Genomic DNA, 101,080 nt, shown 5'->3' on the forward strand with positions numbered 1-101,080 from the left:
TTAAAAATGGGTTGAAATCTTGCCTGGCTTTGAAAACCTGCACGATTTGCTCTGTGATTTTGGACACATCACAAATGTGTGTATTTCTTAACCTGAACCTGAGTTTCTCATGCATAATGGGGATAAGAAAACCTACTTCATCAGTTGACAAAATTAAGTAAGATAATGAATGGAAAAGGTTTAGCATTGCCTGGCACACAGAGCACAATAAATAAGAGCTATTAAAACTCATAGGGAGAACTATACTCAACACTTTGTAATAACCTATAAGAGAAAAGAATCTGAAAAAAAAATACATATAGATGTATAACTGAATCACTAACCTAAACACAACATTGTAAATCAACTATACTTCAATAAAAAATAAAATAAAACCATGGGGAAAAAAAAACCTCATAAGTACGTCAAGGTTTTTAGAAAGACAATTCAAAATGTAATCATTTTATGACAAAGGAAAATGCTGGAAGTTCTATTTCTATATTTCATAAGATTAGTTTTTACTGCACATTTTTTTTCACAGAAATTTATTTATTTTTTTATTTTATTTTATTTTTTTTAAACATCTTTATTGACGTATAATTGCTTTACAATGGTGTGTTAGCTTCTGCTTTATAACAAAGTGAATCAGTTATACATATACATATGTTCCCATATCTCTTCCCTCTTGCATCTCCCTCCCTCCCACCCTCCCTATCCCACCCCTCTAGGTGGTCACAAAGCACCAAGCTGATCTCCCTGTGCTATGCAGCTGCTTCCCACTAGCTATCTATTTTACATTTGGTAGTGTATATATGTCCATGACACTCTCTCACCCTGTCACATCTCACCCTTCCCCCTCCCCATATCCTCAAGTCCATTCTCTAGTAGGTCTGTGTCTTTATTCCCATCTTGCCACTAGGTTCTTCATGACCTTTTTTTTTTTTTCCTTAGATTCCATATATATGTGTTAGCATACTGTATTTCTTTTTCTCTTTCTGACTTACTTCACTGTGTATGACAGACTCTAACTCCATCCACCTCATTACAAACACCTCCATTTCATTTCTTTTTATGGCTGAGTAATATTCCATTGTATATATGTGCCACATCTTCTTTATCCATTCATCCGATGATGGACACCTAGGTTGCTTCCATGTCCTGGCTATTGTAAACAGAGCTGCAATGAATATTTTGGTACATGACTCTTTCTGAATTATGGTTTTCTCAGGGTATATGCCCAGTAGTGGGATTGCTGGGTCGTATGGTAGTTCTATTTTTAGTTTTTTAAGGAACCTCCATACTGTTCTCCATAGTGGCTGTATCAATTTACATTCCCACCAACAGTGCAAGAGTGTTCCCTTTTCTCCACACCCTCTCCAGCATTTATTGTTTCTAGATTTTTTGATGATGGCCATTCTGACCGGTGTGAGATGATACCTCATTGTAGTTTTGATTTGCATTTCTCTAATGATTAATGATGTTGAGCATTCTTTCATGTGTCTGTTGGCAATCTGTGTATCTTCTTTGGCGAAATGTCTATTTAGATCTTCTGCCCATTTTTGGATTGGGTTGTTTGTTTTTTTGTTATTGAGCTGCATGAGCTGCTTGTAAATCTTGGAGATTAATCCTTTGTCAGTTGCTTCATTTGCAAATATTTTCTCCCATTCTGAGGGTTGTCTTTTGGTCTTGTTTATGGTTTCCTTTGCTGTGCAAAAGCTTTTAAGTTTCATTAGGTCCCATTTGTTTATTTGTGTTTTTATTTCCATTTCTCTAGGACCTGGGTCAAAAAGGATCTTGCTGTGATTTATGTCATAGAGTGTTCTGCCTATGTTTTCCTCTAAGAGTTTGATAGTGTCTGGCCTTACACTTAGGTCTTTAATCCATTTTGAGTTTATTTTTGTGTATGGTGTCAGGAAATGTTCTAATTTCATACTTTTACATGTACCTGTCCAATTTTCCCAGCACCACTTATTGAAGAGGCTGTCTTTTTTCCACTGTATATGCTTGCCTCCTTTATCAAAGATAAGGTGACCATATGTGCGTGGGCTTATCTCTGGGCTTTCTATCCTGTTCCATTGATCTACATTTCTGTTTTTGTACTGCACATTTTTTAATCTGACAGTTTAAAGGAAATTTTTCGTGTTTCACAGTGTCAATTTTTTAGAAGATAAATTTATGTAAATATACAACGATGCTTTCACTTACACTCTGTGATAGCCTTGAGCCAGGAGCTTTGATTTCTTTATCTTTGTATCCTTAAGATTTTGGACAATGCCTGGCACACAGTAGCCTACCACTAATAGTGGGATAAGGAAGAAACCCTTTGAAATAAATTTTAGTTGTATGCCCAGGCAGGAAAGCAGTTAGGAACCTGCAGTCTGGTTAATAAACCACAAAATTATGTGATACTGCAGTATATGATACGGCTGTACACAGTACACGGACATTTTTATTACCAACAGATGTTCAGCAACAGAGTAAGCCCCAAATGCTACTAAATGGAAAATTTTTCTCAAGGCTTATAAAGTATATAAATTTCTTTGTAACATACCTGCACATAGGCACAAGGCCAAAATTCTAAGAGGAAACATGCAAAAGGCCCTTTCTGGCTCAAAGGTGGCCAAATTACTGTATTTAATCTAATCATCAGTACAAAATTCAGTAACAAGTAGAATATATGGGACTTATATCCATTTGATAGGAAACAGGAAGTACTTCTTGAATATTGATTCTGCCAGACCAGTTTCCTCTGATGTAGATGATGTAAAATGTTTTCATAAAATTGGGAGAATTTCTATTTCAAACAGTTTGTATACACACACGCACACACACACAGTGAATTCAAAAGTCTATACCACAAAATGTTAGCAGTAATTATCTCTGAGAGAGGTATTATAGGTGGTTTTAATTTTCTTCCATTTGCTTCTCTATTTTTTCAAATTTTCAACAATGGACATATATTACTATTATAATATTTTTTAAAAGGTATAATAGTTTTGGGACTTCCCTAGTGGCGCAGTGGTTAAGAATCCGCCTGCCAATGCAGGGGACATGGGTTCGATCCCTGGTCCCGGAAGATCTGACATGCCGTGGAGCAACTAAGCCCATGCACCACAACTGAGCCTGTGCTCTAGAGCCCACGAGCCACAACTACTGAGCCTGTGCTCTAGAGCCCGTGAGCCACAACTACTGAGCCCCCGTGCCACAACTACTGAAGCCCGCATGCCTAGAGCCCGTGCTCCGCAACAAGAGAAGCCACCGCAATGAGAAGCCTGCGCACCACAACGAAGAGTAGCCCCTGCTCGCCATAACTAGAGAAAGCCCGCACGCAGCAACAAAGACCCAACGCAGCCAAAAATAAATAAATAAAAATTCTTAAAATTGTTATAAAAAAAGGAATATAGTTTTTTTAAAATGACTATTAAGCAGTACTCCCAAATTATACAAAACAAAAATAATGTGAGAGAAGGCTCTCAGACATTCACATCTAAATGTGAATTTATTATTCAAATTTATAATGCTGAAGGGAATAAAACATATTATTTACAAATTCAAAAGCTGAAGATCAGGGTAATAGATTCAAGTTCACGTAGATATTAAGGGACCACAACATTAGAGTACAGAGTACCAAACAGAAGGCTCTGAATAGCCAAAAGGTGGAGCCATGAAGTTGCTGGGTTCTGTGAAGGAGCAGAGTAAAGATAAGTGGCTGAATGCAGCCCAAAGCTGAGAATTTGGTGAGGAATTTGCCCTGCCCCCTCCTTCTTTCAGAAGACATGGAAAGGTATTTTATCTTCTTAGGATCTGTCCCCCTTTCCTTGCTAATAGGGAAGCCAGCCTTTAGCAAGAGGACCCCTTAAATCCATCCTCCCCCTTGCTGGCATTTACCTACATGCTTATCTTTTTCACTGTCCTCCCTGAAACCCTTCAGTGGCTGTCCAAAACAAGGCCTATGAAGCCTTCCAAGATATGACACTTAAAAAAAAAAACAAGATATGACACTTGTTGTGTTCTCACCACTGTTTTCCTCATAGTTAAGATCCTGGCAACAAGAGCTACTTACAGTTCGCCATACATAGGCTGTGTTTTATTAGCTATTCTGTGCCTTTGCCTGGATGCACATTCCCACTTTCGTTTCTTTTACCTCACTTAATTCACATTCAGTCATCATGGCCCAAAAGCTTTCTCCGAACTCCCACCCCCATTCCTGGGCTGAGCTAGGCTTCCTTGTTCAGAGCTCTCAAATCATCACACTTAGTCACTGCCATGGACCTAGGTTTATGTGTCCATCTATTTCACTAGATTGTGAGCTCTCAAGGGCAGAGACTGAGCACTCCTTATTCACTTTTATATCCCAAACATAGTGCCTGGGACCTCGTAGGTACACAGCACCTGCAGTAGGTGCTGAAGAGCCAAGCACCTCAGTAGGAATGGAGCCCCTATTCCATCTTGGGTATAAATACAGAGCTCACACTTACTCAGATGCAGAGGCAACTGAGAACCCCTCCTCCCAGTCATAGCTATCTGGAATCCCATTGCCTATAATCAAAACTTCCCCCTTTCTCAATCCAGCACTGAGAGTCCTTCTTCCCTCCTTGGTTTAACTGAAATCTGGCTCTTACTGGAAAATACTCCCATATAGCTTTCTCATACAGATGTTTCTTATTCCCTCACATTCAATGTACACTGGTGTCCTCCTCTCTTCCTCAAAGTTTCCTGATTATTAGTCCTTGACTTTCACATAAACGCCCTGGTCCCTTTGAAAATCTGTGGTAATCTCACCTTTTCCCCCTGCTAATTCAGGTAGTTTACCAACCTCCACCACTTACTGGTATTTTGGCACCTGGGTTAGTCTTCCTCTCCCTCCTCAGTCCTTGTTTGTCTTCATTCGAGAGGACTTCACTGTCCATGAAAACCATCCACATAACACTGGCTTCTCAGTTCTTTGACCACCTCAACTGAAATAACCTTTGCCCCCAACAGGCCTACTACCATACTCTGCAATTGTCTTCTCCTCAACTGCTCCACTCTTGAAATCTCAAATTCAGTCAGCCCTCACTGACCTTCACTCCCGTGCCCCTTCTACGTCCTCCCTGCTATCAACCCCATCTCCACTTCAATCCCTAAGCAGTCTAGACTCCTTGGACCATTACTCTAATCACTTTTGCTGAGTCCTTAACATCTTCACCTTGTCATCCTTTCATCTTACAGAGCAAAACCCCAATCCTCAATCAACTGTTTCCCACCTCCACTCCTACAACTCGATGCTGAGTGTTGTCATAGGAAATCACATAATCACTCTGACTAATGCCACTACAAATTCAGTCTCTCATCTCAGCTGGACCCTCAAAGCTGCCTGTGACCCCCAGTTTGCCTGAGGAGTTCTTCATCATGCTCTGTAGTCAATATCTGAGCATTTCTCCACTTTCCTCAAATCTCCTAGCCTACTACTTCCCTCTTCACCTTCAGTGGATGACCATGCAAAAATACCACAGGAAAAAAAAGAAACAGAAGACATCAGGCAGGCACTCCCTCAACTTTTTACCTTAATACCTGCAAACACCTACATGATAAGCATACTTTCCTCTGACAAAATGTTAGAGATGCGCTTCTGCCATCTAAGGCTATAATCTCCAGAGTGTGCTTGAGCGCATCCGTCTGGGTCCTCATAGGGATTTTGCTCCATCATACATTCATTCTGTCTCCTCCTCCCTCCTTTCTGGCTCCCTCCCATATTAGTATTTCAACATGCTCAAATTTCCCTCATCTCTCCACCCCACCAACACAAAATTCTCACTACAATCTCATGTCCTTTCTTCTACGCCCAGCTTTAGCTTATTCTTCCCTTGAATTCACAGCCAAATTTCTGGAAGACGTGTTCATGTTTGTTGTCCCTACTGCTTTATCTCCCATTTCCTGCTTAAGCCACAGTTAAATAGCTTCTACTCTCAATACTCTATTAATATGGTTGCTCCCCACGTCAATGTCTTTTTGCCAAATCCAAGGGCCATTTCAGACTTGTCTTCTGGTTCCTTTGAAAGCCTTGTATTTCTGGGCTTTATGCCCTCTTCTTGTCATCCCTTCTCAGTGGGATCCCCTTTCCTCTGCTATGCAGTTAAGTACGTTGGTGTGCCTCCGGGTTCTTTCCAGCCCTCTTTCCTTACTATACTTTCCCTGGACCATCTCATCTACTAACTTAACTACAATTACCATTTTTTGTTTATTATTCCCAAATCTTTAGATCTCTCTCCTGCTTCAGACCTATAAATCCAACTGCCTACTGTTTATCTCCTCTGCCATATCTCATGGACTACTCACTATTAAAATACATCTAATCCTGAACTAATCATATTCCGACTCTCTCCCCACATAACTTTTCTTGCTTTGTTCTAGTACCTATCTCAGTGACAAAGCCTAGGTTTTATTCTTCTGCCTCTCTTATCTTCCAATTCAAAGCACTAAGTCCTAACAATTCCATTTCCTAAAAACCTCTGAAATCTATCCATGTTCCTCAAAGTCCACTGACACTATCTAGCACAGTGGTTAAGAGCACTGGTTCAGAAGCTAGACTTCGTTCAAATCCTCACTCCACTATATATTATCCGGCTGTGTGATTCTACACAAGCAACAACTCCTCAAGTGCCTCAGTTCTCATTACTCAAAATATGTTACCTATCATTAGTGCAGACCACCATCACCTCTACCTTGGATTACCCTGACAGCACCTTAAGAGGGCTACTAGTCTCCAGTCTGGCCCTTCTGCAATCCAATCTCCTCAGTGGAGTCAGTAATCTTTCTAAAACACAAATCTCATCATGTTACTCCTCACTGTAACTCTTTAATGATTCTCCATTGCCTTCAAGAAAACATTTCAACCCCTTAAAAATGCACACAGGACCTTTAAAATCTGGTGCCTAATTCCTTCTCTTATTCCTGTCCTCTATCACATGCAAGCCATACTGAACTATTTGGAGATCCTCAGACTTACGGCGCTATTCTTTGCCTCTGGGCCTCCGCATATACAGGCATCCCTTGGAAATATTGCGGGTTCAGTTCCAGACCACCACAATAAAGCAAATACTGCAATAAAGTGAGTCACACAAATTTTCTGACTTCCCAGTGCATATAAAAGTTATGTTTACACAATACTAGAGTCTATTAAGTGTATAATAGCATTATCTCTAAAAGAACAATGTACATACCTTAATTAAAAAATAATGCTGTCAGAAAAATGGGACCAATAGACTTGTTCAATGCAGGATTGCCACAAATCTTCCATTTGTAAAATATACAGTATCTGCGAAATGCAATAAAGCAAGGTGTGCCTGTACTGTTCTGACTGCAAACCCTCTCTCCCTTCTCAACTGGCTAGATTATCTTATACTTCTGCTTCACATCTCCTTTTGGGTATCACTTCTTCTAAAAGCCTGACTCCTAAGGCTGGTGAGGTGCACCCCAACTGGATCCTTAGCATTCCATACCTACTTTCATCCTAAATATTAGGTGTTAATCTCAACCATAATTGCTTCTTTAGACTGTAAGTTCCTTGAAGATGGTGACCATGCCTTAGTCACTACTATGTCCCTAGGGACTAGGATAGTGATGGGCACATAGTAGACATTCAACCAATACCTGTTGAATAGATTATTGAGTATGCACTGCTTGCACACCTTTTAATTAACTTTATCTAAAATTTAAAATGTTACATCTAACCAATCATGTCACCAGTCTATACAGCCCTTTAATGTAGAAGGGATTTCTTATTTTCTACCATATATCCTACGGAAGGAGTGATCTGAATACAGACACACCACATTTTGTAAAATGCAAGTAACCTTAAGATTGACTTAACTGCCACATTTTAGAAGAAATTTTAAAAGATTACATTGAGAAAATTCTTAACGCACAGTGAAAAGAGACAATAAAAGGAGGTTTTTTTATTCAAAGGTATAACTGGATAAGTAGATTTGTTTACAACCATTCTTGTGAAATACTTTTTAAAAAAATACAACCAACTTCTTTGCCAAAAGCAGACACAGACCTCAACTATGATGACCTAATTTTTGGTGGATAATGTACATGATTAGGCAGAAACAGGCAAGCTCACAATGGTAGATTAACTATCCCAGTCAAAACTCCGTTTGTGGCCCCCGCTTCTTGATCGATTTCTGTTCCCACTTCGTCTTCTACCATCTTGTCGACTTCCTGACCGACTCCCCTGTCGACTCTGTCTACCTGACCGGCCACCAGGTCGACCACCTGACCGGCCACTTGACCAGCCACTCCTCTGTCTGGAATTAGAAGATGTGTTTCCATCATAATATTCTTCAATTTCAGGCAACTTGGCTGGCACTGAGAGTACCCAGTCTGAATCATGCCACTCTGCCTGTTGGGATAATTTACAGGATTAATATAAATGCAAAATAGAAACCATAAGCAAACACGTGAATACAGGAGACTCTTTTCATATCCATTAGCTAAAGGCCATCTAGCCATTAAGTTCAAAGTATCTAGAACAAAACTGAAGACCAGAAAACAAAAACATATTCAAAGCTCATTCACTAAAGTTTCTAAGTTTTACGAGCAAACAAAACAGAAACAGACTCAGATACAGAGAACAAACAGGTGGCTGCCAGAGGAGAGGGAGGTGGGGGGATGAGTGAAACACGTAAGAGAGATCAAGAGGTACAAACTTCCAGTTACAAAATAAATGAATCACAAGGATGAAATGTACAGCATGGGGAACATAGTCAATTATATTGTAGTATCTTTGAACAGTGACAGTAACTAGACTTATCATACCGATCATTTTGTAATATATAGAAATGTTGAATCACTCTATTGCGTACCTGGAACTAACACAGTTTTGTAGGTCAATTATACTTCAATTTTTTAAAAAATGCAGACAATGGGAGGAAATGCTTCAAAATGCTAATAGTGGTTATCTCTGGGGCGTGAGGATTACGAGTGCTTGTTATTTTTTACTTTATGCTTTCATGTGTTTCTAGTTGTCTGCGATAAACGTGTACTGCTTGTAAAATTAGAAAGAAAATAAATGTCATTAAAAATGAAAAAAATCGATCCTGGTAAAATTTAAATCTCAAATTTAACATAACAATACAAAGCTTGGTTCCCCTCCCCAATGCCCCCACCCCCCCCAAAAAAAAAGTTTCTAAAAGCTAAGTTTTAGTCTCAGGAGAAATTTTCAGGCTGATTTTGGGACTCTAAATTCCTACTCAGTTTATACATTCTAAAAGAGAGCACCGGCTTCTCAGCACAAAACGAATAAGTCACTAATAAGTAGTACATTGCTTTCAGCAGATATATTGACAGAAGCAAGGAGTGTGAGCTGAGATTAAAAATCTGTCAACACCAGCCAGGGACTAAAAAATGTAGCCATTGGAAACAATTTGGTATCGGGGTAAACAACTCAAGATATAAAAATCATTGCAGCTCATAAGAACATCGGTATGTCATATCCTGCTACATTAACTGTTTTTCATTGTGATCATGAGTTGCCAAGGCAAGTTAATATTAAAATACCTTACAGGTAAGAGTGAGCAGAGACAAACAGCCACACACACCACCGGTGGCAATATATGACCAAAGCCTTAAAAATACACACACCTTTTGGCCAAGCAGACATCTTAAGAAGTTCATCTTAAAGAGACAAACATGGCAATGTATAAAGAGTTAGCTATGCCAACATTTAAGGCTGACCTTAAATGCCAACATTTAAGGCTTACCTGTTGATAACAGAATATTAGTATTAGAAATAATCTAAATGTCAGAAAATAGGACATTGATTCAGTTGGCCACCCAGGTGGCCAAATGCCAGGGAGCCAATAAAAACAAGTAACTGTACAGTTGACAAAGAAATGTGTTTACAATATATTCTGAATTTGCAAAAATACTTTAAAAACCAAATAATCCCATTTTTGTTTCAAAATATGTATATAAATATGCACAGGGATGTAATAGACAAATTCCACAGTGTAGGAATCTAGTGGACAATCTCATTCTTCAACAGATAAAATACAAGGGAAATTTTTTTAAAGAAAGAGAGAAAGGAAGGAGAACCTATAAAGTAAACGAGACAAACATCAAATTACAATGTATGAACCTTATGGACCTTCTTATATTTAAAAATATGTAGGAGACAGAGGGAAAATTTAAACAGAAAATTGGATAATATTGAGGAACTATTATTTTGGGGGGTTTAGTTATGGTATTACGATTGTGTTTTTTGAAAGTGTTTTTAGTATTTTAGGTATATAGAAATATTTATGGTTGAAATGATAGACTTCCTAGAATTTGTTTCAAAAGAATACAGGAGAGAGTGGGGAAGTGGATGGAAGTAGACATGAAACACAATTGGCCATGAGTTGGTAACTGCGGAAGCTGGGTGATGGGTACATGAGGATTCAGTATGCAATTCTATTTTTTCACGTTTGAAATTATTCATAATTTTTAAATGTTTTAAGTTATGATACAGACTGGATATTTATTATTTATTATTATTTTATTAAGGAATTGTTAACTGATTTAAGCATTTAGCCTAAATCAATATCATAATGATATTATGACTATGTTATTTTTAACCCCTATCTTTTAGAGAAACATACTCAACTATTTAACAGATAAAAGTTTTTAAATACCAGGCTTCCCTGGTGGCGCACTGGTTAAGCATCCGCCTGCCAATGCAGGGGACAAGGGTTCGAGCCCTGGTCCGGGAAGATCCCACATGCCGCGGAGCAACTAGGCTGTGCGCCACAACTACCGAGCCTGCGCTCTCGAGCCCTCGAGCCACAACTACTGAGGCCTGCACACCTAGAGCCCGTGCTCTGCAAGAAGAGGAGCCACCACAGTGAGAAGCCCGCGCACTGCAACAAAGAGTAGCCCCTGCTCGCCGCAACTAGAGAAAGCCCGCGTGCAGCAACGAGGACCTAACACAGCCAAAAATAAATTAAAAAAAAAAAAAAAAAGACCCAATGCAGCCAAAAATAAAATAAATAATTTATTAAAAAAAAAATTTTTTTTAAATACCTGTAACCTTTCTGACTCAGTTGTGGGAACATCAAAGCAAACACCCTAAAAGCAAAATGAAAACATTTTTATTTAGATGCATATGAGTTGATTTTTTAAAATATCTGCTTGTAATCTTATATTAGCTAAGAAAAGATTAAGCTTGTCCCATGATTGCCTATAGGATTAAACCAGCTAATATATAATAATGCATGACACAGAATGGCTGCTAATCGTACTTCCTAAATCTAAAAGTAGACCAGTATCTAATAAGAACTGACTACTACTGAGAATCTACAGTATTCTCTAGAAAAGTTTTTGTAGACACTATAATGTTCCATGTCCCTTGTAAAATGACCCGTCTAATAAATTCCTTTAAAAATTTAGTGCCAGAAACTTTCTCTCGTAAAGAGCTGAAATGTTTATCAGATACCGAGAATGAAGTAACCTAAGATGCTTCCTCTCTGGTTTTGGTTGCTGATAAGTTGGAAGTTAATTTAATATTCAAGTATAGCTTTGCCCTAAGGACCTTGGTATATTTTCCTTCCCCTCCACATTTTTTCTGAATGTACATATTTGTCTCATACTTGCCACAGATCTTTTTTGAAGGTAAGTAATATTAAATTTGAGAAAGATAACTATTTCCAATAAATGAGCTAATAAATTATAGACTAGAATGAACCTATGTTGTCAAGTGAGATGAATAAATATGACATCTTTTCTCAAAACCATTAGAAGAAATCAGTCACTTATATTACAGATGGTCTTAACTTTGCTATTTCATAATTGTATGAAAATACTTAATTCACTTTATTATCCTCATTAACAATCAATAGCAGGCCACTTAAAAACCAATATTGTGTATTCTCCAAAAAATAGAGCTGTTTAGCTGTTGCAATTATAAGTTACTTAATCTTAGAAAATAAACACACACAACCACATGTAATATGTATACAAAGGCAGAAACTTAGAAAACCCGGATATTAGTCAAATTAAGCAGAATGACTTTACAGCTTTCTAGAGGAATGGGTTACTTAAGTAACTCCCCAAATTTACAAGTGGAAACATACTAACACATGGAGAACATCCCATTAGGCTTCAAAAAAAGAAAGAATCTGCTAGTCTTTATAATCGTGTACGGCAGTTGTCTAGAAAAGCCTACCATATTTCCTTTTAGGAGGCACATTCTGGTAATTTGGGACACAGCATTACTACTCAGCTTTCTGTTAAGTTCTTTCCAAGCACAGCTAACATCCTGTATTTCTTCTGGGCTTTCCAGAGTCATGGTCACAAACCCCTTAAGGAATAAAAGTCACATTATGTTTGGGAAAAAAGCAGCAGCAGCAGGACAGTGACATTCTAACTTGACAGCCCTTTTTGACTTAACCATGCACTTCGTATGAGCCAACAGTATAACATGACTGCTAAAAAAATAACTTCTTTGAAACTATATTAATAGAAGACTAATGTTTATAGATAACTGAAAGTACCATTCTTCTATACATCGCTGTAAAGACCACATTTAATTCTAACCATCATGCTTTAAGAAGAAATTAAACAAACTAAAGCATCAGAGAAAAGATAAGGTAGTGGAGAATTAAGGAAATGCTGAAGAAATCAAAGTTAGCTTTGAGTGGAAAAACAAGAGGACATAAACCTCTTTAAACTTCTGAAGGATTATTACATAAGCAAAAATTATTTGTTTCGTAGAACTTCACTGGACAAGAAAAGGATCAACATGAAGAAGATATAGGGAGGCAGTCATCTAACAAATATTTGAGTGCCCCCTATGTATGTGCCAGAGATGCTCTAGGTGCTAGAGATTCAGCAGTAAATAGTCCTTTGTCTCATGGAGGTTACATTCTAGTGTGTGTGGGGCAGGGGGTTGGCGTGGCGGCAGTGGATAATGGTGGGAAAGGAGACAGTAAACAAATAAGGAAATAAATATAACGTCAGATAGCAATAAGAATCATGAAAAAAAAATAAAGCAGGGGAAGAAAATGAAAATAGAGAGTAAAGGGAGGGGTAAGCTATTTTAGACAGTATGATGAGGAAAGACTTCTCTGATACGGTGGTATCTGAGTAGAAACCTGAATGAAATGAAGGAGAGAGCCAAGGTTATTAAAAGGAAAGAACGTTCAAAACAGCACAAATAAGTGTAAAGGCCTTTTGTAGGATTAAGTTTATGTTTGAGTATCAGCAAGTAGGTTAGGGTAGCTGAAAACAAGCAAGGGGAGAGTGATAGGAGATGAGGCCAAAGAGGTAGCAAGGGAAGACCCTACAGGACATTCATGGTAAAGACTGTGGATTTTGGTTTAACCCATAAAAGAAATATCAAACCACTAACACCCTGTTGCTAAGATATTTAATCAGAGGACAGATGACCCGTCTGCCAAAGAGGGATTCTTTTATTAGATAAAAGTTGGGATTAAATTACCTCTCACATACTTCTTAGCTTTAAAAGTCTATCTTCATATTTGCTTAAGAAGTATGGTTTAAATGTTTTCTTGAGAAGTATCTGGTGGGTTATTAGGAATAGGGTATTTGCTCAGTGCTAAAGTATCACCCCACAGATTACTTACTACTTACAGAGAGCAAAACATACCTTTATAATGGGAATATATGGCTCTGGGTATGGTTTGTTTTGACATCTGATACTGACTCGGCAGGGGGGACAGGTCAGATGGTGTTTTACACACACACACACACACACACACACACACACACACAGACACCCTCCACATATACAAGCAATCCTTACTTTGCATGGTGTGTTAGCTGCACAGAGTCTACTTCTCGATTTGCATGGCTCCATGGCAAACAAAATGAGGAACAGGTTCTGGTATGCAAGTTTCGGTTGACAAAGTACTGTGCAAAGTGAAGATGTCCTATATTTCCCTCCAGATAGAGAGATATCTATGGTTCAATTTTAATCCTTCTCAACCACATGCAATTTTCTCACAGATTTCTACCTTATCAGAGGTGATCAAAGAACGTGGTTCAAAACTTGATGCGCCAGAGATGTGGGCTAATGCTGCAGCCAATGCATCCACTGCCCCTTTCTCTTCTATCAGTCTCTGAGCTGATGGTCGGAAAAAATCAACAGCAGCATAAGAAACGGAAGCCAGAGACCTATGGTTTAAAAATAGTAAATTTTCTTGGTCAAGACAAAGGGGAAAAATTAAAGATAAGAGAATGAATGGGAAAAGAGAGAAACGTTTTCATATTTTAATATAATTAAATGTCTGCTGGTAAAACTGGTGATTAAATTTTCTGATATGTGAACTAGGAGAGCTTAAAGATGTATAGCCTAATACAAAAGAAAAAAATCATTCAGCAAGGTCAGAAAGCATACCTGATGGCATCCATGCTTTTAGATTTAACTAAATCCATTGTAGAAGGAACACCTACACGTTTAAAAGTAATTCCCTGAAAATGAAAGAATTACATTAAAGAAAAATGGAAGTCTTTACAATTAATTCCTAAATTAATCTAGTTTGTTGAATTTCCATTTCTTGGACTTAAAGATTTCCAAGCCCTAGCAGATCAAAAGATTTTCTAATAAATCATCAATTACAAATTCTAGAAAGAGAAAAAAAAAATTTTTTTTAATTGTCTCTTAGCTACAATCACGGAATTTCAGTTGCAAAATAAAGCTGATTTAAAGAAAGAAAAGGATGCTGTTTATATCAATTAACTTTTTTCTTATTATCCTCATTTTACAAAGTATATGAAATAGTGTATGAAAACACACATCATAAAAATAGGAAAAATGTGAAATACCACAAAAACTCCAGACCACAAAAAATGTGTAATTTCTTATAGAAACTGGTTAGTGTACCATTACTCGATATAATCTTAACTATTACACCAAGACAATGTCACAATCATCCGTTTACAATACTGGACTAAGAGGTACTGAAATCACAATGCACTTCTGATTTTAGTATCAAGGGAGAAGTTCAAGGGAAAAATGAGAAAGTCAGCTCTTCTGTCTTCACAATAAAAGCTGTATTAAAACAAAGTCTTGCAGCTAATATAAATTTGGCTCTCCACATGCTTCACATCCAAATGCAGCTTAAACTGAGAAAAGTTATAAAGATCTAATTGTGAGAACAAATACAAAAAGATCCCTTTTCTAAGGCACCATTCAGATAATAAGCCTGAAATAATTTAACTCTACTTACTGCTTTTTGTTCCACATATCTTAGTTGACCTCTTTCTCTTGGTTGATAAAAACATATGCAAATCCCTGTCCGGCCAGCTCTACCTGTGCGTCCAGAGCGATGAATATAGGACTCAACATCCTAAAAATAAAAGAGGTAACTCTTCTTAAAAATCTGGCAAATTAAACAGTCATTCCAGCATCCAAATAATAATAAGAAAAATAACAAAACTACTACTATCAATGATAACATTTTTATTTCAATCCTGTTGCTCTCTTCAACATCCCAAAGAATTTTTATGCTTGAATTCTGCAAAAAAGGGGATAGGATTTAAAACCTTTTTATCCACTCCATCCCAGGGTTCTTTACATGGCAACTTTTTATAATTCCCTTGCATGATTCCATGCCTCAAATCCAAATAAAGAGGTTAATCATTTGCAAAGGCACCAGATTCTGATCAATTTAACATCACACTAACAAAAAATGGCTAAGAGCAAGAAAAGATAACATATTTTTCATATATAAGCAACGTCTTAAAAATAAAACAGCAATTTATATAGCTGCTCTTATTTTCTCAAAATCAAATCTCATTTCCTTGAAAATTAAAAACACAATGAGGTATCACGGTATTCCTGTTAGAATGGTCATCATCAAGAAGACAAAAGATAACAAATGCTGTTGTGGAAGTGGAGAAAAGATAACTTTGTGCACTGCTGGTGGGATTGTAAATTGGTACAGTCACTATGGAAAACAGTATGGAGGATCCTCAAAAAATTAAAAATAGAACTACCACATGATCCAGCAATTCCACTTCTGCGTATATATCCAAAAGAAACAAAAACACTAATTCAAAAAGATATCTGCACCCCCATGTTCACAGCAGCATTATTTACAATAGTTAAGACATGGAAACAACCTGGAAACAACCTAAGTGTCCATCAACAGATGAATGAATAAAAAAGTTATGGTATATATATGTATATATATACCATATACATATGGAATATTACTCAGCCATAAAAAAAGAGGAAATCCTACCATTTGTGACAACATGGCTAGACGTTGAAGGCATTATGCTAAGTGAAATAAATCAGAGAAAGACAAATACTGTATGATCTCACTTATATACGGAATCTGAAAAAAACCCAACAACAACAAACAAAAAACTAAACTCATAGAAACAGAGATCAGACTTGTGGTTACCAGAAGCAGAGGGTGGGGAGAGGGAGAAATGAAGGAAGGTGGTCAAAAGATACAAACTTCCAGTTAAACAATAAGTACTATGGGTGTAATGTACAACATGATGACTATAGCTAACACTGCTATATGATATAGTATAGGAAAGTTGTGAAGAGAGCAAAGCGCAAGAGTTCTCCTCACAAAGAGAGAACACTTTTTTTTACTTTTTTCTTTTCTTCTTTTATACCTACATGACAAGATGGATATTAGCTGAAGCTATTGTGGCAATCAATTCACAACATATGTAAATCAAACCATCGTGCTGTATGGCTTAAACTTATACAGGGATGTATGTCAATTATTTTTCAATAAAACTGGGGGGAAATAATCTCATTTCCTACCTGTGGAGGTGAACTCTGAATCACCAGGTCAACCTCAGGAATGTCCAAACCGCGGGCAGCCACATTGGTTGCCACCAAAACTTTAAAACTACCCTCTCTGAAGCCTTTCAGTGTAATTTCTCTTTGTGACTGTGCGATATCGCCATGTAAACACTGGGCATTCTATTTGAAAAAAAAAAAAAGGAAAAGTAAGTGTATAGCACATACTTGCAATTCATAGCACCAAACACCATACAGTCTGTGCTCTTTTTTGTTGCTGTTGTTTTTAAATCTTACCTTCTGATAATTATAAAAATACATGCTTATTGTTTTTAAAAAATCAAACATTACAGAAAAACATTTAACATAAAATGCAAAAGCTTCCCTTAATATCAGCCTCCTAATAATTAACTGCTAACAGTTTGGTGAATATTCCTCTGCATATTATTTTTTAAATACATACACACACACAGGCCCTTCACAAATCCTAGCATATAATTTTATGTATTCACCTATAAAAATGGGATTTTACTATATATGTAGTTTTACAACCTGCTTTATAAATTTTTTATATCTTAGCCATTCTTCTACATCTATAGATATACATCTACTTAATTTTTTAAAACTATACATGATTTCTTCATATGGCTGCAGTTATCTTTTTTTTGGCCACGCCACACAGCTTGCAGGATCTTAGTTCCCCGACCAGGGATTGAACCTGGGCCTTGGCAGTGAAAGCGCCAAGTCCTAACCATTGGACCGCCAGGGAGTTCCCAGTATCATTTATTTTAGCAGTACCCTACTGATTTGGGTAGGATCCAAACTTTCATCTTCAGAAACAATGCTACAACGAATAACCTTGTGTTTACAACTGCAGACCCCTTAGTATATTTCAGTAGGTTACATATCTAGAAGTTGAATTTCTGGGTCAAAAATTATAAACATTTAACATTTTAATAGCTATTGCTATTAAATTAAAACTGTATTATAAAGAGAAGCTGTAAACAAACAAACAAAAACCAGACTCACAGACATAAAGAACAGACTTGTGGTTGCCAAGGGGAAGGGGGGATGCGGGAGGGATGGATTGGGAGGTTGGGGTTAGTAGATGCAAACTATTTCATATAGAATGGATGGACAAAAAGGTCCTACTGTATAGCACAGGGAACTATATTCAATGTCCTGGGATAAACCAAAATGGAAAAGAATATAAAAAAGAACATATATACATGTATAACTGAGTCACTTTGCTGTACAGCAGAAATTAACACAATATTATAAATCAACTATACTTCAATTTAAAAAGGAATTGTGCCCATTTACTCTTCAACATTCTATGAGTGTTTATTTCATCTTACCCCCATATATATATAAAATATATATATATACATATAAAATATATATATATCGCCCACCTGTATACTATGAAGCATTATAATCCTTGTAAATCTAATAGGCAAAAATGATTTCCCAATGTTGTTCTAATTTACATTTCTGTAATTTTCAGTGAAGTTGAACCATTTATACTGGGTTGACCTTCCATGTATGCTGCAAATAATTTCCTAGTATTACAAATAAATTTCCTAGTATTCTTAGCCACTATGAAAAGTTAAAAGTTCCTAACAATGATTTAACCCCAACAGTATCTAAACTGCAGCATCTAAGCATAACGCATTCATGAGTGAATTCACTGAGCGCTTGCTATGCTCCAGGTACTATGCCAGGTTCTGGAACAATCATAAAGAAACGACCCTGGGGCAGACAAGTTGACAAGTATTTTCAATACAGTATGATATGTGCTATAAGAAGGTGAAGGGTGCTATAGAAATACCTAAGAGGGGAACCTAACTCAATCTAGTTTGAAGGGAAAGCAGCACTGAAGCTGAGACCTGACAGATAATAAGGAACTAGTAGTCAGGTTAAAAAAAAAAAGAAAAAAGAAAAAAAAAAGGAGGAGGTTAGGGAGTTCCAGGAAGAAGAAATATCACACATAATTAATGTTTTTGGGGAACTACAAATATTTGAGTATTGCTGAAGCACAGAGTTAAAAGGAGAAGTGGTGAGAGATGAGACTGAAAAGGAATATGAATTTTATCCTGAGGACAATATGGAACAATTAAATGATTGTAAGCAGAAAATTTTCATGAACATATTTGTATTCTAGAAGGAATATTCTGGCTACAATGTATAGAATATATTAGACAAGGGCAAGGCAAAAGCTAGGGAGACTCAGATAGCAGACTGTTGTAGAAATTCAGGAGAGATATCAGTGGCCTCATGGAGGCAGTGGCAATGACCATTTATTCATTTAACAAATATGTGGTAATCTACACATCAGGTACTAGGGATAAAATGGCTAACAAAAATTAAAACTTTCTCTATCCTCATCGTCTTGATATTCCGGTCGAGGAAATGGACATTAATCAAGTAATTAGGCACACAAATAAATTTAGCCAACAAGTGTAACTCAAGATGCATGGGTCTAAGAGGCAAAGGGCGTTTAGAAGAGGACAACCTGACCTAGTTTGGGGCAAGGAAGAATTTACAGAAAAGTACTCTGGACTGATATCTGAAGGATGGGAGCTGCTAGGCAAGACAGATTACAAGTTCAAGAGCACTGTGGTGACAGGAAACATAGCAGGTATGGTGAGAGTGCAAAAATAAGGGGAAAGTGTGATAAGATGAGGCTGGAAAGGTAAGTAGGGGCTAGGCAGTAAATGAATTCAAGAACTATTAGCAGGGACTTCCCTGGTGGCGCAGTGGTTAAGAATCCACCTGCCAATGCAGGGGACACAGGTTCGATCCTTAGTCCAGGAAGATCCCACATGCCGCAGAGCAACTAAGCCCGTGCACCACAACTTCTGAAGCCCACGCGCCCTAGAGCCCATGCGCCACAACTACTGAGCCCATGTGCCGTAACTACTGAAGCCTGCGTGCCTAGAACCCATGCTCCACAACAAGAGAAGCCACCGCAATGAGAAGGCCGCACACCACCACAAAGAGTAGCCCCTGCTCGCCGCAACTAGAGAAAGCCTGTGCACAGCAACAAAGACCCAACGCAGCCAAAAAAAAGAAAAAAGAAAAAAATAAATATTAGTATATGAAATTGGGAGGACTTGGTGAAGGGAGTGGAAATGAGGTATAAGGGAAAGAACCATATATATGACTCCCAGATTTTGAGCTCCTGCAACAGAAGTAGGGAAGAAATGGACCATTTTAAACCATAGGAAATAGAATCTAAAATACTTTGCAGTTACCTGGATGGCAAAAGGAAGGAAGAGAAGTCAAGGGTGATATGTAGATTTCTGGCTCGAACTATGGGTATCATTCAACAACAGGGAATGCTGGAGACAGAGTGGGTATAAGTGTATAAAAGAGAATGAACTCAATTTTAGGTACACAGTGGGTTGGGGTGTCTGTGGCCAGTATGATAAACACAAGTCTAGATTCTGGAGACAGAGCTAACCTGGAAAAAGATTTGGACATCATCAGCATATACACAATGACTGGAACCACAGGAGTGATTAGATATATTTATCTATACACATCTCTATACTTCTATATTTCTACACTTATTGACTGCTTACCATAAAAGCACTATACTAAATACTTTAAATGATTTTATTTAAGTCTTAAAAGTATAAAAAAAATTTTTAATACCACTTTTTAAAAAAGATTTATTCATTCATTTATTTATTTATTTATTTATGGCTGTGTCGGGTCTTAGTTACAGCAGGCGGGATCTCCGTTGAAGCATGCGGGATCTTTCGTTGCGGCACACGGGCTTCTCTCTAGTTGTGGCATGCAGGTTTTTCTCTTCTCTAGTTGTGGCACGTGGGTTCCAGAGCGCGTGGGCTCTGTAGTTTCCAGTGTGCGGGCTCTCTAGTTGAGGCATGCGAGCTCAGTAATTGAGGTGCGCGGGCTTAGCTGCCCCGCAGCATGTGTGATCTTAGTTCCCTGACCAAGGATGGAACCTGTGTCCCCTGCACTGGAAGGCGAATTCTTTACCACTGGACCACCAGGGAAGTCCCTAATGCCACTTTTCAAAAAGAAAACATGGGCACTGAAATAGGAAGTTATTTGCCCAAGGTTATACAGCTAGTAAGTAACACAACTGGGATTTAAATCCAGATCTGGGAACTTCCCCGGTGGTCCAGCGGCTAAGACTCTGCGCTCCCAATGCAGGGGTCTCGGGTTCAATCCCTGGTCGGGGAACTAGATCCCGCATGCCGCAACTAAGAGTTCACATGCTACAACTAAAAAAGATCCTGCGTGCCACAAGTAAGACCCGGTGCAGCCAAATAAATAGATAAATATTAAAAAAAAAAAGTTAAAAGAAAAAGAAATCTTGATCTGTCAGACTCCAAAGTGCAAATAATCACTATGCTCAGAAAGAATATGTTAAGTGAGAAGAAACAATTACAGAGGTTAGAACTGTGAGGAACGCCAATATTTAAAGTACAAGTAAGGGACCTCCCTGGTGGTGCAGTGGTTAAGAATCCACCTGCCAATGCAAGGGACACAGGTTCGAGCCCTGGTCCAGGAAGATCCCACATGCCACGGAGCAACTAAGCCCTCGCGCCACAACTACTCAGCCTGTGCTCTAGAGCCCACAAGCCACAACTACTGAAGCCCGTGTGCCACAACTACTGAAGCCCGTGTGCCACAACTACTGAAGCTCACGCGCCTAGAGCCCGTGCTCCGCAACAAGAGAAGCCACCGCAATTAGAAGCCCGCACACCGCAACGAAGAGTAGCCCCGCTCTCAGCAACTAGAGAAAACCCACGTGCAGCAGCGAAGACCCAATGTAGCCAAAAATTAAATAAATGAATAAATTTATAAAAACAAACAAACAAAAGAAAAAAACAATAGCTCTGCAAGACAGCTGCTGCTGAGTGTTCTAAAGCAAAGAAAGGAAAGGTAAATTAACTACTCTTCAACATTCTTTCACTATTTAGAGTCTTTGTTTTTACTGGATACAAAGCTAAAGTTACACAATTAGTTAAAATGACACTGGAGAAGATGGTGGCTGCATTGTCTTTGAATGTCCAGTTCTCACATAAAAACAAATAGGGCGGGACTTCCCTGGTGGCGCAATTGTTAAGAATCCGCCTGCCAAGGCAGGGGACACGGTTGGAGCCCTGGTCCGGGAAAATCCCACATGCCACAGAGCAACTAAGCCCGTGAGCCACGACTACTGAGCCTGCGCTCTAGAGCCCACAAGCCACAACTACTGAGCCCACATGCCACAACTACGGAAGCCCGTGTGCCCAGAGCCCGTGGTCTGCAACAAGAGAAGCCACTGCAATGAGAAGCCTGTGCACCGCAATGAAGAGTAGCCCCCGCTCGCCACAACTAGAGAAAGCCCACGTGCAGCAGCAACAAAGACCCAACCCGGCCAAAAATAAAAATAAATAAATAAATAAAACAGGGCAACTAAGATGACAAAATAAAAAATCCACAAAGATCTATGACAAAACTTAGTGACAAGGTATTTTCATGGTTTCCAAAATATGAGCAGGTAGGGACAAAACCTGTATGTATTAGGGGTGGGGGGGAGGGGAGGACTTGCTAGTCCTAAGAACAGATACTCCCTGGAAAGTATAATGGGCCAATTTGAGAAAGTCAGCTGAAACTGGGAGAATTTCTGCACATTCAAGGGTAACTGTGAGGAGACAGAGGTAAGGTGTGAAAGAGGCTGGAACATCCTGGGCCCACATTAACTTTCAAAACGAACAAACCAATGATCCCTTGCCAGGACAAAGTGCCCCCACATTGAGGAGAAATTATTGGACCTAGAATCCAAACTGAGGATGCCAGGGATCCCAGAAGCAAAGGAAAGAGATGACCCAGATAAAAGTGAGGGGAAAATCAACCAGAGCTCAGAAAGTGGGAGACCTTTTTTTTCTTCTAACAGCTTTATTGAGATATAATTTGTAGACTGTATCTTAAACACTATCAAAAATAAGAGAGGCAGGGCTTCCCTGGTAGTGCAGTGGTTGGGGGTCCGCCTGCCAATGCAGGGGACACGGGTTCGAGCCCTGGTCCGGGAAGATCCCACATGCCGTGGAGCAAATAAGCCCATGTGCCACAACTACTGAGCCTGTGCTCTAGAGTCCGCGAGCCACAACAGCTGAAGCCCGTGCGCCTAGAGCCCATGCTCCACAACAAGAGAAGACACTGCAATCTGCGCACTGCAACGAAGAGTACCCCTTGCTCGCCACAACTAGAGAAAGCCCGCACGAAGCAACAAAGACCCAACGCAGCCAAAAATAAATAAGTAAATTTATTAAAAAAAAAAAAAAAAGAAGTAGAAACAAAGGACAAAGACTTTTCATAAATGAAGACCCTATTGGAAGAAATACAAGACTGATTAAACACAACAGATGATGCCTTAATTTTGAAATTTTGAAAATTGAAATAAAGAAAAAGATAAAAAAGATTTGAGATAAAGAGACAAAGGATAGAGGAAAAAAGAGCCAACATACATATAACAAGAGTCCCTAAAGAAAAAAACCAAAGCAATCAGACAAACCAAATACCAATAAATTAGGATTCAAGAAAATTTTGCTGAAATTAAAAAATACATATATTTGAAACTACAAATTGTGTACACTGTGTACTCAGAAGAACACCACCAAAATATATTCTAGTAAAACTACTGATTTTTAAAGAAAAAGGAAAAAAGCTTTTGTATTCAGGCAAAAAACTGAATCGCTTATAAGGGGAAAAAAAAATCAGACTGGCATCAGACTTTTTATTATAGTATGTTTTATTCCAATGGAAAAACATATTTAAGATACTGAAGGAAAGAAAATGTGAACCAAGAATGTTATATCCATCCAAAATGATTTTTAAGGTATAAAGTTACAAACAAGCTATTATCTATAGTGAATATTGTTTCCATGAGCCCTTCCTTGGGAATCTTCTAGACAACAAGTGACAGACAACAAAAAAAACTGGAGAGACATTGACACAAGGACCAATGGTGTTATTATCAGTGAATGTTAACATCACAAAAAGATAAAGAACTACACATTATATACCTCGTGATGGAAGTGCACCACTGCCTATGAAATAATTTTGCCACAAACAAACCAACCTAAATTTATAGGAAAATAAAACTGTTTTTACAGAAAACAGAAGAGCATGTTAAATTATATCACAGGGAAGCAATACTCTAGACTATGAAAACTTGGTTTCTTAAACAATAATAAAAAGAACTACAAGAAAAAAACAGATGGAAGAATCCATATATTGAAGAGACTTAATGAAATCACACAACATAAGACTCTTATTTGGATCCAGGTTCCAAAAAACAATCTACAGAAGAGAAAACAGAGCATGTATGAGGCAACTGAGAATCTGAAGACTAATTTATATTTGAAGATATTACTATTAATTTTTTAGATGTCATAACAGTACTGTGTTTTTTGTTTGTTTGTTTATTTATTTATTATTCACTTTTGGTTGCATTGGGTCTTTGTTGCTGTGCACAGGCTTTCTCTAGTTGCGGCGAGCGGGGCTACTCTTTGCTGTGGTGCGCGGGCCTCTCACTGCAGTGGCCTCTCCCGTTGTGGAGCACTGGCTCTAGATGCACGGGCCTCAGTAGCTGTGGCACGTGGGCCCAGCAGCTGTGGCTCGCGGACTCTAGAGCGCAGGCTCAGCAGCTGTGGCGCACGGGCTTAGTTGCTCCGCAGCATGTGGGATCTTCCTGGACCAGGGCTTGAACCCTTGTACCCTGCACTGGCAGGCAGGTTTCCAACCATTGCGCCACCAGGGAAGCCCGTATTGTGAGTTTTTAAAAAAATAACCCTTTCCTGGCCTTCCCTGGCAGTCCAGTGGTTAAGACCCTGCGCTTCCACTACAGGGGGCACGGGTTTGAACCCTGGTTGGGGAACCAAGATCCCACACGCCACGTGGCGCAGCCAAAAACATAAATTAAGAAAAACAATAATAGGGCTTCCCTGGTGGCGCAGTGGTTAAGAATCCGCCTGCCAGTGCAGGGGACGTGGGTTCGAGCCCTGGTCCGGGAAGATCCCACATACCGCGGAGCAACTAAGCCTGTGCGCCACAACTACTGAGCCTGCGCTCTACAGCCCGTGAGCCACAACTACTGAGCCTGCGTGCTGCAACTACTGAAACCTGCGTGCCTAGAGCCGGTGCTCCACAACAACAGAAGCCACCGCAATGAGAAGCCTGCGCACCACAATGAACAGTAGCCCCCACTCGACGCAACTAGAGAAAGCCTGTGCGCAGCAACGAAGATCCAGTGCAGCTAAAAATAAAAATAAATAAATTTATTTTTTAAAAAATCCAATAATAATCCTTTTCCTTTAGAGATATGTACCCAAATATTTATGGGCATAATAACATGTTATCTAGGGTTTGCATCAGGATAATTCAGGAGCAAGAAGTGAGTGGGCATTTGGATGAAATAAGATAATTGCTGCAGCTGGAAAACGAACACATCATTACACTGTCAACTTCTGTGCATATCTTGTATAAGTTTGAAATTTTCTACTATAAAAAGTTAACAGAAAAAAAACACATAGATTTAGTGTTCTGATCCATTCATTCAATAAATATTTGCGATTCTTCTTATACACAACTCCAAAATATTACCCACTCTTACCCACAGAAACTCATTTTGTTTCACTCTTTGTATTTTCAAGATCACATTTGCAAAGTTTTAAGAAAACTTCTGATGAAAACGGATAGAATTCTATCCTGACTTAACAGATAATGAGAGGCTGGTTATAAATTCTTTCTGAATGAGACTCAATTCCAAGAATGACTATCAAACCTAGTCCACAAAGGACATGATTTTTTTTTGCTCAGTGATTCATACCTATAATCTCAATTAGAGAAAGCATGAAAAAAGACTTACCTGTTTTATGTGTGGATTCATGGCCATTTCAGTTACATTCTTTTTGGTCTCACAGAAGATAATAGCCCTCCCTTCAGACCCACTGTAGACTTGAAGGACATCTCCAATAACTGCTGGCCTCTGAGACCAATGGCACTGGATGGCCAGATGCTTTGAAGAAAGAAAATATCAAATATCTGCTTCATTAAAATTATTGAAAAAGATTTCTCTAGCACATTTTTTTTCCTGTTTGTTCAAGAATTGGCCTTCCTGGAAGACAGTAAGACAACGATTCTCCCCAACCCCATCTGAAAACAGCCATCAGTAGGTGAAAGGATAAGCAAATTGTAGTATACTTATACAGTAGAATACTGTTCAGTCATTAAAAGGAACCAACTACTGATCTATGCAACAATATGGATGAATCTCAAAACATATGCTGGGTGAATGAAGCCTTACAGAAAAAGAGTATACACAATATGATTCCATTTGTCTGAAGCTCTAAAACAGGCAAAACTAATCTATAATCTATGATGGAAAAAAAGCAGAACAGTAGTTGTCTCTGAACGGGGACTGGGCAGGGGCACAGGGGAACTTTCTGTGATCATGGTAATATTCTTTGTTTTGATAGGGGTTTGGGTTACACACATGTATGAATTTGTCAAAACGAAGCAAATGTACACTTAAAATTTTGCATTCTTTTGTATGTAAATCTTATCTCAAAAATTGTAAATATTAGGTGGATGAACCTTGCAAACATTATGCTACATCAAAGAAGCCCGACACAAAAAAGCCACATGTTGTAATGATTACATTTGTAAGAAATAACCAGAAGAGGTAAATCCATCGAGACAGAAAGCAGATTGATGGTTGCCAGGGGCTAGGAGAAGGGGGGAATAGGGAGTAAATGCTTAATAGTTACAGGATTTCCTTTTCGGGTAATGAAGCGTTTTGGAAGTAGATAGACGCAATGGTTGTATAACACTGTGAATGTACTAAATGACACTGAATTGTACACTTCAAAGTGGTTAATTTTAGTTATGTGAACTTTACTTCAATAAAAAAATTGTAAATATTGAACTCTAGCTAAAGATATGCACACTAAAATATTTACGGGGAATTATACTGATTTCTGCAATTTGAAATAAATAAAAAAATAAGATGGATATAGGGTAGAGTAGATATGCAATAAAGCAAATATAGCAAAATATTAATGGCAGAATCTAGCTGGTGGGTATATGCGTGTTCACTGTAAAATTCTCTCAACTTTTCAGCGTGTTTGAAATCTTCACGACAAAATGTTGGGGAAAAAATATACTGTAACATTTTAAATCTGTGCATTTTAACATATTATATCTCAATAACATTGTTTAAAACAATTAATTACATAACACATGGAAAACAGAGATAAGCACAAAGAAGAAAACTAAGAATCATTTGTACCAGGTATGTCAAAGTCTTGCTTCTTCCTCCCCACCTCTCAAAAATAAAAATAAAAAAGATCCTGAATCTGATCGAGCCTCACAATCTACCATCAACTCACAGGAAAATGAAAACAGAGGAACATGTTAACTAACACCACAGCGTTGCAAATCAGCAAAATTGAGACTATGGGAAACTTGTAAGACAAATGATCAGTTCTTTTCAATAAAAAATTGCAAAGAAAAAAAGGGACAGAGGAACCTGTATTTTAAAGGATTCAACAGATGAATGGATAAAGAAGATGTGGGGTATACATACAATGGAATATTACTCAGCCATCAATAAGAAAATGAAACCTTGCCATTTTCGACTACATGGATGAATCTAGAAAGTAAGCCAGACAGAGAAAGACAAATACTGTATGATCTCACTTATATGTGGAATCCTAAAAAACAAAACAAAACAAAATGAAAACAGACACACAGATACAGAGTACAAAATGGTGGTTGCCAAAGTGCAGGTGGGGGAGGCGGGGACCTGAAACAGGTAAAGGGGATTGACAGGTACAAACTTCTAATTATAAAATACGCCACGGGGATGCAATATACAGCATAAGGAATACGGTCAAAAATATTCCAACAACTTTGTACGGGAACAGATGGTTATTAGACTTATTGTGGTGATCATTTCACAATATATGCAAATATCAAATCACTATGCAGTACACCTGAAACTAACAAAAATAGTGTACGTCAACTATATTTCAGTTAAAAAAAAAAGATGGTGAATAAATGTTCAACACATGGATACAAAAAGACTTAAGACATATAAATTAGTAGCAATATAAGGATCGTATTTGAATCCATATTCAAACAACCTATTTACAAAAAAAAGACAACTAGGGTAATGTGAACACTAGATATTTAAAGATATTAAAAAATTGGTTTTTTTTACTATGATGGTAACTTTGTGGGTTTTTGTTTGTTCGTTTTTAAAGAGCGCTTGTTCTTTTAAAAATATATATAATTATACGAAAATGAAATGATGACTGGACTGCTTCAAATGTAGGGATTAAAGAATGTATGGGGGTATAGAAAAGATCAGTGTTAAAGCCTGGTGATGGGTACATCAGATCCTTTGTACTATTCAACTTTTGTACATGTTTGAAAGTGTCCTTAATAAACTTTTCTCTTTCTTTTCTTTTCTTTTTTTCATTTATTTTGGCTGCACTAGGTCTTAGTTGCGGCATGCGGGATCTTCGTTGCGGCATGCGGGCTCTTAGTTGCTGCATGCATGCGGGATCTAGTTCCCCGACCAGGGATCGAACCCAAGCCCCCTGCATTGGGAGTGCACAATCTTACCCACCGGACTACCAGGGAAGTCCCACTAATAAACTTCTGTTCACTGATACATTTTATGTTCTTAATGTAAAACTTTCAGCCATTATAAAATATACAAAGCTTCCTTTGATCATCCCTACTATAAAAGTCCTCTTTCCCAGAAGTAATCATTATTATTAGTTTGATGTTTATCCTTCCCACCTATCTTTGTACATAAATACCTAAAGAATCCATTTAGGATTATTTGTGTATTTCTTAAAACAGTAAGATTCAGTACTTATCATTTTATAATCTGGTTTTTATCAGTCAAATTCATTCTTTTTAACCATTACATTGTATTTATAGATTATACTCTTGTTCATCTAGACTATTCTTATTTACATACATATATATGTATACCTGTCAAATGTAGAAGTGACATATATGGTACATACCTGTCAAAATAATGCAAATACTACCTTTAATTCTTTTTTTTTTTTAAATACTATATGTTTAAATTTTCATGGAGTCAAAATTATAAACCTTTTCCTTTATGGTGCCTTCTTCTGTCTTTATGTTTAGAAAAGCCTTCCCTTTCCTCAAATCAAATAACTGTTGACCTACAATCTGCTGTAAATTATTTTATGGCTTAATTTTTTTAAATCTTTGGGAATATTTTTGGTATACGGTATGAAATGAGGATCTTTTTTCCACCTAAGCTTTAACAAATTATCCCAACACCAGCAAATTGGGAATGAATTACTTCATTTTTCACATTCTACATACTTTAAGTCTGTCTCTATGGATGCCTGTATATCTCCTGTTAGGACTTGCTTGTTCACAAACTTTCTTCCCCCTATTTATTTTATTCTGCTCCTGAGTCTCAGACTATAGAAATATATAGGTATCTCATTGACTAAGGGCAAAAAAGAGATATTTGGCCTGAACTGGTACCCAAAACATAAGTTTAGCTTCAACAAATTTCAAAATATCAACTAAAAGCTAAAATCTATCACACTGGAAAGCTACTTACTTCCACAGTAGTTGCGGCCTTTTGAGTCATTTTCCCAACAAGGTCAACCTGTTCATATCTGGATTTCATGTATTTTTTTGCAACTTTGTATACCCACTGTGGGCAAGTTGCAGAAAAAAGTAAAGTCTGAGGATTGTCTTCAGAATCTTAAATAAACAAAAAGAATTCAAATGCTTTCGTAATTTCTTAATATCCCACAATGTAGTCAGCTCTTAAAAATCCCCCCAAACTTCAAAGAAATAATGAAAAATTCAAAACTTGGGGTGAGTTTTGAACATATAAACTTTACTGCAATCATCAAAGCTTTCAACTTTCAAAACTGGGGGAAAATATCAATATGAAGAAAACTGAACCTAGAAGGAAGATGAGAATTTAAGAAGTAACAATGAGCAAAGAAATCAGTAAAATGCGTTAGTAAAACTACTTACTGTAAAATAATACATGGAAGAAAGCACAGAAAGCTAAGAAAATGGTTAAAGTATGCTATTGTACTTTCTTGTTCAGGAAGAAAACAGATACCAAATACCTTTAGTTTTGTTAGAACACTGGGGACAATGTATTAAAAAATCATAAAATAAAAAATTCATAAGCTTTTAGATAAGAAAACAATTGCTAATGTGCTTATTCTGAATTAGGATATACCAGTTTTGTAGGATTCGTGGATAATATCTTCAACTTGTTCAGCAAAACCTAAATCTAACATTTGATCCACTTCATCCAGCACAACGTGGCGCAGTTTAGAAAGATCTAATCGGCCGCTCTGCAGATGATCTTTGATACGACCAGGGGTCCCAACCAAGATGTCAATACCATTTCGAATATGATTAACTGTGAGAGGAGAGAAATATCAATAACACGTAAAAATTCAAATGTAGATTTTAGATTTGAGTAGCAAATAGATCTTTGTGCTGCCATCATACATATTTACTCACTTTGGCTTTGATATGATGTTCCACCATAAAAACACGCCACACTGAGCTTCCTGGTTATATCTTTGAAGTCTTTGGCTACTTGGTTTGCCAGTTCCCTTGTAGGAGCCAAAACAAGTACCTGAGCAAAAGTTTTAAAAAACAAAAAGATAAGTTTCTGTAGATCTCTAAGTTCAAACTGAGAAGACTAATTTTTAAGGTGCATTTAAAACTAGGAATCTCATCATTCATGTCATAGTATTTAAAGACAGAGCACAAATAACAACAACAAGAACAGCTTATGTTTATTATATCCTCCCTTACTTCCTTAAGGTCTCTTTTCAAAAGTCACTTTCTCAATGAAGTTCCTAACCCTCTTTTCATATCCTCCCAACCGTGCTTAACTGTTTCTCCTTAGCACTTATACCATATAAAATATTTATATTCTACTGATTTGCTCGTTGTCTGTCTCACCCACTAAAATGTAAGCTCCATGAAGACAGGGATTTATGCCTGTTTGAGTTACTATTCAATATATTCCCTGAACTTCAAACAGTGCCTGGCACAGAATAGATACTCAAAAAATATTTGTTGAATGAGTGAATGAACGAATGAATGCCCAATATGTGCCATTTTTTAAAAAGAAATATTTCAATTTATTTGTTAAGTAGAATATGAAACCGAATTTGTAGCTAGTACCAGAGAATGGACTTGACTGTTTGGTGTTTAATGAGAGCAGCTTCTTCTACACAGGATCCCAAGAGACTTACTAAAAAGGGGCAAAGCTCCTTATTAAGCAAATAAAACTCATGTTTCAAACAGGTTATACAAAAATTGATTTACCTCTATTTCTCTTTTTTTGATATTTAGAAAGTGCAGATTTAACAAAAGGTAGCCATAAACTTTCTATGTACAATGCCGATTATAACTCTGCAAACAACAATAGTGCTTTACACGAATTATTTAATTTGATCCTCACAAAAAACCCAATGAGGTGGCATTATTTTCCCAATTTTACAAATGAGGAACATGAGTCTTAGAGAAGTTGAGTCTTGCCCAAGATCAAGTAGCTAGAAGTGGTGGAGCTGGAATCTCCAGTAATGTCCTTCTAGCATAAAAGCTTTTTAAAGGCAGTGTTGGAACTGTGACCTATTTCTATTACTTTCAGAATTCCTTATTTCACCTAAGAAACAGAACTCTCTAAAAAAAGATTTGTCCTATTCCAAGACCACTATCATTTAATTACATTCATACATGTGAATTTACTTTCACACTGTAATAATATTTAGGAGTCTCAAAGAACAAATTACTTTTAGCCACATATCTGTTCAAATTTTGATACTGATTCTTTCTTTTTTTTGGCCGCACTGCGCGGCATGCGGGATCTTAGTTCCACAACCAGGGATGGAACCCGTGCCCCCTGCAGTGGAAGTGTGGCGTCTTAACCACTGGACCGCCAGGGAAGTCCCAATACTGATTTTTTTCTTCTTCACGTTTATGAACCTGAAAGTGAACATAGGTTCTAAAAGGGTCAAATTTTAGGCTAAAATTTCACTAGGTCCTCTCTGTTCTTTACTATTGATAAATTAAGACAGATCTCCAGTACTCCAACAACACAGGGAGTAGCAGTATCATTTCTATAATATTCTTAAAGTCAATCAGTAGAATAAATATTATTTACTGAATGACCAAATAAATAAATACCTCTTCAGCAAAATCACTGTTTAAAAGCAAAGGTCAGAACTGAAAAAAGAGAAGAAAAAGGTCACTAAATATACTAACCGTAAATACTCCTAAAATTAGATATGCTGGCTTCATAATATACAGTTATCAAAGACATCTATGGATCCATACACATTACATTCATATGCAATAACTCACTTTAGCTTTACTTCAGATTTATCTTAAAAATCAAATTTTTGCTTTAGGACCCAAATTTTTACTTTATGCCCCAGGACTGACTAACTTTTCTACCTTTGGGGTACTTGAACTTAAGACCAGTATATTGTGGTTTGTTTTTTTATTTTTTTGGTCACGCTGTGCAGCTTGCAGGATCTTAGTTCCCAGATTCAATCCCTGCTTGGAGATTGAACCCGGGCCACGGCAGTGAAAGCGCCGAGTCCTAACCACTGGACCACCATGGCATTCCCAAGACCAGTATACTCTTTCTTTCTCTTTCCATTACAGTAATGTTTAAACCTTTTACTCCCTATAATGGTTACCTTTGGTGAGCGGCTTTTTTTAATTGTCTCTTGATTTCTTTGGAGTCTTTCAATCAAGGGGATGGCAAAAGAGAATGTCTTTCCTGTTCCTGTCCGTGCTTGAGCAATTAAATCTTTTCCTTCATATACAGGACCAAAAGTCTTAACTTGAATAGGAAAGAGATATGTTACCCCTCGACCTGTAAAATGAGATTTCATTGAAATATTTACCTAAGACCAGCATTAGGAAAAAATACATTTATTTGAAAATAACATTCCTGATTCATCAACGTGTGCCTAAAGATACATCACCTAACAACATTTACAGTTATTCCTACCCCAAAGAGGAATTATTTAAAAATTGGTCTGAGGGACTTCCCTGGTGGCACAGTGGTTAAGAATCCGCCTGCCAATGCAGGGGATACGGATTCGAGCCCTGGTCCGGGAAGATCCCACATGCCGTGGAGCAACTAAGCCTGTGCGCCACAACTACTGAGCCTGCGGTCTAGAGCCCACGAGCCACAACCACTGAAGCCCACGCGCCTAGAGCCCGTGCTCTGCAACAAGAGAAGCCACCACAATGAGAAGCCGGCACACCCGCATGCATCAACGAAGACCCAACACAGCCAAAAATAAATAAATTTATTAAAAAAAAAAATTGGCCTGAACTTTTGAAAAATACATATAATTCTTTAAAGTTAAAAACCGAACCGAATACCAAAAAAATGATGTAGAAATAACTGCAATTATCAAAGCTATTTCTCTATGCTTTGTATATTCTCCTTTTGGTCAGAAAAGGCACAAGAGTTTCCTAAAATCTAGTTTTAGATTTTCAATTGCATATCCATTAAAATTCATTGTACCTTTCAGAAGCTTTATAGTCTCTTCAGAAATAGGGAAATTGGAGAAGGCTCCTTCTTTCTGTTCACGTGTTAGGGTCTGTCAAAATGAAGTCAAAGATCTAACTGATATAGTTCATATCCGACCAGGTATTTAGAATCTTTCATTCATTTACTGCTTTTAGTTCTACTAAATGAGCTAACAAATCAACTTTAGTTAGTATTTGCAAAAACTGTATAGATTAACTTACAAGATAAATTAGTGGGAAATTCTTTTAATTTAAAAAATACCTCTTTAAATAACAAGCTTACTTAATACACTTTCCCATAACACATTTAAAAATGATAAATTCACACATAAAACTCTTTAGAAATACATTTACTACACAGATCAAAATATAATTCCACTTGACTGAAGGTATTACAAAAGAGGTATTCAATCATCTAAATCATATTCACAGATATAGATAATATTAATTACGAAGATTAACACAAGCCTATAAATCCGCCCCAAAAGAAGCTAAGCAATGAGGAAAGTAAATTGTTTCTAAAACTAAAAGTTAAATAAGTTGTTCTATGAATCTAAAAAGCATTTTTTAGGTCACTAATACAAGGAAAAGTTCCTGTAAGCTTGAAAATTTCTCAAACATATATAGAGGTTAGCATGACATTGTCATTTAACATCTATTGAAAACTCTGTGTACTCGTCAATGCATATATAGAACAAAGACAATATATCTACTTAAAAACTTTATTATTGGTTGTTTAAAGAAGGTAGTTCCAAAACCACACACCATAACAAGTTTCAAACTAAGAACCAGATAAAAGACATAACATCAAATTCAAATTTAATCCATTTAAGCAAACCTCAATGTTATCTTTTTAAGATTAAAAGAAAAAAATTTTATTAGAAAAGTACACATTTTCATTGCAGAAATTTTAGAAACCACATATTAAAAGAAAGAAATTGTAAAATTATCTACAATCCAATCAGCTAAAGACACATTTGAAACACACACTCATCTAGGCACATATACATTTTTAAATGAAATAAAATCATATGTATATACTATTTTATAATTTTTTTTTTCATTTAATAAGATAGACTGAATACCTTTCTAACATATCTATGCCCTTTAAGATCAATGCATTCTATTACATAGGTATAGCATATTTTATCAAACCAATTGCCTACTATCAGACATTTAGGATGTTTAAATTTTTCGCTATTACCAACATCACTGTGATAAGATACTGATTCATACACCTCTGCACACCTCGTGATAATCTCCTTAGGAGGATAAATTCCTAGAAGTAGAACTCCTGAACCCTAACATAATCTAAACAAAATAATAAACAGTTAAGCTTATTACAATACAGAGCACTATAGCAGGCAAAATCCCAACAGAGCAAGAAGTACACTCTGCTGCTCAGCAATACAGATTTGTAGGGCCTTATTTAGAACAACTCTCTAACATATGTGCTTCCTGACAAACAGCAAGCTCACAAATAAAAAAACACCATATTGTAAAGCAAGGATTCAACATTTTTTCTCAAAGCTCCCCAAAGATTACACATTAAATTAAGCTCAAATGTATTTAAATTAACAGCAACTATCAGATTTTTTAAATGTAAAGAATTATTAAATACCAAGAGTTATTAAGAATATCAAAGTTGTTTTTTGCTTAAGAGCTGAGTAATTTAATGACAATTTGTAATGCCCAGATAAATCTATGAACTCTGCTAGAGGAAAAGTACAAGAACAAATTGAGTAAATTCTGTGCAAGAATATACCTACTCTAACAGATACTGGCAAAAGTAATGAGTCCAGGAATGAAGATTCTATACTAAGCATGTTTTCTATACCTCCCAAAAAATTAATACCCAGGAGAACAAATTTCTTCAGATCATTTTTATATGTTTCATTTCTGTTTTAAAAAAGCCAAAAAAAAAAAAAAAAAAGCCAACAGCTTTAAGATTGAGTTACAGTAAGACCTAAAAATCATTGAAAGTTGCTATTGTTACAGAAGTACAAGAAACAGAAGGCAAAATATACAAAGTCAAGAGGCCTTTATGTACCCTGTTTCAGAAAGTCAGAATTTAATTCATGAGTAATGACAAGGACTGAAATAACCATAAGAAATGCAAGTAGGTGACCATCAATAAGCAATTTGGAAAATCTATTTAGGAACCCAAATGTACAGGAAAGGTTTAAACTTGACCAAGTCCACAAACCCCCACCCCCACCCCCCGCGCACCAACCTCTGCACCAAGAAAAAGGCAATATAATGAAAGAAACAAAAGACAAAGGGGAAAAGGCTCAGGTTTCAGCTGTATAGACTCCCCAGTCCAACTGAGAGTATTGGACACTAAGCAGGAAATATTATAGAATCAATTCTAATTAGTCTAAAAGAATCAAATTATCCTGTATTTCAAGGATAATGTCAAATGCAAAACAAAAAGTATCCATACCTCTTCTAGTTTATTATCACTTGATTTATGAGTAGAACTATCTAAGGATGACACTCGCTTTGATTTTTTTTCATATTCATCAATATCTCCATTTGACAGATCTTTTCTTCTTGACTTACGAGATTTAGAAAATTCATCTGAAAGTCTATTACATCCTTCCTCAGTGTCACCATTTAGTTTCTCTTTCATTTTAGCTTTTTTGGGTTTGGGAGCATCCAGGTAATCTGCAACACCGTTTTCTCTTGTTTCTGATTTCTCATCTGAGTCATAATGGTGCCTTGATTTCCTTCTATCACTCTGTGGAAAAACAAAGAAGCAGTGACAAGAGGGCGACAAGAGGGTCACAAGGTTTGCTTTGCTTTTAAGACTCTAGAGAAGTTAGAGTATGACTCCCCCAACCAGCGAAGCTCATTCTACCGTAATCTTGAAAAGGTACCTGGTAGAAATCCAGACTGGTTGCTAATGCCAAGCCTAAGCTTTACCTATTCCTTTCTTTCTCAACCCAAATCTTGCACTCTTAAGACCTGGCCTCTAGTCCCTCTCTAATCCCATTATAACATTTAAGGGGGGCTTCCCTGGTGGCGCAGTGGTTGAGAATCTGCCTGCCAATGCAGGGGACACGGGTTCGAGCCCTGGTCTGGGAAGATCCCACATGCCGCGGAGCAACTAAGCCCGTGTGCCACAACTACTGAGCCTGCACGTCTGGAGCTTGTGCTCCACAACAAGAGAGGCCACGATAGTGAGAGGCCCGCGCACCGCGATGAAGAGTGGCCCCCACTTGCCACAACTAGAGAAAGCCCACGCACAGAAACGAAAACCCAACGCAGCCAAAAATAAATAAATAATTAATTAATTAAAAGAAAAAAAAAAAAAAACATTTAAGGGAAACTGAAATAGCTTCTTTTCAGTAAAAGAATGAGAACTCAAGATTTATAAATTAAAAAACAAGCAAAAACTTCTAATATCTCCAAGAAAAAAATTAATATTTTACTGAGTACCTACCCAGCATTGTGTAATATGTTTTTGGCTTATCTTGTTTAAATCTTCATAACACCCCTATAAGGGAAGTACAGGTCCATAATCCCTTATCCAAAATTCCAATATCCATAAAGCTCTGAAAACCGAAAGTTTTTTTGTAACTTATTTGGAGACAAAACCTTACCTGACCTTAACTCATTTCGTGGCAAAATTTGACTTCAACTAATGTGAGACTACTATAATCTTTATTTATTCCACTTAGTATGAATATTAACATTTAACATTAAGGTGTTTGATTATAGGTTCGGGGCCCCAAACCCTACTCGGGTGTTACCCTTTTAAAAATCCCCAGAATTTTGAATTCGATAACATATCTAGCCCCAAGGATTTTGGATAAGGGATAGCGAACCTGTTATCACCTTTGCCATTTTACAGACGAGGAAACAAGTTCTTAGAGATAAGTAACTTGCCAAAGACCCACATATGGGATTTCTTGCAAGTGAAAGTGCTAGAAATCAAGCCCTGTTTGACTTGAAAACCCATGCTCTTTTCACATCATGCTTCCTCCCTGAACTTTGATAAACAGGTTAAAAAAAAGCCCAAGTGTTATACTCCTATGTAAGGATAACTATATTAGTAATCCCAGAAAATTTTTTAAAGTTTTAAAAATTTAGTTAATAGAACTTAAAAAAGGGGGGAGGGGGTGGCTTTCTGCAACTTTAGTTTTGAAATGCCAACTTTTGTTTTAATATTTGCAGACAGCAAGAAATGATTTGGAAATTTAGCACTTCAAAATTACTTGGTCAAATGTTCAAAATAAATTAGATGGTAGTGACTAGTCTTGGTAAGAACTACCAGCACCAAAATTTTCACCATGATTTACACAGTTTCTACAGAATACTCCCACATACAATTTTCTCATCCATGAAATAAGAGTTGCTATGAAAACTGAATAACATATTTGAAAATGCTTTGTAAACATTAGAGTTTTACATTAATATAAGTTATACAGTTATATGTTACACCATTTGATCTTTAGTTAACTGAACTATCCCACATCTCCCCAAACCAATAGATTCTTCTATAGAAAAACAAGATTATTTATAGAGCAAGCCTCAGGGTTTGAATTGCTCCTGGGCCCTGCACTTCAGGGAGATGAAGCAAGGTAAAATGAGACCTCTAGGTTCAAGCCCAGCAATAACCCAAGGTGATGAAATACCTTGTTGCACATCAGATCCACAGTGCTCCACGCTCTCCACCTTCTTGGCTTCCACAGCATACTATATTCCCTCCTTACCCTCTTACCTCTGTCTTCTTCGATGTCTCCTCTCCCTTCTCCTTCTGTGGATGCTCCTTAAGCCTCTGTTCTCTATGTACACTTTCATACCATTTTCATGGCTTCAACATACACTTCCAGGCTTCCTTCCTAACCTGCACTCCAGTTCTGAGAACCTAAGGCCCAGCTTCATATCTTAACACACCCAAAACCAGTTACCTTCATCTGGATGCCAGACCACTATTTGAATGCTCTATTTCTATTAGTTGGTACTCCAATCTGTTTCCAAATCTTTAGTTATCTTCATAATTAAAGGAAAATCAACAAGTACCTCTGGAGAAACTAACGTGAAAGCCACTAATTCACAAGGATATAGTGAAATGCAAGCATGGACAAAGATATGGTCATTTCCCTCAAGGATCTTTGGGAAATACTTGGGAAAGATACACTCAGGAAGAATGAGCTAACTTTACAAGGAAGGGCATAATAAATGCCAATCAAATGATAAAGATAGCACTCAAACAAGACTTCAAGGGGGAATGAGATTACTGTATGTGTACACTGGAGTGGTTATACAAGACATAAACTAAACCTTGACAGATGGATAGGATATGGATGCAGAAGGAGGGACAAGTAATTTAGAAGGAGCAAAAATTAACATAACTGCTCGGTGATTCCACTTACATGAGTTATCTACAGCAGTCAAATTCATAGAGACAGAAAGGAGAATGGTAGTTGCCAGGGGCTGGGGAGAGAGGGCAACCGAGGAGTTGGTGTTTAATGGGCACAGAGCTTCAGTCTGGGAGAATGAAAAGTTCTGGAGATGAATGAATATGATGTCTGCAGACCAATGTGAGTGTACTTAATGCTACAAAAATGTATACTTTAAAATGGTTAAAATGGTAAATTTTATGGTATGTGTATTTTACCACAATAAAAAATAATAACTGCTTGGCTAGAATGGCAAGTTTACCTTGGTGATAAGGTCAGAAGGGTAGGTTCTGCTCTCTGGGACTACAGAGAACATTTTCATTCTTTTGTCAAATGTCAGCCTTCAAACACTGCTTCCTCACTCTCCAAGCTCTGTTTTCTTTTCTCTAAGTCTCTTTCTTCTTTTGAGGGATGGGGCAGGAAGTCTCTACAACTCTTCTAACAGGCTCCTTGAGGGCAAGGACCTTCTTGGTGCCCAGCAAAGAGTCTGGCATAAATTAGGCTCCACAAACATTTGTGAATTGAATAAAAATACTAACAGAAGAGGCTATTACTAATACAACCCACGCGATCTCCATCACAGCCAAATCCTGGCAATTTTGGCTGTGACACTTTTCCTCAATCCTCTACTGACCCGTTATCGAGGTTTGTAAATCTAAGATCGTTTTCCCCAAGATTCTCGCATACAGGACAGAATGACGAAGAAGTTACACATATTCAAGGCAATCTTTTTTCTTAATCATCTTCTAAGACGGCCAACGAGAACCAAATGACAGGCCTCGCTGCTTAAGAAGAGGACAGAAAGAACAGATTCCGCGATGAGAACTTGAGTCTGCCCATCTCGTAGGCGCCGACGGGAAGGACGGGGACCACGGGAGGCCGGGCCCAAGCCCAGTGCTGCCCTTCTCCAGGTTAGGGGTGTGGAGGTAGTAATGGTCCCGGCGCGACCTCCCAGGGACGAGGGTGGCGCGAGGAGAGGCCCTCGGATGCTCCGGCCGGGTTGTGACAGGCCATCAGGTAGACAAGACTCCCCTCCCCGCCCAAGCCGGCGCAGCCCAAAAGGAGGCGCGGCCCACCCTCAGCGCACCTTTTGCCTCTCCTTCCTCTGGCTCTCGGTCTCCTCCAAAGGTGCCTCCAGCTCCATAATGTCCCCCCAAAGGAGTTTCCCAGGCATCATTCGCCGCCACCGCTGCCGCCGCCTCCCTCTGGGCACGGCGGCCACAACCACCTATGGGTAGCGACAGGGTGAAAAGAAGCGGGGGCAGGGCAGCCTCCCGGCCAAGGCCGTGCGTCACTTCCGGGACACGCACCGCACGGCGGGGGAAAATAATCCCGGATACTCTCCGTTTAAACTCTTTCCTCGCGACTCAGTCTCCCAGCCAATGAATGCGAGGAGTCTCGATTGGCTCACCCTTCTTCTGAAATGATTGGCTTCTAGAGTAAAACCCTGACCAATCTCCATAAAGGAGGCGCGAACTGATTAGCATAAAATGTTCGGATTTTTTTCTCCCTCTCCCTCTCCCTCTCCCTCTCCCCCTCCCCTACTCCGAACATTTCTCTTTGCCACAGCGGAGATGTTTCGGGGCTTCCCAGCATTCACTGCCGGGGCTAGGAAGCCTCTCAACGGCGGCGGACAGCGGCCGCGCGCCCGCGCGGCGGAGTGGCAGGAGAACCTGCCCGTTGTGGTGGGGGGGGGGGGGTCGATGGGAGCGTCACGCGCCGCGTCGCCTTTCGACGCCGGAAGCTGCGGGCCTCGACCCCGCCCGTTGCGGGGTGAGGCGTTAACGTCTAACAGCTTCGCCTGAGGCCAGCGGCCCTGAGTTGGTGGGAAGGGGCGTCTTGGGGTCTGGAGTGGGCTAGATGGGCTTGAGGTGAAGACTAGGGCCGGACAGTCTTCCCTCAAGTCTTAGGTTTTAGTCATGAAGTTGGTCCTTAGTTCAGTTTAGGTCCTTCCCACCCTCCCCATTTGACATTAGAGGAAACTAACCCCCTAAAAGAGGGATTTACTTGTCTGAAGTCACACAGTTCGTGGCACACAGTCAGGACTAGAAAACTCAACTCCTGAATCCGAGATCAATGCTTTCTCTGCCACACCAACCTTAAAGCTTTGAGCTTACCAAAGCGTTTGGGGGGAAGATGCTCCTATGAAACATAGAATGAATAATGTTAGGAAAATCTGGAGAAAGCTAGAGAAAAAACAAGCCTAAATGTCTTTGACAGATTATGTATTTGCAGTGGATAAAAGGATATTAGTTATGGGGATTAACTGGCCCTGAATTACAGCTTTGAACAAAACTGGAAACCTTTTGATAATACAAAGGACTAACTCCTGAGCATGTACCTTTCTTTTCTTACATCACTGGTGTTAGCTGATTGGCTTTCTTTTCAGAGCCATTTCCTTTTAACTCTTCATGATCTCTTCAACCTACTCTTGAGAACAAGAAACCAAACTGCTATGTAGAAGCAGGGGCACTTCACAAACCACTTGACAATGTCTAGCACACCAGCCTTGTAACCTGAGCATCAAACTTATGTCTTACCAAAATTTCAGATTGCTACAAGTCCTGGAGTTTGGGGATTGGTCCTGAATAGCTGAAACCACATATGATAAATCTGTGATTGCTACAGGCCTCCTGCATAAGTGTGGATTGGCCCAAAGTCAGGGGCTATATGTTTATCTAAATGTTACCTTATGGATTCAATACTGTGAACAAATGGAGTGTTCAGGTGTTGATGGTGAAAAAATGCATCTCTCTCCCTGGATTATGGGAATAGCTATGCATCGCTAGATTGGTCTTTTCTAAAACCTTTTTGTCCCACTCTCTCACACCCACTCCCAATTCTACCACTGTGAAGTCTTTGTAGCCCTACAACAGGGTATGATGTGCATGGAAGCAGGAGTGGGTGTGGCTAAGAATGTTACAGGTATAAAATTGGGATAATAATAGGAATAGATGTTAGTATGTTGTGGTTGAAAATCAAACACAGATGAAGTTTTAGCTCCTCAAGACTATTTTTGGCATTCATTTTTATGTCGAGGTCATACAGCAGGTCTGAAAAAGGAAAGGACTAGACTGTTGCAGACGCCCTAGGCAAGAGACTAATAAGTATATTAGTGTTTTTTAAATGACCTTCTGTGATTTGGGACACTCTACAAACCCTACCTTTCTAAGCACCAAACTCGTGTAATCAAAACTCTGGCTGCTGTCTATGTCAGGTGGAAAGGGCAACTGTGTGTAAATTAAACCGAGTCATAAGTAACTTGATCAAACTGTGGCTTAGCTGAAAAAATTGGGGTACCACTACATATCTGTTCTCAGTGGGCATCAACTAGAAAACTTGGGAATGGGGATGAGGGAATAATTCTTTTTTTCATATTTGGTCCCTATAAGTCTCAAGAGATTTATACTGATGATGAAATTTATTGGGGGGGCCTTCCCTGGTGGCGCAGTGGTTAAGAATCCACCTACCAATGCAGGGGACACAGGTTTGAGCCCTGGTCCGGGAAGATCCCACATGCCTCGGAAACTAAGCCCATGCGCCACAACTACTGACCCTGCACTCTAGAGCCCGCGAGCCACAACTACTGAAGCCCGTGTGCCTAAAGGCCGTGCTCCGCAATGAGAAGCCCGCGCACCGCAACGAAGAGCAGCCCCTGCTCGCTGCAACTAGAGAAAGCCCGTGCGCAGCAACGAAGACCCAACACAGCCAAAAATAATAAATAAATAAAAATAAATTTATTAAAAAAATTTATTGGGGGGAACATGAAGGGGTAGCATGAATAATTAAAATATACAAGTAACTCAAAATGTAATCTTATTAGAACATCTTTGTTTTCCAAATATCTTGCCAGAGCCACTGATACAATTTCTTTCTCAAAATTTGACAGTTGGGGTGCCTCATCTGATGGTCTGTTGAAACATTCTATAAAGATTTCCCTTGCCTTTCACTTTGGCTCATTAAACTCTATAAAAACAAGATGACTTTTTATAAACTTGCCTCTCTCTGGTCATTCTCAAACCTAGAGGGCTAGGTTTTAATTTTTATTCCATAGAGAGTAGAAGGTAAAAAGAACCATCATTTTGCATCTGCATGTCAATCTTATGTGACAAGAGGAAATGAACCATCATTTTTAAATGTTATGAGATGGAAATAGTTTAAGGTTCAGCTATAAATCAATCAAGAGATACTGGAGGCAGAGAGTGACAAGAGTACTAAGAAGTAAGAAGAAAATGAAAGAGGGACCAGGAAGGATGTTTCTGCCATTGCTAGCCACATGACCTTGGCCAACTAAACTCGAAAACCTGTTTTTTTGTTAGTAAAGTGGGGGGGCAAAAATGCCTTCCCTGCTGATAGTTCAGGGAAATTGGGGGGATCCCCTGATATAACAGTACAGCAGAGATGATGTACAGAGGTACTTTTATTTCTACTTTTAGCTCCAGGTTTTGACAGTGTTGGAGAGGAGACAGCTTTGAACATATTTAGCATATGTATACTGATGTATGTATCTAGCTCCTAATTCAAATTATTTGGGAAAGCTTTTTAACTGGAGGGAGGAGGTCTGTTTCTCTAATCAATTACTTTGTAGATGCTTTCAATCAAGTGGTGGAAGGGAATAGTCACATCAGTTACTCCAGAAGAGGGCACCATTCCCCAAGAAATAGAATCTGCTCAACTGCTAAAAATGGAACATGTGTCTAAGATTTCAAGGGAGAGAAAGATCTGTAGAGGCCAGAAAGATAGTCATGAGTTTGTTTTTGATACATCCCCTCGCCATTCTTGTTTCATGACTCTCATGTCTCTCTTCCACACTCCCTTTAGGCACTAGTCTGTCTTCCCCATTCCTTAAAAGCCTTCTCAGGTAGCTGTAGGATGGGTTCTCAAAATACAGTTGATCCCAAATTTTTTCACTGCTACGGCTCTTTCTTCTGTTTTTTCCTCATGGCTCTGACACTTTGAAACATTCCGTCTGCCAAATTGCATTTAATAATAATTGATTCATGGTCATTCTTCTAATATATGAATAAGATACAAATGAAGCTTAATAATGTCACACCAGCATGTGATAGGGTTGCATTACTGAGCAGGTGTAATTTCAGTCATTGGCAAAGAAACTGATGTTTTAGTAGCAAGGAGTTAAGCAAAGGGAATGTACAATTTCTATTAGGATTTTTGAAATATTGAAAAAAGTTTGCAGAAGCCAGCCATTCTGAGGATACCTAGGGGTCTGAGATCCCAGACGAAAGAGGATGAACATGATCTCACATTACATGAGTAGCCACAATAAGCCCATGCTTTGCATACTTTATCCTATTTATAGCATGAGGTATTAACGGAAAACTTGTTAGCCAAAAGCATAATACCTCCTCCAGGCATATCTGGATTTTGATTAATGATACTTTTCTATAATCTTAACCTAAAGGACTCTCTAAATGGAGGAATTCCAGACAACCTGGCAAAAACAGGGTGCCTGTATAGTAGGCCATGTATTAGACAAGTTTTGTGAATCTATATATAAAAATATACACACATATGTTTGTAACAATATTAGGTGCCTCCTGCATTGGGCACTTTCAGTAGATTATCCTCAAATCTTACAACAGTCCTATAAAGTAGATATCCTTTACAGATGAAAAAAATGAATTAGAGAAGTTTGGTAACTTTCTCCATCACACAGCTACCAAGGATTGGAATTGGGATTTAAACTTATCTGACTCCGAAGCTCAGGTCACCATGCTGTTTCAAGAGAACAGTTATCTCTTAGCAAACAGACTGCAATGGGAAAGAGAATAAGTAAAATTTCCACACACAAAAATTAATAGTGGGAAAAAATTCAAGTCACCCATTGTAGAGAATAATCTCCCAAAACAACAATTTAATAACACGCACACTCATCTTTAATACCTGTGGTCATATGTTGTGTTTTGTAGAAGGGAGGTTTATTGGTTTCATAATAGGCTTCATTTAATACATTTAGAGAGTGTCATAATGCACCTGGTGGCAAAATTAGATGGATTTCATTGGTCCCTAGAGGTGGATAGAGTCACAAAAGACTTTGGATTCCTTACTCTATTAAGAAAATTGTCCAGGTCCAAGATCAAAGATAGAAGAGTTGCTGGTACTCCTTTTTCCAAGGATTGGTAGGGATACGCACAGAAATGAAGAAATGGAAGCAACTTGGGAATCTTGAGTGAGTTCAGTATTTCACAGGATCCTCAATGAATCTTTTTTTTTCCTTTTTTTTTTATTGGATATATTTGACATATAACCTTCACTGAGTTTTATAAGCACAGAACCTTACAGTTGGAAGGAATCTTCAAAATCATCTAGTTCAGTCATCCTTTTAAGAAAAGTACTGGAAATACCTCTGCAACATACCCGTCAAGGGATCACCAAGCCTCTGCTTGAATGTCCTAAATAGCGGGAAGTTCATTTGTTTACAAAGCCGCCTATTTCATCTTCAGATAGTTTTGTCTAATAGGAAGTTCTTCATATTGAGCTGAAATTTCTTTCTCCTAACTTCCATTCGCTGATGCTGATTCCAAGCTGTAAGACCCCCTAAACCAATGCCTCCCCCACAAGGCTTTTCTATCCAGATCACCCTTCTTGGTACTTTGCCCCCTGTAACCACAGGTAATCTTGGAATGCCACGATAGGCTGGTCAGAGCCACTGAAAACCAACAGTCAGAAGTGAGTGGTGCAACCACAATGAAACAGAGCAGCGCATCTGATCTCCCCTCCTCTGCACTCCCACAGGGCCTGGAGTCAGCTCTCCACACTGCTGAGCTTCATTCTGGCCTTCACTGTTATCTGGATGGTGAGAGCTGAAAAGAGGCACTCTCTATTCAATCATCCTTGAGCTCTAAGGCTTTTGATAATCCTTAGAAACCTCTTAGTAGAAACATCCCCTCAACCAGAAATCAGCATTAGCATCTATCCAACATGCTGAAACCACTCTTGACTGCTCCATGTTCCCCAAATCCAAGAGAACTGACCATTCCACTACTTGGTCTGAAAGTCCTGCCAGAAAAAATTCTGGCAAGGCTACGGAGGTCTTATCATGAACAGAAGTGGATCAAATGTAGAAAAATTGTCTATCAGCCATCTTCCATCTTTCCTCTAAATCTCTAATTCAGAACCTCCCTTTCACTCACAGCCATCCTGCAACCATTCTGCTTCCCTTCTATCTCCACCATCTGAGAACATCCTGACTTCTCAAAGCCATTTTATAGAGAGAGCCTCAAACGTGGGGAGGAACCAAACAGTTGAGCCATATGTCTACTGCCATGGGTATTTTGGACACTGTCAGTCAATCATAGTGTGGAGCCATTTGTTCATGTTCCAGCTGGTCACAAAGGATATCCTTGGCAGCAATGACTGGATAGAAGGAATGCTTGTTGCAAAGTACCCAACACATCTATATAAATTCTTTCTGATGATCGAAGACTTAAGTTGCAAACAACGTATCTATGCAACCCTAAAACACTATTTTCTGGGCTTCTGTGTTGAAATCTGGTGAGATCCACTTACCGTAAGAACTTGGTATTGATGTGGGTACAAAAATTCACTACTGGGTAGTAAATTAGTTTCCTATGTATTTGAGAAACTAATGAATGTCCGTCCGATGATTCAAGTTAAATTACATTTAATTGGAAGAAGACCAATGATTCCATGTTTTTTACTGTAAACAATCTATATATTCCCAATAAATTTATAGTAAAATAAGCTTTAAAAAAGCCAATGTCAAAAAAGGAAAAAAACCAGTAACTACAACAAAATATGTAATGAGGTTAGTAACATATATGCTTGGCCTTAGAGAATTCTTACAAACTCAGTTGATTAAAACATTCTATATTAATGCTGTACATTAAAAAAAAAAAAAAAGTTTCCAAAAGAAAAATAAGAATTAAACATTTATGGGACTTCCCTGGAGGTCCAGTGGTTAAGACTTCACCTTACAATGCAGGGGGCACGGGTTAGATCCCTGTTCAGGGAGCTAAGATCCCACATGCCTCAAGGCCAAAAAACCAAAAACACGCAACAGAAGCAATGTTGTAACAAATTCAATAAAACACTTTAAAAATAGTCCACATCGAAAAAAAAAATCTTAAAAAAAAAAGAATTAAACATTTATGACTGGAGTTAGTTGTAGTAAGGAATTGGACGTGAGTGTTTGACTGCTTTTTGTGCCTTCAAAATTCTGCAGAAAATTCTGTCTTCTTTTTAGTCCATCCAAAATGACTGAATTATTAGATGCCAGACTCTGTGTCCTAAAGATATTAAAAATAACAAAATTACTGCCTTCAAAAAGGGCCTGGATTTCTAACCAAGGCATAATACCTTCATTTGTTACTTTGAAGCAGTACATTTACTAACAGGAACTAACTTATCAAATAAGTTAACCTTTAAAAATCTAAAGTGCTCTTTACATTTTAAAGGATTCCCAATAGCAACTCAATTATTTGACAGCTGCTTTCTAAGAAGTTCATATTCTCTGAACATGTGTTCTCAGATCCAATATCAAGTATATTCTAGGCAGAAACAATAAGCTCCATGAAAAACTCTTCTATACAACTAAAACGACCAATATTTTCTTGTATAATTTGTTTCTTTTTTGAGTAAGCATAGGGAAAGGAAAAGCCAACTATAATATTTTTCATATTGACAGCGTTCCTTTCCTAGGAGCTGTAAGCGATGTTAGTCCCTTATCCAACACATCTGCCTTGCTTCAGCCAACTCACATTACTGGTTGGGCATTTTGTTTTTGACATTCCCCTTCTCCCACCTTGCCTCCTCTCCCTCACCTGTCCATTACATCAAGAGATGTCTCAAAAATGTGTCCTCCATAAATCTTTCCCACACAGCCCATCACTCTTCATAACTGCCAAAGAGATGTGAAATTAAGAGTTTATGCTTTGTTGTTGAGTTCAATTTGTTTATTGCTTGTTGGTCTCCTCAACTAAACTAATCTAAATTGTAAGCTTCCTATAGGTAGCAACAACATCTTGTTCATCTCTGTCTCCCTAATCCTAATCCAATTATGGCACATAGTTGATGTCCAAATGTTATCTCCCCTCCCTTCTCCTATAAATGTCTTTAATGATTATAGTTATAAATCTTTCAAGAAACCCATATTATAAGCAATTTTTTAAAATTAAATTTCTCAAGATTTCTCAAATTTAAATTCTCAATTCATGTCAATTTCTCTTATCTGTTTTGGGTTTGTTTTTGGTTTTGGTTTTGGTTTTGGTTTTGGTTTTGCCAGAGAGGAAAAAAAGGGAGCCCATGGCTTATTGGTTTACACTGTTGTTTACCTCAAAGACAACATGTTTTGATACTTCAATGACTTAATATGAATTAAACTATTGTTTCAGGCAAAAAAATCTTGTTCCCCAATAAAGTAGATGTGTTTAAAAAATGCAGACTTCCAGGAATTTAGCCTAAGTTATAAATAATTAGGAATGTCTACAAACATTTATGTAATAACAATTCACTGCAGATTGATTTATTATAGCAAAAAAACTGGGAATAATCTAAATGTCAAAGGAAGGAAAATAATGGTTATGTAAATAACAGGGTCCACATAATGAAATACTAAGCAGCCATTTTAAAAAATGAGGGACTTCCCTGGCGGTCCAGTGGTTAAGACTCCATGCTTCCACTGCAGGGGGCATGGGTTCGATCCCTGGTCAGGGAACTAAGATCCCACGTGCATGCTGCATGGCACAGCAGAAAAAAAAAAAAAAAAGAGCTGGAGGGAATTCCCTGGTGGTCCAGTGGTTAGGACGCTTGAGCTTTCACTGCCGAGAACCCAGGTTCAATCCCTGGTCGGGGAACAAAGATCCTGCAAGCTGCACAGCACAGTGCCCCCCCAAAAAAGCAGGATATATATGTACTGATTGCAGGATATCCATGATAAGTTAGGTGAAAAGAAAGCCACAGCTCTGTATGCTCTGTTGTTAGAAAATAATTATATTTATAAATGCAAGGGAAAAAGCCTGAAAGAATATATGCCAAACTGTTAACAATAGTTAGGTCACCTCTACGGAATAGGAATGGAAAAGGCTAGGGAATGGAGACTACCAGTTTTACTTTTTACATTTCTATATTACTGTTTAAAAAAGAGGTACACAATAATTTTATATAATAAAAAAACTAATGAAGATATATGCCAAATTTTAAGATGACTTTTTAGAAAACTATTTAATAACATGGGGGAATATTCATTATATTCTATTGAAAAAAGCAACATGCAAAATAGTAACTACAGTATGAGTTCAACAGACAAAATACATAGATTCAATATGTTCAGACCAAAGTATTATAAATACACCAAATATAAAAGGATTTTAAAAAATATCTAGATCTAGGGTGATTATAGATGTTTTTAAAAAACTACTTTTTAGTACTTCTTAAATGTTCTATTATGACCAAATTACTTTTATATTCTGAACAATGTTATTTAAACAAACTGGCATGGAAAATATTAGTGGAAAGTAGCCACATCTCTATCTCAACCTGTGTAGAACCAGGAATATAAGTGAAAACTTTCCAACCTTCAGTTCAGGAAGTGCTTGGTTTATGGTAGTCCCTTCCTATTTTTAGAAATAATTCAAGATTTAGTAGTAGTGGAACAGTCAAATCTTGGTTCACATTAAAAATGAACTCTATCCTATTATATAAGAGATTTCATTGTAACTTCATACAATTTATTCAGTAAAGGCTGGTAGACTTGTATCATTATAAAAAATTTATTCAGGAGTCTCCCACAAGGTAACTCAATATGCCCTTGATTTTAATAATTCCTGTGGGATAGTGGCCAATCACTTTTATGTGCACTTACCGTGGAGAATCTATTCCACTATCTCCTGCCATGCTCTGATTTTCTGTTCCTTCCAAGTGACTATGTTCAGGTTGGACGTCCTGAGCCAACACTGGCATATGCAAAGTGTTCAACAGTTCTAACTTGTGTGTGAACTGTTTTCTCATTTCCTGATTCTGAGCACTCTGACTCCAGGTGGCTGGTTTCTTTCCTGTGTCACCAACAGGGTCTTGTAGGGTTTCAGCCTCTGAAGCAGCTTTCCTTGTGCTGTAGTAATCAAATATACTTCCATCAGCAGGTGCTGAGGCCTGTACACATTTAGCTACACTGGGCTCCTTTTCATAGTCAAAACCAGACTGGATCCCTAAATTGAGGACACAGTTTTCAGCAGAGAGATTAGGTTCTTGGCCTTCACCGGGGTTAGTAAGCAACCCAGTGGGCTTGTAATGTTCATTTCCTTTAAGCACCAGAGGCTCAAACCTCTGTATGTTGCTATTGTACTCAGTCAGAGACCTTTCGGTCACCTTTTGTTTTCCTAAATGATTCCACTTGTTTCCCCCTGGAAAGGAAAACTGAATGTGGCCAGGCAGCATTTGAATTAAGTCGCCATTCTCAGAAAAGTCATCCTCATCTAGATACAATGAACTGCAGGCCCCGTCCTCATCATCTGCTTCATTCTGATACAAGGCCTGGTCATCATCAGAAAGTCCTTCATTTTCTAGACTCACAGTCTCTGCTTCCTGGATAAATGCCTTTCTCATCAGAGTTTCCTCTGAGTCTCTGTCTTGTCTCTCAGGTTGTCTCAAATGGTTTGCACCAACTGGGCAATCCAAAAGACCAAGATTTTGGAACTCGTGTATTGTTTCATCAACTAATCTACAAGCAGAGGACGCCTGGTCTAAAGAAGAGGAACCTCGTGATGGCAGGACATGCTGTGTTTCTTTTGTCTCTTCTAATGTGTCAAAATGAGAGTAACTTTTCCTTGAGATTTCAGGGATTGCCTCATTTTCTCCACCATACACATCACATCTCAACGTGCTTTCCCTGAAGGAACAGCATTTACTATCATTTTGCAAAACACCACATTGAGAGTAATTGAAGAGGTAATCTCTAAAGTCATCACTGATAGGTTTGACAGTAGAGTGATTCACATAAATGGATTCTGCTCTCAGTTTATCATTACATTGTTCACTGTATGACTGTTTGGCTTCACTCTCGAAGATTCTTGAGGAATCCAAAGACCTTGACCTTTGGAAACGCTTTCCCTTTGGTCCAATCTGACTGGTTTTCAGATCACTGGTCTTCTGGATGTTGTGCTCTTTGGTTATTGGGCTCCTTCGGTGAGAGAAACCCTGGAAAGGATTACTGATTCGCTTTTTGTAAATCAAATGGGAACCTAGCACTGATGGATTCTCACCAAGTGGTTTCTGAAGTTCTACTTCATTTGGGCTTTTAATTCCGGGGGTGGGCTGTGTAGCAGGGAGCTTGGGATGTTTCTCCAGCCTAATGCTTCCTGGCTGAGGCCCACTTCCCTGACTCCTGGCTTTGTCTCTATCTCTATGTGAATGGCCTCGCCTTCGAGGCTTTACAGACCGGCCCTGACTTTTCTTAACTCCCACTTTTGAAGGATACTTATGCCTGAGTGTCAGCATATAAGTGGAAGTGCCCTGGCTATTACATTTTTTCTGTTCTTCGTATTTTTGCATTATGACAGTATGTTTGATTAAGTTGTCAACAGTCAAAATGGGATTAATTCGTTTGATTATCTCATGTTCAATGTCTCGAGGGATATTGTCCAAGTTATCTTCATCTCGGACAGGCCATTCTTCTGGTGGGAACTGGGCAGAGAAACTGCTGTGCTCTGTTCTGGACTTCTCCTTTCTGGATATACTGCGCCAGAAGAGGCTAAAGCCAAATTTCTTGGCTTTTTCTCTGTCTTTTGTGAATGGTAAAGGTTTGGCGCTGTCACAGACGTGACTCTCCTCAGACACTGAAACTGTTGGATTCTGTACCAAAGGTTTGGATTCCCCAAGACCTTTCTGGCATTTTCTAGTCACTTCTGCAGCAGCTGGTGGTTTCTGTACATCCTGAGTGCACACATCATGGAAACACTGGCAAGAATGACAATGGGATATGGGGGTCGCATTTTCTTTGGCTAAGTCTGCACAGCTTTCCACGTTCACCAGGTAGGTAATGGAAGTTGGCATCCAGGGACTTTCATCTGATAGGATTCTCTTATTTTCTTGGGGGGTTGTATTTGTAATGAAGTAAGTCTGAGGAGTAACTATGAAGTATCCTTCTCCAGTGTGATAAATCTTCCTCTCTTTAATGAGAGTTCCCAGAGTGGTATAGAGAATATCTTGAGATGGAATTGCAATGCCTAAAACAAATAAGCACTTTACACTGATACGTTCTGAATAAGAAACATTTTAATGAGTGAAATCAGTAACTCAGAAATGACCACACATTTGCTTGATGAACCCAGAGCTAATTGTAACACAATTAATATATATAATTAAAATGTCAAAGAAGCATTAACAATAATCATAATTCAATTGAATAATAGGAATATAATTTCGTCTACACAAAGACATATGGCTAGGTTACTGGTTAAGCAGAGAAAAAAATCTGTTCACTCAAACACAAACACCAAGTTATACAACCTCATTATAAATTTAAATTTTGACCAAGGAAAGCCTTCTTGAGAGCAAACATGGAAGTTTTCAAAAACCACAGTCTCATGGCTTAAACCTTAGTAAGAATCTAAAGAGAAAATGAAAAACAGTCTGTGCTTGGGTGAGGGCAAACTACCTAACATCTGGATTATGGTGGTTTTTCAAACTGAGAAGGTAACAATTTTAAAAGAAATTCCCTTTCTGTATAGCAGGGTTCAAAATTATATTCATATGATGAAAACAATGTTAAAAATGTATAACACTGAAAGAAAATACATCAGTATGTTAATATTGGTTTCCTTTGAGTAGTGGTACTGTGATTACTTTTCTATATTTTCTGGACTTTTCTACAATAAGCATATCTTATAATGGGAAAAATAAAAAATACTCTTCTACATTCATGCACTGGGATATCATGCAGCTATGAAAAGAATGAGATAGATCGATATATGCTTATACGGAAAGATCTCAAAAACACGTCTTTAAGTTAAAAAAAGGAAAGGTGCACAGAGAATGTATAGAATGGTCCAACTTATTTTAAAAGGATACATATATTCAAATACAACTTATGAAAGTGTCCATGAGAAACTATAAACAATAGAAGATGTCACCTCTGGGAAGTGGCAATTTAAGAATAGGAGGCAGGGACTTCCCTGGTGGTCCAGTGGTTAAGACTCGCACACTTCCACTGCAGGGGGGCTTCCACTGCAGGGGGCACGGGTTTAATTCCTGGTTGGGGAGCTAAGATGGCGGGGGAGAAACTGAATCTTCATTTTTTCCTGTGCACTCCTTTCTACAGAGTCTGACTTAATTATTACCATAAACATTATTTTTGAAAAAGTTCATCTGGAAAATAAAAGAAATACTCATAAACTTGCTGATGCAGACCTTTTTCCACCGGGGCTCTAATACAAGGTTCTATAATAGAAAAAAAATTAGATATTGCCCAGTTTATGTGTTTAAGATGATTTATAAATAGAAACTAAACACATACAATGAACTAATAGAGAAAAACTTGTTACTCTACCTGGGTAATGTTTCACCAAATGTTCCAATAGTGATTCCTGTGTTACTACAATCTGAGCGGCATTCATATCAGATACAGCACAGCAAAGAACTTCAGCCAAAGGTATAAACTGAGATTGAGCTATTGGATTCATTTGCACTGGAAAGACATCACCTAAATTGGAGATTTGAAAAAAAAAAAAAAAGGGTGATAAATTTGATACAGTATAAAATATTTGGAATTAGTGAATCAAGAAGTTATAAAGACTGAATATCAGGTGGAATTGCTTTTCTTTCATCAGTCTTTACTCAATCTGTTAACATGATATGCACAATGATAGAAACTACAGAAGAAAAAGGCTTAGTTTATGATCTCTACTTTTAAGAAGTCTAATATTTGTCACTACTTTATAAGCAAGAGATAATAAGTTTCTATATGAAAGGCTCAAAGTGCTATTGGAGATCAAGTCAGACAATGCTTATATGGCAATTCCCATCTTTCAAAGCATTTTTTCATATTCGCTACCTGAGATAGGCACAGATAGGATTATTATTTCTTTATTTAAAATATATATAGCCATAGAAAGTTCAAGTAATTGTCCCAATCCTAAAAGAAAGTAAAGTGACAGAAATAGGTCTTCTGACTCCTAATCCAGTATTTTTGTCATTCCACACTTTCCTGATTGAAATGATTAGGAAGATTTGAAGAAGGAAAAGGCAGAAGTGATTTCCAGTTTTCAAGAATACATGGAACAAAATCATGGAAGGAGGGAATCACAAGATATATAAGAGCATGGAGAGAGTTATCCTGGTTGGGTAGAGTTTAAGGGTTATATCAGACCAAAATAGAAGACTGGAAATGGAAGCTAGACTGTATTATCTTTCCTCTTTGCCAACATATAAAATTGTTCTTCTTAACCTGCCATTAATCAGGTTGAGTTTTAGATTCTGCTGGGTATCCAAGGGAACCCCTCAATTAATTGGAAATGAAGGACTAGGACTCAGGAAAGTGATTTGGGAATCAACCAATAAAGATGAGAGCTGAAGATAAGGAGTGAAATTAGGTAATTCCCTGGTAGTCCAGTGGTTAGGACTCCGTGCTCTCACTGCCGAGGGCCCAGGTTCAATCCCTGGTCGGAGAACTAAGATCACAAGCTGCACAGCACAGCCAAAAAATAAAAAAAGATAAGGAGTGAAATTAATTCTTTTATTAGGAGAGTAAAGAAGAGGGCCAAGGAGCACTTAACTGAGAGACTACCTACGTTTAAGATGTAGTAGAAATAGGAACCCACAAAAGAGAGAAGGCACGGTGATAAGCGTAGGAGGGAGAGAAGCAAGATTATGAGGAAAAAAGACTTCAAAATGAATAGCAGGGATTTCCCTGGTGGTCCAGTGGTTAAGACTCTGTGGTCCCAATGCAGGGGGCCCGGGTTCGATCCCTGGTCAGGGAACTAGATCCCACACGCACGCCGCAACTAAGAGTTTGCATGCTACAACTAAAGACCCTATACACTGCAACAAAGATCCCACGTGCCACAACTAGGAGCCAGCACAGCCAAATAAATAAAAAATATTTTAAAAAATGAAGAGCAAATTAACAGTGTCAAATGCTTGAAAGAGATCAAAAAGGTTGAGGGGAGGAGAAGAGGCAATTGGATTACTTGATTGCAACAAGGTGACCATTGGTGACTTTCAAGAGAACTGTTTTCATGGGAAGGAACAGAAATTAAATATCAGATTGGGGAATTCCCTGGCAGTCCAGTGGTTAGGACTCTGTGCTTTCACTGCCGAGGGTGCGGGTTCAATCTCTGGTTGGGGAACTAAGATCCCACAAGCCACGTGGTGTGCAGTCAAAAAAAAAAAAAAAAAAAGTCAGATTGAAGGGAAGGGAGTTGGTGAGAAAAAAGTGAAGTTAATGGGTCTTCCTTCTAGAGCAGGGTTTGTCCTCTTTGGCACTTTTGACGTTTGGGGCCAGATATAGGGTGACCAACCATCCCAGTATGCCCAGGAATGAGGGGTTTCCTGGGACACAGGATTTTCAGTGCTATAACCAGAAAGCTGAAGGCAAACCGGGATGGTTGGTCCCCATAGCCAGAGAATTATTTGTTGTGAGGGCTGTCTTGTGCACTGCACAATGTTCAGTAGCATCCTTGGCCTCCAGATGCCAGGAACATCTCCCACAGTTGCAGCAACCAAAAATGTCTCCAGATACTGCCAAATGTCCCTGAAAGGAAGGGGTTGGGGGTCAAAATTGCCCCAATTGTAAACCATGGTTCTAGACCATTTGTTGGAAAAATCTGATTATGAAAGAGGAGAAACAGAACACAAACTAGAAAAAAGTAGGATCAAGTGAATGTGAATGTGTATGCTGTGATTTTCTTAAAAGAACATGTTTGCAAATTTGGATACAAAAAGGAAGGGTTTAGTGGAGATGATGGAAATGATTCTGTGAGAAGGAAGACCAGTAAGACAGCAAGATCCTAAAGGAAGGGAAAAGGAAAGTGTATAAAAGGAACAGGTAGGGACTTCCTGGTGGCACAGTGGTTAAGAATCCACCTGCCAATGCAGGGGGACATGGGTTCGAGCCCTGGACCAGGAAGATCCCACGTGCCGCGGAGCAACTAAGCCCGTGCGCCACAACTACTGAGCCCGCGTGCCTAGAGCCCGTGCTCCGCAACAAGAGAAGCCACCGCAATGAGAAGCCCGTGCACTGCAACGAAGAGTAGCCCCTGCTCCGCTCGCCGCAACTAGAGAAAGCCCGAGTGCAGCAACGAAGACCCAACTCAGCCAAAGATTAATTAATTAATTAATTAAAAAATAAATAAAAGGCACTGGTAAAAGAACTATCGTTAGAAATGAGAAGGATATTACTTCATCTGAAACTTGAGAAAATAGAGGGTGGCAGAAGACCAGAAATATATTGAGGCATAGAAGGAAAAAAATATTAGCACAGCAAAGTCATCTGATCTCTGTAAAGTTAGACAGGGAGAAAGAAAATAGCAATGGGAGGAGAAAAAATGGGAATGAGGAGGTGAAGAGTAGAAAGGGAGTTTGAGGGGTCATTCTCAGAGTACCCTAGGAAATTTTAAAGTGAACACAAAGATTATGAAGGAGCCCTGAGTCTCAAGGTCACTTAAGTGTGGTTTCTGGCAGATGAAGCAATCTGGAATCAAAAAGATGGGAGTCAGGGAGGCCAGCAGGGCTAAAACTTTAATATGCATGTGAGAATCACCGGGCGATTGTGGTAGTGTGCAGATTCTGACTCAGAAGATCTGAAAATGAGCCTATGATTCTGCATTTCTAACAACCTCCCAGGTGATGTTCATGCTGCAGGTCTGAGGACCGCTCTTTGGAGAGGTTAGGGTGTTAATGACAGCAGTGTTAAAGTAGCTAACCATTGAACAAATAAATATGGTCCTGGGGCTGCATGGGAGTCAACTGTAGCCAGAGGCAAGCCAAAGAATTTAGAAAACTTGGCTATACCCTGCATCTGACTCTCCAGTGACAGTGAGGAAACCAATACATCGCACTGGTTGTTAAGGAGGAAGGAAGGTGATGAGGACTGGCCAGGGGTAAAGGGTTGTAGCCAAAGCTGGTAAGTGGCTCACAGTATTTCTTGTATCTGCATGAAGGATAAAGAACTGCCATCAGGAAACTGATAAGCACTTTGCTGTTAAAGATCACATCGGTCTGTTTCCTTGTTTACTTAAGCTTCTCTATTTGGCAGGCTGGGGCATTTTTGACCTTGGACGGTCACAACACAGGGCAGAACTGCTGTCTGCTTTGTCAGCCAAGGGAAGGATCTCCTCTTGGCCTGCTTGCTGCTGTCCCATTGGGTGATGCTAAGATACCTACAGCGTTCTCAGAAACTAGCATGAATGACTAATCAATTAGCATTTCAAAGGGCGGTGATAAGAGATGATGCTATGAAACTTAATGTCCAAGAGGAACATTAACTGACCTAAAACTCAAAATCCTCCTAGAAACTCCACCTCTGAGCTAAGGGTAATAAGCCTTTCTCCCTATCTTCATTCCCTCTTTGCTTTTCTTTTTACCCTCCGCATCTGAGATTTACTTTCTTCTCTTTCATCGCCCTCCTCAACCTGACAAAATATAGAATTAAAGTACAATTTCACGTATTTTTATGCTTCTTAAACATAACTCTATGTGCTTAATTTATAACAAACTCATATAACTCTCTTCCCCATCTTCCAAGACAGTCTAAGTGACTTTATTCTTGTATGTGATCTTAAATTGATTACCTGCCCCACTTCATATGGACTTAGAAGTCCTTAATTCAAAAAGGAGGGAAAAGTTCTTCTCTCCTAGAAAGATAAGGGCTAGAGTATTGGAGAAGCAGAGAGCAAAACCTAAAAAGGATTTGCTCAACCACACAATACACACTCAAGCCTTACCGCATCCCTGGCCTAAACCCAGTCACTTTGAACTTTGAGATTGGCGTGCAGTGCGGGGTTCGGGGGGGGGGGTGTGTGGAACAGAGACATTAAAATAAAGAGATGAGTGGCTAATAAGTCAGTACATGTCTGATGTCCCTGCTGTGCCCCCTGCCAGTGGCTGCCCATTTCTGTGCAAATGAAACAAGGAAGCTGTACTAGGGTCCAGTAAGGGGTCTCCACTATGCCTTTGGGTCAGACCTAAAACAGCCCATTTTCTAGTTCAATCCTTAAGCTTAGTAGCAGGCTCAGTAGCTGTGGCGCACGGGCTTAGTTGCTCCGCGGCATGTGGGATCTTCTTGGACCAGGGCTCAAACCCGTGTCCCCTGCATTGGCAGGCAGATTCTTAACCACTGCGCCACCAGGGAAGTCCCTGCCTTTTTCTTTTTAAAACCAATACAATTATATGTCAACTGCCTTTTAGAGAACATGTTAAATCGCATGTAACCTCTGCTTTGGAACTCCCTCTAGACAAAGGCTAGAGAAAGTTTCCCAGTACATTTCCTTCACAGCTGTTGCTAAGATACGTCTTCAGGTGCATAAATCATCAAGAGTTTTTAATGCAGGAAAGCAGAGTGAACCCTGACACAGGAACATTTGTGACAGATGCAGGAATCATTTTCCAGCTGCAGCCATAGTTTGCTTCACTTACTCTTGCACTTGGGTTTCTGGAATGCAATGACCCTTAACAGAGTTTTCCACCAAAAAGTAACTTCCTGTGTAGAAGACCCCTCTTATAAATGTAATTAGATTTCACAATAAGAGAAGGCCAGTCCTTTGGCTTTACCCTCAACTACCTCAGAGTAACTGAAGGCACCCTTAAGTCCAGGCCTGCTGTGGACCTCTGACCCTTGAGCTGGAGCAGGGATCAGAAGGCTAGGAGAGCCTGTGGGCCAGAGTAAACAGTTCACAACAATGTTCCCTCTGTTTACACAGCCTTGTACTCTTGGGTGCTGCGGAAGTGGGAGAAGTGTTTAGCCGAAAGGCTGGTTTCACAAAAAATAACCAACAAAGTAGAACCATGCAGATTAGCACCTGCTACATTTAATGCTACCTTTGCTGCAAAGGACATTTTTATTGCTACCTTGCTGTATTCCCAAAGGATTTAGTTGGTATATAAAAAAAAAATTTCCGAGTTATAATAATGAGGCAAATTATATGAGTTTTAAAACAATTATTCTTTAAAAGTCCACTTTTTTAGGGAAGAAAAATATGCAAGGCAAATTAAATGTATGTAGCATGTAGATAAAATGAAAATATGGAGCTCTCAACTATCAGAAGCAGATGACAGGGCTTCCCTGGTGGTGCAGTGGTTGAGAATCCGCCTGCCAATGCAGGGGACACGGGTTCGAGCCCTGGTCTGGGAAGATCCCACATGCCGCGGAGCAACTGGGCCCGTGAGCCACAACTACTGAGCCTGCGCGTCTGGAGCCTGTGCTCCGCAACAAGAGAGGCCGCGACAGTGAGAGGCCCGCGCACCGCGATGAAGAGTGGCCCCCGCTCGCCGCAACTTGAGAAAGTCCTCGCACAGAAACGAAGACCCAACACAGCCATAAATAAATAAATAAATAAAAGCAGATGACATCCAGTAAAGTCTGGAGCAGGTTCCTTATGGCTTGGGATCCTAAAACTGTGACTAGAATCAGCTTCCTGTGTGATGGACATAAATTCATATAACCCCAGGCAATCAATTCCTGCTCCCTGGTGCCTAATGACAGTGGTCTAGAAAGCCCCTGGCCATTAGGAGCAGAACCCTGGGAGTGTGGCTTGTTCCCGGAGTTGGTGACAATAGCTCAGCAATAAAATCCGCTGCAATCAAAAACCTCATCAAAATTCTGACAAGGAGGTGGTTTCTTTATGTCAGGACACAAAGGCCTCCACCATAGGCCTCAGGTTGAAGGCCTCTAGAATACCCTCTCCTGGCTGTTTTCTAACAGCAAAGACAAGTGGCTGAAAGAGCTATTTCCTGGACAATTCATGAGGCATGAATAGTCATGCCCCAGTGTAAAAATAGAAAGAGGTACATTCATGACAAATATGGACACAGCAAGATTGCCTTTCACCAGACCCAGATAAGGCAGCTGGAGTAGAACAAGCAAACCCTCCCCAGGAGCTACGGTACTGGAGAAGTCTTCAACCAGGGACACAGGACTCCTAAATCTGCCAGTTACAGATAATCAGTTGGAAGTTTTAATAAAGTTAAAACAAGCCTAAACTTTGCACTTTCCAAGTGAGAAAGGCAGAACCAAAATCAAGATACAAGCTGCTGGTCCCAAAACTGCATTTGCTTTGTTCACTGAAAAAAATCTCTGAAGTAAAAGCATCTTTATCAAAATTGAACGTGTTTATTTTGATATCTGAATGCTCTAGTTAAATTTTAGGGACAAAATTAGTTTTTCATAAACACTTTATCTTTAGGGGAAAAATATTAACTACCGTGCAGTATTTACATTTATCTTATGCTTTTAATTAAGGCACCTAAACAAATTCCAAGAGGGCCTCCTCATGGAATCTAAACTCTGACATTTTAATTTGGGGTGCTTGAATTTGATTTTAAGGTCCATAAGAAACTGTGCTACCAAATATGCAAAAGAGAGGAAATATTTCTTTGGAAATTTGGAAAGGATTCACATCAGAACTTTCCTGTGTCACACTAAAACATGAATCCGCCATAAAATTAAATTCTAGGCAAAACTAATCCTAACATTATTTCATATTTAAAACACAAAATAAACATGTTTAGTCCCTACACAAGTGTGTTTATGGACTCTTCTAGGCACTCTGCCAGAAATTCATGCATTATTGACCTTCAAACGGTTTAACAGAGCCGCTCAAACTCAGCTAATTACCCAGACACACGAAATCTGAGAGCATCTTTTTGGGCGCCTGTATTGAATCACACTGTGGGAAAAGCATCTTCTATGCACTTTAGAGATGACAATAGAGCATGAATAAAACAGGCTGCAGATACAGTCAAGTTTAATAAAAAAGGATGTTTTGTCCTAAGTAATCCAAGAAGCTTCCCTGATTTTAACTGCACTTTTATCCAGTACAGAATTTCCAAATTTCTTTAACATTAAAATTAATCCTGAGCTTTTAAAAAATGAAAAGTACTCTGTAACAATGTGTCTCATCCGAGATTAGATGCTGTGCAAAAATTTCCATGACTTTAAATAATTAGATCTATTGTGTTAAAACCTTAAATAGGTTCAGAAAATCAAACAAAATGGGAACAAAAAGAAGAAAGGTTTCAGGCCAGCAAAGCCAAGCCCCTCTCCATGTCTCCCTTTTATTTTAGTAAAATAAAAGAATGCAAACACTTTCCTCCACATTTAGAAACAAAAGAGTACCAAGACTCAGAAGCTGGCTGTAGATCTAAGGGTAGTCGGGTTATCTACCATGGAAGCTGAAATTCCTTCTCCAGCATGGTGATGTTTATTTTGGAGCCCCAGACAAATGGCTCCCCTTCTGGGAAATGCCCTCTGTAGAAAAGCTACAGGCTTCCCAGAGAAGGCTGGGCTGTTCACCAGCAGGAGCCCTTAGTGCTATCTTTAATAACAGCACTTCAACCCGTCAGGATTAGTAAATGAGAGGCCCCTTTATTTCAAGTGATATATCCACTAATATTGGCCAGCAGTTGAGTTGCAAAGGTCTTGGGCCACTTATGAAGGAGACCTCAGAATCTGGTTGTCACAGCGCATAGATATGCTTGAAAAGACACGTAGTTGGCCCTATCAGAGAGCCCTTTGAGCCTCCAGCAGCCTCTTCCCATAGAGATACAGGGATGCCTGGCTGGGAGGGAAGGATGTGAATGACTCAAATCAACTGATCTTTTTTAAAATGCTGAAAACTAATTCACACACAGCCCCAAAGCCCTCGGCCCAGTGGTGCCCCTTCCTAACCTCTATTCCCTTCACAGCTTCCACTTTGGATATGTTAATGACTTTACTCAGGTGTGTTAGTTTTCTAAGGCTGTCAAAATAAACAAGCGGCTTAAAACAACATAAATTTATTATCTCACAGCCTAGAGGTCAGAAGTCTGATGGGCTCCACTGGTTCCTCTGCTCCGGGACTCAGGGCCTAGGCTCTGATTGGAGGGGACAATCTGCTTCCATGCTTATTCAGGTTTTTGGCAGAATTCAGTTCCTTGTGGTTGTAGGACTGAGGACTGGGGTCCCTGTTCCTTTGATGGCGCCTCTCTCAGCAACTTAAAGCCACCGGCACTTCTTGTCATGTTGCCCCCTTCATCTTCAAGACAGCATGGAGTTTTTTTCATACTTCATTTCTCTCTGACTTGCCCTTCTGTTGCCTTGCTTCTGCTTCCAGCCAGAGAAAGTTCTCTGCTTTTAAGGGCTCATGTGATTAGATTGGGCCTACCCATATAATCCAGGATAATCTCCCTAAAGTCCATAACCTAATTACATCTGCAAAGTCCCTTTTGCCATATTAGGTAACATATTCATAGGTTCCAGGGATTCAGATGTGGACATCTTTGGGGGCCCCTTCTGCCTACCACAGCAGGCTGGGGACAAGAAAAAGCTGAGGAGAGAAGCACAGGTTGTAAACTTCTGCAGTCCCCGTATCCCCTTAAAAATGGCTGTACAGAAAAAGCATCTTTTCTTTGCCCTCCAGGCAAACATGGGGCTGATTTAAAACGAACCTTCTTCCCAAGATTTTGGAGGCTGCACAGGCAATGACAGCAGCTCTCATCTCTGCTCAGCATCATGGTGATGAATATAAAATACCACTGTACAAAACTGGGGGAAATTTTAGCACCAAGGTTGTTGTTTGAATAACAGATAAATAAAAGTTCCCTGTAAGGAAGAAGCTGTCCTTTATATACATAGTCTTCACATTACAAATACATACATATTACATAGTCTTCACATTACAAATGAGCATTATACTGGAGGTCAAGTGGTCTGATCTGGGTTCTAATCCAAGTTCTGCTATGTGGCTCTGAATAAGCCACCTCTCTTCTCCGGGTCTCAGTTTCCTTGTCTATAAATGTGGAGCTGAACTAGATCAACATTTCCTAAAATGCGTTCTGTGGAAAATTCATTCCATGAAATGCTCTGCAAGAAAAGGGCCCCAAAGGCCAAATGTTTGAGAAATGAGGCTTGGAGTCACAGGGGCATTGTTAAAGGCTCTGAGAATTGTTACAGAAAACCTAGCTTATTTAACCCAATGTTTCCCAGTCATATTTGGCAACAATCCCTTTTCTCCGATACCTATTATTACCCTTCAGCTGTGACTTCTCTCCATTCAGACTGGCCTCTCCCTGAATAGTCTGTACTTTCCCATCTCTACAACCTTGTCCCCACTTCCTCCACCTAAAGCACTCTTCCCCGCACCTCAGTGTTTCAAACTCCTGTCACGAAGACAGGCTCAATGCTGACTGACTCTCCCATGAATTGTTCTCTAATCCCGTCAGTTGGAGATACAGTCTCCTTCCTACATGGACCACTTAAGGAAAATTTAACGAGTGGCTACCACAACGTAGCATCAGGCACTCATAATACAGATACTGTAATAGCACAGTCCTTCAATCATTCCTTATCCAGCAAATATTTATTGAGCACCTACTCTATGCCAGTTAGTGGGGATACAACAGTGAACATGACACAGTCCTCGCCCTCAGGGGGGCTCCCGTTCTAGAGGAAGAGCAGTGGTTGGAGGCAATCGTAACCCAGTATGAGGGCTATAATTGGTAGGACTGGGACTCAGTATTCCTGGTCCCACTCAGAAGTTCGTGGATGCCTGGGCACGACCATCATAAGGCAGATGAACCAGACTTGTCCCTGTGGGGCCTCAGGGTACCTAAGGCCGCATGGGATAAGAAAGAGAGTCCTGGAATTGGTCAGGCAGACCTGGGCTCAAACCCTCCACTTCCACTTACTGTGTACCCTCTTCGAGTATTCATTAGTGACTGTTCAACATGAACAACAGTATTTGGTTCAAACGTTACTGTGGGAAAACATCCATAAGTACCTGGAATAAGATTTGACACACATCAGTCCTACCGATATTAGCACTCTTTAACATCTCTTCCCAAATTAGGGATATTAAAGTTGATCGTCCCTCGTTCCATGTCATTATTAGTACTTGGAGAGCTTCTTGTAGGGTGCGAGTTCTGCACACAGATGGATTTCTTAGCCAACCCTGACTCTTCTTTTCCCAACTTCCATAGCCTATTTGATCAGACACCAGTCCTGACCATGACCTTCTCCCCACCTGGGAGAAAACAATTTATGTAGGTAAGGCCTACTGCTAGCCCTGTTTTCTTCCATTCAGTAGTACTTTACTGTGACCCCTTGTGGCAGAAACTGTAGGTTGGCACATTCAACCCACATTCCCAGTCATCTTTTTCTTTGCCTTCCTCTAGTGCGGAGGCAGGAAAGCATACTACTTAATTTCCCAGCCTCACTTAAAACTAGTGGGCATGTGACATCATCATGGTGGTCAACGAGATACAGGCAGCCAGCTACCAGTGCCAGAAGAAGAGGCCTCATGAAGAAAAGGCCCTTCCCTCATATTTTACCTTTTCATTCTTGACTCTTTCTTCCAGCCTGGATCCTGAAGAGATTGCAGCCACCTTGTGACCATGAGGTGACAAGCATGATGTCAAAAGACCACCCACTAAGGAAGTCAAAGCAGAAAGAAAGAAAGAGCCCTGGTGTCTGACAGCCTTGCTGAGCGACTGTGCTGGCCCCCAGGGGCTGCCTACCTCCAAACTTCTTGTGATGACGCAAATCTACCCCTTATTTGTTCATGCTATTTCTAGAGGGTTTTCTATAATCTGCAACACATGTCTAACCAATATACTTAGTCAAGTATTGAGAGAGACATTCATCTCCTCCTCATATTTTCTGCTGTGTGCAAAATGTTTGTCTTGCCGAGGGCTTGATTAAGCTTCTGGATTTTATACCAGCCGGATGCTTTTATTTCAACAGCTAAACTGCTGTGAAGCTAAAATGTCACACTGATGGATATTTACAGAAAAAGGTGTCAGGGCCCCTGCTGCTTTTCCCTTATCACGTCAGGTCAGGGGCATGCCATGAGAAGAAAGAGAAGCAGAAGCTTTAGCTAGTTTTGCTAATTTTTAACTGGGGAAATCTGTACTAAAAAGGTTACAGTGGCACTCTCCTCTAGATGAGAAAGGATATCCTTTTTGCATGTAGAAATCACAGCGAGGAAGATAAGAACTGTCACAGCTGTTACAGCTCGATCTCAAAATGGGTATCTACAGTTATAGCCCTAAGAACGGGATGCCTTTCAATCTCTCCTGAAAGGAAGTCTTGTGAAATAGAGCCAGTAAGTCAATATCACCGTTAGGACTTCCCCGGTGGTGCAGTGGTTAAGAATCCGCCTGCCAGTGCAGGGGACATGGGTTCGAACCCTGGTCCAGGAAGATCCCACATGCCGAGGAGCAACTAAGCCCATGCACCACAACTACTGAGCCTGTGCTTTAGAGTCCGCGAGCCACAACTATTGAGCCCACGTGCCACAACTACTGAAGCCCGCGCGCCTAGAGCCCGTGCTCCACAACAAGAGAAGCCACTGCAATGAGAAGCCCACGCACCGCAACGAAGATCCAAGCAGCCAAAAATAAACAAATAAATTTATTAAAAAAAAAAAAATCACCGTTAACATCAATGTAAGATTAACTCAAGATTTAAAGAGGCAAATAATGAATAACCCCCACTTATATTTGAGGGGTGAGTAATCCCTGTCATTTGTTGAAGAAAGTTGTCTTCGGTCCTGAAAGTGCCTGGACCCACCCAGGCCCCAGGTCTCTGCGGCTGGGTCCGCGTGGTGGTGGATTAAGCCCAGCAGAGGCCTCCCGCTCCAAAGAGGACTGGATTCTGTGGTGTGAAGGGAGCTGGGACAGGGCTCTACTTTGCAACATGAGATAAAGACACACCATGCTACCTTTTACCCCCCACACACACATTACAAAAAAGCATCACAAACACTGCTGCCTTACCTGCTCCTCTCCTACTGAAGGAGGTGAGGGTTGGGTGACTCAGAAAAATGAATAGGATCTGCCCAGAATCCAGGGAGGCTTATCAGGGACCACAGGTGCTTCGCCAGGCCCCCCAGCAGGCTGCTCTGCCTGGGTCAGCCACCCTCTCTCCCACCAAATCTGGAAAGCATCATTGAGTTTCTGCATCAACACTCTCTTTCACTTCTCCCAGACTGTCTGCTATGCTCCACCTGCTTTCAAGTTGACTACAGACTATCTTTTGGCCCCCTGAAATATTAACTTTTAAAAGATAAAAGCCACTCCGGGGATACAACTCACATAAATGTATTCTACTAAGAAGCACTTCTAGGCTGTTAGAAACTTTAAAAGACATAAACTTTTTGATTTTAAGATTGTGAATTTCCTTTCCTTCAGCACAGGAAAGCTTCATCTTACATCTGGGCAGATGGGACTGTACTTCAGCGGGACTTTAGCATATTTCTACAAGGTCATTGCCTTAGGAATGAAATGTAAAGGTCACCACCCTGAGAAATCTTAAAAGAGGCCGTAGGTCTTGCTCACTATGATCTTTACATGTGAGGGTCATCTGGTCACTGCTTCTAGGAGCTGACCACCTACTTCTCACTAAGCCATCCATTACTGCACCTTTGACCCAAGGCAGCCAGACGGTTTCTCAGATTACGTTCTGGGAGAAAGAGTGTGGCCTCGTGCACATCGTGTGGTGAGGCTGTCCAGGCAGAAGCCGCTAGGGTCCATCTGCAGAGGTTACCTGACCCCCCCTTTGCCTTCCATACAGACATGGCCCCCTAACCCCAAGCAGAACAAATGCACATGCTCCCTCTTCCTCGCTCTCTTGGGTTTCTTTTCTTTTTTATTTTATTTATTTATTTTTGTGTGTGTGTGCCCGGCCCCCAGCCCCGGAAGCCCCACCCCTCCGCAACCCATCGGCCAGGGATCCAGGACCTCACTCCAGCAAAGACCCCAATCAGGAGGCTCCTGGCAACTTTCAGGACCTCTGGACCCTTCGGGCTTTCTGATCAGAGGGGGAGGAGACTGAGGGTGGGAGGGGGACAGGAGGGAGCCAGAGCTCAGCCAGTTACCAGCAGTAGCACATGCCACCTCGAGCCGGGGTCCCCCTGGGTCCCCCTGGGCCCCTGGGAGAGGGAGGGGTCCTGGGGGATGGTATTTGTAGCTCCTGGCATCAGGCCGGCCCCTCCCTCCCCAGCCTCTGGAAGGAACAGATTCTTCCTCCCTCCTCTCTCCAGAGGAAGTGGCCTTTATCAACATACCTTTTAAATACACTTGCTTCCTAGCTTATTGCTTCCCTAGCCCCCTCATCTTCCTTTTTAGGAATCTAACACTGACGTTCTCTATTTACGCAAGACATATCCTCCCCCCCCGAGCGCTGCACACAAAGTACTCCCACTACCCACATGCGGAAGGTTTCCTCAACGCCTGCTCACTCACCAACCCTCTTGCCCAAGCTGCCTCCTCCCTTTCTCGCTGCCGCCTCACGCTTTAGCCTGGCAGCCCAATGCATGGTGCTGAAGCTCACATGGCAGGAGAGCAAAGCCAGTTCTTGTGGAATTGCCTGGAGTGGCACAAACCGCTGGGTCTTGGGAGTGGTGCATCCTTCCTGCTCCCAACGTGGTCCAGTGGAGCAAACTGTTAGCAAGAGAAGCTGAATCTCTGACTTTGAAGAGTTGGGGCCTTCTGGATAAACGATGCTGAAAACTTGGGATCCTCAGCAAGGTTAACTTACAACTGTATAGTGAGATGACTCTAGAGAGATTTACCTAACTCTGATGGCGTGTTTACATTTCAAGGGAAAATGAGGCCCAAGACCTTGGAGTCAGCTCTAAGTCATAAAAACTGGAGTCACCAGGGTTGTTCTGGCTCCTGCAGAGATATATTTATATTCCAGAAGGTTAGAGGAAGAACCCAGGATCCTTCCATCCTGTCTCCACGCAACAAAGGTTTTTCTCCCTCTTTCTGGGAGAGAAGGAAGCAGGTGCCTCTTTCTCCTGCACATAAGCAAAGAAAATTCACTTTTCTCCACCCCTCACCCATGTAGTGTCTGACACCCCTTCTGGAGATTTTTCCATCTGGCTTTCATTGCATCGCCCAGATAAGCACTGGGGCAAGGGGTACTGATGCAGTTATAATTACTTACATAATATTATTATTTTAAAATTATTGCATAAATAATAACTAACCTGTCTGATCTAGAATATCTATGTGCATTGAGAATGAAATTAAGAAAAATGAATAGTAAAGGCCCAACAATTCTGGTAGCAAGGATGATGGGATCCTGTGTGTCTCATGGTTTACTGGGAGAGACAGATGAGAGCCCTGAGGCTGGTTAGCAGGATTTGAAGAAGATCCATGGGAACCAGAAGCAGGTCTGTTGAAAGGATTAGGAAGTTTGTTAGCCAGGTGTTAGGAGATAGGCTTGAAAAACGGCAGCCTAATGGCACTTTGGGATTTTGCTCTCTCCTCTGACTGGACCCTGAAATTCTTAAAGGTGGACTCTAGGTGGGACAAGAGAAGCTTAGGCTGCTCTCTCCCACAGGGGAGAGGAGGGAGGTAATTAGCTCCACAACCACACAGCTAAGCTGCCCAGTACCGCAGGGACAGAGTCTGGATTGCTATCCTGAAGACACTTCTCTGCTCCCCTCTGATCCTTAGCTCCTTTTCTACCCCAGCTGATCTTCCTGTTTCAGAAGGCACTACACGAGTTCCTTTACACAGGGGGAAATGGGAGTGGATGGGAGACTGGAATATTGAGAGCTCTATTGGATACCAGCACCATGGAGCCATGTGGGGAGGGGAAACGGGACATGGGGTGAATGGAGATACTGAGGAATACAGAGCAAAACCTCGGTGAGTGAGCAGAAAAGTCCTGGAGCCTTCTCACATAGGGCAAAGGGGCAAAAGGAGAGCACTGATCTAAAATGCCACCCTGGGACTTCCCTGGTGGTCCAGTGGTTAAGAATCTGCCTTCCAATGCAGGGGATGAGGGTTCGAGCCCTGGTCGGGGAACTAAGATCCCACATGCCACGGAGCAACTAAGCCCGTGCGCCACAACTAGAGAGCCCATGCGCTAGAGAGAAGCCCGCGCACCGCAACGAAGCGCCTGCGTGCCATAACTAAGACCCAATGCAGCCAAATAAATAAATAAATAAATAAAATGCCACCCTGCAGCCTGCAGTTTGCCTCCCTTCTGCATTCCCCACTAGCTGTGAGGAAACAGCTTCTCCCTGCAGCTGTGACTTTTATCCCTGTAAATGCTGACTTTAACGGCTAGGAGTTTGTGCAAAACTTTGCAGTGGGGAAAAAAGAGTTTAAAAATGGCTTTGCATTGGTTTCTTTGCTGCAGCCTCTGACTGTATGGCAGAAATTGATCTGGATGTTATATGCTTGTCTTAAGTGCTTGAGAGGGATCATCTCCTCTCAATCAGAGAAAGATACAAAAAGAAGTGTTAATGGGATTCCCTTGTTTTTTGCCACCTGTAGCTGAAACAGATGCCTCTTAACCCAGAGGTTCTGGCAATGAGGAGAAAGCTGCTGGCTTCTTACCATCAAATTGGAGGTCTGAAATCTTAATGGACTCTAGGTGTGGCAGACAGAACAAGTCCCTGTACTGGATTTTGGCTACGATGTTTGCTTTAGGAAAGGTAGTACGCCAAGAGAGTAGGAGAAGGGAGACAGTTTCCAGATTAAGGTACACTTAATGGTTCCTAGATACATGCTTGTTTGAAAAGTGGCTTTTAAGCTTGCTCATGAGCTCTTGCGGAAATCAGATCACCCATTTGTGTATCATGAAGTTGTGGGTCAACTCTGTGACTGACAGGTGAAAGGAGCTTTAAAAAAAAGTCCTTGCAAGAAAAGCCCTGCTAGCCAAGCAGCGTTTTAGCTTTGCACAAGAAAGGGGCAGCTATCCCCTCTGCTGCCCCAAGCAAGGAAAAGCTGCTGGTTTGGGGAGGGGTCAGAGGGAATCATGGATTCACAAGGTTTCCCTCAATTGCCTGGGCCAGGCTCACTGAATGAATTCTGTTGTGGTTTCAAGCTCTGCTAAGCTGAAAACAAGTGTGGTCTCCCTGCTCCGTGAGCTGAACTCGGACTCTGAAACTGTTGAAAGAAAGACACCCTCTTGTGGGGCTGTGAGCTGTGGAAATGGACCATGAATGCTTGTGGACCTGTCTGCACAGCACACAGAAGCCTATGGAAAGGCCTGTCCTCTGAAGAGGTCACTGCCGATCAGGAAAGCCTGACTCTTTCCTGGTGGGACTCCTAGGGAAGCTGCAAGACGAGGAAGGTCAAACCACAAGAAGCGCGGCCCATCCACCCCCTTGGGAAGAGCTCACTGCTGTTGGCTTTTTGGGTTCGGTCTTTCTGATTTTTGCTGTCGGGGTGATTTGTGCCTTTTCTGGTTCAGGCAGAGGTCACTACCAATCAGCTGCTGGTCTGACTCACCTTTCACCTTACACCTCAGTAAGGCAGCTTGACTCTTCAATGCAGCCTTCACCAGGGAGGGCGGATCCTCCCTCTAAGGGCAGGGGCCGTATAGATCTATTTCAAAAATTTTTTTAATTCAAAATTCTGCCCCGACCATTCTTCTGGACATAATGTATCTTCTTCCCTGTCCCCTAACAATAACCCCAGATCAGCTTGCCTGAAAAGGGTCTTAGGAGATTTAGATTTAATAATTAAGTCTGTTTGAATTGTGTGAAAACGTTCTGTGGGGAGGCTTTCTGCTTCTCTTGCACCCACCCTCCTGGAGGAAAGGTCTGGGTGAGAGAGGAGGAGGATGGAAGAAACCTGTGAAATTACAGTAATGAGACAGACGGATTTTGTAACAATGGAAGGGAAAAAAAAAAAAGCAAGGGAAGGGAAAACTTCAGACCCGGGGAGATGCAGGGTTGGGGCAGGGATTACCAACCTCTGTTTTTCAGAATCTGCTCCTGGAGCCCTCCTCCCGGAAGGAGGCCGCCCCTCGCTGCTCTCCCGACCAGCTGCCCTGCGCCCCCTTTCCTACCCACACTCCTTGCTGCTATGAACGCTCCCAAATTCCAGCTGACCGCTGCCTGACACTGACCAGACAGGAGGGGACGGGCCCGGCTCCTGTGCTTACATGAAGAACACCTCCAGATGTCACCGGCACCGCAGGAACAGATGCACTGGTGGCATGAGCAAGCAGGACTGCTTGAAACTGCACTGAAAACTGAACTGAGCGGAATTATTTGGGCTGAAGTGCAGAGTGCCCAAACTTATCAACTGGTGGGAGGTCGGAGGCCCCAGTAGGCATCCTGCCCACTTGTGCTGCCTAACTGATGTATAGTCTCACTTGGGGGCCCTAATAATTGTAAACTCTTTGTTTCCAGGGGTGCCATGTGTGCCCTCTGGGGCTGTATGCATGAAATGCAGGCATTAACTTATCTCTGGTAAAAACACTGACTTACATTTGGAGATGGTTATCAGAAACTTTCAAGGGTTTAAGGAAATACCCCAGGGACTTCCCTGGAGGTCCAGTGGTTAAGACTCCTCCTTTCCAATGCAGAGGGCATGGGTTTGATCCCTGTTCGCGGAACTAAGTTCCCACATGCCACGTGGCCAAAAAAAACCCACAAAAGATGCTCTTTAAGGAAATACCCCAGGTAGACCAAGTAGCCCTCAGATATGTACTCTGTGGGAAGCTTACCTCCAATGTGAGTTGTTCCATTAGAAAAATGGTATGAAATTTATCCTCACTTTAGCTGATGTGATTCATGACCCTGCCTCAGCCTCAAATGCATTCAGGGCAGCTGCAACTCACTGGGGCCAGTTATATGGATGATAGAATTTGCCACAGATTTCTTTCTTGCAGGTCATGGCAAAGTCTGTGCTAAGTATTAATATATCCTGCTCTACCTGGGTGTGTGCCTCGGGCCAGGTAGGCAACATTAGTACAGAAACCTGAGGAAGCCACCACACATTCTAAGGTAGACCTTTATGGTAAATGAGATGCATTCAACTGACTAAAACCAGGAGGAGCCTTGGAGGCTGAGACTAAGACCAATACAATGGGATTGACCTCATTCCGCCCTTGGGAGTCCTGCTGGGTAAGTGCTGTTTAAGACAAACCCAGGGGCTTCCCCAGTGGTGCAGTGGTTAAGAATCCGCCTGCCAATGCAAGGGACACGGGTTTGAGCCCTGGTCTGGGAAGATCCCAAGTACCGCGGAGCAACTAAGCCCATGCACCACAACTACTGAGCCTGCGCTCTAGAGCCCGCAACAAGCCACAACTACTGAAGCCTGCACACCTAGAGCCCGTGCTCCGCAACAAGAGAAGCCACCGCAATGAGAAGCCCGCGCACCGCAACGAAGAGTAGCCCCCGCTCTCCACAACTAGAGAAAGGCCGCGCACAGCAACAAAGACCCAACACAGCCAAAAATAAAGTTATATAAGACAAACCCAATGGATTTAGTCCTAGCTCCCACTGGTCAGATTAAAACAAAATGACCAATGGAGTGGCATGTTATGGGACAATTTACCAGTAGCCAACTATGGAGAAACACCAGAGGTGGAAACGTGGGGTAGAGAGAAAACAGTTTTGTGTTTCTGCAGAGTTGGGGTTAATAAATTTTCTGAAAACTTGGGATCCTGGGCTAAGAGCAAGTCTTAGAAAATTAATTTGCAACTATATAGACAGTGAACTCCACAGACTCACCCAACTCTGGAGGTATGTGTTTATATTTCAAGTGAAAATGAGGCCCAGGACCTTGGAGACATCTCTAGGTCAAAAAACTGGAGCTTATCTGACTCCTGGAAAGATGTGTTTACATTGCAAAAAGTTAGAGAACCCAGAGTGCTTTCCATCCTGTCTCCAAATAGCAAAGGTTTTTCTCCTTTCAGGAAGGGAAGGAGGGGCAATTAACTTCTGTGTATAAGCAGGGAAAATCAATTTTTCTCACTCCCACACCTATGGAATGTGCAGCCACTTGTGTGGGAGGTTTTTCCAACTGCTTCTCATGGAGCTGCCCCAGGACTGATGTAGTTGTTATGTAAGTAATAATTAACCTGGTTCCACTTCGGGATGTCAGTGTGAAGAACTCCATGGACCACTTCCTAGCAAAACAAAGCTGGTGGAAACCATAAAACACTATTCAAAGTCTCTGGAAATTCTTCTAAGGGCATGCACCAAACAAGGAAACATTCATTCAAGAAAATCTAGTAAAACTTGGTAAGAGAATTGAGAGTCTGTGGCAATTGGACCACCACCTTCTCCCTCCCCCATGTGTCCCTCCACTTCAGCTCAGTTTGATGAAAGTCCCACTTCAGGCAAATATGGCCAAGAAGTCAGGGCTCCCTCTCCTCAGCTCCCAATCAAGGTTTACCATATCTCGCTAGAAGGGGTAAGCTGCCAGCATTTTCCATCCCCTCCAACTCCAAGCCGAAGAGGCTAAATTTAAATTCCTGGTGAGTGTGGCTGAGAGATTTGGGGTTCCCTTCCTCTACCCAGTCTCTACCCACCCAGTCCTGACTCTATCCCAGGAACAGCAGCCCAAGAATTCTGGGACTCCAACCACCCTCACCCCAGCTCACTCACAGGGCATAGGTTCCACCCCGGGAAAGCAAGCTGGTCTCCTCCTTGTGCCCAGCACCCAAAGCAGTGGCTCATTTTGCCCAGGGGGGAGAGGCAGTCCATAAGAAAAAGTTTCAAAGCACTTCCCAAAGGAATGGACCTTATTTGAAAAGTGTGTAGGAAAGTTCAAGCCTAAAGGCACTCCTAAAGACAGCTCCTCTTAAGCATAATGAGCTAGGGGTCTTCTCTGGTGGCGCAGTGGTTAAGAATTCGCCTGCCAATGCAGGGGACACGGGTTCGAGCCCTGGTCCGGGAAGATCCCACATGCCGTGGAGCAACTAAGCCCGTGCACCACAACTACTGAGCCTGCGCTCTAGAGCCCGTGCTCCGCGACAAGAGAAGCCACCGCAATGAGAAGCCCGCACACCGCAACGAAGAGTAACCCCCGCTCGCCGCAACTAGAGAAAGCCCGCGTGCAGCAACGAAGACCCAACACAGCCAAAAATAGATAAATTTTTTAAAAAAACACATTAAAAAAAAAAAAAAGAATAATGAGCTAGGGCTTCCCTGGTGGCACAGTGGTTAAGAATCCACCTGCCAATGCAGGGGACACGGGTTCGAGCCCTGGTCCGGGAAGATCCCACATACCTCGGAACAACTAAGCCTATGCGCCACAGCTACTGAGCCTGTGCTCTAGAGCCCGCGAGCCACAAATACTGAGCCCGCGTGCCACAACTACTGAAGCCTGCGCACCTAGAGCCCGTGCTCCGCAGCAAGAGAAGCCACCGCAATGAGAAGCTCGCGCACCGCAACGAAGAGTAGCCCCCACTCGCCACAACTAGAGAAAGCCCACGTGCAGCAATGAAGACCCAGCGCAGCCATAAATAAATAAATAAATAAATAAATAAATAAATAACATTTAAAAAAAAAAGACTCCACAGTGCCACTGCAGGGGGTATCGGTTCGATCCCTGGTTGGGGAACTAAGATCCCACATGCCACATGGCACAGCCAAAAAAAAAGAGTGGTGTAATACCAAATGAAGCAGACAACTAAGAGATCAGGACAAAAGACAAACAGAGCCCTGCTAAAACCACTGTCATCCCAGGGGGACTATGTGCATGACCAAGGCTGCACTCTCTGAGAAGCAATATCAAAGGCTTCATGCTGCAGGGGAAATAGACATCACTAATATAGCCTAGTCAAGTCACAAAAGCAAACACAAGTCCAGGAGAGGGGAAAGAGGAATCTGTATCCTGAGTTGCTATATTACCTAAAAGGTCCAGTTTTCAACATCACAAGACATGCCAAGAACCAGGAACCCATGACCTATATGCAAGGAAAAAGTAGAAACAGAAACTGCCTATGAAAGTGACCAGATGTCAAATTAAAGATGTCAAAGTAGCCATTATATGTTCTAAGAACTAAAGGAAACCATGCTTAAAGAAATAAAGTATGAAGACAATGTCTTGCTGAATAGAGACTATTGATAAAGAGAAACTAAAAACTAAATGAAAATCCTGGAGTTAAAAAGTACAATAATTGGGACTTCCCTGGTGGCGCAGCGGTTAAGAATCCAGCTGCCAATGCAGGGGACACAAGTTCGAGCCCTGGTCAGGGAAGATCCCACATGCTGCAGAGGAACTAAGTCCATGCGCCACAACTACTGAGCCTGCACTCTGGAGCCCACGAGCCACAACTACTGAGCCCGCGTGCCGCAACTACCGAAGCCTACGCGCCTAGAGCCTGTGCTCCGCAGCAAGAGAAGCCACCGCAATAAGCCCGCGCACCGCAATGAAGAGTAGCCCCCGCTCGCCACAACTAGAGAAAGCCCACACGCAGCAACAAAGACCCAACGCAGCCCAAAATTAATTAATTAATTTTAAAAGTACAATAATCAAAATTTTAAATTCATTAGAGGAGCTCAATAGTAGATTTGAACTGGCAGAAGAATCAGTGAACCTGAGGTTAGATCAATAGAGATTACATAAACATTCCTAAAACAGAAAACAAAATGAAGAAAAATGAACAGAGCCTCAGAGAAATGTAAGACCCCTTTAAAGGCATCAGACTATGTGTAAGGAAGAATACCAGAAGGATAGGAGAAAAAGAAAGGGGCAGAAAAAAAATATTTGAATAGTAGTAAAATCTTCCCAAATTTGCTGAGAAATAATCTATACATCCAAGAAGCTCAAAGAACTTCAAGTAGGATAATTCTATACATAGACACATCAGAAAGAAAACACTGAAAGCCAAAGACAAAAACAAAATCATGAAAGCAACGAGGAAAAAAAAAATCCATCACATACAAGGGAGCCCCAAATAGATTAACAGTTGACTTCTCACCAGAAACAATATAGGCCAGAAAGCAGTGTGATAACATATTTAAAGTGATGAAAGGATAATCTGTCTTTGACCCAGAATACCACATATGTGCATTCTAGATAAAATTAATAAAGATGGATATTAAAAAACCAACAATGCTCTAATCAAAAGATTTTAAAATTTAATGACTTTTTACTGCCACAGTTGGAGGACAATTACATTAGAAAGTGAGTCAAGACCCACATGATTAAGTTTACTAATGGCGCGGTCAAAGGTCATAGAATGTTGAGGCTCTCTCTTCCATCCTTTTTGCAAGGATGAGGATGGAGTTGTGTTTGACTTCGTGTGGAAATCTATTCCCCCTTATCATATCACAGAAAGATATTTGGTCTTTGTCCCCAGTTCCTGGCACAGAGCTCCTAAAACCTGTGGAAATTCCTGAGTGATAAAGGTAACTGGCAGGCCCCTAGATAGCCTCAGGATGGAGGCTGGCTGCCAGGAAGACCATGCCCTGATTAGAAGCCTGGAACTTTCAGCCCCCCTCCCCAACCTCTGGGGGTGGGTAAAGAGCTGGAGACTGCATTGATCACCAATGGCCAATAATTTAACAAATCATATCTATGTAATGAAACCTCCATAAAAACTCCTACACAACAGAGTTAAGAGAGCTTCTGGGTTGGTGCTCTAGAGGGCATGAAGCTCTGAACCCCTCTCCTATACCTCCTATGCAACTCTTCCATTTGGCTGTTCCTGAGTTGTGTCTTTTATAATAAACTGGTAACAGTAAGTAAAGCACTTTCCTGAGTTCTAAGTTGTTCTAGCAAATTATTGAGCCTGGGGAGGGTGGTGGTAGGAACTCTTGACTTTGTAGCCTAGTTGGACAGAAGTGCTGGTAACCTGGGGACCTAATACTTTCAACTGGCGTCTGAAGTAGAGACAGTCTTGTGGGACTGAATACTGAAACCTGTGGAATCTGACAGTTAACTACCCAGAGCTAATTGCACAACACCCAGTTGGCATCTGCAGAGAATCCGAGAATTAGTAGGTGTCAGAAGGAAAAAACACCTCTCACCCTTCCTGCTTTCCCCTCATTCTCTATGCCTCCAACCTGTGTAACTGGAAAAACAACATAAAAGTCTAAGTATAAATAAACAAGATGTCATGGAATCTCAGCCACTGATAAAGTGTCAACTTTAAAATGAATGTGTAACACAGAATTGAACTCCAAAGGAACTTGTGCAACACAAAACCCACGAGGGGTTTCCCTACAGTTTAGTGAAGTTGAAAAGTTAGTGTCGGGACCTCCCTGGTGGTGCAGTGGTTAAGAATCCGCCTGCCAATGCAGGGGACGCAGGGTCGATCCCTGGTCCGGGAGGATCCCACATGCCGCGGAGCAACTAAGCCCGTGCGCCACAACTACTGAGCCCACGTGCCACAACTACTGAAGCCCGCACGCCTAGAGCCCATGCTCTGCAACAGGAGAAGCCACCACACGGCAATGAAGAGTGGCCCCCACTCGCCGCAGCTAGAGAAAGCCCACGTGCAGCAACAAAGACCCAACACAGCTAAAAAGTAATTAATTAATTTTAAAAAAGAAAAGTTAAGTGTCTTAGAAACCCTAGTGTCCCTTGTTTCCTAAAGATAAATCATTTGGGTCCCCTTTGAGATTTGGGACCTATCCACATATATAATATTTATCTCCAAATCAACTGTATTACTATAATTACTGGGAAAAGTTTATGTTCCTACTTTAAGTAGAAAATCGGTGCCATTTGTTAAGTAGAAGGTATGCCTTAGTTCATTAAAAAAATGTTTAATGTTTAAATGTCTATCTAAATCAAATTCTGTTACCACCACCAGTGCTATACATGCCACACTTTGGAAAACAATGCCCTAAAATAATGCCCTAATCCACTGTGTGGGATGAAAGGGTAAGACCAGAAACAGAAGGCACCATCTGTGAAGTGCCCTGGGTTCGAGAACCAGGCTTCCTTCTGAAAAGACTGTTTTCAACTTTCTTTATAAAGGCACAAGTAACCACTAATCTCTACAGCGCTTTGATTCAGTTATAACAGAATACTAAAAAAAAAAGTTCTTTTTATTACCAGGGCTTTCAACCAGTTAATGCAACTATGGGCAACTGCAGAGCTAGACAATTAAGCTCAGTTTTAAGGACAAAACACAGCCCTGGGATTTCTGAAAAGCACCATCACCAAATGCTATTGCTCTCCAGAGATGGACCATTTTATGTGACACACAATTACCATTGAAAGGGCACACCATTTCTTTATTCTCTTTTCTTAGCATTGTGGAGAGTCAGATGAGGGAAAGTTTAAGAGAAACAGATTCTGGCGAAGGCTGTGACAAATAAAAAAACAAACATACAAAATAAAGCAAACATCAAAACTGCTCCTTGCTGGTAATTTTTCAACCTGTATTCCAGTAGGAATCAAAATCTGGAGAACAGGGATGAAAAAATAATCATGAAACAAATTCTAGGGACAAACTTACCTACCTCATCCTGCTAAGCTTCCACCCTAATTAGCTTTCTGTTTCTGTGTACAGCCCAATCAGATGGGACAGGCCTCACACACCCAAAAACAAGGTGGGGACATGCCTTGAGTGCCCTGGTTCTCTTCAGTCTGATCCTTTTACTTGGTCTTAGGTGAAAGGGGCAGTAAAGCTGGGTTGCGCCTGACCTGGCTGAAGTCTGGCTGGAATTAGCACCTTTCAGTTATGGTCGATTAGTAGGGACTAGGGGCGGGCTCCTTGCCTCTGCCCTGCAGGAGATATGAGTAGAAAAATGACAGACAGAGGGGCTTCCCTGGTGGCGCAGTGGTTGAGAATCTGCCTGCCAATGCAGGCGATACAGGTTCAAGCCCTGGTCTGGGAAGATCCCACAGCCGGCGGAGCAACTGGGCCCGTGAGCCACAATTACTGAGCCTGCGCATCTGGAGCCTGTGCTCCGCAACAAGAGAGGCCGCGATAGTGAGAGGCCCGTGCACCGCGATGAAGAGTGGTCCCCACTTGCCACAGCTGGAGAAAGCCCTCGCACAGAAACGAAGACCCAACACAGCCAAAAATAAATAAATTAATTAATTTTAAAAAAATGACAGACAGGACTTCCCTGGTGGTCCAGTGGTGAAGACTCTGCGCTTCAAATGCAGGGGGTGCAGGTTTCATTGTTGGTCAGGGAACTCAGATCCTGCATGCTGCGTGGCCAAAAATTTTGTTTTTAAACTCTTTCTTTCTTTTTTTTAATTTGGTTGCACTGGGTCTTTAGTTGCGGCAGATGGGCTCTTTAGCTGCAGCTCAAGGGCTCCTTAGTTGAGGCTTGCGGGCTCCTTAGTTGTGGCATGCAAACTCTTAGTTGTGGCATGCATGTGGGATCTATTTCCCTGACCAGGGATCGAACCCGGGCCCCCTGCATTGGGAGCATGAAGTCTTAACCACTGCGCCACCAGGGAATAAATACAACAAAATAAAATTCTCAAAAAAAAAAAAAGAAAGAAAGAAAAAAGAAAAATGACAGATATCCTTTCCAGTGCAGGAAATGCTGCTCAGCCTATGCTCCTGGGGCAAGGAGATTCATCACCCTTCACTATGCCCTGCCTGGCACCCAGGTCAGAGCTGGCCTAGCATGGTCCTTGATAAACAACTAAAGGAAAGGTCTTGATCAATTCCAGGGAGGATACAGGCAGAGGAAAAGAAGACTTGAGAATATGTCTACCCTCCAATCCCCAAACCCACCCCAGACCTAACACAACAAACTCCCCAACAACCCAAGCCACCACAACAAACATGTATCTGCTAATGCTCTTAAATGTTAAACTGGGGTCATCTTTTGTTGCCTTTCAAAATATTTTTCCTCTCAGTTGATATGAATTTTCTAATTCTTCCCAAGGGATTTGTCCCTTTTTGATCCTCAGTGCCTCTGTGCCTCTCGAGAATTTAAATGGGTCTCCTGGGGTTTCCAGAACCTCATGTACCTGCACTGCTTACTCCTTGGTATCTAGAAGCCATTTGGTTTCACAGAAGGCTTCCAAAGACTCCATAAGTCAAAGGTCAAAATTGACATTTGTAACAGTCAGGCACAAAGAAGATTTAATAAAGAGATATACTGTGTCCATACAGCAGAAGACCCAATATTGTTAAGATGTGAATTCTCCTCAAATTGATCCATAGATTTAACACGATCCTAATAAAAATCCTAGCAGGATTTTTTTTTTTTGTAGAAATTGACAAGATGAGTCTAAAACTTATATGGAAAAGGGGAAGGACCTAAAATAGCCAAAACAAAAAGAAACAAAGTTGGAAGTCTGACAATACCTGATTTCAAGTTTTACTACATAGCTACAGTAATTAAGACAGTGTAGCATTAGTGAAAGGATAAGCATATAGATCAAAAGAACAGAATACAGTCCAGAAATAGACCAACACAGTGGTTAACTGATATGTGACAAAGGGCCAAGGTTATTCAATGGAGAAAGGACAGCCTTTTCAATAAATGATTCTTGAAAAATTGGACATACATATGCAAAAAAAAAGATAAGCCTTGACCCATAACTCACACTGTATACAAAAATTTACATGAAATGCAACCATAGATCTAAATATAAACCTAAAAGTATAAAATTTCTAAAAGAAAACATAGGACAATAATATTTGTGATTTCAGTTAGGCGAATATTTCTTAGATAGGTCACAACAAACACACAATTTTAAAAAATTGATAAATAGGATTTTATTAAAAATTTCTGTTCTTCCCAAGACTCTGGTAAAAAGAAATAATAATAAGACAAGCCACAGACTGGGAGAAAACATTTGCGAAACACATATCTGATAAAAGACATATCCAAAATGTATGAAGAACTCCTACAATTCAATAAGGGAAAAAAACAAACTTTTTTTTGTTAAGTGGGCAAAAGATTTTAACACACACTTCATCGAAGATACAAATGGCAAATAAGCACATGAAAAGATGCATTAGGGAAATACAAAGTAAAAACACAATGAAATACCACTATCCACCTATTAGAATAGCCAAAAATAATCAAACCAAATCAAATACAATATCAAAGCTGAAACGGAATACTCATACGTTGCTGTTGAGAATACAAAATGGTACAGTCACTTTGGAAAATAGCCCTCTAATCCCATGCCTAGGTACTTACCCAAGAAAAATGAAAACATACAGCCACACCAAGACCTGTCAGCAAATGTTTATTGCAGCTTTATTCATAATCACTAAAATCTGTAAGCAAACCTAAATGTCCATCATCTAGGTGAATGGATGAACATGTTGTGGAACATCTATGTGATGGAATACTACTCAGCAACAAAAAGGGATGAATTAACGATACACACACTGATGAATCTCAAAAGCATTATCCAAAGTGCAAGAAGCCAGACACAAAGGCTACACACTGTATGATTCATTTATGACATTCCAGAAAAGGCAAAACTACAGAGACAGCAATCAGATCAGCAGTTGCCAATGGTCAGGGGTAGAAGGATGGGATTGATTACAAAGGGTCATTAGGGAATTTGGGTGGTGATGGAAATATTCTATATCTTAATTATGGTGGTGATTACAAACTGTTTATATTTGTCAAAACTCAGACCTGTATACCTAAAAAGGTTCATTTTTCTGTATGTAAATTATACCTCACTAAACCCCCAGAAAAGAAGGCAAATATTTCATTTTTTAAATATAATTTATAGGGCTTCCCTGGTGGCGCAGTGGTTAAGAATCTGCCTGCCAATGCAGGGGACACGGGTTCGAGCCCTGTACCTGGAAGATCCCACATGCCGCGGAGCAACTAAGCCCGTGCGCCACAACTACTGAGCCTGTGCTCTAGAGCCCGTGAGCCACAACTACTGAGCCCGTGTGCTGCAACTACTGAAGCCCAAGTACCTAGAGCCCGTGCTCCGCAACAAGAGAAGCCACTGCAATGAGAAGTCTGCACACCACAACTAAGAGTAGCCCCTGCTCGCCTCAACTAGAGAAAGCCCGCGTGCAGCTACGAAGACCCAACACAGCCAATAAATAAATAAATAAATAATTTTAAATAAATAAATATAATTTATAAGTAACTGCACTTATGCAAGACTAATCAGCCATGGAAAATTCTGTATAGCTAGACCCTTCCATCAAATGAATAGTTAAAACTGATGGTCTTAGACTTGGGGGGGACAAGAGCTGTTGTAATTTTTAAAGAATCTCACAAGGGAATTCCTATCCTTAATTAACTGTTAAAGAAATGGTGCAGAGCCTTAGAGAGGTAGGTACCTTATATCAACAAGAAGGGGATCATTTTGCACATTTTTTCCCCAACAGATAAATTTTTGAAGTCAATTATCATGTAACAAGATTAATATTGCAAATGATCTTGGGCAAGCAGTTTCTGTTTCCTCATCTGTAAAAACTTAGCTGATCTAAAGAGTTCTCTGCATTGTAAAAGCTTAAAGTCTGACTTTCCTACCAGCATAATTTAGCTGAACCTCCAGGGGGCCACTGAACGCCCTCTGATCCAGGAAACCTGTGAACTCAAGAAAGGCAAACTCTACCCCTTCTAGAAACCTCCATTGTGTGTGGGGGGGCGGGGGGGGCATTGGAAGGGTATAACATCTCCTGGATAGGGCATTTCCGCATCCAAATCCCACAACAACTTTGGAGCAAGGCAAGCATGGTGACTGCCATTTATAAGGAAAGAAAGGACTGCAGGATCAGAGTGCTGGGAAAACTCTGCCCCAGGTCACATGATTAATATTCTTCAAATGGCTCCCCATGGTCCAGCCCCATCCTCCATCCTCAATACTCATACCTGCCTAGGGGAGGGATGCTTTGGCAGTTTTTACTTTGTCTCTCTCCATCCCCCCATCACTGCTGCTCACACACAGTGGCCCTCTGTAGGGCAGGCCTCTGGGCCTACTCAATAAGCTGATCAACTACTTCCACGGGGAGATGCTTCATAGGAACACAGAGTTTCCCAAGAATGTCTCAAACATCTCCACCAGAAGGAAATAGGCAAAAGAAGTTTCCATGGTAGAATAAACTTGGAGCACTTAGACTTTTCTCCTGCCTCCTGGATGTAGACAATCAGCATACCAAGGTCTCCCAGAAGTCTTTGCAGTAATGAAACCTGTTTAAACGTGGTTTCCCAACTAACTTGGCTGGGAAACTCTCTTTCACATAATACTTATTTACAAGTCACAGAGTTAGTGTTTCTGCACACACTTAGACCAACGCTATTAACATCTTTGCATTTACACTTTTACTTTTTATAATGACCTTTTTAGAAATCTTTTCTTTCCAAGAAAAAAAGATACGTGTAATATGCTAACATTTATGTAAAAATCAGGAAGGACATATCTATATGTAGTGCTTACCTAAGCAACCCATTAATTTAAAATCAAATTAAAATAACAGGTACTTTAAAAAAAAGTAATACTTTAAAAATATAAAAACATTCACAAGTGCATGTGTGCACACACACACAAACACCCCAGCCACGATCAACACCAAAGATAACACAGCAACTGTTATTTGGTGTTTGTGCTTTAGTCCGACTTGTCTATTTCTGCTTTTGCTGCCTGTGCTTTTGGAGTCATATTCAAGAAATCATTACAAGGCCTCTGTCATGAAGGTTTTTCTCTATTTTTTTAGGAGTTTTACACTTTCAGGTCTTATATTTAAGCCTTTAACCCATTTTGAGTTGATTTCTCAAAATCAACTTTGTGCATGGTGTAAGGAAAGAGTCCAACTTCATTCTTTCCCACGTGGATATCCAGTTTTCCCAACACCATTTGTTGACAAGACTATCCTTTCCCCATTTTGTATTCTTAGAACACCTGTCAAAAATTAGCTGACTATATATGTGTGGGTTTCTTTCTGGGCTTTCTATTCTGTTCCAGGTATTTATGTCTGCCATCATGCTAGTTCCATACTGTTTTAATTACTGTAGTTTCATAACATTAAAATCAGGAAGTGTGATGCCTCCAGTTTTGTTTTTCCCATTCAAGGCTGTTTTGGCTATTCAGAGTTCTTTGTGATTCCATACAAATTTTAGAATTTTTGTTTGTTCGTTTCTTTAAAAAAATGCCATTGAGATTTTTTAAAGTTTTTAAAATTTATGTATTTATTTAAAAAAATTTTTTTTCATTTTTTGGCCGTGCCACGTGGCATGTGGGATCTTAGTTCCCCAACCAGGGATCAAATCTGCACCCCCTGCAGTAGAAGCACCAGGGAAGTCCCAATTTATTTATATTTTTATTGAAGTATAATTGACCTACAACACTGTGTTAGTTCCAGGTGCACAACATAGTGATTCAATATTTCTGTACATTACAGAATGATCAGCACCGAAGTCTAGTTACCATCTGTCACGAAAGTTATTACAATATTAGGGCTTCCCTGGTGGCACAGTGGTTAAGAATCCACCTGCCAATGCAGGGGACACGGGTTCGAGCCCTCATCCGGGAAAATCCCACATGCCACAGAGCAACTAAGCCCGTGTGCCACAACTACTGAGCCTGCGCTGTACAGCCCGCGAGCCACAACTACTGAGCCCTCCTCGTGCCACAACTACTGAAGCCTGTGTGCCTAGAGCCCGTGCTCCGCAACAGGAGAATCCACGGCAATGAGAATCCCACGCACCGCAATGAAGAGTAGCCCCTGCTCGCTGCAACTAAAGAAAGCCCGTGTAGCAACGAAGACCCAACACAGCCATAAATAAATAAATAATAAAGTTCCCTTTAAAAAAAAAAAGTTATTACAATATTATTGACTATGTTCCTCATGCTGTACATTTCATCCCTGTGACTCATTTATTTTGTAACTGGAAATTTGTACCTCAATCTCCCTCACTTATTTCATTCATTCCCTCAAACCCCCTGCCCTCTGGCAACAATCTGTTTGTTTTCTGTATCTATGAGCCTACTTCTGTTTTGTGACGCTTGTTAATTTTTTGTTTTGTTTTGTTTTGTTTTGCCATGCAGCACAGTTTGTGGGATGTTAGTTCCCCGACCAGGGATTGAACTCGTGCCCTCGGCAGTGAAAGCACAGAGTACTAACCACTGGACCGCCAGGGAATTCCCAATTTTTTTGTTTTTTAGATTCCACATGTAAGTGAAATCATACAGTATTTGTCTTTCTCTGTCTGACTTATTTCACTTAGCATAATATCTCCTAGGTCCACCCATGTTGTCACAAATGGCAAGATTTCATTCTTTTTTATGGCTGAGTAAAATTCCATTGTGTATATATGTGTGTGTGTGTGTGTGTGTGTGTGTATATATATATATATATATATACATCTTCTTTATTCATTCATTTATTCATTTATTAATGGACACTTAGTTTGCTTCCATATCTTGGCTATTGTAAATGCTGCTGCAATGAACATTAGTGTTTTTTAAATTAGTGCTTTTGTTTTCTTCGAATAAATACCCAGAAGTGGAATTGCTGGAGGGTATGGCTGTTCTGTTTTTAATTTTTTGAGGAACCTCCCTATTGTTTTTCATAGTAGCTGTATCAATTTACGTTCTCACCAACAGTGCGCAAGGTTCCCTTTTCTCCATATCCTCGTCAACACTTGTTTTTTGTTGTCTTTTTTTTTTTTTTTAAATTTGGCCGCACCGCGTGGCATGTGGGATCTTAGTTCCCCAACCAGAGATCGAACCCGGGCCCCAGCAGTGAAAGCACTGAGTCCCAACCACCAGACTGCCAGGGAATTCCCATTGTTGTCTTTTTGATAATAGCCATTCTGACAGGTGTGAGGTGATATCTCACTGTGGTTTTGGTTGCATTTCCCTGATGATTAGTGACGTTGAACATCTTTGAATGTGTCTGTTGGCCATCTGTATGTCTTCTTTGGAAAAATGTCTTTTCAGGTCCTCTGTCCATCTTTTAATTGAGTTGTTTTTTTTTGATGTTGAGTTGTATGAGTTCTTTGTATATTTTGGATATTACCCCTCATCAGATATATCATTTGCAAGTATATTCTCCCATTCAGTAGGCTGCCGCTTTATTTTGTTGATAGTTTCCTTTGCTGTGCAAAAGCTTAGTAGTTTGATGTAGTTTGTTTCCCTTGCCTAAGGAGACATATTCAAAACAATAATGCTCTTTGACTGATATCAAAGAGTGTACTGCCTATGTTTTCTTCTAGGAGTTTTATGGTTTCAGGTCTTACATTTAAGTCTTTAACCCATTTTGAGTTTATTTTTGTCATTTCTTTTTCTTTCTTTCTTTTTTTTTTTTTTTTAGCTGTACCACACGTCATGTGGGAGCTTAGTTCCTTGACCAGGGATCAAACCTGTGCCCCCTGCAGTGAAAGCACAGAGTCTTAACCACTGGACCACCAGGGAAATCCCTAGAGTTTATTTTTGTAAATAGTGTGAGAAAGTAGTCTAGTTTGATTCTCGTGCCTGTAGCTGTCCAGTTTTCTCAACACCATTTATTGAAGAGACTGTCTTATCCCCATTGTATAGTCTTGCCTCCTTTGTCATAGATTAAATGATCATCTAAGTGTATTTCTGGGCTCTCTATTCTGCTCCATTGATCTATGTGTCTGTTTTTGTGCCGGTACTATACCATTTTGATTACTGTAACTTTGTAATATAGTTTGAAATTGGGGAGTGTGATACCTCCAGTTTGTTCTTCTTTCTCAAGATTGTCTTGGCTATTCAGGGTTGTCACTGAGGCCTGAATGACAGGGAATGATGGAACGCACTGAATCTGTAGATCAGATTTGGGTGGCATGGACATTTAAAAAAGATTAAGTCCTCCATTCCATGAACATTACCTTAAATTAACCTTAATTAAATTAACATAATAAAGGCCATACAAGAAAAGCCCACAGCTCATATCATAATCAATGGGAAAAAAATGAAAGCTTTTCCCCTAAGATCAGAAACAAGACAAGGATGCCCACTCTCACCACTTCTATTCAACATAGTCCTGGAACTCCTAGCCAGAGCAATTAGGCAAGAAAAAGAAATAAAAGTCAGCCAAATTGGAAAGGAAGAAGTAAAATTATCTATTTGCAGATGACATGATCAAATATGAAGAAAACCCTAAAAACCCCACAAAAAAAACTGTTAAAATGAATCAACAAATTCAGTAAATTTGCAGGACATAAAATCGACATGCAAAAATTAGTTGCCTTTCTATTTACTAACAGGGAACTCTCTGAGAAGGAAATTAAGAAAAAAATTCCATTTGCAATAGTACCAAAAGAATAAAATTCTTAGGAATAAATTTAACTAAGGATGTGAGAGACTTGTACACTGAAAACATTGATGAAAGATAAGAAATAAATGGAAACATAGCTTGGTGCTTGTACTTTGTACTTTACAAAGTGTTTTCACGATAGTATCTCATTTGAGCCTGATGCCAATGCTGTGAAGTAGAAAGGGCAGGTAGAAGGCTTGCCAACAGACAAGGCAACCGAGGCCCCAAGAGGACTGGATGAGAAGCTGGTTATTCATCAGATTAGTGACAGAGGGTTAGATCTTGGGTGTCCTGCATGGCCTTTGGGCTCTTTCTACGGCCTTACTCAGATGACAGAGTAACCACTTAACGAGCACCAACGGCATAAACTGCAGTGGACCACAGGGGTTATGTAACCCCTTCAAAGGCACCGCCAGTGCAGGCAACAATCTCTATGGAAGATAATACACACATAAGGCTGGGAAACATCTACGTTGTATCATGTTAAATAGGATTATGAAAGTAATCACACACACATACATGTACTCTACTGCTTGATACTCTTCAGTGGCCTCAGGCTTAAATCCGCATTCCTATTCCTCAGTATAGCAGTCAAGGCCTGTCACAGGCCAGCCCCTCTCCTGGCCCTTCATGCCACTGCCTACCTCCCATTCCATGCTCTGGCTGTGCTCGGCTGCTTGTGGTTCCTCACGTGGGCCCTGCCCAGGGACACATGCCCTCTCCCCACCTCTTCTTAAAATGTGCTTCTCATCAAGCTAACATCTACTTATTCTTTCCATCTTAGTTCAGGCATCACTTTCTCCTGGAAACACATGCACGCGTGCACACACGCATGGGACTCTTGGCCAGCTGTCCTTCTATTGCTCCATATGATTCTGTATCACTTACTTGTCCATCTGACCCCTAGACTATGAGCTCCTTGAGGTCAGGGCATGAGCCTTTTGTCCCTCTGAATCGTGTGTGTACAGGGCCAGGCACACAGTAAAGTCTCAACGCATACCTAACAAATGACTGTGCGAGCACGGAGGCCCAGCATGGAGCGCTCCAACAGCCTCGCGACTTCAGACGCTTCGCAAAGCGGGATGCTATTAAAGAATCAAAAAAAAAAAAAAAAAAAAAAAAAAAAAAGAATCAAGATGTCTGGGAAGGAATAAGGGGAAGGTGCAACTTCCCTGATTGTGGAAAATATCTTAAGCAACTTCAATGTGAGCTTTTGCCTGTTCTTCCCTGGGCCTCCTGACACAGGTGACTGGCAGGCTGATCTAGCCACAGGTTAGTGCCAAGCCAGGGGTTGGGAAACCTGAGCCAGCCAACAAAGCCAAAGTGAGCAGTGGACTGTCCACAGCTGAAGACCCAGCGGCCCAGAGAAATGAGGTGACTGACCTGAAGGCTCCCTGCAACTTAGCAGTAGGGTTAGTTCCAAACTCAGGCATCGGAATCCCAGTTCAGGGCTCTCTCTACAGCACCAGGCACCCTTTGGATCTGAGGTAAGGCTCAAAGGGCTGTGGACCTGACCGGCACCAAGGGTCTTACAAAGGACAGGAAGCACACGACAAAAGGACAGACAGAGATCTTGAACATAAACATGTGCCAGACCAGCAATAATCAGCACAGGTCCCAGCGGAGATAGGCTATCGAGAGAATGAGAATCCAGACACACATTTTCTTCCCGTGCTAAAGAGTCCCGTGTGTTTGCTGCTTTCCTGACTTTGACTCTGGACAAGGCACAGGCTGAATGCCTCAGGTACCTTATCTTCAAAATAACCTTCAAAGCAGCTATTAGATCCTCATTTGTACCCATGAAGACAATAGAGCTGAGAGGGGTAAGTATTTAGCTCAAGGTCACAGAGCTAGTAAGTGGCAGGGCAGGAATTTGAACCTGAGTTTTCTCTACTAACCAAAGTGGCTTTGGGTGATCAGGCAACTTGAAACTACAGCTTTCAGTGACTCTTCAAGTCTCAGTTTTGCTGTCTGCAATTGAAGATAATTTTGTGCTGGTGTTCTTCAGTAGTCATTCATGTGAGATCCACAGGGGTATTTAAGAGGCTCAATGCATGGTACAATGAAAGAAGGAAGATGACCATGTTTTAAAACAAACAGTCTGGAGCTGACCACCAAACTTTCTGGGACATTCATCCCTCAGTCAGCAGCAGAGGTAAGAATGGAAGTGTCTGAAACTCAAGGATGACTCAATAGTTTGCTTTTCCTTGGAGAGCAACAGACCTGTAAATATACCCGGTGCTGGAGACTCTACTCATGGCAGACATGGGAGAAACCAAAGAGCACCCATCTCAGGCACCCAGTAAAGGGAACAGCATGCAAAGACAGCCTCTATGAGAGCCCAGTTTGTTCAGAACACAGCACCCAGGTCTGGCTGAAGGGAAGTGTGATGGGTCAGTCTTATATGTCAGCCTGGCTAAGCTACAGCTCCCGTTATTCAATCAAATGCTAACCCAGGCTTTGCTGTAAAGCTATTTTATAGATGTGATTAAAGGCTATAATCAATTAACTTAAATAAGAGAGATTATCCTACATAATCTAGGCTTCCATCAGTTGAAAGGGCTTAAGAGCAGAACTGAGGCTCCCCAAAAGAAGAAACTCCACACATGCCCAGCGGCCTTGGCTTGTGCCTGTGAGTTCCAGCCTGCCCCTCCTGATGGCCAGACCTACAGATTTGGGACTTGCCTTGCCAGCCCTCACAATCATGCAAAGCCAATTCCTTGTAATAAATCTCTCAATATATACCTCACACTGGTTCTGTTTCTCTGATTGATCCCTAACTGATATAGGAAGACAGGCACATCTCAGAAGGTGGGGATAAAGGGGAAGCTCAAGCTGGACCTGGATTAGAGAGCCCTGCAGTGCATGTTAAGGGCTCTGGACTTTTCCTGAGAAGATAAGGGGAGAAGCAGAAGGGATTCGAGCAGATGAAGAGCAGAATCAGATCTGCATTTTAGATGATGTGAGTCTGTCTGCCTGTAGGATGGCGAATGAACTGGAGTATACAGGGCAAGACAGGAGGTGGCACCACACAGAGGGAGGAAGCTGGAGCCATAATTCAGGTAGGAAATGGTGAGATCTTGGTTGGACAAAGGGCTAGCAGTGGAAATGGAGAGAAAGGGGTGGGTTTGAGAGAAACAGGAAAACTGAGGAGTTAAGCCTCGTAGAACTTGATGACCTACTGGCTGGGGATGAGGGAGAGGAAAGAGGACGCCAAGCTGATTTTCAGGTTGATGGCGCTTTTCATCCCACTGGACCTCGACGCTACATGGCAGCAACTAGAGGTGCGTCTCTCACGCACCAGCTGCCAAATCAAAACATGAAGCCAAGGACACTCATTAACTACCCAGATGCTACATACAGATCATCCAGCTTGATAACAAGAATATGCCTGCAAGACACCCTGTTGTGAGCCCTTTGGCTCTTTTAGACTGAATCCTTCAGCTGCCCCTGTGCAGAATAAGGTAAAAGGCAACATCTGGCAGAACAAAGCCAGAAAAACATGGCTGGAAAGATCCTGGGTAGGAAGGAGGGAGGTGAGAGCAGGGGCATGGTCAGAGCAGCTGTTTCTGCCATTTCCCAGACCTTGGGGTAGACCAAAGGCCTGGTGGGAATCTGATAGCCTCAGGGGGAGAGTGAGTGCTGTAGCTCTGGCTGGTGAAAAATACCAGAGCTTCCACAGGAACCCTGGGAGAACTGGTGGTGAACAGAGAGGAAGATAAGAAACCCAGGCAACACCACCCATATCACAGCTTTGATTCCATTTCCTGTCTGCAAAATGGGCAGAGTTATTCCACTTACCACCAAACAGGAGAAAAGGGATAATCAAGCTAGAAAAGACTTGGAAAAATACCAAGGTCTGTCTGGGAGAAGGAACAGATGGAGGCATTTGTTTTAGTGACTGGCTAAATGATCTTGTCATGACCATTAGTTTCTTTATAGTCATGACATTTTTTTTTTAATTATTTTTTATTATTTATTTTTGGCTGCATTGGGTCTTCACTGCTGTGCACAGGTTTTCTCTAGTTGCAGCGAGCAGGGGCTACTCTTCGTTATGGTGCACGGGCTTCTCATTGCGGTGGCTTCTCTTGTTGCGGAGCACGGGCTCTAGGCGCGCGGGCTTCAGTAGTTGTGGCATGCGGGCTCAGTAGTTGTGGCTCGCGGGCTCTAGAGCACAGGCTCAGTAGTGGTGGTGCATGGGCTTAGCTGCTCCGCAGCATGTGGGATCTTCCCGGACCAGGGATTGAACCCGTGTCCCCTGCATTGGCAGGCAGATTCTTAACCACTGCACCAACAGGGAAGTCCCATGGTCGTGACATTTTAAAAGAGGAAAAGACAGGACCTAAAAACATTCATTAATGAGGTTTTGTTTCTAATAACAGTGGACAAGATGCTACTAGACCAACCCTCTTGAAAATAACAACCATAACCTTTGGACAAAATATAAAAGCTTTTACCTGAAGGTACTGAAAAGCAAACAAAATCAGGTAGAAACTGGAGGGGTGGTCCTCTTGGAAGGAAATGGCAATGGATAAGTTTCCCATTTCTTTTTATAGCTCTTCACCTAAAGGCAGGGTCCATTAGGAGTCAGGCCAGGAGGCTAAAACTTTGGTAGAAACCCAAAAGCCAGTCTTACTGGCTTAAAGAATCTAAGGCCACTTTGGAGCAGCTACAACAGCAAGAAAGTGATGCTGGGAAGGACTGAGCCAAGGAGGTGGAACCCCAAAGTCTGCATATAAACTCAGTCTGACTCTATGGCTGAACTATGAACTATGCATGCAGAGGGCACAACCAGCCTACTTTAAGAGATTTTAGCTGCCATTTACTACAGGGGAAATAGAGTTCAGAGATTTGAGCCCAGCCACATTAATTGCTTGATAAACAAAAAAATCAAACTCTACAGAGGAACATTAACAATCCAGAGTCTCTACAACACATCACTCATAATGTCAGAGATACAATCCACAGTACCAAACAACACAGAAACAGGAAAATGCGACCCATTCAAAAGAAAAGGCAACCAATGAGACTGACCCTGAGATGACTGAGATGTTAGAATGACAAGGATTTTTATAGAAGCTGGTATAACTATGCTGAAAGATTTTAAAAAGAAAACATACTTGTAATGAACAAATTGGAAATCTCATCAGAGAAACAAATTATTAAAAAATAACCAAATGGGATCTACCCAAGAATAAAAATATATGTCCACACACAGACTTGCAGCATATGTTCATAGCAGCATTATTCATAGTGGCCAAAAAGTGGAACCAACCCAAATAACCATCCACTGATGAACAGATAAGCAAAACGTGCTATATCCATACAATGGAATATTATTCAGCCATAAAAATGCATGAAGTACATATGATACAACATAAATGAACCTTGAAAACATTATGCTAAGTGAAATATACCAGATACAAAAGACCACATTTACATGTGACTCCATTTACATGAAATGTCCAGAATAGGCAAACTCATAAAGACAGAAGGTAGATTCGTGGTTGGCAGGGGCTCAGGGGAGGGGAGAATGGGGAGAAATTGCTAGTGGGTACAGTGTTTCTTTTGGGGGTAATGAAAATGTTCTGGAATTAGATAATGGGGATGATTGCACAAAATTCTGAATATACTAAAACCCAATGAATTGTATACCTTAAAATGGTTAATTTTATATGTGAATTAAAAGGTAAGGTAAAAAACATTATGGGAAACTGGGTGATGAATATAAAACTCTGTACTATCTTTGCAATTTTTCTGTAAATATAAAATTATTCCAGGGACTTCTCTCACGGTCCAGTGGTTAAGACTCTGCGCTCCCAGTGTAGGGGGCACAGGTTGGATCCCTGGTCAGGAAACTAAGATCCCACATGCCTTGTGGCATAGAATAGAATAGAACAGAATAGAATAATTCCAAAATAAAAAGTTTATTTTAAAGTAATTCTATATATAATAGCATACAAAAATATTCTTAGGAACATAAATTTAAAAATATATTCAAGGGACTTCTCTGGTGGCGCAGTGGTTAAGAATCCTCCTGCCAGTGCAGGCGACATGGGTTCAAGCCCTGGTCCGGGAAGATCCCACATGCCATGGAGCAACTAAGTCCGTGTGCCACAACTACTGAGCCCACGTGCCACAACTACTGAAGCCCGTGTGCCTAGAGCCCGTGCTCCGCAACAAGAGAAGCCACTGCAATGAGAAGACTGTGCACCGCAATTAAGAGTAGCCCCCGCTCGCCGCAACTAGAGAAAGCCCGCATGCAGCAAAGGAGACCCAACGCAGCCATAAATAAACAAACAAACAAACAAATAAATAAATAAATAATATATATATATATTCAAGACCTGTACACTTAGAAGTACAAACCATTGCCAAGAGAAATTAAGAACACTCAAGCAGAGTTATACCATGTTCATGAATTGTTAAGATGTCAATTCTCCCCAAATAAGGGTGACCAATCATCCCAGTCTGCCTGGGATTGAGGGGGTTCCCAAGATGGAAGAATATCATTTCTAAAACCAGGGCAGTTTGGGGAAAACCAGGATGAATTTCTCATCTAACTTCAAATTGATCTATTGTTTCAATACAATCCCAATTAAAATCTCAGCTGTATTTTTTTTTTTTTTTTTAGAAATTGACAAGCTGATTCCAAAATTTATGTGGAAAAACAAAGAACCTAGAGTAGCCAAAACAATTTTGAGGAAGAACAAAGTTGGAGGACTCACAATATCTGATTTCAAGTCTTACTAAAAAGTACAGTAAGTATGGTATTGGGTGAAAGGATAGACTCAAGATGAATGGAAATAGATCCTCACATATATAGTAAATTGATTTTCAACAAAATTACAAAGGGAATTCAATGGGAAAGGCTAGTCTTTTCAACAAATTGTCATGAACAATTGGACACCCATATGACAAAAAAAACCCCCAAAACTTCAAACTACAATTGATACCATTCACACAACTAACTCGAATGGATCATAGACCTAGATGTAAAACCATAAAACTATAAAACTTCTAGAAGAAAACACAGGAGAAAATCTTTGGGGCGTGCAAATTAAAACTACAAGATACCACTACATACCCCCGGAATAGCCAAAATTAGAAAGACTGACAACATCAAGTGTTGACAAAGATGTGGAGCAACCAAAATGTCTCATTTCATGGGTAGGAGTGTAAAATGGTACAACCACTTTGGAAAAAGGTGTCATAAAACTAAACATAACCTACTCAGTGAGTCAGCAATTCCTCTCCTAAGTAAGGACCCAAAAGAAATAAAAGCTTAAAAAATGTGTAAACAAATATTCATAAAAGCTTTTTCATAACAGCCATACTGGAAACATCCCAGGAGTTCATCTAAGGGTAAATGAATAAACGGTGGTATATTAATAGAATGGAATTCTACTCAGCAATAAAAAGGAACAAATTAGTAATAAAAAAGAGATGAATCTCAGAAACATGAAGCTGAGTGAAAGAATCCTCACACAAAAGAGTACATAGTATATGATTCCATTTATTTGAAGCTCTTGAACAAGCAAAATTAATTTACGGTTTAAAAAATCAGAATAGTGGTTACTTCTGAGGGTGGGGGAAGAGCTGACTGGGAAGGGGCAAGAGGGAACTTTCTAGGGTAATGGTAATGTTCTAAATCCTGCTGGAAACTTGGGTTACACTCATGTATATTACTTGAAAAATGCATAAAATGCTACACTTATGATTTGTGCATTTCACTAAATGCAAATTTCACCTTAAAAATTCCATTAGCTACTAAACCCAACAGAATGCCCTACTGCCAATTCATGATAGGACTTCAGAAACAAGGAAGAATAGGAGTTGGACCATTCCCTCTCCTCAGCATCTCTACACACTCCCCCTGGACACTCCCCAAATCAGATAAGGATAAGTCGTTTGCCCAATTCTTGTACCATCAGGCACCAGGTACCCTTGGGCTGTTCTTCTCCCAAACAAGATCCCAGAATAGATTCTGAAATTTATACCTAGTATAAAAGAGTGATTGGCCTCTACTCTTCCTGGGCACTTGTTTTTGTTTTTGCTTTTGCAGCACCGTGTGGCATGTGGGATCTTAGTTCCCTGACCAGGGATCAAACCCGTGCCCCATGCAGTGAGAGCACGGACTCTTAACCACTGGATGGCCAGGGAAGCCGCTCAACTATCCCCTCTTGAACTGAAAATGAAATAAACAGGCCGACTCCGTTTTCTCCGAGAACACATGCAACTCTAATTGAAAGATACATTAAAACATAGAAAAAAACTAGAACAGTACCTAGCATATGAATACATTCATGAAGCAAGTATTTTGAAAAAGCCACAGGCTTTTTTCTTTTTTTTTTTTGGCCCTGCTGTACGGCTTGCAGGATCTCCGTTCCTCGACCCGGGACTGAACCCAGGCCACGGCAGTGAAAGCCCAGAATCCTAACCACTAGGCCACCAGGGAACTCCCCACAGGCATTTTTATTTTTATTTTCTTTCAATGAAAAAAGATGAAAGGCCACACAGGGCCTTTCAACTAAAAGAGTAGGGATACCTCAGCTATAAATTTTGAGGAACAAACTACTTTGACCAAATAGCCATCCCTCCCTTACCCCAGGAGGCCATCATTAACCTTTCAACTCCCCAGTGGGTGTGGTCCTCTAGCAAGAACTGAGTCACCCAAACAAACACAGGTGTCCCCCACCTGTACCACCTGCAGTGGCTCAGCGTGGGAAGCAGAGGACTCCCTCCAACTTCCTGAGCTCAACCCTTTCATTTGTTAAGGTCATTTGCTAATTTAAAAAAAAAAAAGAGAAACAGAAAACACTTGAGGACTAGAGCACAAAAGAAGAGTTAGCTCCTGGTTATCCTGCTAAAGATCCTTTGTCCCCTTTTTAAGGAAATGCTGTCAGCCTGGAAACTATTTTTCTCATCAGAGTAAAGTTGAGGTAGAGAAAGTGAAGAGGGAAAGAAGAGGCACAAAACATGGAGAAAACATAAAGTGCTGCAGACCTTAAATTCAGGTCTGTCCCTGGGGCTCAGGATGCTCCTGTCTGCTTGGCCATGGCGCTCCTTCCTCATATCTTATGAGGCCTCCATGAGCCCCAGGTCCAGAAGCCCAGGAGAAGGACCCGTGGAGCACAGTGGGTTTATAAAGCTGATGACCACCCCACCTCCCCTCCCTGCATTTTCTCTGAGCTGATAAGCAACATTCCCTACGCCCAAATGCTCTTATGTAGGAGTATGTGAGCCTTAAAAAATAAAACAACAAAAAAAATCTATAGCAAAGAGACCAAATTGATCTGACCAAATTGATTATTTTGTCTTTTTCTAGAATTTTGCTCTTTCCCACAAAGTAACAGCAAGAGTGGAATGAGAACCTGCAATAGTCCTCAGCTGCTCTTCCTTGCCTTCCCGGAAGCCCATTTTAGCCTCTGGAAGCCAATGATGCCAGATTTGGGAAAGCAAGCAGACTGAAACTTCCAGTTCTTTGGGAGAAGTCAGCTCCTCCTGCCTTCACCACCTTCTGGGACTCTTAAGATGGCCCAAGAGCTGCATTGATGCCTCCTCTCCTTTGATCTGACCCAAGGACCCCCAAGTTACTGTAGTAATTAGCAACTCTATTCAAAACAAACCTCCCTCCCCATGTGCATCCACTGACTAGCATCAAATAAGATCTTTCCCCGTTTTGCTCCTCAAAATGTCCTAATAGCTGGTTTTGTACAAATTACAGCTAAATGTCCAAATTCTTATCAGGACTCTGTTAAAAACCTCAAAATCATTCCTGCCAAGAGCCCCACATCAGGGGAGATGACCCAGTGTAAAGACCACTGTATTGCACACTCCACAGACTACAGTGTCCATCACATCCTGAACTGTGCAATGAGGCAGCACTACCTAGTGGGTGGAGAATCAAAGTACTTGTTAATACGTTCACTTTGTCCACTGCATCTTTCAGATGGCAGAACACAGGGCCAGCCCAGGAACCAGCATTCACCACTGCTGGCTGGACCCCAGGTAGCAGCATCACGGCTGCCTCTGGCTTAGCACAGGCCCTCTCAATTTCACCCTCAGATCCAGACCCCAACTCCATCCACTCCCTCTCTGCAATGTACTCTATGCTCACCCTTTGAAAGCGGGTGGGGGAACCAGAGAATGCAACCACTAATTCAAACCAGAAAAACCCGAGGACACAGAACTGAAAAGAGTTTTTCATCCAGTCTGTCTGAAAGACCCCTTCCCCTTTAAGAATTTTGGCTTGGCTACTTGGCTCACCGCTGTCAACGCCAGAAACCTATTTTCTTCACTCACTCCTGAAAATAAAAGGAAATGAAATGTGTGTATGTGGCTTTGCAACTGAGCTCTTTTTTGCGCTTAAGGGAAGAAAAGTGGGGGTCGGGGGTAGAGGTACCACACAGAACTGGATGCATGGAGGTGAGAAGCCAAGGTTTAATTAACCTCACTGGCCTGGGATGTGGAGACATCATCTCTGACTAGATGATACACAGCATCAGGTGCCTCATGCTACCCTGCTGCTTTACACCTGGGGACTAAAACAAATGTTTTTTATTTGCTGTTCCTTCTCCTCCTCCTCCTAGGATGATTTATGGACTGAGGCAGAGAGGGGTTGCTTGGTAGGAGTCAAAATTTTGGGCTGGAACAACTGGTGACTTGTCAACAGCACACCATCAAATGGTCCTCACAACCCCACTAAATGCAGACAGAACCAGCCTGTGACAAGGAGCTGACACCCACCTGAGTTTAGTAGGTAACAGAGACCACTCAGCGGTGCAGTGGTTTAAGTTCTCAAATGAGAAGCTATTTTATACAAGCAAAAAGCTGCTGCCTCCTAACAAACGGGCTCTCTGAAAAGACTGGAAAGGAGGAATTCTCTCTATTTAGGTAATGGGATGGGATGTGTCCACAGCGCCATTTGTTATTACTTTTTCCCTAGCAGTTAACAAACCCAAACCTTCCGCTAGGCCCTGATCCAAGACCACCACAGCATCCAGTACAGCAGGGCATGAAAACCACAGCCTGTAGTCCGCTCCCAGTCTGTAATTTGAAACAAACAAACAAATGGACTTCCCTGGTGGCGCAGTGGTTGAGAATCTGCCTGCCAATGCAGGGGACATGGGTTCGGGCTGGTCTGGGAAGATCCCACATGCTGCTAAGGAACTAAGCCCGTGAGCCACAACTACTGAAGGCTGTGCGCCTAGAGCCCGTGCTCCGCAACAAGAGAAGCCACCGCAATGAGAAGCCCGCGCACCACAACGAAGAGTAGGCCCCGCTCGCCACAACTACAGAAAGCCTGCACGCAGCAATGAAGACCCAACGCAGCCAAAAATTAATTAATTAATTAATTAATTTTTAAAAAAAGCCAGTTCACAATCGGTAGAATCTGGCCAGCCCCTGGTGCACCCTTCCTAAGCAACCCCCATGGAGCCGAGACAGAGCCCCTGTCTCCTGACCGCAACTCTGGCTCCCCGGACCCCAAACCTCTCTCCCTAGAGCATCACTTTTGCAAGTAGAAAGTTCCTTCGACCAGGACCCTGTGCACTCCACTGGCTGAAAGAGTTGAGGAATGGAGTCACACTGGAGTCGGCTCAGGGCAGCGCCCAGGCATGTCTCAGAGGCCGAAGCTCCTGTGTGCCAGCAAGAGGGAAAGTCTGAGGAGGACGGCCCTCCTCCAGCCACTCAGTCTGTCCTCCCAACCCCTCGGCCCCCACCGCCACCTCCCGCTCCTCAGCGTTGAGCCTCGGGCGCACGCAACCCGGTGGCCTGGGCTCGGTCCCGCAGCTCGCGCGGAGCGCCCTCCCCTCTGGGCCCTACACTCACCCACCGCCCGGATGCGGAAGCCGCGCGGCGGGCGCAGCGCCCGACGGCACCAGGCGTCGCGCAGCACCTGCAGGCTGGCCGGAGGCGCGTGCACCAGCAGCACCCCGCGCCGCAACCAGCCCTGGAAGGCCAGCCGCGAGGCGGCGCGCGCCAGCCGCGAGTTCCAGAAGCAGCGTGCGTTGGCGCGGCAGAAGGCGCGAAACACCGCACGCCCGCCCGGCTCCTCAGCGCCCCCCGCCGCCTCCTGCGCCTCCAGCCTGCAGAGCACGAGCGCCAAGGAACCCGGCGCCAGTTGCACGGGCCGGGCCATGCTGCCTCGGCGGCCAGGGCCCGCAACCTAACGCATCGCCGGGCTCGGCAACCGCGCTGCACCGGTGGCTGCGGCCGGCGGGAGGGATCAGCTTACTGCGCTCGGCGCTGGCTGCCGGGAGAACGGGACTCCAGGGGGCGGGGCCGATGTACGCGCCAGGTCGGGGGAGGGGCGGGACTCGCAGGCTGGGACGGCCACCGCTCCCCCCACCGCAGGCGCCCAACAGGGGTTTCCAGGCGCTAAGTTCCCAGGTCATTCTCCACACCCCAGCCAGGTCTCTGCCCACCCAGTCCCCAGACTCCCACCCCGGGCGACTCCCTTCACTTCTCTGCTCCCCGGCAGTCCGGAGCTCCTCTTCCCACCATGGGCGCTCACTGGGGCTTTTCCAAGCCTTGGGGTAGCCCCGCAGTCCCCGGGGAGCCGAGCCGCCTCCAACTGCGGCGCGAACGGTACGGCCAGGGTTCCTCAGAGCCGGGAGGACCAGGATGGCCGCCGTCGCCCTGGCTTTGGGATCGCCCCCAGGGAGAGAGGCCACGAGGGGCAGACTCGCTCGGGTCGGGAGCAGGAGACCCAGGTTTGAGTCTCCGTCTGCTAATCAGTTTGCCTAAGTTTCTTTCCCTCTCTGGCCTCAGTTTACTGTCTTGTAAAATGAGGAGTTGGGACTCAATTCTAAGGACCTTTTTCATGACCTTCTGAGGTTCTGGGGTCTGGTCTCGCTCCTGGGTTATCCAGCAGAGTTAAAGTGTAAGGGACGGAAAGTGATCCAGAGGTCCCACCCCCAATGGCTGGCGAGGCGCAGTGCTGAGATCCCTGGGATTCAGGCCTGGGTTGGGATGGGGATTCCGAAAAGAATCCCCAGGAGTGAAGGGAGAGGGACTTGTGATCTGTCACAGCAGACTCTAGCCAGCACCTCGGAGCATGAGGTACAATTCAGAAGCTGAGGGACAGAAAGGCTGGAACCCTTATTGTTGCACTGGGTGAGGGCTTCTCAGGAAAAGAAGAGGAAGGACATTCTTAGTACAATCAGTACTATAAGAGGGAGTAGAGGGACTTGATGAGACATGGGGGTCGTTCCAGATTGATTCCAGGCATCAATAACAACTACAATAATTCGAGATAATCTGCACTCTGCCCCTAGTGAGTCACTTATCACAGTAAATGATAGAGTAAATGATAGGTGATGTTAATAACCATTGCTAACATTTATTGAACACTGTATGCTGGGGGCCCTAATTTCACAACTCTGTGTTAGCTTCTATTAGTATCTCTATCTTTTTTTTTTTTAAAACAGATGAGGTAACCGAAGATAGGTTGGATTAAGAAGTATTTCCCAGTCACACAGTAAGAAATGGAGTCAGACAACCGCCAAGTCAGGGTTCCCTATGACAAATAAGTCTGACACAATTTTCAGTTCAAATAAGCATGCAAACCTGAGACAACCATCTCACATCTGAAGTCTGACTCTGAGATGGATGGATGGATGGATGGGTAAATACAGCAGAGAGCCCAAATGAACTAAATGTCTATGTCTGTATAGCCTACACAGGGAGGGCCAAGCTCCCCCTCTCCGTCATGATAAAGATGACTTTCCTGGGGAATTATGACTTTTATCTCTGTATCTCTAGCATCTACTACAGTGTCTTTTCCATAATAATGATAATGATAATTCCCATTTACTCTCAGCTTGCTCTGTGCCTAGAACTGTACTAAGATTTACATGTATGATCTAATTTTATCCTCAAAATTAACCCTCTGAAAGGGGTAATATTGAGGCCCATCTTCCACAAGAAAAACAAAAGAGAGTTTAGGCAGCTTGCCCATGAGGACAAAGCTGCTGGTGGTGAAGCAGAGATCCCAGTGTCTCCTTGCCCACACAGCTGGCTAGAGGGGGAAGCAGGAGACCATCACCCTGACTCATTGGACCTGTGGTCTGCTGTGAAAAGTTGTCTTGAGCTTGAGTCTCTGTCCCAAGAATTTGAACTGGAAATAAACAGAGACAGTCAGGCCCTTACTAGCAAGGCCTGTAGCTGCAAGGCTACTGGCAGGTAGACCCAGCTATGAGGTTTCATGGCCTGAAATTATGAGGTAGAGCTGCCCTAAACTGTGGAAACTTTTGT

General features: G+C 41.2%; 2 protein-coding genes across 4 annotated transcripts; both read right to left on the minus strand.

The window, feature by feature from the left end:
- Window positions 1–7,934: 7,934 nt before the first annotated feature.
- Window positions 7,935–40,026, minus strand: DDX50 (DExD-box helicase 50). 3 transcript variants are annotated; one of them, XM_061197566.1, is made up of 15 exons: window positions 39,845–40,026; window positions 35,793–36,089; window positions 33,345–33,420; window positions 32,503–32,681; window positions 30,305–30,422; window positions 30,015–30,200; window positions 29,373–29,518; window positions 25,620–25,769; window positions 16,751–16,912; window positions 15,192–15,311; window positions 14,360–14,433; window positions 13,977–14,136; window positions 12,167–12,301; window positions 11,026–11,070; window positions 7,935–8,365 (listed from the first exon to the last, which is right to left on the minus strand). In XM_061197566.1, the coding sequence occupies exons 1-15, from the start codon at window positions 39,932–39,934 to the stop codon at window positions 8,096–8,098; spliced, it is 2,208 nt and encodes a 735-aa protein (XP_061053549.1). In that variant the 5' UTR covers window positions 39,935–40,026; the 3' UTR covers window positions 7,935–8,095. The 3 variants fall into 3 exon arrangements, with proteins under 3 accessions (XP_061053549.1, XP_061053565.1, XP_061053557.1); XM_061197574.1 differs by lacking the exon at window positions 7,935–8,365 and adding an exon at window positions 8,628–9,010; XM_061197582.1 differs by lacking the exon at window positions 39,845–40,026 and having other exon boundaries at window positions 35,912–36,064.
- Window positions 40,027–46,573: 6,547 nt separating this feature from the next.
- On the minus strand, window positions 46,574–99,063 carry STOX1 (storkhead box 1). The gene is made up of 4 exons (XM_061197591.1): window positions 98,654–99,063; window positions 53,282–53,434; window positions 49,601–51,959; window positions 46,574–47,027 (listed from the first exon to the last, which is right to left on the minus strand). Exons 1-4 carry the CDS (start codon window positions 98,961–98,963, stop codon window positions 46,880–46,882), a joined length of 2,970 nt encoding a protein of 989 aa, XP_061053574.1. The 5' UTR covers window positions 98,964–99,063; the 3' UTR covers window positions 46,574–46,879.
- Window positions 99,064–101,080: the final 2,017 nt, after the last annotated feature.

Source organism: Eubalaena glacialis, chromosome 1 (genome assembly GCF_028564815.1).
Source record: "Eubalaena glacialis isolate mEubGla1 chromosome 1, mEubGla1.1.hap2.+ XY, whole genome shotgun sequence".
Classification (NCBI taxonomy): Eukaryota; Metazoa; Chordata; class Mammalia; order Artiodactyla; family Balaenidae; genus Eubalaena; species Eubalaena glacialis.

What these genes read in the sequence shown, in the direction of transcription:
- DDX50 (XM_061197566.1), bottom strand. Translation starts at nt 39,934, where the DNA reads ATGATGCCTGGGAAACTCCTTTGGGGGGACATTATGGAGCTGGAGGCA. An exon ending in AAAAAAGCCGCTCACCAAAG is followed by an intron (nt 30,423 to 32,502) that starts GTAACCATTATA and finishes ACTTTTGCTCAG; the next exon opens with GTACTTGTTTTGGCTCCTAC. An exon ending in AGGCCGCAACTACTGTGGAA is followed by an intron (nt 25,770 to 29,372) that starts GTAAGTAGCTTT and finishes CTTTCTTCAAAG; the next exon opens with CATCTGGCCATCCAGTGCCA.
- STOX1 (XM_061197591.1), bottom strand. Translation starts at nt 98,963, where the DNA reads ATGGCCCGGCCCGTGCAACTGGCGCCGGGTTCCTTGGCGCTCGTGCTC. An exon ending in CTTCCGCATCCGGGCGGTGG is followed by an intron (nt 53,435 to 98,653) that starts GTGAGTGTAGGG and finishes TCTCCAATTTAG; the next exon opens with GTGATGTCTTTCCAGTGCAA. An exon ending in AGTGGAATAGATTCTCCACG is followed by an intron (nt 47,028 to 49,600) that starts GTAAGTGCACAT and finishes TAATATCTTTAG; the next exon opens with GACACAGAGTCTGGCATCTA.